Source organism: Columba livia, chromosome 3 (assembly GCF_036013475.1).
Source record: "Columba livia isolate bColLiv1 breed racing homer chromosome 3, bColLiv1.pat.W.v2, whole genome shotgun sequence".
Classification (NCBI taxonomy): Eukaryota; Metazoa; Chordata; class Aves; order Columbiformes; family Columbidae; genus Columba; species Columba livia.
In genome coordinates this window covers 36,013,797-36,157,975 of record NC_088604.1, presented here as the reverse complement: position 1 = coordinate 36,157,975, position 144,179 = coordinate 36,013,797, and the positions used below count along the sequence as shown (strand labels likewise).

The 144,179-nt window shown below is 38.7% G+C and overlaps 2 protein-coding genes and 2 long non-coding RNA genes across 7 annotated transcripts in view; 3 read left to right on the top strand and 1 right to left on the bottom strand.

Moving 5' to 3' along the window:
• TPBG (trophoblast glycoprotein) overlaps positions 1–9,774 on the bottom strand; it is a 15,837-nt gene extending 6,063 nt beyond the window's left edge. Inside the window, exon 1 of the mRNA XM_065055308.1 lies at positions 9,626–9,774. Within this exon, the coding sequence (XP_064911380.1) occupies positions 9,626–9,774 (149 nt within the window). The remainder of the gene's footprint in view (positions 1–9,625) is intronic.
• Positions 9,775–25,085: 15,311 nt separating this feature from the next.
• Positions 25,086–83,799, top strand: IBTK (inhibitor of Bruton tyrosine kinase). 4 transcript variants are annotated; one of them, XR_010471219.1, is made up of 29 exons: positions 25,086–25,268; positions 33,657–34,326; positions 38,301–38,397; positions 40,064–40,188; positions 41,172–41,282; positions 42,303–42,473; positions 43,561–43,678; positions 45,070–45,250; positions 46,450–46,573; positions 48,956–49,133; positions 50,633–50,810; positions 51,627–52,223; positions 53,490–53,576; positions 54,534–54,616; positions 54,717–54,754; positions 56,400–56,496; positions 56,894–56,995; positions 57,980–58,097; positions 59,720–59,780; positions 60,509–60,636; positions 62,401–62,513; positions 63,131–63,279; positions 64,011–64,191; positions 65,725–65,817; positions 66,973–67,131; positions 73,106–73,258; positions 79,815–79,883; positions 79,987–80,119; positions 82,693–83,799. XR_010471219.1 is itself a non-coding variant. In XM_065056397.1 (29 exons), exons 2-29 carry the CDS (start codon positions 34,003–34,005, stop codon positions 82,816–82,818), a joined length of 4,032 nt encoding a protein of 1,343 aa, XP_064912469.1. In that variant the 5' UTR covers positions 25,086–25,268; positions 33,657–34,002; the 3' UTR covers positions 82,819–83,799. The 4 variants fall into 4 exon arrangements, 3 of the variants coding, with proteins under 3 accessions (XP_064912469.1, XP_005506786.2, XP_005506785.2); XM_065056397.1 differs by having other exon boundaries at positions 48,956–49,091; positions 50,636–50,810; positions 64,011–64,174; XM_005506729.4 differs by having other exon boundaries at positions 50,636–50,810; positions 64,011–64,174.
• Positions 83,800–104,443: 20,644 nt separating this feature from the next.
• On the top strand, positions 104,444–115,117 carry LOC110361926 (uncharacterized). The gene is made up of 3 exons (XR_002418824.2): positions 104,444–104,871; positions 105,851–106,141; positions 113,837–115,117. It is a non-coding gene; the product is annotated as an uncharacterized LOC110361926 (long non-coding RNA).
• An 18,271-nt stretch (positions 115,118–133,388) lies between these two features.
• On the top strand, positions 133,389–142,613 carry LOC110362116 (uncharacterized). The gene is made up of 3 exons (XR_002419177.2): positions 133,389–133,844; positions 134,221–134,371; positions 141,065–142,613. It is a non-coding gene; the product is annotated as an uncharacterized LOC110362116 (long non-coding RNA).
• The last annotated feature ends 1,566 nt before the right edge of the window (positions 142,614–144,179 follow it).

Sequence of the window (144,179 nt, the reverse complement as noted above, 5' to 3'; positions counted from 1 at the left end):
GAGTTATGTTCCTCCTGCTTTCCTGATCAACTCAATTCCTTTTTTTTTTTGGTAAAGTCAGTAGAAATCTTAGAGCTGCCAAAAGCTATAGGGGAAATGAGCAGATTAATCCAATATGAAGTCTTGAGAAAATCAGCCACAGAATCTGGGAAATAATGAGGTGAAACTGATTTCTGTAGGATTGTTCTCCCCTCTCTGGCCTGATAGTGGTATTACGGTGCAGAAAAGTTTGGGATTGGGGTGGCGGGCAGGGGCTGCTCAGCTGATAGACCAGCGTGCTCTTTAGATGATGGGGAAAAGAAAGTATGGAGTGACTGAAGTAACGGTGATACAAATAAGATCTTGGACTCACAAGCAATTCCAGAAGTTTGGGAAGTTATTGCTTTGGTGTTTAGTTAGAAAAACAATGACACTACACTGCAGGAGATTTTAATTGTTAAAAGGTATTTGCATTCCAGATCCACATGCCTGGCTTAGTGTAATCTTTGGAAAAGTAGATAGGTAAAGATATCCCACATTTTGTAAGAGAGAGACATGTTCCCTTAATCTATTATTTGAAAAGGTAAAAGGAAAAAAAAATTAAATAATACAATTAAAGAGCAATTACACTGATCTGCTCATCGTGCTGGCCAAAGATGTCCTAGTAGCTCCTGGCTCTTGGTGACTGTCCAGGTGGGTCTGTGCCTCTTGCTCTGCACAGCAGGTTAGCTCTTTGGGCAGGGAACATGTTTTTGTTCCATGTTTGTGGAGTGTTCCCCGACAGGTGCTATTGCTTCCCATTATTCCAGTAGTAAATTCCACCTAGTAAGCCTGCTTAAACTTGCAGGAGGTAGAAAAACACTTGATAATCTGCTGTCATCTCTTCCTCTTTAAATAAAACAACTTCTCTCAGAGGCATACTCCAAAAAGGAAACAGTACTTTCTGGTGAATACACTTATACTGAGTGGATTTCCTGGATGTGTTCGTAGTGTGTACTAGGAAAAGGAAGAAAAAACAAACAAACCTGATCTATTTTCAGGTCAGTTTTTGCTATGACAATTGATTGATTTGTGAATTTGCATTGCACAGCCCATAGAATCTCACCTCATATTTTTTTTTGCATAAAGCTAGCGCAAAACTTCTGACTGAGTTAAAATATAGTATTTGAAAATATAATGTCTTGGCTAAAGGACTCAAACTGGAAGAGAATTTACCATAAGGAAATTGTTCCTGTGGCTCATATTTCTATGGGCTGACTGAGGAGCTCACATACAGCTGGGTGTGGATCAATCAGTCTCTCGGTGGGTCTGCTGCTCCAGGCTGACGCTGCGTGATGTGCTGGTCATTTGCAATCATGAAGGAAACTTTTGACTGTCCTCCTCCAGAAGATCGCCTCATGTCACAGTGATGAGAACTGCTTGCTTTTGAAAATCAGTACCCCAGTATTTCAGCTCTTCCGAAGTGAAATTGTGAGACCTACCTAAAAAAAATGCGGAGTCTCAAAGGGACAACCTGTGATAACTATACTGCTTGACATTTTTGGAATCGCTATACCCCTTTTAAGGCTCTCACCTTAGCAAGGAATAAAGTAGCACTTGTGGGTGCTAATGGCACTCCACTCTCCTTAGGAAAACCTGGAAGATTATTTTAGACACTGAAATTTAAGGCTGTTAATTAAGATGAATCCAATCTTCACAAAGCCCCTTGGCCGGATACTAAGCAATGCTGCATGCCTTTTATGGGTTCTGAGTGGCCTGACTCCAGCTGATGTCCAAGGAGTTGGAATAGTGTGGAGTAGGACACTCTGCAATAGCTGTATATATAGATATATATAGTTTTAATACTGACAGGGAAATTTATGTTTCTTCTGTGAAATCTTCCTGCATTGTCTCAACATTGCATGAAGATATTCAGCACTTCATAGGAAGGGGCCTTGGAAGGTATTCATGATGTACTAAATATTATACACCAAGTGAGCAGTAGCTCAGAGACCAGAATTCTTCTTCTTTCACCAAAAATATCTTCCCACAAAAGTGGAAGAACAAGCTGCAAGTTCCATCTGCTTCCTCACATGGAGAGATCCAGCAGGTCCTTCAAACAACACCTTCTGTTTCCCTCAGGACTTGGCTTCATTTGAAGAAACACCATCAAAATTATTAAAATGGTGCCGTAAAAATACTTAGGCAACTAAATGCTGCCTTGAATACTTGTTTGAATGTTTTATTCATCATTCACATACTCATACCCATAAACATCCATGTTCTGACTTGTAGGTGCACTTAAATTTATCTATATATTTATTAATTGTTATATAAATTTGAACAATATGGAAGACAATCTTCAAATTGTGGGGTTTTTTTGTTTGGTTGGGTTTTTTTTAAACTCAGCACTTCATTTTAGACACAGAAACACCCTGTCCAATGATCTGCTGGTCCATTCTGGTTTTCACTGTCTCTATGATGAATGCAGGATAAATCCTATGATTATCTGTGGACACCATGCAGCCATTAATCACTATACAAGATAAGACCATGTTTGCATTTTCTTATATGCTATGCATTTTTATATTGAAATATCAAAAGTCAGTCTTTTACAAAGGATGTTGATTTTTTTAATACGATGGGCAATATTAAACTTTCCCAGTACTAACATAAAACATTTTCCATTAAAAGTAACCTTTTTTGGGAGTCTTTGAAAATATGCTAACTGAGTATGCATAATAATGCACTGTTGTAAATTCTGGGGGCTCCTACATGCCTTAGGTGGAGATTGAAGGGATGACAAAGTGCCCCCAGCTGAACATAAACAACACTGAAAACTGGTGAAACTGTAAAGACAGACTCTTTATCACTTTGTTTCCAAAAAGTCCACCCCCACCCCCGGTAGCAGTTTATTGTTAAAACCTGTTACTCAAAAAGGAAGGAAACAATAGTGACTTTTCTCCAGTGAAGCTGGCTAATGGTGCTGGGGTCAATAATACAGTGGGAAAAATGACTTGGGCAGAGGGACCTGCTGTATCCAGGTGCCGCTGTTGTGTGCATGTCCCTCTGTCTGCACTCCAGCTCTGCATGCTCTGGCTTGTAGAGCTTCTGCAACAGGAGCCAAGTTGAATAGCTGCTTACAAGTTCATCAGAATGTAACAGAGAATTTGACATGCTTAAACAGGTCAGGCTACACTTTCAATCCTGCTTTTATTCTTTCCTTGCTCAGGAACGATACGTGTATTTTACTTTCAAGCTACCTTTGACAGGTTGCTATATGGGTTTTAAAATGGTATTTTTTTCATTAGTTCAATTTTAACAATTTAAGGTTTAGTTCTCTGAGCTAGACAAAGTTACCTGTAAATTCTACTCAGAGTAAATCACTACAGCCAGTAAAACTCTTCCTTCTGCAGAATAAGCTGCCTGATTTTAGTCCTTTTTGAAGGACCTGCCTTCTGATTACTCTGTATTCCTCCGATTCTCACTGCAGGGTGGCTCACGTGAACAGGCTTTAGCTGGCAAACCTGTATATTGTTTGTGTCCACCTGGGATGTCCTTTGAAGGAGCAGCAATCTAGAAATCTGCTGGCAATGCTGGGAAGTTGGCAGAGCAGATTATCTGATGGATTAGTGTTGCTCTCTGCCATAGTGCTTTGCTGCACTGGGGCCCTCTTAGCAGACACTGAACTCAAAATCCTGTTTTCTGGGCCAGCTTGCAATTTTGTCTTAGTTATAGTATTTGGGAAAGGCTGCTGGTTGGATGGAGGTGGTGTGTTCCAGCTGACATCTGCTACGGATATCTAGGGATCTTCTAAAAAATGGCATATGTTAGGGCAGTTGTTTAGCTATGGTGAAGGAAGGGGGAGCTGAAACACATTGTTTTCCCTTCTGGCTTTGAAAAGCAGAATCCCAGATCTGCAGGGAATCTGGGCCAATGTGTTCCTCACACTTCAGACAACAGTCCCACTCGTTCCGCCCCGCACAGGCTGTGCCATGCCGCGGGTGTTCCCCGGTTCGCCCCGCTTCCCCGCGGGTAAGAGTGGCTGGCATCAGCACATGGGCCTGCGGGAGCCATGGCTGCTGGGGCCTGCAACTTGGGAGTGTTTCCATGTAAAGCCTTTTTCATGAAAACACATTCATCTGTTGAAACTGAAAGCCTTCGTAGGAAAGAGTTTAATTTGATAAAAAAAAAAATTAAAACCAAAAAGCATATAAAGGGCTCAGCAGATTTGAGAACATATGGGGTTTGATTCTCCACTGGCTTACACATTGTGCTGTTGTTTACGATCTGACAAAGCAGATGTAACATGCAGCCTTGCTGCCTGGTTAGGATTTGCCTCCACTTTTTTACAAGTATGATTGAATACACAAGATCAAAAAGCCTCCTTGTTTTTCCTCCATGATCACTGCTCCTTTGTTACCTGCCTTTGACCACTGTGACACATTCATACAGCCCTCCTCTACTGAACTCTCCCTCTTTTGCTCTGCCTTCCCAGCCTTTTCTTGCTTTATCTCAAGTCTTGGCATTTTTCTGGGTTACCACATCCCAGGTGTTTTGAAAGGAATGTGTATTTAGGAATGGGAAGCAGGTGGGAGGAACAAGGAGGACAGTGATTTTTTTGTGGGAATCGCACATTCTGTCAGCAAAGGAGGAAGATGATACTTTTCCTCCCTGTTAGCATGGTGACTACACCTGAAATACTGCATTCCGTTCTGGCATCCTATGACTACAAAAAATTACAAGAAAGAAAGAAGAGAGGAAGAAAAGAGCAGTAAAGGTGATTTGGTGACTAGATATATACTGAGTTATATAGAAATACTAAATTAACTTTTAAAAGGTATGGCTTGCCCAAGCCAAAAGCCACAAAAGATACTGCTGTCTGAAAGCAGGCTGTGAAACTGAGTGAAGAAGGTAGCTGGTTATAGTAAATCAAGGTGGGTAGAGATGGTGGGCTAAAATTTAGAAAAGAAAAATGCATGCTTGGTATAAAAAAAAAAAGCTTGCTTGCACTACAGTACTGTTTCCTTATTATACTGTGTTAGTGGTAGCTTACCATAACCACTGAAAAAAAGTACTTCAGAATTCATAGTAGGTTCCCTGTGCTGTAATCAGTTGAATAAACTCATGAAGACATGACTCTAATACATACTTATATTTCTGCCATGCTTGAAAAGAGTCTCAATGACCACAGTGGCAGGTGGGTGTATGTAAATCTATGTATGAAAGGTAAATCTTTGACTTTTCGTGACTGCTTCTTGAAGCTTTGAGAATCTCTTTCCCTGAGTTCATGGCTGTCAACAATTATGAGTTTTGTGCAATTTCTCACTCTTGCTTCAATACAAGAAGCTCTCAGGTGCAATCTTTGTACACCTTAGAATTTCACTATCTATCTATATGTCTGTTGGGATGGAAGATGGAAACGCAAAGGGAGTTAATGGAGTGACTGAGTGTTTTGAAAGAAATGCCTGTTTTTAACTTTTCCTTTCTCTGTTGCTGTGACATTGTGGCCAAGAATCACAAGATCCTCTGCAATTGTGTGTAGAAGAGGAGTCTGTTCTGGCACTCTCTAATAGAATTAATGTTGGGATCAGAACACCTCAGCTTTCTATGTCCATGTTTAAAAACATGCTAGTTTTAAGGTTTTAGTGTAATAATGTAGCATGATGTGTGTTATCACCAGCTAGCCATTGCAAGCTAAAGCTATGGGGCTTACTGAACTATTTTAGTATCCTTTATCACTATTACATGCATTTTACATTATAAAGTCTGTTATAATTATCAGTTTGATGTCATAAATGGTTTGAGGTCTGCCACATTAAGTTTATTATTCCTGAATATAAACTGGAAAGAACTTCAGTACCAGAAAAAGTGCCAAAGTCTTGTTATGGCACTGAAGCAAAAGTCTGCCTAGTCCAGCATTTTCTCTCTCATGGCAGCCAACACAGGTTGCTGAAGAAAGACATTAAATTCCATACAAAGATGAACTCTCCAATATATTTTTCCAATCTCCAGTGATTTGTAGTTGAGGGACTTCACAAACAAGACCTAGAAAAACTGCAATACCGTAAATATGAGCACTGTTGACTGGATTTTTCACTTGTAAGATTTTCCCATCAAAACGTTCTCCCTTTGTTGAAATATTCTTATATCGTAATCTGAAATGTCAAAACAAAATTATGCATCCTTAATATTTTGAGGTGTGGTGTGTGTTTTTTTTGTTGTTTTTTTTTTTTTTTTAAGTAAAACGGTTAAAATTTTACAGCATATCTTTTCGTTTTCTAGCTCTCAGAGATTTTAATCATCGGAGGCTAAAAGAATGGAAAAGATGGAAGTGAAACAGCAGACATCATTGAATCAGTTACACTCTATGGCCAAATAGAGGGAGAGACATGCAAATGAAGGAGGCAAAATTTGAAAATATTTAAATTGTCATTTTTGAACATAATGAGAAACAGAAAACATTTGATTTTTTAAATCTATTTTTGATCTGTCTTTCCCTACAATATAACTAACTGGTGATAAAGAAAAGCATTTGACTCTTTTTCTGGGATAAATTTTTTAGTCTATTGTAGTTATGAAATTCTCTGGTCATCTAAATATATGTATTAGAAAATATTTTTTAAGGAATTAAAAACTTCGTACTCTTAAAATTCAACAGATACCCTAATGCTAAACACATTAATTTTAGATTTTGATATATTTGTAATGCACTTCAGCAGTACATTGTATAGTTGGTGTTGTTGAATAAACTCTTAGAAATACACTTGCACAATATAGGTCCTGCAAAGTCTTGCAGATGAAGTTGTTGGCTTGTTTCTTCGTTTTATTAGGGCCTACTTTGCACCATATTCATAGTGCAAAAATGCCTTAAAGGGGGTAAAATCACTTTCTGAAGCTCCTTCCCTTCTTTGGGTGCAGATGACCTCTACAGAAATGCAGTATGGACATCGAGCGCATGTTTAATGGTGAACCATGTATATCCACAATTTATTTCATAGTGATTGAGGAAATCAGAACCTGAGACTGCTCTGACTCACATTTGGGACGGAACAGTCACAGCCTATGGCACAGACCAACGCTCTCAGTCCCCATGTCTTTTTCCCTACTATTCATATCCCAAAAAGGCAAAAGGAAGAACAAGGTAAAGAAATAACTGAATAAACAGGTTCTGGTTACTGATAACCTGAAGGCAATAGGAGCACACAGACATAGCGGTTCCACTAAGTGGAAGAAATCTAATTCTAGAAGTTACACACTTTTTCAAAAGACAGCATTAAAATATTTTTGTTATGTGATGTGGAAACAAAACAAAACAAAAAAACCCCAAATAAACAAAAAACCCCAAACAAACAAAAATAAACAAAACCCAGATGCATCACTTGAAACACAGCAGAGTGGGGAATAGGTGGCACCATCACAGCTGCCAGCCCGACTGAGCCTCCAAAGGAGGTGATGCAAGACAACATGACAAAGGTATTTTTGCTGAGGCTTTCCTGCTTGAAGAGATTTATGACATGAAACTACATCCAGGCTGGCAAAAGTTATTTCTTTTGTAACTAGGATAAAATATTCTGATGTTCAGGATACTGATACCAAGTAAAGAAACATGACATTCTAAAATCAGTGTGGTGTCAGGGAAAATGGTCAGAAAGCAGTTGTTAAGATGGTTAAATCTTAAAGGTAATATTGGAGAAAAAAAAAATCTCACTGAAGTTTTCAGTGCTGGATATGTTTTATTGCTTCTAACATGAATTCACTGATGATTATTATTACCATAATTGGCAACTGACACACTGAACATGGAGGTCTTGGGTGCATTTAAGCTGGGCTAAATCATTCTAGGCTGTGTATGCTTTCTTGGATGGAAAAATACAGTTTCAGTATTCAATAGTAATTTTAATGTGAAAAAGTTGATTTTTACTATTTGCAAAAAATATAGGGGCATGGCTTGTCAGACATTCCTATTCCAATGAATAGGAACTCCGTAATACCTTGGCATTTTTGAGGCTTCATGGAGAACTTTTTTTAAATTTGCCATTCTACAGTGACAGAAAAGTAGCTTGCTCACTTTTTTGCACTTTCAATATTTCATTTATTCTTTGCAGTCAACTTGTTCTTTCCAGCACGCCTAGACAAACTGCAAATTCATGTACCTTTACAGAACTGCTGCAAGCCAGGAAACAAAACCAGATGAGATAGGGGAACAACAACAACAAAAAAAGGCAGGATGCATTCATTTGTTCTTTGCTGTGTTTTCAACCAAAACTCAAAAAGTATTACAAAGATAATCATATATAAAGTAGAGGTCACTTTTATATATGCCATGACAGCTGAATCTCCAGTCAGTTGGCATTTTGTCCAGCAGCTAGTATGAGTTTGAAAAATACCTTCACTTTGCCCATCTCACTTTGCCAAATCACAGTTCAGAGTCACAAGAGAACAAAGGCAAATTCAATAGCTGGAAAAATACAAGAGAAAAAAGACAAGATTTCATTTAATGCTGCTAGGAGCTCTAGCGCTGCCTACAACTGTTTCAAAGGTCTGTATTCTTCTGCTTTTCCTTCAGGATATAATATGTTAGCATACCTCACACCCAGTGGAGCCACCCAATGGAAAACTAACTATATAATGCCCACACTGCCAGACGCTGTTCTTTGTAGCCATGGCTCAGTTAACCTGCTCTGAGATAATTCAGGTATGTCTAGCCTTCACCGAAATCTGTAGTAGAGGCCTCTATATTTTGTCTTCAGAAGTGACTGATATTAAGGAGCCCAAGTTTCCCAGTTTCTAAGTATTTTTGATGGTTTTGAAAATTGTACCCATGTTCTAGCAAACCTGCTAAAAAAGCATGCCTGTTAGTTGGTATGTAATCAGTACAGAGGGTATTGGCTCTTGGGACAACAATGCACACATTAACATGAGTGGACATTCTTAGATGCTCTGTGCCCTCTCTCTGCCCCTTACTTTTTGAGAGCAAATATGGTTGAAAGTTGATGGAGAAAATGGTTTCAGAAAATAAATGACAAGCTGATTAGTAGCTGATCTTTAAGCATTCATACAAGATATATGCTTTGGAAAATACTTAAGATGCAATCATACACTTATTTCCTGGGTGCATCCATCACTCTCATGGGACATGTCTTTTCAAAACTCTCCTTCATGCATACATCTATGATTTTGCAGATACTTAGCATCATTCAAAAAATTACCTTCTCCCATCTAAAGTTAATAATGGGCTTCAGAAGCAAACAGAGAATCATATTTGGGTCTTCTGGAGTCAGTGAAGAACTTCGAGTGTCATTAACATCACTTGTGATGAACAGAGCCAAAAATTATACTTCGTTACAGCAAAGAGAAAAAATATTGACCATGTCATCATGGACCTTTCTGGACAAGTCTTATTATCAAGTTAATTGATAATAGACTAATGAATAATCCATCAGGATGTGAATTCAGATTCTGATTATTTGTGAAGATAAAGTCCTTCATTCAGGAAAAAAAAAAAACGAAAAACAAACAAAAAACCCCCAAAACAAAACAAAACAAATCAACACCAAAACACACTTTAGCAAATGCTAAACTTGTTGTGGTTCCAGGCATTTAATTTATTCATTATAAGTAGCTAAATTCTCAAGTCAGGACACTTTTTAGGTCTTCTAACTACTTCTTGGTAACAGAGATATTCTTGTCTGTTCTTGTGAATTTGTGAAAGTGATCCAATACAGCTTGCAACCCTTTGTCAGCCTCATTGACTAACTGAGGTTTCACAGACTGCTGAGAAGCACTCAGCTCCTTGGGCAATTTGACAACCATATTGTGACATCCATCCCTTGCATCCCCTGAAAGCTCTGAGTACCTTTCAGCTTCTCACTAGGGTGTTCAAATCTTTTTACTTCCACAACTGACTCCTTAGATTGTGTATGTGCCCTCTGTCCCATGAACATTTCTCAAAACACAGGTCTCCTTGCCTTTTCATCCCTGTAAAAGTGCCTTTAATTACTGTTATCTTTCAGGCTGAACAAAGTGTTTGGCATTTTCAAGGATGCTCTCAAAATTACACTTCTTTTCAGCGACAGCATGTTATCGTTATCACCTTCCAGAAGCACAGGAAGACTTCCAGGACTAGTGGCCACAATCCCATGAGATTATAGTGATTTGGTAGGCAGTAACAATTCCCCCAAATCAGATGGATCACTGAAGCTTGTGCTTTGCCTTAACTCTCAGTGCTTCATTAGAAGTCTCCTAAATCTCTTTGAAAAGCTCAAAAAAACTCTCGCTCTATGGTGCCCACTGATGGAACATTGCTTACTTATATATTTGCCCTGGATGGTGTATGATTATTTTTAAAAAGTTTTAACCAGTGTAGAAAATGAGCCTGTGTAAGCAGAGAAGGAAAACATACGTTGAAAAACTCTCCAGAAAGGCTAGGACTGGTGTTTTAACCAAGATGTGCACAAGACACAATGCTGTAAAGATGCGAAAGACACAGGTAATGCATCTCTCTGCAGATGTTTTTAATTGGAGCAAAAGCTCTGCAGAAATGTTTTCATCTGATTACACAATTACTCATGTCGCAGGCTCAGAATTAAATAGTTTTCTAATTCAGATAGGATGAAGTAATTCCCGAGTTTTATAGTTGCCATTTACACTGGTAAAGATATGGAACAGGAAAGCTAGAACAATCTTTTTGTTATCTTGAGTCTTTTTCAGCTTTCTCAAAAGCATGTTAACTCTTCTAATTATTTCCTCCTCAGTTAAGGTCTTTTGTTTCTTTCCTTCAAGTTAATTGATAATAGACTAATGAATAATCCATCAGGGTGTGAATTCAGATTCTGATTATTTGTGAAGATAAAGTCCTTCATTCAGGAAAAAAAAAAAAAAACGAAAAACAAACAAACAAAAAACCCCCAAAACAAAACAAAACAAATCAACACCAAAACACACTTTAGCAAATGCTAAACTTGTTGTGGTTCCAGGCATTTAATTTATTCATTATAAGTAGCTAAATTCTCAAGTCAGGACACTTTTTAGGTCTTCTAACTATTTCTTGGTAACAGAGATATTCTTGTCCCCAATACTCACAGCTGGTGCCTCTACAAGGTATATTTATATTGTTTGCAGACTCCTGATGAGTACAATAGCAATACTTAAAAATAAAAGTTCTATGTATAATCTTAAAATAACTCCCTTGGGAAGAGGGAAAAAATGGAATCAGCATTTCATCTTGTTGCTTAAATTTTACTATTCAGTCTCTAATGCAGAAAAAATAGACACAAACAGGGTGACACGTCTTTAACAGTGACACCTGAATGGGGAGGATATATCCTGTAATTACTTTTTAATGGTATCATCATTTTAGACCAAAACAAAGAAGTTCTGTAATTATTTAATCTAGAAATAAAAATCATTTGTAGACAGCAATACTGAGTGTGTGAAAAGGTAAAATGTTGTGCTTTAGAAGAAAAGAGAGCTAGATATGTCTAGGCATGTGTTAATTCTATATAGTAGGGGTTTTTAGTTGTATGGGGAAAAGAACTAGTTTTTCATTCAGTTAATTAAAAAAATAAAGTTAGCTCAAAGCTTGGAGTAGATTTGAACATCTCTTTTTTTTGTCTTGTTTACATCATGTTTTCTAAAGGCTGAAACTTTTTTAAGCAGAGATATCGAGTGAATTTTGAGAGGAGTAGTTTTAATTTGTTAAGCCTACAATCGACTTTCTGTATCTCAGTGGTTGGCTTGTTTACCTGCAGTAATACAATATTTCTGGTTTGGGAAAACTAACCTGTCTTATACAATCAGACTTGTTTATATTTTTGAATTGGTGCAGAACTATGTTCTCATGGGTCTATGCCGCCTCTGTGTAAATGGGCATGGGACCATGTCTACATTTCCATATGTGGAAGAGAGCAGATCCAGAGCAGAAAGCCTTCCCACGTGGATACCTTAGGCTGTAACCCCAGCCACTGCACAGGTTCCTTTTTTTTTGTACTAACCCCTTCCTCACTGACAGTGACATTTGCCTACCTGAAACTGGTCCAGACGTGTAACTTGTTTTTTCCAATCTATAAGTCACGCTGAACTGTTCTGTACACTGGCAGACAGCTTTGGCAATCAACAAGGTGACCATACTTTGTAAGTTTTAAGTCAACCAGAACTTTTTATTTGAAATTCATCACTTATGTTGGCTTATTTTGTTTCCTATACTCTTTGTTCCTTATTGACCTGCTGTAGCTGTTTTCATTTCTTTTTTTGCGCATACCAGATTGCTTTGACTGCATTAATATGCCAAGACTCACTATTTTCATAGGAATGGAGTAAAGTTTTTTCTTTTTTGCTGTAATCATATAATATAAAATACCTGACAGCCTGAGAATCCCAGAGATGCATTATGTGGAGCAGAATTAAAAAAGCTGCAACGGGTGGAAATTATTTCAGGTGCAATGTTAAAGGCAAATTATAGAATATATTATTTTGCTTACAAGATGGTCTTTTTATGAACACAGTTATGTGAAAATAAGGAAAATTATTAATTTGACAGCTTAAATGACTTGTTTACAGTTTCTTTTTCAAAAGTTAATATCTTTGAATATTTACCACTTTTGATGAGCTGGTTTTTATCATGTTCTTTTTTTGCTAAAGTGGCATTTCTCCAACCTCAAATGTGGCTTCCATTACAGTTATGATAGACTTAACTATAGATAGGGAATAACTCTGCTGGGTCAGAATGGATTTAAAATTACAGAAGCTGCTTGACTACATTTCAATGCTGATTCTACAAACAGCTCCATATGTTGCATTTCCGTTCCTAGCAGAGTCGCATGAAGTGAGCTGCACTCCAAACTGGGCACCGTCTATACAGAGACAGAAAGAAGATCAGCCCTGTACTAGCATTTTTATCAACTAAAATATTTCTGTTTGTCTGTTTTTCAGTGTAAGAGTAACAGGAATCTAGATCCTTGGGATAATGCAGTGCTTATTTCACATCCTATGAAAAAAATTACTTTAGGAAAACAGGTAATGAGTAAGAAAGGACTACAGGTACTGTTGTTTTTATTTTTTTAAAAAAAGAACAACTATCCTGCTTTGTTCCTCTGGAAGACATTGATTTCCATTCAAGCAGAGTTAGTGCTGAGCTCTTTTAACCCATTCCTGTCCATTACTAGTTCCTCCCTTCCATTTCTGGATTTTTCTGGCAGGCTGATTAAAGCTGTTCACCAGATTACATTGCTCAGGTCACACCATTTTATAACTGGCATTGATCCTTTTTGGTACTTTGGTTTTCTAAATGTGTCTGCAACTTTCACAGCTGTCTAATGTTCCCCTTTTGGACAAAGTAGCTCTTCAGCTGTTAAAAAGCTTCTGTGACGATGTGTAGAACATCCTGGAGATGTCCAATGCTTTTCTTTAAGCCACAATAAAGAACAGCCTCTGGACAGTGTACCATGCATTAAGTATTAATGTTTCCCAGTAATCAACAGATTTATGAATGCAGCTGAATCAGGTTTTGTTATTCTCAGCATTTCTCACAGGATGGCTTCAAAACCTGCATTTTGCACAAGCTGACGGTTAGAACCTTGTGCAAGTTTTTTTTTTTTTCTCCTTTTATTTCTATCTAAATCCTTCAAAAGGAGTGTTGGGATTTATGTGTTTATCATACTTCAGAGAATTAAAATGTCTATATAATTGGTCATGGGGGATAGATCTAATGGGAAACAAAAAAGTATCTGGAGGTAAATGGCTTGTGAAGGGGTCATAGTTGTAATACTTTGAGTCAGCCCCGTTTGCTTATCTGTATGTAGAAAGTCTGACTAGCATTGGTTTGTATGATTATATTATAATCTGTATATATGTACATCTGAACTATGCACAAGCATTATAAATACCTACTGCTGCATCATTTTAGTACACATATTGATAAAAAAGACAGATTAGACACATTACAGAGTCACAGACCTGAACTTTTTCCAGCAGCTGTGGTCTTATGGGGAGGCTGTCATGTTCCCCAGGAGGCAAAGGACAGCAAAGGGACACTTTCCTGCCCTCTCACACAGGCAGCAGGAGCAGCTGTTGACAGCCCGGCTTCCTGATTCGGAAGCGTTAATCACTTCAGTGCTCCTGTTGCAGCGTGAGGGATGCACTGGGAGTATTCTCTCTTGCGTTTAGATAAGAAATTAGCTCCCTACCAGGTTTTCAGGTGCATGAGGCAGGTGCCTGGCGTTTCAGCTATACTGTTATAGGTATTGCCCTGCTTGCTGTCCATAGGTAAGTACTGATAAGTGCCAGGTAAACGTGATATCAAACAGATCACTGCTGTTTGTTGGAGTGACTGAGCACTCTGTTGAAGGTAACAAGATGACATTGGTTCGTATGCTTTCAGTAAAAGCTCTTGAAAACATTTTTATGGACTTTCTTTCATGACATACCTACATTCTGGGATCTGAGAAAAGCAATCCTAGATGAAGTGTCTGAGTTCACTACAGATTTTTTTTTTTTTTGGGTTCCTTGACTGATGGGAGAGTAATAGTTTTGTTTATCTTCTGCTGTCCTAGGCAGCTGGTAATTCCTATTCTCCTTTTCTCTCTAGATTGGTTTTTCCTTCTGCAGGACAGATTGGAAGCACAGACCTAATCTTCTCCTACTTTATGTCCCACGCACCCACTTACAGGTTTGTGTATAGTGTCACCTTACCAAAATGGCAATGCTTTACAGAGATATAAATTAGAAGGTACAAGCACTACAAGCAATGTAAAGAGCAAAATAGGAGATAATCAAGTCCTAGGGAGAGAGAGAAACTATATTTAAGTCTTTATACCATCTGGACATGACTTTTTGTGGGTGCTTTTGAGTTTAAAATATCTTCAGGTGCTGAGGCATCTGAAGGTTCAGCGGCACATGCCATTTTTATGCGAGGAGCAGCTGAGTCCCAGATCAGAGATTTACTAGCTGTTAAAGGGAGCTACTCCTTAAGAGACGGAGGCAGACAGATTAAGCTTCTTACTTTTCAGAAGCTGCCTTTATAAAAGAAGTTTTCTGTTATATTCTTCCCCTTCATCCTGTCCTTTGCATACAGCTATGTCAGCCTTGGTGTTTGGCTATGAGTGAGGATATTGCCTGTACTGGTAATACAGAGCTCTTTGTTGGAAGGAGTTGAGAAAAAGCTGGCTGCAATCTGCTCAGGCTGAAAAAGGCTGAGCACAAAGCTTTAAATCATATAAAAGCTAGCTGCAGAAAGAAAAGGACCCTGAGGAGGGCTTGTAACAGCAATGTCCTACAGAGTAACCAGTGAATCATCACATTGACTACATGATATCATTAAACCTTATCTATTTGGACCTGTTTATTACTAAAATTGTGTATTGTGTCTCATTCCTTTCACAGCTGTTCAACACCAGTCACTTCAAAATTCCTTAATGGGCCTCTAATCTCAGAACACCGCCTCTGAGTATCTTTTGCACCAACCTTGTTTTCACATGTGTTGGTGGAAGGATAGCATCATGCCCCTTAGTGTAAAAGTGCCTGCACTGGTAAGAACATAATGAAGGTTTTGTTGTGCTGCTGTAGAGCTGAGCCAAGACATAAGACAATGCTGAGGGGAGACATTGCTGCAAACTCTTTACTAAGGCAACTAAAAGGTAGGCAAAAATAATTTCTCACAGGTCAGCTGATTAAGAATGCTACTGAAGTATGGGGAGAAATCGGCTCCTGAGTTACTTTTTTCCTTTCTTTTTCTCCTTTTTTGGGAGCCGAACCAAATTTGCTTAATGAGCTTTGGCATGAAAAATGATCTTTATTTCTTTCTTCCTACTATTTTCTATAAAAAAAAGAGCTGAGGGAGCAAGGGAGAGTACTTGGCAAACAAATGGGTATGTTCAGAGACAAACAACCATTAGTGGGGAATAAAAAAGTGGCAAAATAGCTCTTCCTACTGTCCCCAACCCCTTCCTTGAGAAAAGTATATTTCAGGGCACAGTGAGGCTGGGGACTGGAGTGGCAGGGGCTCCCCTGGGGCAGGCAGGCTCTCACAGCCAAGGATCCCACCGCCCCAGCCAGTGAGCGGGGCAGGCCCCTGGGGCCATGACCACCACGTCATCCATGACAGCACTTGTAGCTGAGAGTTGCCTCTGATCTTTCCTTTTTTTTAAGAAACCATTTTAATATGTAAATTTTTCTTACCTAATCTTTTTCTTTACTATTTTGCAGGACAAGGGGTCTGTACTCTTGGCGGTCCCTATTACATTTACAGTCATTATGTGAAGTGGCTGAAGTGGAACCAGTGTGGTGAGCTGACTTGGAGCTTCCTCACTGTTGCAGTCATGTTGAAGTATCTTACGTCTCATCTGGAAAACGTTTACATACCTCTCCTAAAACATCCATTTGTGATCTGGGCAGTATTACGCTAGTATTTATGTGTTATTGCCAATAAGAAAGGTGTTGGAAGGGTGCTGTGAGCTGTGTGAGCTGTGAGTATGGTGTAGTCCACAGTGTCTTCTTGGTTGGCAAAAATGTCCCACAAAATTCCTGCCTCCCCATCCTGTCTTCTGCCCTAGTTGTTCATTCCCTTGTCTGTGCAGTAGGTTGCTTAGTTGTACTCAAGAAGGTTTGTAAGACTCTGCTGAAAACAAGATCTGGTCTGATTTGGGTTAAAAAGAAGAGTGTATTTGAAACCCACATCACTTCAGCATGTAGTGTAGATCTACTGATGAGAGTCTACAATGTCTTCACGGACCTAAGCAAATACTTACTGGCTTGATAAAAACTTAATCCAATCCTGTATGTAATGTGCCCTCACAGGTTTATTTTGTTTAAAAAAGGTTTTAAAAAGCACCAAGCTGATAAGACTGTTTTTCAAGAAGTAGGGGCCACATGTCCTGAAAGCAATTTACTGCTGACCAAACTCTCAAGCAGCAACAGCTAGGGAAGATGTATGCATGGTAAAAAGAAAAAAAGACTTAAGAATGAATGAATTAAGGTATTTGCATTTTTAACATCTTTTTGAATTTCAAAGAATACAGGTTTTATTTCATTTTTCAAAGTACTGAATTGCCTTTCACAGATTCTGGGCACAAGTCCTTTTACTTCCCTTCCAAACAATGCCAAATCAAAAGTCTCGTGTTTGCTCAAAACAATATCGGAATTACAGCAGAGTGTCACTGCTTCTCAGTCAATGCTTCAGGTCAGTCACCCTGTTCTGCAAATGTGCTCGAGCCTGGAAATGGTCCTGCTGACTGCAGGTATCTTGGCAGGAGCTGAGCAATATTTAGCACAAGGATAGCTGATCAGATATCCACCAGACCAAACAAACGCAGAGTGTGTGGACACATCCACATCAAAAGGAGAACAGCATCTAACTAAGAGATTATTTCAGTTTTCAAGGTCTGGAAATAGGATTGCAAATTTGCTCTAGTCCAAATCAAACAACTGGATGGAGACTGTAATGGGCGATGTCTTATTTTCTTCACTATAGGGAAAAGAAGGGAGAAGCATGGTCCAGCTTACGGGTTCCTTTCTGTCTCTCCTGTTGGTTATTAGCTGTCTTTCATGTAAAGAAGGAATACAGGCTTTTTCAGCTGAGTGAAGAAAGCATATATTTCCAGATAAGTGGACTTTGGCAAAACTAAGGAAGAAATAATATTTTTTTTTTCTGTCCAAATTAAATAGAAATTTCGCATACCACCTTCTCTCCCTAATTTTGATTCTGTAATGTTTGAATAGGTTTGTGATTAGGTGAAAGAAATTCACTCTGTCTCTAAATGGTACCATAATTATACAAATCAGCTAAAACCAAAATTAACTCATTTACTTGCAATAGCCTGGAAAGATTTTTTCTCCGGTTCTACTTCAGGAAACGATACCATCTTTGCTAGAAACTTTAGCTTCTTAAATTGTATTTTCGCCTCATGTTTTAAGAATAAGGCTTGCCGAAATGCTACTAGCAAATGCAGCTTGCATTTTTTTTTTTTTTTTTAATTTGGTTTTCCTGAATACCGTTGGAGAAGTAGGTAGAAAGAACAAACGTGTCTCGACAGTGTCATCTAGTGGCCAAATAGGCATATAGGCATGAGGCGGTTGAGAGAGCAGCAGCTGCCGAGGAGCTGAGCGGGCCAGCTAAGCCAGCACTGCCTTTTATGCACTAATTTATGACAGAAACACAGATTTGCACTTTTTTGAGAGGCCTCCCTGCAGGCGACTTGAAGACTTTTTCCATCCAGAACAGATGAGAGAGTACTTCTAGCAGTTTGCATAGGAGATCATGTGTTGCTCAGAGGGAAAAGGTCTGTATTTTTAGTTCAGCTGCTAAGAAAAATTTACCCTTTGTATGTGTAAAAATACTTCCCGTGTAGTGAAACCATAGAGAGAGGCTAGTATCGTCTGAAAAATAAGTGTTCCTTAAGCTAGCACAAGGAGCATGAAATTGTGCTTTGTGGGGAACTGGTATAGTGACTGGAGAAGAATATTGTCTCGGTTAGCACAACTAATAGGAACCATTCAACCACCAGGATATTTTTAAAAAGACAGGAGAAAAAAACAAACAAACAAAAAAACCACACTTTTTTTTTTTTTTTCTGTTTTCCAAATTTCACTTTGCTTATGTTTGTGCTACTGTGCTCTGGTGTGTTCATTACATTGCAAAAAATCCAGCCCACCGGCCATGAAGATGTGTATCATCATCATGATTTGTTATCTGGCAGCATGGGATGTATCCTCTCAGACAGAAGAGAGGAACACAACTTCAGACAGCACAGCAGCACTGAAGAGTTTAGAATGAATGTCAGTAGAGGAGCAGGCTTGATTCTTGAGGGTGAACTTTTATGATAATGAGATACAACTATGAGTGCAGTGAAATACGCTACACTTGTCTTCCTTGGGCCCCCTTTTTTGGAGGTCTTAGTCTCAAGCCATAGAACCAGGTCATTTGTCCATGTGGCAAAGCAAGAAGAAGTAAGCTGAGAGTTTCTTGTAATGTTGTTCAGTCCGTTCTGTCTCATAGGCACTAATGATCTTTTGGGCTGCAGTTCTACTAAAACACCCCTTTGTACTTGCAGTATGGTTCTCGGTGTTCACACTGCAGTAACCAGTGCTGGCAGAGGAGACCGAAGTCTACTTCAGTCTTCATACCTGGAAGTTAAAATAATATAAATAATTAATAAGAAACAATTGCAGCAAACTTGGGATTACTTTATCAAAACTTAAAAATCAGCAGAGTGTACGAAATCCATCAAATATATCCTTTTTGTGAAACCAGAACAAATAATACAAATGATAATTTCTGTTACGACTGCTAATCAACCACTGCATCTAATTCTATTTTCAATCAACTTTAAATAGCTTATGAAGATGCAATTTTTTATAATGGAAAAAAGGTTCATAAATCTTCAGTATCCTTAAAGCCTATGACCACAGTTCTATGGTGATAGGTCATAGAAAAATAGTATTTCTGAGCATGAGAATAGCAGTTCATAGATATGCTGCTGCTTGGCTTTTGATACTAGAATCCTTAGCAGAAACTCACACAAATGTATCAAAATTACTAGAATTAATGTTGAAAGCTATTAATCAAAAATCCCTAAAACTTTTATTTTTTAAAAATATTCTATACATTATCTGATATATTCTGTCTGGAATACAATGTACACGTGCATGATTTTTTTAAAGTGAGTCTAAATAGTATCTGTGTAGGTTAGAATTACTTGAGAGAAAAAAATTAACCTTTTTAGTTTTTAAGGGCATTTTCCCTGTGCAAATTACCTTATATTTGTTTTTAAAATTATAGAAATGAGACTCTACTCACACCTTTTATAGTTTTATTTGCATCTTCATTTGTAATCTCATCATACACTAAACCAAAACTGAATGTCAGATTTTAAGTAATGAAATATTTACCATTTCATATACAGCTTTTCGTTAATAGGTTTCAACACACTTTAGATAGTCCTCTTCCCCTCCACTGATTTGCAGGGGAGTCAGTAGTCAGAAACAGCTTCATACATGTGACAATTTAAAGCAGGTAAGTTAAGTTTCTGTTTTTGACAATCTTAGTAGGGGAGCTTATTCTGATTCTGCATGGAGACAGACGATGCTGGGAGTGAGGAAGGATGAATATTGTCCCTGCTGCTTGATGCGATACTCAGTGAGCCACTGTCACAGCCGGGACTTGCTCAGGTGAACTGCTTAGAGTCCTGAGCCTGCACTTGACAAGCTCCACATGTGAAGAAAACTGCAGTGCTGTAGTTTTTGTTGCAGAATTGCTCCGCAAAGCCTGTGTGAGCTCCTAACCAAAAAATCATGTGGTGCTGAGTGCCAGAAGTTCTTTGACTGTAGATGGCACTGTAAGTGCAAAGGTGTCTACTAGCTGTGGAGATTTTAGTCTCTTGAGGGTTTTTATCTCCCAAACGCTCTGAAATCAGGGTTTGGAAGATCAAAAAATCTCAACAAAGGTTTTTAAGACATTGAAAAGTCCTAGAAAGAAGTGAGTTAAAGCCAGAGGAAACCTGTCTGGAGGTGATGTAAAGGGAATGCCATGCTGTCTTTGCCAATATACTATTTAGCACAAGGCTATCTTGCTTTGGGAACCAATACCTCCTGCAACAGTGGTGGGTCACTGCAGAGATGGACATGAGTGGTGACTCCAGCTGCTCCTGGCATCCCTGGGTCATGCAGCTGGAGAAAGACAACCCACGTCCCCAGGCACCACTTCAGCTGAGCCATAAACTCCCGTAGAAGGCACTGGGAGACTCTGAGAGACAGACTGCATCCCAGTGTGCCCAGTGCCGTGAACTGCATCCTGAACAATGGCACTTCATGTGGCAGCAGGGGGACACCCTCTGCCACCTGGACTGAGCATGGTGGGACCGTCTGGCAGCAGCTTTGGGGCTGCTGCGGCCAGCACGTCTGGCTCTCAGAGCACCAGGTGAGCACATCGGATGCCTTCTTCAGGGATACCACCAACATAGCCCAAATAGCTCCATCTGGGCATGCAAAGGCCAGAAAAAAATCAGCTGTACTGTAAACAGGGTGTTTAACAACTCTTTGCAAACAGTGTTAAAAAATGAACACCTCTTTTTTTTCCTATTATCAGAACAAGGCAAGAAATGCAGTTCCTCTCTGTTCCCACAAATTCAGAAGCAATAAACAGATCCTCCTTGTTCCTGTCTGTGAGACGGCCACATGACCAGCAGTGTTACTTGCAATGGCTTTGCAGTCTGAGATGTGCACTGGAAAGTCCTCAGGAAGCCAAAGAGAACATCCTTGATTCTCACACTTTTCCATCCATCCTCTCCCCTCCAGAGGCTGATGGCAGCCCACAGCCTTGTGCCTTCTGTTCAGGAAGATGAGGGTGGCAGGAGGATGTGCAGGAAAGATAGACCATAAATTGAATTTCCTTGTTGCACTTATACAATAAACTTTCCACAGAATAAGAAAACACTTTGTTTAAAATCAGGCTCTTCTGCAAAATATTTAAGATCACAACAGATAACATCCATTTTACATGTACTGCAGTTTCTGATTATATTCAAGATTATACTCCAGTTACTCCAAGTTCCTGTCCCTTGAACAGTTTCTACAAATGATTGTGTTTTACTATCTGTGGTATGCAAATACCATTTTGTTTAATGTATGTTGTGCCCTTTTCCACAGGTTGTTGCAAAACTTTTTTTTCTTTTTTTAATAGGGGACAAAGGTGGGACAATGCTTTCTCATCACACACACCTCATAGCACTTGTGACAAGCTGCTCTTTCTGGGTATCCAAACTACTATAATAACAGAAAATATACCTTGTGCATCAGAAATGCTGTCAAGGTCTAATTAGCCAAGCTGGAAATCTTAGCAGTTAAAAGAGAGGTGTCTGACATGACATGGCTACATGGAAGTGTTCCCACTCCCAAGATGAAGAACCTGCTGAGCTGCAGCCACGGTTTGTTGAGCGAAAGCTTCTGGCTGCTCCCCACAGCTGAATTTCCTACTTCACCTTCACAGGGGAACTCTGAAGCAGACTGAGCAGACTTCAGAGAGTCCCCACACGTCACCATCCTCCTTTCCATGCAATGTGATCCTTGGAATTCTCCACATTTTTCTCAGACAGCATTGGTATATGGAGTTGAGTAACTCAGTCACTTTGAGCAACAGGACAGGCTTTCTTAAAGCAAGATGCACCTATTTTTTAAACATTTGAAGAGAATTTTCTGGTATAAAAATGCTTGACTGTGTCATAAATTTGCTAAATATTTGATAAATAAATAGTCTGGGTTTTTTTGCAAGGCTTCCTTGCTGAAAGCTGTTACACTGAATGTTCCTCTCTTAGTTCTGCAATACAAATTTCTTAGTATTTTATAATCTTTTTTTCAAGCTCATAAAAGAGAAAGATCATGAGGAACTTATTTAGTATCAGCAGAAGGCAAGTCTGGAGCTTATTAATTTTTTCTTCAGCAGAAAGTATTACTGCTGCCAATAAGAATTATTACTCAAGGCTCCAGAGGACACTGGTAATAATTAGGCCAGCTAAGGCACATGAATAGAAACGTGAAGGGAAAAATCTGTCACTCAACACTTTCTTTGATCGAACAGGAAAAAAAATAATTATTTTCATTTTTGATATATAGACAGCTTTTTGATGACTAGGTGATAAAAGTAATTACCATCTTTTTTCAACATTCAGAATCAATTTCAGAAATCTGTTATGATAGCCTTTCTGTAGGCTAACTAAACCTCTCAAAATTTATGTTCCTCCTCAACTTCTGAAAACAGGTAAGCATCCTGATTTTCCTTTTTAACTGCCGCTCTTTCAATTTTTTGAGGGATTTTTTGAATTAAAGTCTAGAACTGATATGAAAAATAACAACAGCAGTCAGAGACACCTTTTCCCACTATAATTACATGTTTATTTGTGATAATTCTGGAAAAAAAAAAATATTAACAGTTCCTAACTGTCAGGCACTTACTACATGCTTCAGGAACTCACAAATCTGGCTGTTTGACTACCCAATTAAAAAACACTCTTCAATGACTCGCTACTAGCTTTGCATCTCCACTGCCTGCAATTTCTTCTGAAAGGCCTAAAATAGTATGCTTTTCTGCAACAATGTTGTAATTTTCCACTGGTAAACAAAACAAAACCAACAGAACAAACCCAGTAATTTAAACAGAGGTTCAAGTTAACCTGTTTGAGCTATTTTTGCTTTATAACGTTACCTTATCACCTCGACATATCTCTGCAAATAAAACCATATCATTTGGATTCTATGAATAGTGTTGATTAGTCTGCTGCTTTTGCACAGGCAGCACAAAATAGCAGCAGTTTCTATTGCTGACCTATGAGCTGGTGACAATTAGAAAACCCTGAACGATAAAAAATAGTCAATATATTATTTTTCTATAAAAATACTGAAAAGAAGATCAAACTCCGGCATAGAAACTCATTGCTAAAAGCCTTTGGTTATTCTGACAATCTTTTGGCTGACTTGGACTCCATCAGGTCCTATTAATGACTCAGTATTATTTTCCATTTTTAATTTTTATTTATTTTTAATTATTTTCCATTTTTTTTTTCTGTGTCCCTTGCTATAGTTTTCTATCTTTTACAATAGTATTTTGTATGGAACACCTGAGGGGCAATCCAGCATCTTAAAAATTATTTTTCTCATATGGAATCTATTCATGTTGCCTTGGGCCTTGTTCTATTCTAAACCTCTTGATCTTTCTACTGCGCCATTTACCTCTCCAAAGGACACCTGTCCCAGCTATTCACTTGAATTCATTATTGTACAACAAAGCATTTTTTATGACTGACTTGAGCTGTACTTGAACCTCCTTATCTCCCCAGATAGTCACTGCTGTTCTTTGGACAGCTGGCAGCATACTCGGAGCAAGGCCACCTCTGAGACGTGCTTATGGCTGAAGCAGAAAGAAGCCATCACTAGGAAAATAATGCATAAATAGATTTCACACAGCATGCAGTGTTAGTCGCAATGGTGAATGACTGCTGGCAAACCAAACAGTTGTACAGTGAAATACAGAAAGCAGATTGCACAATTCAAATTATAGGTCAGACAGCACAGGAAAAAATGCTTGAGAGTCACCTAAATACAATTTATCCTCAATTTTCTCCAAATTTAACTGCTGCTGAAGATCACACATAACGTTCTTCAACTTCGAATGTTTTCTGGTTTAAAAAAATAGCTAGGTTGTTTTAAAGTCTTTTAGTGCTTGCACCACACATGGGATGAAACTGCAGCTTTAAAGAAACGCACAGAAACTCATTGGCATTAGTACATTTCCGTATTTTGGAAAAAGCAATGCCTGGTTTTCTTACTCCGTATTTAACATTAGGCACTGCTTATCTCGGTTCCTAGCTTCCCGCCCTAAAATGCTACACCATAATCCTGTTCCAGATTAATCTGCAATCTGTACCACCTGTTGCATCATCCAATAGTATTAATTAAAAAGGAGAATTTAACTGAGCCCTCACGGAATTTACCTGAAACACACACCAAGTGAACCACTGGTAATGACCTCACAAGTTGTTCAAATCCTTATGCACGAGTTTGCTTTTGAGGGTGCACCCCTGGGTTGGCGTAAAAAGCCTCACACAAATCAAGCTTTATCATATAAATTAATCCATTTGCTCTGTCAGAGAGAGAAATTACATTGCCTTAAGACAATCTGCCTCCACACGGCCTTCTCAATTCTTCCTCTTGTTTCGCTATTTCCTAGACCTGCAGGCTGACTATTCAACTACTTGTTTCGGGCCCCTCCTGGAGTGAGGTGCTGCCTCGTCAGAACCCGCCCACACTGCTTCTCTCACGACCTGTGACAGCACAAGGCACTGGAAGAACTCAGTTCTCTCCGATTTCCACCCCCTTTCCTCGCTCACGACACTGCACCCAGCGCCACCCACACACCTGGAGCGGCCATATTGGTATAACCCTTGGGCACCGCGCTACGGCCCGTCACTCCAAGCCCCGCCCCCAGGCCCGCCCCGCCCCCTCGCGTCGGATTCGCCACCTGACCTGGTCTGTCAGTCAATCTGAGCTCCGCCGTGGGGGGTGGAGTCGTGGCGGCAGTAGTAACCAATCGGAATGCGAGGTGCGGCTGTGCCGCGGCCAATCCGTTGCTTTCTTCTTCGGGGGTGCGGTAGCTGTTGTCCCTCCGCTCCGCTGCGAGCTGCTGGCACCGGTTGTCGCCGCCGTCGCCTGAGGTGTCGCGATAGCAGCAGCAGCCTGGCCGTGCCCCGGTGTCACTGAGGATGAGCCCCCGCGCTGCCCAGCGCACGTCCCGCACTGCCCGCCCGAGTCCATTCATCTAGCGACTGGTGAGGGGCGGGCCGGGATCTGCTGATGTGTCCGAGTGGGAGCCGGGCCTGCGGGAGGGACGTGTCACCCCTGGCCCTGCCGGGGGGCACGGGATGGGGTGGCGGAGGTGGCGCGGGGGTCTGTAGAAATGGGAAGAGCCCGAACCACGGAGGCTAAAGGGCAGCCGGCCACGTAGAATGGGAGGCGACCGGCTTCGAAGCGGAAGTGGATCAGCCGCCGGTTTTGATAAGTCTGTTCTGTCGCTTCTCGACTGTGTAGACTTGTGTGGTGAAAGGCAGGAGGGCCGCCTTCCCCCTGCCTGCAACCGCCTGTGGCTGGCTCTGGGAAGCACTTCAGACCTTCCCTCCCTCGGCACTGGCAGCATTCGCTGCCAGGTTTCCTTAGCTGGAGATTCCCGGGAAGCCTATCGTGTTTCTGGCCTTCTTGGTGATACTTCTCTGTGGCAGTGCAAGCACGAGAGAGCTGGAATCTCGTAGGTAGCTTAAAAGAATATTTTTGGTCGGTCTTCTTAGGTGCTGAGCACCTGATCTCTGAAATCTGTCTGGTTTTTTGCTGACGTGGTCAACGTAGTTGTCTGTCTTCATGGAAACTGACCACAACTTGTGGATTACAAGAGATAATAATCACTCAACAACATTTCATGTGGATACTCTTCATAACACTGTGCCAGAAGTTCAGAATTCATTCAGAAAAGTCAGTCTTTCCTAAGACTTGATGTATTTATCTGATATAGTTTTAAGTGTGGTGAAATTCCAGAACACATTTGAGGTTCATTGCACGTGACTTATCTTCACGTTGTCTGTTTCAATAAAAAATCCAGAGCAAGGTCCCAGTGTCTTGTGGAAATGCCTATAAATGCACTCACTGTACTTTTGTCTATAACACTTTATGTTTTAATTTTTTGAATAGCATTAAGTTGTTAAATTTAAGTAGTATTGACTGTTTCTAGAGAAGCCAAACACAGTATTTCACAGTACTCTTTATGTTCTGTGATTCCTGACTAACAGATCCACCCTGACATGTTGTAGCTGAACTTAGCTACCAATGGTACTTTGGCGTTGTGTTTTTTTGTCGTGTGTAGTTTGTGTTTTTTTTGTTTTTGTTTTTTTACAGACGTGTCTGCCTTTACTTGGTAGTGCAGTTAGCACTGTTAGGAGCAAATGGATTAGAGTTGCTGGATTCCTGAATGTTTCATCCTCATAAGGATTACGGTGTTGTCACTGTGAATGCAGAAGTTGTAGAAAGTCTGGAGAGAACCTCCAAAGATAACTGTGCCAGGGCTGCACCTGTGCCAAGAGGTGGCTCAGAGACTCCAGCCCAGTACCTGAGGAAACTTGGACCTGCCATGGCCCAGAGAAAATAGTGGGCAGGGTGGAACCTGATGTTTTTTAAGCAAGTCGGATTTTGTCCAGTTTACTTCTAGGCGTTTATTTAAAACTTGAACAGGTTGCTTGTAGAACCCATTTTGAGAGTTCCTGTGGGTAGCCTTATTAGCATTCAGTTTATAATTTGAAAGTGCTTCCTGATGTAAAAATCTTAATTTCTTTTGAAATGTAAACAAATGACTACTTTTCCAACTGTTGGGGTAAAATGGAAATAGAGTTTTCATTTTTCTTCTCTTCGTAACAGCAGCCTTATTCAAAGGGTCTGTGTGGTCTGTAGAAAAAACAGCTGAAGGAAAAAATAGATGTAGTTTGTTCACTCTCTACTCATAGTTTGTTTTGTAAGCCTTTTGGATCCTAGTTACTCTTTCCACAGTTTTATTATACTTAACTACTTCTCTTAAAACTTGATATCTGAACGAGAGGCAACACTTTACATGATGTTTTGTGTATTGTGGAGAGCAGAACCCTTGCTTTCTGTGCCTTGTATTGCCATGCTCCTGTAATGCAGTTGAGAAGCTGCTACTTTTTTTTTTTGTTTTGTTTTTAAAAGACTCTGTGTGGGAATTTCTGGCTGACAAACCACTCTAAGCTGCTGCATAACTTAGATTTACCCTTTTTTCCTTGTATATTCAATCACTTCCCCCCTCCCATAAAATACATAATGTATTCAAATGATATTATTCAGGGGGTTGAATAGTCTAGATTTATGCCCAGACTTCAACAAATGTGCAGGAAAGTTTCTGAACAGGTTAAACTATCTGTGGATGTGTAATCTTCTGGGTAGAAATTAGTAGTCTAGCTGTTCTTTAAAGTCTTGGACAATGTGCTGCTAATAGCTGTAGGGTGTGCTTGCTGTTATTTATCTAGGAATTAATCTATGTTTCCTTGAGGATATGTTGCTTAATGCCAGTGCTATGTTTATTGTATTGCTACCCAGCTTCAATTTCCTAGTCACTTTTGTCAGATTCTAAACTGCTACTTTAATATGTATTACTGAAATTTGCCGTTAGGTAAGACTACAGAAAATCCTAGATAGCAGATTCCCAACGCTTTAACTCTGTAAGCTTTAAATTTTTTTTATTTCATTTTTAAATTATTATTAGCTTACTAATCAAGTAGTCTGCATGGCAAAGTTTGTTTTGGATACAAATATTTTCAGGATTTACATGCTGTTATGGTTACAGGTCTTTTGTGATGTTATGAAACAAGTATGAATGGACCAACTTGGAGAATGTTATTAAATGTCAGAATACTTGTGTAAAAAACAGCCCCCCTCTGAAGCTCCCCATCCACTCCACCCTGGAAATTTTTAAGAACTCACAATATTCTTGTAAGGATGGACTTAACCTTCCTGAAGTGTATGATATTGCCAGTCATATCTGTCTTCATTTAGGAATTTAGCAAAAGGAAGGGCAAATTAATTTTGTACCTTCTGAAAAGCCATATTATTTATGCTATTTGTTTTTTTAAGGAGGGATACTAGGATTGACAGGAAAAACTAGGCTTCTTTTATATGGTAAATAGAAACCATTACTTAGTTTTGTTTAAGGACAGCCAAATACTAGGTGTTTTTCCACCAAGTGTATCCTGAATGCAACTAGTATTTAGGAAAAAAAATCAGTACCGCTTAAAAAATAAATAATTGTTAAACAAAAACACCAACCAAACAAAACAAAACAAACAAAAAACCCCAAACAACCAAACCAAAAAACAAACAAAACCCCAAAGAAATAGTGAAAGGTATGAGGTTATGCCAATTTAAAGATCAATAAGGTCTTGAGAAGTATCTTCTTAGTGAAGCAGCCTAAAGCTGGGTTTCAAGGCCATGTCACTGATTTGACAACTAATTTACTTTAATGCAGCACACATGGAAGATGCAAAACTCTAAATCTGTCTTCGAGTGGCACTGAATTCTATCTGTGTGAATTTCTTCTGTTTTCTCTTTCACTTCCATGTGAGACTGTTGTCTCTATTAAGACAAAAAAACCCACCACAGCAGCCACCACCCACAGACTTGGTACTGGTATCCACATCCATGTTAGCTGGATTTTGCTAGATCTAATACCTAGTATAGGCCATTAGGAAGAATCTGAAAAGCCACAGATATGAATTCTAGTATCAAATGTGTGCCTCCCAGATTGGCAGATTCAATATACGTTTCTGGCATCCAGCCAGGTAGTGAGAATCGGTTGATGTTTCTTTTCCAGTAGCACCCTTGTACCTTTGAGCCAAGAGCATAGGACATCCGTGGAAGTACTTTGTAGATGAAAAGAAATTGGGAATGTGTTCCTAAAGGGTATAATTCTACAGCTGTGGAAATGAGCAGTCTGGTATTTTACTTTATCCAGTAGCTTGTGATGCCTCTGCTACATGTCAGTGTTCCAGACATCACACAAATTTCTCCTGAATATGCTTTCCCTTCACTGGGTTAATCTTCTGAAAGACAATGACTAAGAAACAGATAGATAGTAGGGGGTCCAGAAGCTGCCTTGGTAACATCATCTCTTTCTTCTGGCTTAATTTTTGTGAGATTTCATATTACCAGAATACAGTTGATTACGTATATATTTTTTTTTATCTGTTCTGAGTAGTATCTTGAGTAACAAATATAGGTAAGCAGAACCCTTGGAATTGAAGACTGCTAACCCACCAGAAGTCCTTCGTAAGCAGCTTTAATACACAGATTTCTGGAACTCCACAGCAAGAAGCTTCTTCCAACTCTGTTCATTTTTCCCAATGATTGAACAGAATCTCAAGATTCCACATCTGCCCTCTGCTGGTTGCAGGAAGTGAACTCTACCACATCATCCTTAGTCATTAAGGTATTTGTTAGCTTAGCCTTAGAGTTGTGTAGTGTCTTAGTTTCATACTTGAGAGAGGTATGACAGCTTTGATTTGAGACTTTTTAGCAAACAAGTGCCAAATTTTTGCCGTTTTTGTAGTGACTTCTTGAAAGAAACAGATTTTTAAGAGAACCAGAGTAGGTAGAGAGCTGCTTTTTCAGCTGTAGGAGTTCTGACTCCATAAGGTCAGATGACACATCTGATATACTCCTTCTTGAAGTCTGACAGCTGTTGTGTGGTGGTGCTGAGGAAGAGTTGAGTGAGAGCGCTCTACCTACTTACTTCCAGGAGGCAAGATACCACAAACCCTTTCTTGCTACTTAGAAATTGCTTCCAAGTTGGTTGTAATCTTTTAAATTTTCCTGGGCTGTGAACATACATAATGAGTAGTTAATGTCCCTAAAGGAAGATTTAGAAGCCCACTTGCTACTGGAATAAAACATGTTTGGGATACTCCGAATACTGTTCCAATTCCTCAATGATGTTTTTTCTATCATGAAAATGTTAACTAGGAATCAGTTTTTAAAAAGAATGAGTTCCAAAAGATACTTATTGAATCAAAAAAAAGTTTAAAAGATGATAATCTTATTTAATTATTGATCTTTCAATAATTACAGCATTAGGAAGACACTGGTATTATAACATGAATATGAGGAGGCTGAGAAGCCTACAGAAATGTCTACAAATAAAATCAGAGATACGTAATCAAAAGGACACCATATTCTAGACATTTAAATTCAGTGTTTAAAAAATGCTGGTGCTGTTCCTATTTTGTGCCTATTTTAGGTGCTGACTATTCTAGCTGGGACTCCATATACTAGAAGTAAGCATTTGTCAGCAATCACAAGGTTTTCACGCAGATGTAAGCGTCAATTCACAATTTTAAAGTTTTAAGGTTTTACTTAAGGACCTACTTTGTGTTTAAAAACAGTCAGATCTGATTAACCCTTTTCAGATGTTATAATAATATGATGGTGTGATTGGTGTGTCAGTCTTTATTGTAGAGTGGTGAAAACTTGATTTACAGCCTTCTGTCTCGAAACTCAAGGTATATGTATCAGTGTACTAATATAGTTTCTAGTGTTGTAATGTTTATAGTGAAGGAGGGCTGAGTTAGAATGACTTGTAAAGAAATAATTCAGCAGAGTCAGAGTTCACATAGCTGCAGTAAAAGTCACCATAAGGTTGTTAGTGTGAGGTAGGCAGGGTTGTATTTCTATCTAATAGCAGACCTTTTATTCTTTTAATGTGTGGTTTGTTTTCCACAGTATTTTAGTGTTTGGTGAGGCTAGAGCTCAAGGGCTTTAAAGTTTTTATCTGGCCTCTCAGTTCCTTTCCTGTGATGGCACAAGTTTCTTTGGAACTAGGAGTTTTCTCATGCAATTCAGTGTCTTAAATAGGTGTGTACTGTAGCAGGGCAGGTATGGTATGGGGCACAGCAGGTCTGCTTCCTTGGGTGGTGGTGCCATTTCATACCAGTTTACGTAACAGATTAGTCAACTTTATTTTGTGACTTCCCTGAGTGATTTTTCTTTGTTCTATTTATTTTTGTTTTGTTGTAGCACTAATAGCAATGAATTGTATTTAAGATGTACTTTATAAGACATATATAAAATTCATACTTCTTCCACAGTATTATTTTATTGGCTAGTGGCATATTGATGAAATGTGACAAATTTATTTGAGGATAGTAGCACTTCTGATGTTTTTCCTATAGGTGTCCAAATATATATATAAATATATAATATATATAATATATATTATATAATATATAATATATAAATTGTTACTCTTTAGAAGACTGATGCACTGACAATGTGAACCTGCTGGTAGCAGTCACCTGTCATATGTTGATTCCTTGGAGCAGCAAGCAGGCTGTATTCTTGAAACTGGAGCTTTTTCCAAGCTTTCAACAGTGGTTCATTTTGCTTTATAGTCAGAGGCTTTAGGGAAGGTTAAAGGAGAAGAGTCCACACAAGTACATGTTAAACTTCTTGTGATACTGCAGAAGTAAAATGCCCTGTAGAGGGTTGCCTTCAAAGGGCCAAATGTGATTTTAGGAGTAGTTACATTTGTAAAGTCTTAAAATTACATTTGGCCCTTTGAAGGCAACCACAAGGTTGATATGGCCCCCAATGCAAATGAGTTTGACTCACCTGCTGTAGAGTGAACTCCAGCTCACTCTGACAAGTGTAAGCTAAACAGTTGTGGTCAGTTTCAGTCTCTGAAATATTTCTGAATTTTACTTCTGGACAGGGATGGGGGACAAAATTGCAGTGAATAAAACCTACTTTTTTGGTTTTCATATGCCTGCTGTTTGAAATTGTCTTGAAGGTACATACTGGACAACTTTGATCTGTAGATTTCCGTTCCAAGTATTTAACCCCTTTTGAATGAGTTGGAAAAAAAAATATTGAAGGCTTTGTCATTATATGTTTAAGTGGATACTATTGAATTAGAATTTTTTTTTTTTTTTTTTAAGTTTAGATTCTACTACTAGTACTTGCTTTAAACTGCTTTCAACTTGGTATCAGTCTTGATGATAATTCTTGCAACAGAAGGAGGACTGGGATTTGTGTTTTCTCTTCCAAACAAAGTAATCTTTCCCTGACATATCCTTGCAGATAGCAACATTAACAAAACATGATTATGCATTCAGTTCCTAAAAAGCAATGATACCTAAGATCAACAGGCTGGGGGGAGGCAAGGAGTAGGCTGTGCAAATGCTTACATGTATAATGACTGCTGAGCTGGAAAGTAGTTTTTGTTTTTTAGTGTGTGGTGTGTGTGTGTCCACTGAAGATTTGCTAACATGTTTAGTTTCATTTATTCATCTTTCATGGTAGCATTGTCTGACTTCTTTCGGGATATTTTACTCATTTAGAACAATTTTAAACTACAGTTGGCATAGCAAGCAAAAACATCAAGGAATTTAACATGATTGAGTACTACTTCACTCAGTTTCCAACTTATGCTTGAAAAAATGGAAGCATGAAGCTTTTTGGGACTGAAAAGCAATTCACATTAATTTATGCAGTGCATCAGTGATGGGTATAGTTCACTTTTCCTGTTTTACCTGAGTTTATGTGTGATTTTTATACTGCTGTCTGCATTTCTTGTACTAGAACCCTTTTAAATAAAGTGTACACATTTAATAAGCTAGATGAGTGCTTCTGTAAGGCCTTGTTTACTTTTGAGAAAGCGGGTGCCAGAGAAAGATGGATATGCTAAAGAAAGCATGCACAGATGAGCAGAAATGCTGTGTGTTTCATAGAGTCAACATGTTTTCATGAAAAAGAATATGTATATTTGCTTCTTTTTCCTTCTTCTTGCTCCCTTACACCTTCCAACCTAGACCTTAATTTCTTCTTGCCTATGTCAGGAGATTTAGACCTTTGCACTGCATGAGTGCCAACAGTCTGAATTCACAGACAGCTCTTTGTACAAGTTTGTTTTTCTTTGCCCTGTTGTCATCCTTCCTCTCACCTTTGTCAGCGGCTCTGGGAGTGGTGGTGAGGAGCCTTCCTGTTGATTCTGCAGGAGAGACTTAGCATGGAGATGGTTAGGCATTCAGGCCAGGAAGAAGAGAAAATAAAAAAATAAAAAAAAAAAAAATCCTTTTTTTGCAGTGGCAGAGGTAAAATGTGGGTGTTCCTCCCTCCCTCCTCTTGGGTGTGACTGACAAAGCTTCTGTTAGACAAGAACTAGTCAATGACCGTGGGGATTTTTTGGTGGGTGGGTGGTTTTTGTTTTTCCCAGCAGTCTTTCAGTTCAGTCCTTGCTTTCTGAGCACAAAGTAATGATATAATTAGACAGTAAGCTGTGAGGGTCTTAAGGACCCTAAGGCTGGGAAAGCAAACTTTTTTTTTTTTTTTCCTTCAGATATTTTTTTTGGATCCAGATCACCATATAGCCTGAAAGATTTCTGTCAAAGAAAGGGAGGAGGTGCCTTTGGAAGTTGGGGTGGGGAACAGAGTCATGTCTTTATAAACTGATTGAATGCCTGAGTATAAGTTCAGATGGCATGTGTCAGGTCAGTTAACCCTTGCCACATTGCTCTTGTACTTGCAAGCACTGGTTTGATATACATTTAAATTGGTCCAGTTGCTGGGGAAAATAATTTTTGTTGACTAATCTGTTCTGGTTTGTTCTCTTTCAGGTCTCCCTTGCAATTATGGCGTTTTAGAAGAATAAGGTAGTGTGGAGGGGGAATCCCCCTCTCCACACTTGAGGTAGTTCACTTTTGGAGTTTTCTATGGACAAGAATGTTTGTTATATAAGATGGTGAAATAAGACTTCTAAAAATATATATATTTATAAATATTTATTTGGATCAAGTGCCAAACATAGCAGTACAAAGATTTCTAATGGCAGCTCAATAAAACTGGATTTACATTCTTGGAATTATAAGTTTTTTAAGGCACTGTGTTGTGTACTGAATTGGAATGCCTTGATACACCGAAGGGTTGTTCCCCTTAAGGAGAGAAGCAGCTTCAGAATTGAAGATGAGTTCTTTCATGCCAGACTGCACTTCAAAGTGTCGATCTCTACAGCATGCTTTGGATGTTATTTCTGTGGTCACCCGAGGAAGTGAAGGCCAGATCAAGGCCTTTCTCTCTTCTTACTGCTACAATGCTGCAACTATCAAGGATGCCTTTGGTAGAAACGTTATACATCTTGCTTCATCTTGTGGCAAAAAAGGCGTGCTAGACTGGTTAGCTGAGACCAAAGGAGTAGATCTCTTGGCGAAAGACAAAGAGTCTGGATGGACAGCTTTGCACAGAAGTATATTTTATGGATACATTGATTGTGTTTTGTCATTACTAAAGGTAAGTGATCTATAACTATAGTTTTCCTTGGTATCTACAATTTTTAAAGTTCTATTTGTTATGCAAAAGTGCGCTTTTTAACTTGCCTGAGAGCCTCTTGAAGTTTGTCTTAATATTGTGTGTAAATCACAGTGCATTGATTTACCTGGAAGTTGTCTCTGTGTTCATAAAAGATGTCTGCCTTTTCCCATGCAGAAATCAGCACTGAGTAAGGGTCCGTGATTAATTGTGGACTTCCCTGAAAACTCTTTTCTGTGGATGATATCAGGGTCAGGATCTTAGAAGTGGATTGTGATCATATTTAAGATACTCTAAAAATAGACTTTTTAGTACTTATACCAATTAGTGTTTCTAGAGAACACAAAATAATAAAAGACTAGATTGAGTTATAATTAGAAATTAATCTTACATTTGAGAGAGAAGCACATCAAGATATGGATCATTTTATTAAGTGAATCCCCATTTCATTAATATTTTAACCAGGGCTTTTGCTCAGTCCTCCTTACTTCTTTCTTGCAATTGCTGTTTCTTTCCTGCCAGTTAGCAAGTAATGTGTATTTTTCAATTGCTTTTCTGTTTCTCCTGTCCCATGTACAGCAAAGGGAAGAGCTACATATGGCTGAGACATTCAGGGTCCCTTTAACCATGTGAGAAAATGAAATATTTGTGGTTCAGGGTTATTTAAAAGTAAACCTTTTAAGGCAGAGAATTTTCCATTTTGAGTTCAGCCTTTTAAAATTTCAGTGACTAGTCATTTGTAAGCATTAAACTCTCTGCTTTCAACAGCAGTTTAAGCAAAATGGTTGTGGATCCAGTACTTTTTAATTCTTGAAGGTCTGGTAACTGCTAAATACAGATTTCATGTGCTGTACCCTTACATAGTGAGGAGGTTTTAATTAAACTTCACAAAAGTAGGTGTTTGTGTGAGAACTGTGCAGGATTCTCTTCTCTAGAAATCTGGAAACTGTGCATGTGATGTATGAAAAAGTATTCAGTCCTTGTGTGTGTGTGTGTGTGTGTGTGTGTGTACATCTGTATCATTGATAATTACTCACAGGAGGCCTGTACAGATTTCCCCAGGTGGATTTTACTTTTCTGTTGGTTGCATAAATGAGTGAGGTTTTGCTGATATTAATAGCTAGCTCTGCTGATATTCTGCTAAGAAATGGTATGAAACAGTTCATAGGGAGTGCTCTGCCTCACACTTCTTCAACTGCTGCACTGCCTTGTAGAAAGAGTGTGTTCTTAAGGTATTATAGCAACAACAGGAAGGGATTATGAAATAGCTGAGCTAGAAGGAAATCTCAGAAGATTGCCTAGTCTAACCCCCATGCTCAAGCAAGGTCAGCTACAGCAGGTTGCCAAGGACTGTTTCCAGTTGGATTTTGAATGTCTCCAGGGAGAGAGACTCTGACATCTCTGTTCCAATGTTTTAATGCCAGTCCAGTAAAAATTTGTTTTAGGTTTAAGGAGAATTTCTTACATTTCAATTTGTACCTATTGCCAATTGTCCTGCAACTGGATGTCACTGGGATCCTCACCCCCTGCTTCCAGTCATGTCTTTTGCTGGACTTGTTCCTCTCTGTCTGTGTCTGTCTTGCACTGGGGATTCCAGACCTGAACCCAGCACCACAGCTGTGGCTTGCCAGTGCTGAGTAATGCCTGCTGGCAATGCTCCCTCATGCAGCCCTGGATGCTTTCACCATGCAGTCTCAGCTGCAAGGACACATTGCTGGCTTGTGGTCAACTGCTTGTCCAGCAGAAGCCCCAGGTCCTTTTTATTTTCTGGTTTGTTTTTGTTTGTTTGTTTGTTTTGGCCAAGCCTGTATTGGTAGGCTGAACTGTTCTTCCTTAGGGCCAGAATTTGCATTTCCCTTTGTTCAACTTCCTAAGGTTTCTCTCAGCCCATTGTTCCAGCCTGTCACATCCCTCTGAATGGCAGCACAACCCCCTGGCTTATCAGTCACTCCTAGTCTTGTACCATTATCAGCCTTGCTGGGGGTGCACTCTGTCCCATCATCCACATCAGTGAAGATGTTAAACAGCACTGGCCCCATTATCAATCCCTGGGATACTCAACTGGTGTGGATGACAGAATTGTGTTGAAAGCTGGAGGCAGTCGTGGTTTATTGTCAAACTGTGCAAGTGTTGCCATGCGGTAATTTGGGTTAGTTTTTACAAATTCAGACCACATGAATATCACTGCAGCCTCTGTTTTCCTTGTAAGTATCTTATGCAGCTTCCAAAGAGAACAATATCCAGCTACCTGTTCAATCATAAAAATAGGTCAGTCTTTCTGTCACATAGTGGATTAATAGTAGCACTATCACTAGTAGGGGAATGTATGTTGTTGTTCTGGCTAGTGTTTTTCCAAAAGAAGTTACAGGTTAAAATCCCTACTGCAAATGCAGCTAGCTGTCCTTCTGTCATGCTTGAGTGAATTGTGCTCCCTTTTTGTTTTTTCCTGTGTTTACCTCTTAAGCGTGAGATTCTGTAAGGTTTTTTTTTTTTATATTAGCCATGAGCTTTGGTACACATGTAGAGCCTTATTATTCATTAGGTTCTGCCTGTGGACATCTGCAGTTCTTCCCTTCAGAGATCTGATTTATCACAGTATCACAGTATGTTTGGGATTGGAAGGGACCTCAAAAGATCATCTAGTCCAATCCCCCTGCCGGAGCAGGAACGCCTAGGTGAGGTCGCACAGGAACATGTCCAGGCGGGTTTTGAATGTCTCCAGAGAAGGAGACTCCACAACCTCCCTGGGCAGCCTGTTCCAGTGCTCTGGCACCCTCACTGAGAAGAAGTTTTTTCTCAAATTTAAGCGGAACCTTTTGTGTTCCAGCTTGATCCCATTACCCCTTGTCCTATCATTGTTGGCCACCGAGAAGAGCCTGGCTCCATCCTCATGGCACTCACCCTTTATATATTTATAAACATTAATGAGGTCCCCCCTTAGTCTCCTCTTCTCCAAACTAAAGAGCCCCAGCTCCCTCAGCCTTTCTTCATAAGGGAGGTGCTCCACTCCCTTAATCATCTTGGTTGCCCTACGCTGGACCCTCTCCAGCAGTTCCCTGTCCTTCTTGAACTGAGGGGCCCAGAACTGGACACAATATTCCAGATGTGGTCTCACCAGGGCGGAGTAGAGGGGAAGGACACTTCCTTAGAACCAATGCTGATGCAGTAGCACTTTTTTATTGAGAAAATGGTATTTACGGAGAATATCTACCACTCTCTGAGTTCTAAAGCAATGACCTATTCATGCTTTGTGTTTCTGAAGCTTCCCAGCTGCTGTTTTACCTGGTTGGTTGTGTCCTCTTGCCTTTTCTCAGTAACCATGAACCACTGTTCCCTGCTTGTTTTCAGAGCCATAGTAGTTGTTCATTTGTTTGTTTGTTGGTGTGTTGTTGTTGGTGGTGGTGTGTTGGTGTGTTGTTGTTGTTGGTGGTGTGTTGGTGTGTTGTTGTTGGTGGTGGTGTGTTGGTGTGTTGTTGTTGGTGGTGGTGTGTTGGTGTGTTGTTTGGTTGGTGGTGGTGTGTTGGTGTGTTGTTTGGTTGGTTGGTTGCTTGAGTTTTTTGTTTATTTTTGTTTGTTTTTTTTTCCTCTTCCCTCTAGCTTGTCAAAATTGGTTCTGTAAATGTTCTAGTATAAGAAAATGTGTTCTTTGAAGCTGGTAAATGTATTTTTGGTAAATACTTGTCCTTGCTAGCTGGCAGTGATTTATCTTCAAGTATGTTACCTTTGTGCTTCAGTGATTACATCACCTTATTCCATTAATATTCATACAATAAAATCCCAGTTAATACATCAATGTGATGTATATGTGGCTGAACAGAATTGCAGAGATTTTTCTTTATCAGTATTAAGCTTAAATTAAAGATTTATTTATCTTATTAAATGTTTACTTGGCTTACTTCAAGCTGTGGAGTTTAAAATAACTTACGTTCTTTTCTTTCCCTTCTCTCCTCTTTTAGCATGGCGTTAGCCTGTATGTTCAGGATAAAGAAGGCTTATCAGCTCTGGATCTTGTGATGAAAGATAGGCCAGTCCATGTGGTATTCAAGAAAACTGGTAAGAAGTCAAATAGCTTAAACTGTATTTTACAAGAATATACGATCCAGTAGCGTATTACTGTATGTAGCAGTGTAGACAATATCCTCTGTTTCTAATTAGGACTGTGTAAGTTAAGGAGATAGCTGAAGATACGGGGTTACTATTATTATAAGACAGCAGGTGCAGAATCTTGGCAGTATGTGCAGGATGCACATATGTAGCAAAACCAAACAAATAATGACTGACTTAGAGGTTAAAAAAAAAACCAAACAACCAAGCAATCAAGTGATATAGTAGGTAACCCAAAGAGGTGGAGACTCAGTCCTCAGAGTTACTGAAAATCTGCAAGAACATGGTCTTGGGAACCTGGTCTAGCTGACCTTTCCTGAGCAGAGGCATTGGATTAGATGAGCTCAAGGGGTGCCTTTCAATAGTAATGATGCTGTGTTTTTCCTCTTTTATCTCAATTCAAATTATCAGAGAGACTTCAATGGCTTTGAATTTGATAGAGTAGTTTATGTCACTTCTGTGCCTTTTGTGAAAAGAGGGGAAACATGTTTTTGAATCTTGAAGATATTTTTTAGACAAGGTAGCTTGATTAAAGCCAGTTACAGTCACTCTAAATACAATTTCTACAAATAAGAAATGAGTATGTAAGAACCACTCTGAGCACACAAGTTTTTGTTTGACAAGGGAGTAGTTCTTCCAGTAGCTTTTATTTACCCTGTTTCCCCGAAAATAAGACCCACCCAGAAAATAAGCCCTAGCATGTTTTTTTTCCAGGATTTTTGCGGGTACTTGAAATATAAGCCCTACTCCAAGAACAAGCCCTAGTTACAATTAATTAAAAAAATCTATTTAAATAGTGTCCAGGCAGCTATACATGTAAAAAAGTAAGCATCTTTTTGAAGCAAAAATTAATACAAGACCCTGTCTTATTTTGGGGGAACAGGGTAGTTTAATGCTGTTTTATACTTTTCTCCTCCCCCTTCTTTCCCCTCTTCTCCATGTCGTTGAGTTCAGTCTGGATGTACAGTGAAATGTGTTGTTTTCAGTTTTTTTCAAGCAGTTTAAGTATTTTTGGTTGCATAAATACTGAGTTTTAGATATTTTTAATTTTATCTTCTAAAATATGTTAAATGAGTAAAATGTTAAAATTCTTCTTAATAGTGGTATAACATGATCAAATATGCATTGATTTCAGTTTTTTACTCATCAGAAAAATGTGTTCAGATACCACTGTAACTGAGAGGTTATTTAGAAAAAGGTGAAGTGTTATTTTTTTGGCCATACCTCTGATTTTCAAGTGTTTATGGTCTTCATGCATGACAGCATAGCAGTTTTGTGGGAAAGGCTTTTTGCTAAATTGAAGCAAAGCATGTATAACTTCAGGTAGTAGTGGTTGTCTTTGGAAAATGTAAGAAGTAAATCTTCTGCTGAGGAATATTTGCATTTTCTGTAACTGTGAAATACATATAAGTAATGTTGATCATCTTGACATTATTGTTAAAGTATTTTGTCATAGCACCTTCTTACAAGAGAAATATTTTTTGAAGTTCAGTTCTAGGTAAAAAACAGCTTTCATCTTTAAATTTCAAATAGAAACAGCAGGAGTTGCTTTTCAAAGTCAGTATGGACAAGACTAGTAAATTTACAAGCTTCAGAGAATTTTTTTTCATTGCAGATCCCATGGAAGTCTACACCTGGGGAAATAATAGAAATTTTACTTTGGGTCATGGCGGTCAACAAGGTAAACATCATCCTGAATTGGTGGACCTTTTTCCTCGGAATGGCGTGTATATCAAACAGGTATTCTTAATGTCTTACATAGGCACCTTTCTCGGTAGACCTTGGAGGGGTGTGTGAGGGGGAACCAGTATCGAAGATGTTACCAGGTTTTGAAAATTTGCATGGGAAAAAAAAATAGCGTCTGTAGGTCTTTTGTTGTTTGTTTTTAGTGTTTTGTTCCCTCCCCCCATCTCTTTTTCTTTTTTTCCTAGCTATTTCTCAGCAAGCAGTTTCTGTTAATCTGGCAAGCAGCTTAGAGCAGCTAAGGAGTTCCAGAGTAGGCCTTCTGTACTATATTCTTGCTCCCCAATAACCTTCAATAAAATTGTGGTTCTGTTTTGATGGGGAGAATGTGCTGGTTTCTTTTAATATGATTTACCTTGGATGTGTGGCTCATATATCACTAAAAAAATGCAGAAGCATGGTACTTCTGTGACTGTTTTGTGTTTGACTTCTTGTGCAACTCCCATAGTGAACTCAAGTGGGACGATGAATCTGTTTGATACATGTAGAATTAAAATTCTTCCTGTGTTGAAAGCAGCATGTGCTGTTAAGCATGCTACCTGTAACAGTAGCTTTATCCCTGATAACATCTTAGGACTTCAATTTAAGAAATTTTGGAAGTCCAAAGTACAACTTGAACAAGCATTAAAGGCAGACAATGTGCTGCAGTCTTAGCATGTCTCCTTCAACTCTTCTGAGGCAGTATAGGTGACCTTAAAACTTTTGAACTTGTTAGCCTGTAGGGCCATGCTTGAACTTACTTTAATAAATAGAAACTGTAGGTCTCTTCAAGTAGGTTAAGATATTAAAGCAAATATTTTGTGTTCCTTTTGACTTGATTTGGCAGTCCTGTTCTTTAACACTAGTACTGTATTTTCACGAACAGATCTTTATTAAAGCTGAACTTCTTCACAAAGTAGTTTTGGCAAGTGTTTTCAGATTGTTCAAGCATACTAATTTGTTCTCTACTGCCTTCTCCTCACCCCTTTTTTTTCTTTCAGGTGGTACTCTGTGAATTCCACTCTGTGTTCCTTTCTCACAAAGGTCAAGTTTATACATGTGGACATGGACAAGGAGGGCGCTTGGGTCATGGTGATGAACAAACATGCCTAGTATGCTATATTATGCTATCCCATGTAGTCTAATGTAATGTTTCTTTTACTTCAAACAGCAAGTCTGAAAAGTGGATTAGAGTTTCTGTGAGTGCATTTTCAAAACCAGGTTGCTGTTGGTTTCAAACCAACCCCCTTGGTCCTCAAACAATAACAGGAAAAAAAATATTCTCCCGTACTACTGATGAGGTGTCAGAGATTAGAAGAATGTGCATTTAAATATATTTTAATTTAAGATAGCTAGATACTGTGATCAAACTTCTGTGTTATGGCCAAGTTGTTTTAAAGACTAGCTGTTGCCAGATAAGTGGAAGCAAATGGTTTTTGGCTGGTTTTTGATTTCTTAAATAGGTTTGTGATGCCATCTGATGAATGTCAAGGCTGGCACAAAAGAAACAGCAGTACTGTGGAGCTGTAGTACTGTAGTGTCATAAAAAGTGATGGTAGGATTGCTTCTTACTAAACTTGCACAGCTATTGAGTGAAAACTCACCTATTGTTCTCATTCGAACAGTACATTTTTGCAACATGCAAAAAAATTCTGTGGAATTAGAATTTTTTGCAAATTGCTGTTTTGAAATGAGGATGTTACCCAGTTGAATAAAGGAAGGCTCATGTTAGAGTGCATGAAGAGTGAAAGATACAGAACTGCTTCCTTACTCTCTGTTTTTTTCTTAATCCTATGTTTTGGAGGAAGAGAGAAATCTTTATTGCTCATGGTAGTTAAAAAAGAAAAACAAAAGAGGTAATAGTTAATGTTTGTCCAGCTGTCCTGAGGATATAGTTTCCAACCTCATTTCAGAGCAGGTAGTTTAAAAATCATCTTCCTGATAGCAGAGAATGCCTTTCAAATTAAAGTAGTTCATCTTATTGTGTTAGATATGATAATTATATTAATGAGTGTATTATATGTTCAAATGCGTTTTCATTTTCAGTTCAATATTTGGTCATGACTTTCTGTTGCTGTAACTTTATTTTCATAGGTGGCTACTGTTTAATATAAAAAATTTTTACTTTTCAGGTTCCAAGACTCGTGGAAGGCTTAGCTGGCCATCAGTGCTCCCAGATAGCTGCAGCTAAGGATCATACTGTTATTTTAACAGAAGATGGATATGTTTACACATTTGGTTTAAATACTTTCCATCAATTGGGTATTCTTCCTCCTCCTGCTAATTGCAGTGTTCCTAGACAGGTAAAAATTACATCAGCCAAAGCTTAGTTTCTTGGGGTTTTTTTGACAAAAAGTAAAATGTGAAGATTGTGGAAACAACTTTAAAACTTTTTTGGGACAAAGTAAAATGTGAGTTCAGATAAAATCTTGATTCTGTGTTATTGTACATCTCAATCTTAAATACTTACCTGTGTCTTGATAAACATCTTTGTAACCTGAACTGTACTGAAGTTTGTAGTTCTAAATATAAGGTGCAATTGCTAAAACCCTTTTCTTCACCAAATTGTTCTGTAGCTGAAATGATGTACAAGTCATAGGCATGTATAATTTGAGATTCATGCTCCCTGCTCCTTATGAATCACTAGATGATGGATCTCCGGATTTGCACTGTTGATTCTGTAGTCATAATGCTTTGGGAATAATAGCAACAGAGAAGAGAGATTATGGACATCAGCAACTTGCCTATATTTCTATGCTTCATCTAAACTTTTTGTATTTTTTTAAGTAAATATGAGTTATAGTACCTTTTATTGAAAGAAAGCTTTATCTACATTAGAACAACATTGTACTACCAGTGTTATAAAAGTAGGAAAGAATAATTGGACAAAGTGGAACAGGGATAGTGTTTTGGGATACAGTGGGATGATCTTCAGTAGTGTAATGGTAGCTGTGCATCCACAGTATTTGCTTTGATCTTGATCATCTTGGTCTGGAAAATCAATTTAAATTCAAAGTGTGGAATTAATATTATAGTGTTCTGCAGTGTGTTTAGGGTGTTAGGGCTTACAAGCTGAACTTTTTAGCTGACCCTTTTTCAGCACCTAAGTTGTATTTGGCTGTCTGATACGTGTCCTGTGCAATCTTGTTCAACATCTTACATATGAAGACAGCCTAAGGAGATTTTATTGTAGTTCTAATTAGATAGGTCAAAAAGTTTACTTCTTTTTATTAGTAGTGCAATAATACCCCACTTGACAAACTTCTGAAGTAATCCTGACTTATTAGACTGTATGTGGATTGTTTCATTCTTAATGACTTGAGGAGTTTGTACATGTGAAAATCACCTGTTGCTGCTTAATATTAAGATGTACTTTGGATTTGTGCTTAGGTTCAGGCAAAAAACCTGAAAGGTAGAATGGTGATTGGAGTGGCTGCAGGCAGATTCCATACAGTGCTATGGACTAAGGAAGCAGTGTATACCATGGGGCTGAATGGCGGCCAACTAGGTAAGGTAGAAGCATTCTGAAAGTAAAACTCAGCCTTAAAAAAACATTATTCCTCATACTAAATCTGTCATCTGCTTCTTACAACAGAAGCCTGGTTAAAGCTTTCTTTTTTCCGTTTTTTTGTTTTGTTTTGTTTTTTTTCTTTTTTGTAACAGTATGACATTGTATCTTCACACTCTTCTTTTGAAGAATGCTTTTCATTACTGTCAGTCACTTTCACATTTTGAGATGATGGGAGCTAGTCAGACTTAGCTTTGTTATTTGAACTCTTTATAATTCTTTTGCCTTCCATGTATCTTGTGTAGTCCTGCTACTGAAGACTTTCAGGAAACAGAATGTTGCTGTTTGTGTTGCAAGTTACCCTGTAGCATGCTTATCTCCTTCCAGCAGCCTGGCTGGTACTGCCCTTCATAAACTAGCACTGAGCTTTCCTGCCTATGTTCTTTCACTGCACACTGTAAACGTGCTACTGATAAATTTTTCCTTATGAAATTTTTTACACTGAAATGCTTGCCCATATCTAGAATTTTTTCAACAATGCATGCCATTACAAGAATCTTCACTTAACTCAGTATTATTCTGAAATCAAGAAACTAATAAAAATTTATTACCAACTAGTGAACTTCTTGATTTGTTGTATGAATGGGATATTTTAATTGCTTTAGTCTTTTTTAATGAACAGGTATTGCACTATTGGTTTGGATTTGCATTTCTGCAGTTCTGTATCTGTGTGCAGACAAAACTGATATAGCTAGCTTTGGTACTTACAGTTAATCTGCATCAGTTCTAGCGTCAGGTTTAAACATGTTTTTGTATTCCTTTTTAAGATTGCAAAGGTATGTGAAAAAACTTGTCTTTGTCGGAGAAGTATCTTACTAAAGAATATGTATTTTTTATTATATGTACTCATCATATAAGTCTTTTTTGTGGTTGCCTGTGTTGTTGAGGTTATTCTGGTGTGTACGTGGTGCAGAGCAGTGGGCATAGCACTACACTGTCATATGACAGGGCTGCTTCCAGCTTTAAAAGTAGCTCTGCTGCTTGTTGCTGGTGTCTTGAGCTGTAATATGATCGAATAAATGTTCTTTCTTTGGAATCAAAGGCAGTACCACTGCAGAGTCTAGCCACGTTAAATAGTGTTCCCTGTACAATATGCCTGACTTCATTTTTTTGTGTATCAAATCTTGAATGTTTTCTGGTGTTTGTGATGAACTAACAAATATGTGTGGTGGGTCACTTATCTGTTTAATTATTTTGAAGATGAATTATCAAACTACCTAAAAAGTCTTTTATAACTTAAAGGTTCTTCCAAATAGTGTAGCAAAGTGTCCCTTAAATGCACAATGTGTGAAATGGCAAGTAATGTTTTTGGGGTGTGTTGTATTTTCTAGGTTATCTTCTGGATCCCAATGGAGAAAAATGTGTAACTTCACCTCGCCAAGTTTCTGCTCTACACCATAAAGATATCTCTGTGTCCTTGGTCTCTGCAAGCGATGGCGCTACAGTATGCATTACCGAAAGAGGAGATATTTATTTACTTGCAGACTATCAGTGCAAAAAGATAGCTTCAAAGTATGTGTTACTTTTCTTATTTGTATTAAAGAATAATGGGGGAAGATTTCACTGTAGTCTTATACTTGCAAGCTGTTTTAAAGATTTTTGTGCATGAAGTAGAGATAATACAGTGCTCCCCTGAGTTTTCTTCATTTGCAGGACTTCTATATGAACTACAGTTACCTGGTTTGTTTGTTTCATTGGTTTTGTTATTAGATGAGTCTAAGGTGCCAGTCACCATTTACCAAAGGTATTTTGAGAAAATGTACCAAGAGGAATTATTTTGTACCATAGCTTTGTAAATATTGAAATTGGTATTTTTTGTTCATCTGTTAGCCTGAATTTATATAAATGCATCTAGGTAGAAGCATTAAATATCTGCTATGTTGCTATGATTTTTGAATCAGTAGTTTGGAGTCTGAATTTCATAATTAATGTGTGGATATAGTATGATATAAAGGGTAATTCAGGTGTCAAGGGGAACCGTATGACATCATCTGGTCCATATGCTAAAACCTGAATGTAAAACCTGTTGAAACTGGGTACAAGTTTAGGAAATTATTTGATTCTCTCTTTCTTAGTTTGCAGTAACAGATTAGAAGAGGTAATTAGGACTTTTTCCCAGCTAACTCCCAGTTAGCTTTTCAGCTTGCCTTCAAATTCTAGCAGTATTTATTGACATGTTATAGCTTAATTATTATTTTATTTTGTTTTCTACATGGTTGTAAATGAAGGTGCTGGCACTTGGAGAAACTTAATACCATATATTGCACTATTATACTAAGAAACTGAAAAGAGTAAACATGCATGGTTGTGATCAGGTGAAAAACAAAACCCACCAAAAACCTGAGAAACAACTTACTGGGATAAGATAGGTCTTTTAGTACAAACAGCTACATGAAATTTGTACCACTATGACTTTTGTAATGCTGAAGATCAAAACTACATCTTCTACTGGTTTTCACTTACAGAATTTTGTGAAGAACCTGTAAATATGATGTGACTCACTTAAAAGCAAAGCAAAAATTACACTCTACTAACAGTATTTTATTAGCAGCCCTGTTAGTAATACCAGTGAGAAGAAATTAACAAATTTTTCGATGTCGCTACCTCAACTATTTTTTACTGCTTCTCTAAATGAAAATGGTAACTCTAAAATAGAACCAACATCAGTGCACAATGAAGAAATACTAATTTAACCTCTTGTGTTGTTTCAGACAGCTGAACCTTAAAAAAGTTCTTGTTAATGGGGGATATTTGGAATATAAGGTAGATACCCAGCATCTTCAAGAAAATGAGGGTCAGAAGATTTGCATTTTAGCACTGGATGAAGCTGGAAGAGTAAGTTGTGTCCCTAGAAATCATAATTATATAGCAAGATGCATACTCATTAATCAAACTTTTAATGTAAGAAGTTAACAGGACAAAATCATGCACACAAAATACTCAAATTCATTTTTGTAGAGTTGTATGTTTGTGTGTGGCTTGCTTGGTTCTGTGGGTTTTTTTGTTGTTGTTGTTTTTTTTGTTTTGTTTTGTTTTGTTTTGGTTTGGTTTGGTTTTTTGTTTGTTTTGTTTTTTTGTTAGAAGTGTGGGAAGACTACCAAAGTCATGTACAGTAGCTTATTTTTAAATCTGTGAACATCTAATGGCTTTAAACTTCTTTACTTTTACATGCGTAAGTGGTTATATAGCATACATGGACTGTGGTGGTGTTGGATTTTGGTGGTTGTTGTGTAATTTTGTGGTTTGGTTGTTTTTTTTTTTTCTTTCTCATCTCTCATGTCACCCCACCTACCCCGTCATCTCTCTGCCCTCCAGAAATAGTCTCAGAAGTAGTCTCTGTACGTGAAGTTTTAGAGCCTTTGCTGAAAAGCGGCTGTTCTGTCGATAGGATGCCCCTTTTATTGTTGAAAAGTTCCAGCTAAACCTGGTGAATGGCATAGTATTCATAGTTAAGTGTAGGCACTGTGACTTAGAACTGGAATACTATGGAGGATTTATTGTTTCCTTCCCTCATTTTTTCATGGAGTAACAGTTCATAGGTCCTTTCAAAACCCCAGCCTTTCCTAGAGCTGCTTACTGGGAAGTCTAAATCTTCAGTGCCATCTAGTGGTGTTTACAAAAAAGTTTTGTTATTGAAATGCTGCTTTAAAGAATGTTAAAACTGACTTCATTTTATCAAAATAGGGAGCGGCGTGGGTGTTTTCCTTCTTTGTATCTGAGTGAGTTATGTCTTGGGATGATCTTATTTATTTATTTAGTCATTAGTTGTCTCGGAGATTATAAACTTCCATTTCAGTAATTGTCCATGTGAGGTTTAGCCTCTAGCATCTGTAGTATTGGTAGTGCCCCTTCAACATCTTTGCGATACCGCTTCAGCAGTAAGAAATTGCTTTGTCCTGCATGAGTGGAACTATGTCAACGTACATTGCATAACTTTCCATGCTGAATACTGCCAAATGCTGGGATCTTTAGTGCTTTAATTATAAATTATTGAGTAAGGAGAGGGATGGGATCTTAATACTTGTATTTCCTGAATCAGCAGTTCATTGTCTGGCTCGATTGTACTCTCTTTAAATGATCACTTTTTAGCATAGAAAACTGAAGGCTTAAGAGGGATTTTATTAAGGTATGTACATACTTGAAGGGAAGACAAAGACGATGGAGCCAGGCTCTTCTCAGTAGTGCCCAGTGACAAAACCAGAGGCAATGGGCACAAACTGAAACACAGGAGGCTCTGTCTGAATATCAGGAAGCACTTTTTCATTGTGAGGTTAATTGAACGCTGGCACATGTTGCCCATGGAAGTTGTAGAGTCTCCATCCATGGAGATACTAAAATACTGTCTGGACATGGTCCTGGGCAACTGGCCTTGCTTGAGGAGGGGGTTAGACTAGATAACCTCCAGAGATTCCTTCCAGCCTCAACCATTCTGTGATTCTGTAGGGCTCAAGAGAGGGGAAAGGAAATAGGTTACTCACATTATTTTGTTCCCTCCTTATGTAGGTGTTAACAGACCTGTGCAGGTTCCTTCAATGGGAGAAGACAAAAGTCTGACTTCAGCAGCACTAATGCCACACCTGGGCTTTACCTTTCATGGGATTGTTGCTTCATACTTGCTCCTTTCAGACATCTAAAGTATACCTTGTAGGAGTCCTGCTGTGCATACAGTTCTTTACATTTCTGTTGAGTGTTCTGAAGTTTGTGTGTGGTCATGATCTCCATTCCAAAATCTTGGCTGGTACAGAGAAACTTGAGGTTTCTGTCAAACAGTTAACAGGAAATGGTTTAATTTTTTGGTGTGCTAGCTTTGAATTTTGCCTGATGTATAAGCAAACCAGTAGGGCAAATCTGTAAATCAAGAGCTAGATTTAACTTGTTTCTTGACTTGATGACACCATTTGCTGTCCTTGTTGAAATGTCAGTAAAAACTGACCTACAGGACTGCTGTGAAGATGTTTGAATATTCAGAAAAACTTTTCAAATGCCCTTCATGGGCAAGTGGTTCTTGATATTGTAATACATTTTCCCTGTTTTACTTCTGGGTTCTTTGTAATAGATGCTCATAACACTTTAGGATATAATTTTGAAGATATGTTTTTCCTTTTATATGCAACTTTGAGATGGCATGTTCTTGTGTTTAAAAATGTAGTGTGTAATATGTAACTGCTTTTGTATGATATGAGGTTTTCTCCTTTCTCTGAAAAAACGATATTATAGGTGTTTTGCTGGAAGTCATCTAACAACTCCATGAAGCAGTGTCGTTGGGTGTATGGCCGGCAAGTCTTCATGTCCGATGTTGCTTTAAACAGGAATGAGATAATGTTTGTCACACAGGATGGTGAAGCCTTTACAGGCAAGTGGCTGGAAGAAGTAAAAAAAGTCTCAGAAAAAAAAGGTTAGCTCTGATTTCTTGATGGTTTTTAAGTACTTTAAATCAATATAAAAATTTAACTGATTCTTTACAGTCTCTAATAGTACTGTCTGGTGAGTGTGTTCTTTTCTCTGTGACTGCCAGTTGGTAGCCTTGACCACTACTGTTCTCTTTCCTCAGTAACACTAAGCTTTACTTACTTTGCAGCCTTCAGTTAATCTTCAGGTGCAGATTTCTTGGAAGAAAAATACTTCTGAAGAGTAATAGTAGCACAAGGGTCCAGTGTAATGATCTCCTCGCATATAGACTGGCAGTGAAGAAAAGGAGGAGCACGTATTTGCTTGCACTGTTAAGTCTGTGAGACCTTATCGTGTTTCCCAGACCCTTATGTGGGCATAATACAAGGTCCAGAGCAATTTCTGCTTTATTAACTTAGCTCATATTGTTGATAGTGGATTCTGATGGATTGTTTTTTCCGTGAAGAAGATACCTATCTACTACAGGACAAGACTGTAATTAAAACTGAGTTCTGTTCATTTAGGGATCTTAGAACTCTACGGATATAAATGGATTTACTTCCAGCCTGGGATGTATTTGAACTCTATAGCTTTATGTTGCAATTCTACTTCCTTTGATACAGATATTCTATCTTTACATTTATTGGTCCATTTTTGGATTCTTTCACAGTAAAATTCTTCCCTCTGCATAATCCAGAGCTACATACTGCTTTTACTCTGTTGCTACTCTGTTTAACTCAACACATCACATAGTAGGTCCCTCGTTACAGAGGCTCCAAATGTATCTCCTTTTTGCTGTTTTTCCTGGTGCTGGTATGTGTCTGTAGGTGTTTTCTTCTTTATGCTTACTGCTATTCTTTTTGTAGTTTTAGTATCTTAAAGAAAAATTCAGAATCCAGACCTGTTGACTACTTAAATGTCTAGTTGATCTTTGTCACTGACTGTCACTGAATGAGAACTTCTGTTACTTTGAGTGGTTTTAATGAATGTGGTGAATGCTGTGCATGTATTTGATTACCCAGTTCTTGAAAAATAATCCAGTGTTCAGAGAATATAATGTTTTTTTCAATAGTATTTTATTTAGGTATAATTTAAACAGATAAAATATGAAGCCTGAATGTGATTGTACTATATCTGCTGTAATTGATATGACAGGACAAGAAGACAATCTTGCACTGCTGTACACTTACGCACAGCTTGTTTAATTCCACAAGAGATTGCATTGAATGTTAGATGGAGTGTTTTGCCTTACATGAAGAAGTGGCAAAACACTTCTACAAGAAGTTTTGGATCAAAAGTCTCCAATATGTAATGTGAAGCCTTGTTCTTAACCGAAATGCAGGAAGACATTTAATTGGGCTGAAATCTTCACCATAATATTCAGTGACTCCATCAGTGAGCTTATGGAAGTCATAAATATTGCTTTTTTTTGTCATATTAGTTGCATTTTAATTAGCTGGACATTTATGGGGGATTTTTTCTTTTTTTTTTTTTTTTTTTTAATAGCAGAACTCGTCTCAAGCCTTCAGAATTCTTCATTTGATACATCTTGTGAACATGATACAAACAGTGTGTATGAAAGAATTCGACTTCAGAAGCTTACTTTTGTCCACCGAGCTGTTAGCATTGCCACCGATCCTAGTGGTTGTAATTTTGCGGTTTTACAGTCAGATCCTAAAACAAGGTATATTTAAAATATCAACAACTGTATTTTTTCTCATTTTTGTGTGTGATTGTGATCAAATCATTCTACATTTCAAAATTATCTTTTGGCTCACACAGAAGTCACAGTAAATGTGGTTATCCATACTGCTAGAGAATAGCACTTGTTAGTAAGCAACTGTATTGAAGTTACCCAAAGACCTCAGCTTATTTGTTTCCATCATTAGCATAGATAGCGTTGATGTTTTATCTAAAGTGTTTAATACAAGCATTTGCAATGTATTTCTCAACATACTCTGAGCTCTAAAGACTGTAGAAATTCACCTCTTCACTAATCACTAATAATCTTTTACATAAAAGAAAAAAGTGGATCTTTATTTGTTTGGAAAAAATGTTGAAAGTAAAATTAATAAGTAAAATACTGAACCATGTTTCTTGCACTCTCATAATACCTTCTAATATATGTGATACGTAAATATTAGCTTTTTTTTTCTTATTGCTTTGAATTGTAATATGAAATACAGGAAACATTTCTTCTATGTTTCTTGTTAGAAGAATGAGATGAAGATAGTTCTGATAAGACATGTTTACTGGCTACATTATAAAGACAAAATAATGTGTTCAATATTCTCAGCCTAGACAGATCTTACATATGTGGCTGTTTTTGTAAAGAACAAGAAATTTTAATTAGTTCAGCAATGTAAGGAAAAAACAAACAGAAAAACCCAACACGACAAACCAAATGGAAACAACCTCACCCTCTTCATTAAAATACCATGTACAATTTTATGGAGCTTGTAAACAGTGGGGGTTTTTGATGGATTTTGTTTTGTTCTAGCCTCTATGAAATTCCAAGTGTGTCGTTATCAAGTTTTGGAGAGGATTTTGGCAAACTCTTAGATGAAACAGATGAAATGGATAGCATCCATGATGTGACTTTTCAGATTGGCACAAGAACTTACCCCGTGCACAAATACATCTTGGCTGCACGCTCTGACTTCTTCAAGAAGCTGTTTGTTTCCAGTGACAACCAGCTAGACACTCCAGATGTCTACCGTAAAGATGAAGATGCTGTTGGATGTGATCTTTATGTAATAGAGAAAGTTCATCCAGATCTGTTTACATACCTTCTGCAATTCATATACACTGATACTTGTGATCTTTTGACTCATGGTTATAAACCAAAAATCCTGCATAAAGGAAAATCAGAAGAATATCAAGATACTTTAATTTCTAACCTGAGCAAAATGAGTTTTGATGAAAATGTTAATGGAAAGTCTGCATTTGAGATCTATAGAAATAATCAAGTGCAAGTTATAAATGAAAAACAGAAGAGCAAATCCAAAAAAAGCAAAGTTATTGGTGAAGAAGCTAACCTCATAAAAATGTTGCAAAGTGCTGCAAGGAAGTTTGGACTCAGCAATTTAAGTGGAAGGTAGGTGAAAGGAAATGCATTTATATTCTGGCCATCTCTTCACGGAGTAGTGTTTTTGTGTAAGCTGATCTAGCTTTAGTTATTATTAAAATAGAAGGCTAATTGGGATTGAAGTTTGCTTTTTTTTTTTAAACTTGTTTTATTGTATGTAAGTTTAGAAATTTACAACCCACACCATATCTCTTTAAAGCAACATCAGTTTGTTCCAATGCACTTTGCTAAAAGAAAGCGTATGTGACCTTTTCGAATAATGTCAGAAGCAGACTTGTGTAGTGTGACTGTGTACTTAAAGCATCATTTGTCAATAGGCTTCTATATGACAGAAATGTGCTGTTGGCCTTTCATGTGTCCTAGAACCTCTTGGACATTTGTATTTAAAACATCCGTCCTGTGTATCTTTAAAGGCAGGAGCTCTCTGAGACTGGCCATCTGATGCAAATCATCTGACTTTCCAGAACAACTGTCATAAAACATCAATACATGTTTTTGTTAGAGACAGCTGATCTAATTGAGTTTTGGATTGATGAGTATCTATGCTGTGGTCTGTCATTTACCAATTTTGCCATAGACAAAGAACATATTTAGCGTAAAACAAAGCAAAGTTAAATTCTTGTTCAACTGATGCATTTTTAAGGTTAAATGGTGTAACTAATGGAATTGAGACCAAGTGTCTCTGTGGAACTGTAGTACTCAGCTTTTTATTTTCTGTCTTTTGCTTTCAAAGGAAGGAATGAGCTTTTTTCAGGGCAGTTTTCTCCACTGTACTTTCTGCAAACACTTAAATTAATCAGCAAAGATGTGAAGTTGCTGTTAAACCTGAGTTCTCAAGTGAAATTTCTGTGTTAAAGCTCTCTACCCTTTGAAAGTGTATTATTGCTTTGTAATCACCCGCAGCACCCCTCTGTCTTTAGCATCCCATTCACAAACCTTGATGAATTCGGGTACTAAAGAAGCCTGTGCTGAAAAATGCATCTCTTCCAAACCACTGGCTTTGCTCAGATAACTGACTGGTGGCAGTATAGCTTTCATTTAAGATGATGAATAAGAAAGCTGCCATGTGGAAAGAATGTCGGTTACATTTTACTTTGCAGTGAAGATATTCAAGTAACAACTGTCCCTTTCTAGTTTTCTGTGTTTAATGAATTTGGTCCTTTTTAATATTCACAATATGAGGCCACTGAAGTGCTGCTACTCTGTGAAATAGTTTTTAATGCTTTGAACTGTATACTAATTGTATTACTTATTACTAATGTTAATGATTTGCAGGCTGGATGGAGTCAGATTAGAAAATGGAAAAATTAACGTTGTCAACAAGAAGAATGGGAACAAACCAAAGTTAAACCAGAAGAAATGGTAAACTTTTAAAATCAAGCTTCTGCTACCCCCCACTGTTGTCCTTTTCTGTCATCTCTTTATCTGTGAAGTGTAGGCTAAGGGGTGATCAGCTGTATTTTAATTTCTGATGTACACTTGTTTCCTTCACAGTATCTCATGTTTGGAAGTTCTCTATATATGCTTATAGACTCGTCTATGAATTAGTAATCTGGAATAGATGATGTATAGTATATTTTTGTGTCTTTTTTTTTGCTGGGCATCAATGTGTTCTGTGGTATAACTGTCATGGAATACTACTGCCAGGAGAAATGTTGTGGGTAATCCGGTCAAAGACAGTTTGACTTTTGCAAATATGCTTGCTGTGAGAATAAGGCTACATGGATTGATAATAAGACAATGTGCGTATAATATTCTTTTTCTGATTCAGAAATCTCTGAAATATCTTTCAATGGAAAAATTCCTTAAACTTTGATACAAGTGATGCTTTTTAATTCTATTGGTGTGATGGGGCTATTTATACTCAAATGCTTGAATAGTCTTCCTATCTAGTAAAAGCTACATTACATAAAAGTAGCTTTTTAACAGAATTTGGATTACTTGACTCTTAAATGGATTGTCAAAGCTTACAGTAGCTACTAATGTAAAAGAAATAACTAATATAAGGTCAGTTAAGATTGACTAAAATTAGCCATAATTAATTTATTTGTTCATAACAGTTTTGAAATAATAATTGACTGTTTTGAAGGAAATGCTTCAGATGGAATTTTAAGAGCTCAACTTTGGACAAAAAAATTGTCTCCTGAAACTATCGTGCCTGTGCTTTTAGATTCATTTAATATGATAGTATTAAAGTTCAAGCGTGATTTATTTTAAAGGATAAAGCCTAACTTGCTAAAGTAAGCGTTTATTTGTAGAGTTTACAACTTGTAGCCCTTCTGAATAGTCACAGTTCTGATCCTGTTAAATATCTTCTAGTTCGTACCTCTGCGATGTGACCCTGAAATCTTTAGATGGAAAGGAATTCCCGTGTCATAAGTGTGTGCTTTGTGCAAGACTTGGTATGTGTGTGTATTTTTATATATATATAAAATTTAAGTCATACTGTCTTTTTTAACTGAAATTTTATTGCATCTTGAACTGAAATGCCTTTCTTTACAGATTATTTTCACAGCATGTTAAGCAGCTCATGGATTGAGGTAAGATTGCCAATAAACGTGTGGCAGTATGTTTTGTTGCATCAAATAAGTGACAGCTTTTCAGTTTTTCCTAGAATAATGTATCCTAAATACTGGGGAAAAGGAAAGGCTGGATCCTTGAATCCTGTTTGCATGAAAAACAAACAAATAAAACCTAAACACATTTTTGGTTGCTTTGTGTTTGTGCTATTGAGATTGTGTATTAAATCAGAGTAATGAATGTAATAATGTATACAAATTAAAGTATTACTTTTGTTTAGAGGTTAATTTTTGGGCTAGTTTATGGATTTGTAAATGCTGCCAGACTGTTCTTATGGGATACTGCTATGGATGAATTTCCTATTTCTTTCTGTAAAGTTCTTACAGTTTAAATGGTGTGCAGTATGGAATAGCTTTTCATATGTACTTTGTCACTAGCTGCTGCTTCAAAAGGTGTAGCTCTTTCATTTGTCTTGGTTCCTCTTTGCCATCTGTCAGTCAATGCCCTAGTTGTTCCTGGACATCATAATTTCACTAAATGCCTCTGATTAAGTGACTGAATACCGTTGAAAATCCCTCTTGAAAGAGGAGAAGGGTGTAAATGGAGAAGCATTTTTCAGAGACTGAATGTTGAATCAGTGTGCAAGAATTTTCTCAACTTTCATAGCTTTTTGGCAATTTGTAAGCCTAAGAACCAGGCAAAGTACTGGCAGTTCTGCTGCGTAACAGAACTTTACCTATCCTGTAAGTTACTGTGCTGCCTTTTCCTCAGTCATCCCTGAGGAAATGTGTCTGCAACACTGTGAGACAAGTTATTAGTTTGTTTTTAAAGTGTTAAATGTCCGTTTGTATTGTAGATTTCTCTGTCAGTCGTATGTAGCTCTTAAGTTATCTATTATTTTGTAATTAAATCTAAATCATACTAAATTCATAAGCATAATAAATATTTTGTGAATCAGGTGCTCCAGAAATTTTCATGTCTGGAAGGTGATCTTAAACTTCAGATGGGAAATGTGTCAGTGCCGATAGCATGTTTTAGAGCAAAAGAAATCTTTTAGTTTAAAGCTTTGCTTCAGTACCAGTTGAAATAAATCAAAGTTGTTAGGCACTGATGTTGCATAAACTTGAAGAGTGACAGTTACATGGTTTAATGTTGGCTCACACAAAAGCTTTGCTTTAATTGTTAAAATGGTTCTTAAAATGGAGGGTTTGCTGAGGATCTTGTTTTCTGAGGGATTAACAGTAAGGGCCGCTTTCATTTTATTCTTGCTGAAGAACTTGTGATTTCACTAAATTTTTTCCTTTGAAAGGAAAGCAGTTCAATACTTGCATAGGTGATTCCTGTAGTTTGACTTTTAGACAGTTGTGGATAATATAATATAATATAATATAATCAAGGATTGTTTGAGAAGATGCTCAAACCGATGAAACAGTGAAGTATTTCATGGATCTTTATTCAGAAGTTTGGGCAGATTTTAATAGCTCTGCTGCAATTAATTCTTAATTGAAGAACATATTTTGTGCAAATGCTTAAATAAGTGCTTAACTTTGAAAATGTGACCCTCGTTCTGAGTCATTTGCTAAATATAATTGCTGTCTTAATTTTGTACTTTATTCCAAGTAGTCAGTGTATTTTATTTTTTTTTTTAATCCTTTTGCCTTTTAGGCTTCCTGTTGTTCAGCTCTAGAAATGCCAATCCATTCTGACATACTACAGATAATTGTAGATTACCTGTATACAGATGAAGCTCTTGCAATAAAAGGTGCCATTAATATGTTTTTGACTCAAGTATAGCTCTTGCAGTTTTTATATTTTTAAAATAGAAATTCAATAGTTAATATGCTTGTGTTGAATCTTTATGTAGAAAGTAAAGTTTTTGTGCCTCTTGCTTTAGATTTTGAGGTGATAGCTGTACCCCAGGCCTTTTTGTAACTTTTCTTTAGTTTGTCAAACTGCAGTTTTCCTTTTCCCTCCTTCTCTTGCTTAAAAAAAAAAAAAGACTGTTTTTGCTCTTCTAAGCTATTCCTTGTGCTGTGAAAACCCCAGTCAAAATTTGCAAAGCCATTACATTTGTCATTTGGTAAAATGCTCTTGAAACTCTATGTGTTATAGTTGCTTGTGACTTGGCCACAGTGTTTACGTGATGCTTTCTTTTCCAGATTCTCAAAATGTGGAATTCATATGTAATGTTCTCGTGGTAGCTGACCAACTTCTTATATCCAGACTCAAAGAAATCTGTGAAGTAGCCATTGCGGAAAGACGTGAGTTCTTCCACTTATACTATAAAGAGTTAGAGAATAAAAAATGCCTTTTTAGTATTTTTTTAGGTTGTTTTTAGATGTTAGTGTTATTGCCTGTTTTGGCACAGACTTATTTGATTATGTTCCGTTGCTCTGTTTGCCTTTTGCTGTTCATTTTGTAGCTGTTAAGAGTTAGTTTGGGTGATATTCTAGATTAGCATACTCTTCCATTTCTTCTGTGTCTTTGTCTTTATCTCAAGTTCTTTAATTAAAAAAGTTAAAAAAATAAAAAAAACCCAAGCAAACAAACCCAATGCAAGAACGCAAACAGAAACCACTAAAACAAATAAACCAAACTTTTAATAAACCTTTATTCTATTGAATTCAAAGTTCTTGTCTTTAAAACATGATACGATGAATTCTGTGTTTCTGTTTCTGTCCTTGTATTTAGTTCTTTTAATTCTTCTGTTTGTTTGACACAGTGCTTTTTCTGTATGGCTAAGATCTGTCTCTTCGAGGAAGCACTAAGTGTTGTTGCTTAGCCTCATACAAGAAGTCATCATATAATTTTTTGCTTGGCATTTCTTAGTAGCTTCCAATTTTCTCTCTCTTCCTCACACCCTGCCACTTTACTCCCCCTTTTTTAATTCCTCCCTACTAAAGGACTATTTGGTGCTTAAAGAACTGTTTACGCTGTATATGAAACTTGCTATTTTTATCTTTCTTTTCCCCTTTGTTTTGGACTGCTGAGTTTCAATGCATTGAAACTAATAAGGTTCTATGTGGGGCCTTTCTGTTTCTGTGAAGCAGCCATTGTATTCAAGGTGCTACGAAGTTATTTGAAGCTTGTTGTAGTGTATGGCCATTTGAGCATTAGCATTTTTTCTAGGAATGGAGAAGTCTGTGTTTCAATAACTAGATCACACTGTGCAATACAGCTTAAAAACTGCTGCATGATGTTGCAGCAGGTTATCCAATTTAGCTTGTCGTGTTTCTTCTTTGCAGTTACTTTGAAGAATGCTGCTGAGCTGCTGGAGTTCTCAGCAATGTATAATGCTGAACAGTTAAAACTGTCCTGCTTGCAGTTCATAGGACTCAATATGGCAGCTTTACTTGAAGCAAGGTGAGGAGGAATGCAAATATGTTCAGGTACTGGCTGTTATAATAAATTCAAACATCTCAAAAAGGCAAAAGGAGTGGAAGAACTGATAGGAACAGGTCAATATTAAAATGAAACTGGATGCTGCTAGTTTAAAGGGAGGGCTCATTTTTACCAAATAGGGAGAGAGAAACTAGTTAAATATCTGTGCATACTGTATCAGTTCTATAGTACAAACCCCTATATTACAATCTGACGTAAAGAGTCTGAATTAAGGGGAAAAACCTCTCTTGAATTCAGTGGGCTTTGACACAAAGTCTGGTCTTGTTTGGGCTTCTAAAATTTTTTTTGAAGATTCATAAAACTACTGCGTTGTGTGTGTTGTGGTTGTTTTTTTCTTTAACATCATACTATGCAAACCGAATTTATTTTAAACAGGTTTACTATGGCTGGTGCATTTTTCCAAAGAGGATGGACCTGCCTTCTGGTAGTGTCTTTGCTTTAACTGTCTGCAGTGAGGGCTGAACAAATTAATTAATTAATTATCCTAATTAATTACAACAATAATTAAGCTAGGCTCTAAGAAGTCAAAGGGGTATGCTGGCCTTCCATCTCTTTATTCTTTTGGACAGGGCTTCAAGTTGCTTCCAGAGTACCTATCATCTTCTCAGAGCAAGCTTTATCAGCACTGATTGAACTTCTTTTCTAGCAAAGATTTAAACAAACAAACAAAACCTTAAAAACAATCCATTTTTATTACTGCTCCATTCTGTCCACTCCTAGCCTTTTTGTCATGCTTCCTTTAACCTATAGAAATTCTCAGACATCTGAACTAGTTCATAATGCCAGCATTTCATTGCTGTGTCACACAACTGCTCTGCTTGTGTCATAGATGCAGGCATTCCCTCATATTTTCAGTTTTCCTCTTCACATCTTTTTATAAAGTATAAACATTTTAACCTTTTGGAGAGAAGAGTAAGAATCTAGTAACTGTCTTAAGCATTATTCTGAATTCAGAATTTTTTCATCCTAAGCCTGTAAAGGACATGCAACATTCTTACTGCAATTAAGACTGTATCTGCACTTTAGTGAAAATCTGAAAATGTCATTATTGGGCAGCAAGACTTTCATCTGAGACACATGAGATGGGCAGAATTTAGTCATGACAGTTTTGTGCAAGGAGAGGTGCTCATGCAGGCAAGACAGTTCTGTTGATTAAAGTTTGTTGCTGTAGTATTATTTTGTCATAAACATCAAGGGATGTTGTGGCTGAATTTTACAGAAGAGTTTGTATAGGCTTGGAGTATTTGATACATGTCAGGAAGACTTCAAAGTATGCAGAAATAGGTAAAGTAATGACCAGTTCATGGTAACTTAAATGTATATGTCTATATTGGCTGTGGCTTTAAGTAAAGGTAGCCTGTCTGGAAAGGTTGTGGGTTTAATCCTTCCTTTCAACAAGGGCATTGAGTAGTTTATATTTTGTGTTCATTTTTTTCCTTCCGACACTGCGGCCACCATGAATAGCTAGTAATGCCTGTAGGGGAGATTCATCCAAAACATTCATTTGGATTTTTCATTAATGTGTTGTTGCTGTTGTTGTTTTTTTATTTTTTTAATATATAAATTTGTATTCCTTTTTTTAGGACTCTGGATGTCTTAAGTGATGAAGTTGTAAAGGATCTTTCTGTTTATTACAGGAAAATGGTAGGTTGTACAACTTGAGTGTAAGCTGATTAGGTGTAAAATGAGAACAGATGAGTGACAAATATGTACCTGCATGGTCTGTAGATGACAGGCTGACTGTGCAACATTGACTGAAAATACGAGCTCCATAAGAATGATAATAGCAGCAGCTAACCTTAGCTTTTATTATTCACTAGCCACTGTTGCAACAGTATTGTGTCCTTTAATTATTCATATTAAACATATTAACGTTCTGTAATTAACAATTACTACATTAAAAAAACATAAGAAAAACCTATAGAAAAGAGCATCTGTTAGAAGAAAGGAGAGAAAAAAAAACAAATTAGACTTCTCCAGTGTAAAGTTCAGAGTGATCATAAAGGTCCTAAAAGCAGTAAGAAAAATTATATGAAAGTTGAACTTCAATACAAAGGGGAAAACCAAGGCATTTTATAATCCAGCATTCTTTAACTGTACAGTAGTAAAACATTAATGTTTACAAAACCTTGAAGCATTTTTTGTCAGGAATTATAGGCAGCTGAAACATGCATTCTATGTCTGTCACTTAAAATAATTCTCCTGTTTTGCTTAAAGGTGTAACTTAAGTCTATAAGCTGGTTAAATAATTAATTACTTGATCTGTAAAAGTGTTTTAAATGGCAGTTGGTTTTGTTGCTATTACAAGAGATTATATATTTGCTAATATACAATTTAAGAGAATCTTAGTGTAACAGCTTTTACAACTACAGATTCCAGCTATGGTCAGGAGAGTAATTACTCCATATCCAGATGGACCTGATATAAGTTCTTTAGAGCCTGAAGATGGAGAGAACTTTGTCTTTTTAAGGGAAGAAATGAATACAGAACAAAATTCTCAGTAAGTATTGATTTTTCATCAACAGTTTTAACTAAGTGAGCTGTATATGGTATTTATTCCCCTTTGGATGGTGTCTGACTCCCTTCGGGTTCAGAATTGAAATATTAAGAAACAGGAGAAATTGAGATTTCAAAGACTGTTCTCTGTTCCCTATGTATTTTTAAATGCTATAGTTACAGAGGAGCACTTTTTTTGATTTATAAGTAGAGTGTAAGCAAAGGTAGCAAAACAGGCAATCACAGTAATTTTTGGGAATTGTGCATGTGAGGAAAGTACCCGTGTATGTCACCAACTGTGGAGGTCATTGAACTTTGCTGAATTAGGAGAAGTCAAAAGAGGAAAAAACCCTAACTTTCATGTACTACAGGTGTGTCTGGACAATTGTGATAATCTTCATTTCTTAATATTAACATAATTGTCATGCAAAATAGAAAGTTTTATACATGAGTTTTTAATCTGTCAGTTTAAAGTGGCTACTATCTAGCTGTAGAATAACAAAACAAGTGACCTGTGTTTAAAAAGTGTTAGAAAATGTGATCCAGACAACTGTAGATCGGGTACTTTGGCCTTGGCTGTTTTGTGGACTTCTGGTATTCTGTCTTTTTGTTTTGAAGACATAAAGGTGAGAGCAATAGAAGCTGTAAAGTCTTGTCAGACTAACTTAATGTGCTGCTCTTCTCTGACAAGCAAGTAATAAAATTACAACTGGATTTTTTTGGTACAGTTTTGAACTCAACAAATTGACTATGATATCACAACTATGAAAAGTTAATTTGGTAGGATGACTTGGTAATGTGCTTCCAAATAGTGAAATATGTTGTCACTGTGATGACTGTTCTGACTCCATGTGTCAAGCAAAGTTATACTAAATTGACTAGTACAGATAAGGACTAGTAGTAGATTAAGGGAACCAAGAGGCTTCAAGCCTTTTAGTGTTTTTAAAGGCTAGATGGTAGCCTTGAGGGAATAGGGCTGTCCATGGATTAAAATAAAACTCAAATATTGTAAGGTTACAGTATTGATGCAGGAATTAATAAGTACGTATGTAGTAATTCCAAAAAGAGCTTCTCAAATAAGCTTTTCGAAATAGGGTTACAGTGGCTGTAATTCATGTAATTCTGAATTTCTAGTATTAATGGTTTTGTTAAAATGAAAGATGCATTTTATTTGATTCCACTCATCCTAATATCATATATAGGAACACGTGACATTTTGGTAACATGACCATATACCTGCTTTATTGCAGAAGTAGTATTATCTTGGTGGCAATATTTGTGTTGGGGAAAAATGAGACCAACTGTGGAATTTATTGTGGAATTTATAAATTAGGAGAAATTGATGAAAAAGTGGAGACTTGGATGTGATTTGCTTTAAGTCAGTTGCTGTACTGTATATCAGGTTTAATCTGGCCTGGGTTTCCATGCCAGCCTATGCAGCTCTTGTATCTTTCCCTGTCTCAGCAAAATTCTTTATGCAGTGTACTAGACCTGAGACTACATCTAGACTGGGAAGATTTTTTTTTTCTCTTCCTCCCGGATTTTTTTTGCCCCCCAAATCATTTGCTAAATAGTGCAAGTGCAAGTGCATAAGCAGAGTGGGGACAAGCAGCTAGTGACAAGTGGTGGGACCAGGTATTACTGCTTGAACTATAACTGCTGCTGCTGACTGAAAAACTTCACACACTGATAGTTCTGAAGCTCAAGTTCTTTGGCTTCTCTTTTTCCTTTTTCTTTTTTTTTGTTTTTTTGTTTGTTTGTTTAATAGGGAAGCTCTTTTCAAAAAAGCAAAAACTAAGGCAAAAAAGAAGCCACGGAAACGGTCCGACAGCTCTGGAGGATATAATCTATCAGATATTATTCAGAGTCCAGCCTCTACAGGTCAGTGGGAAAGAAGTTCCTTTCAGGTATAAAAACAGACCATGAAGTTTAATATGCAATGCTATTTCTATGTTTCAGTAAAGAAATATTGCAAAGATGATTTCTTTTCTAGTGAACACCATAGTTGAATTTGAATAATGAAGTCTGAAGATTAAGTTTTGTTTGAAAGGCTGTTTGTCATATTAAGCTTATGCCCAAAGTTCAGATTCTGTAAAAGCATGTATTTTATCAAATAAAGTTAATGGGCACTTTCCCATCTGGTTTTAATAAGGGGGACATTTCTGCTATTTTTTTTTTCTGGAATATAAAAAATAAAATTAGTCACTGTTGATTGAAAAGATGGTAGCAGCCTTCATTTTCAACAGAAAAGTATCAGTGTTACTTTGCAAAACTGTGTATTGTAAGAAAGAGAAAGAAAACTGGGAGTAATCTTATTCTGAAAAAATATTTAAGGTAGTCTTAAATTTGCTAATACTTATTACAGTCTAGTACACTGGACTAGGTAAACTTCTGGTTATTTTGTATTCATCATATGGATTGAATAACTTTTGTTTCTCTTTAAGCATTGTTTAGTCGGGCTCTCATGATTTACTGCTTCTACTCTCTTTATTTCCTAGGCTCAGTAAAACTGGATAAAACTAACTCTGTAGAATCGCTTCCAGAATTCTTAACATCTGACTCTGAAGGTAGTTACGCAGGAGTGGGTAGCCCCAGAGACGTGCAGTCCCCTGACTTCACAAAACCGTTTCATCCAGAAAGGACCGAGGTTAGATTTCTGTCTTCCTAGCAATTTATTTGTTTGAGTTTATCTAGTCCATGAAAAGCAGCGTTTGTATTTTGGAGTGTGTCTAAGGTTTCCTTAAAATGGAGTAGACAACTTTATGTAGTTATTGCTTGTCTGATAAACAAACAAAAATAGTATTGCCTATTAAATCTTCTAAGGGTGTTTTATTCAAATGGTACAGTAGCAAGAACTTTTCTATCCTGTAGTGTTCAGGAAATTTTGAACCAAAAGAGCAATTATGTAAATACTTTAATTCTTTTGAAATGCAAAGCAAATCTGAAGTTCGGAGTCCAAAAAAACCCCAGGAAGATCCTGCTGTTCTTTGACTACTGTAGTTGAACAGAAGTATGGTTCAGGATGACAGAGGCATAACTGGCAAAGCGATATAAGTTTGAGAGAATTGTGCCTGTGTTAAGTGTTAAAGCCTTAGAAGTGGATATCTCTGAGTGAATTTTCTGCTATCAAGAAGCATATTTGGATGTACAGGATTCAAGGTGAAGTGTGAAACAAACAAACAAAAAGTACAAATATTAATAGCAGACTGATCAGAGATTCACTACGTTATTGCTATTTTTGAGGTATCCTTTATAATCTTTTCACTTACACGTCATTCAAGTTGTTTGTAGCATCACTGTTTTGTTTTTTTTTTTTTTTTTTTCTAAATGAAAGAATGTGAGTATATTTATTCAATATTTTTCTGTCTTTTTTTTCAGATGAGGGACAAATCATGCAGTCAGGGAATGAAACCCCCTCAATCTAGCAAGGAGATGAAGTCATACAAGGGATCATCAGCATTGGCACAGTCTGTTCCACAGTCCATTCCCAGTGCCAGAAACAGCTCTGCAAGCTCTCCCAACTGGTTAGCAACCAGTTTCAGGTGGAGTATTACCTGTGGTACCTATTGGACTTACAATCACTGTTCTACGCGTGGTGGTGAATACTAGTAATATTCTATTCAGACTAAAAAACTATCTACTCTTCAAAATGATCATATGTTACTTGACATGTGAATTAAAGATTGTGGTAGTGTAATAAGTGTTACATTTTTTAAATTATTCTTTAAGAAAAACATAGGTATTTTTTAAAGTGCTACCAGTCTAGACTTCTAATATGTTTGTTTTAAGAAGGGCTTCTTGGTCTGTCATGCCTGGTGTCCTGTCTTTGATAGTTGTCAATAGTGGTTGAATATTGAAGAGTTTAAGGATTTAGGGAATCATATAGCGATATTTTCCTGCAGTTTTCCCAGGCTCTGTTGGTTTGTGACTGATGGGCTTTGTTAATACAGATGATACAGCTGTAGAAATTAAAAGCTGCAACTCTGGAGTCTATCATTTGGTGAGCGGAGTCCATTAGAAATCTGTGTTTTCTCTTGCTATGTATTTGTGCAAACCTAGTCTATGCAGAGAGGGTAACACATCCCACAACCAAATCTTTGGTCTTTAGCCTGGTTGGAAGAACCTCCACATTCATCTGCTATCTTGGAGTTCTTTTCAAACATTGTTTAGAGGATTGCATGGAAAGGAAACAAATCCATAGGACTTTGTTGTAGTGTTGCTGTGCCTGTATGAGTTTCCCTTGAACTCTTTCTTTTCTTTTTCTAGTATTGTTGGTGTGATGTCAGAAAAAATCAAGCAGCACTGTTGTGTACAATGTTTAAAGGATTAATACTGTAGTGTATTTGGTTGAACTACTGTGGAGGTGCAGTGATGACAGGGTTTGGTGTGACCTCCCGGCAGTTAATTCACTGGTTAATTATGGCAGTTGAGTTTATGTAAGAAGAGACAGTGCGCTATTTGTAGTTTGTTTCAAAGCCTGACCTTGAATCTAGTAACACAGCTTAGTTTACAAACACCTTTACGTACACAGGTTTTAATTTAGAGTTTTACATAAAACTTAGAAATTTCTGTGGAAGTTTAAAATCAGGCAATTTATGGAAAAAGAAACTGATTCCTAAAGTTTGAGGATGTTACTGGTGTTTGTACAGAGCTCTAACTTTGCAAAGTGTGTCTGGTTTGCCATGTAAAATAATTTTAATCCTGTTCTTCAAAGAAAGATCTAATTCAGCCTTCATGAAAGAACTATGAGCAATGCCTCTGTAATACTTAGCATGAGCAGTTGACTGCTAAATAAGTATCCTGGATTTAGGTATCTAGTTTTTTTAAAGTAATCATAGTTCACATCTCTTTGTTTCATAATATGATGAGTCTTGAAACTATTTTTATCGTGTGCTCTTAAATATGTATATATTTATAAAAGTTTTGTCAGAAACATTCTATTTGAGGTTTACCATAATTGAGGAAACAGACATAAATTATATATCCGGTTACCAATCTTATGTATGATTTAGAAGATTTCAGTGAAGGCGGGAACTGTGGTATCTAAGTAAAAGTGAGTGCCTTGTAAGGTAACTTTTTGTTTTTCATTTAGCCCTGCCAGCCCTCCTGCCATGGATCTTAGAACCATCATGGAAATTGAAGAAAGTATGCAGAAAAGTGGAACCATGCCAAAGGCAAATTCAGGGTTGGTAAAAAACCAAAATCTATAAAAGAAAAGTGTGATAGACCAGGCTATTATGAATTTACTTAGTGGTTCAGGCAGTTCAGAGTTCAAAAAAAGCAGGAGAAAAGTTGTCATATTTGTTTTTGGATGGCTTTGTTTACTTCAGTTCATTATGGTTTTTCTGTGAGCATACAAAATTTATCCGTTTATTTTACTGCAGTCTTGTTCGGTCAACTACTGCAAAAGCATGTCTTAGCTGCTGAAATGTGAAAGAGCTGGTAAGCTACTATCTAAAATCAGTGTCCTGCTCTACTGAGCTTTCCTATTTCCAACTGAAAAGAACTAATTATTGTCCCTAGCACTTTGTAAATTACTTGTGGACTAGTACTGTAATCGATAAGTTTGTTTCTTGTCTCATATTCTCTGACCCCTGCCCTCAGCACCCACGTGTTGATATTGACAATTCTTCTCTGACAGAACTAAGGGTGGATCTTTGCTCGAAGGGCCATCCCAAAGACACAGGGAGATAAATGTACTTTTTCAGGAGACAGTGGATTAAACTTAGTGTTTCTTAACTGGTGGCATATGGAAGAGAACTGGAGGTGACTTTCATGACCTTTGAAGTGTATCATTCTTGTAAAGGAGATCTAGGACAGTGGACCTGGAGCTTAGTAAAGGGTTGCTGGCTAGGTAAGATTCAGAAGCTGTGAACAGAACAGCCAAGACTGAAGAATCCAAATAATTTAAAAAACAAATTATTACATATTAAAGGAATGGTGGTATGCCGTTGTATACATTTGTTATACGTGAGTATTTTTGGTTTAAGGGAACTAAGCTTCTGACAGTCTCTAAAATATCACAAAATTAGAAAATAATCTGATGCTAATCCATCTCTTCTGGAGACTTGATTCCTACTCTGAATGATTTCGTTTGTAGACATCTATGTGAAGAATAGTTTTATGAGGCATCTTTTTTTCTGTCACTCTTGATATTTGTTGATCCTCCTTTTGTTCCTCAGCCATCCAACCCCACCCCCCTACCTATACTCCCCTTTTGGCACTCCAAACAAAGTATTTTGGTCTAGGAAAGATTTCTCAGTTTTGTTTGTCAAGATTAAAGGTGAGTCATCTCACAGGACACTGATCTTATATCTGTCTTTGCAATATCAATTCACAGCAAAATGGTGTCTCATGGAATCAAGCTTTCTCAGAAGCAAAGGAAAATGATTGCCCTGGCAGCAAAAGATAATGGATCAGTAATGAGCAGCATGGAGCCTACTACACTGATAACCACACCACCCCCACCTACAAAAGTTGCAAAACTAGGGAATGCATGGTATGTTATAAATCAAATATCACTTATTTTTCTCTGAAGTGGTTTTATATTGAGTAGTCTCTTAGAAGCAGTTTCTTAAATAAAAATGGCGTAGGTTCTGTTCATTAAAGACTAGCATTGAACTATTTGTATCCACATTTGGTAGTAATCCAGAAATTCGAAGAGGACAGTGAAATGCAGTGGTTGCAGTTTCACAGTTCTTTGAAATCTTGCTATAGTGAGTCAGAAAACTTCATCCCATCTGGTTCTTGCCAGTGTGTGATGTGGTATTTGCAGATGGTATCAAAGTGAAACATAGAAGGTTGAGTACAAGCTCTGAAACTTGGTCAAGAAGAGGTTATTGAAAACCATTATGAATAGTGTTTTTTATCTGTCAAAAAAACATAAAGAAAAATGTTAGGTCTTCCTGGGGGAGAGGACCAGAATTACTTGGGAGTAGAGCAAAAACAGAGTGAAATTATAGGTTAAGAAAGTTACCTAGTTGTCTAGGAACTGGAGGGAGTGACAGATGCTGCAAGGAATTCTTATGGTGGAAGGATGCATAATGGGTTTTAAATGATTTTTAGTGCTGCTTACACACAATTTGAATGTTCAAGTTAATATCACTGTAGCAAATAGAAAAATGGCTTACCATCTGTTCAATGAACAGGTTTACAACAATGAATGTAATGAGCTGCTAGCCTGATTCATGCTTTGTTCTTCACATTTACAGTTTGTATTGGATGAAAGCATGAAAGCATAACTGTAAAAGTTGCAAGCTGTGTAAATTTAATGTTTTCAGTTATTACAGAATAAATAACTCTGTGCATCTGCTTAACCTGAGGTAAATGTTGGGCAATTCACCCCCTTTCCCTGTTCAAGAAGGTCTAGACTTTTATTGCAGCTTCCTTCTCTATTGGTACCCTAGAAGAGTTGTGATTAGTCTCCTCTATCTAGAGCTTACGTCTTTGTGCCTCAGTGGGAACAAAGCTTGCTGCATACTCACCACAGTCACTCTATTTTAAATGAACTCTCTTTTTGACAATTTAGCTGTTTTAAATGCTATTATAGTAGTTTTCATTTTGTATTGGATAGATTTTAAAGTAAGATAGGAGTTTGTCTTTGAAAGGATAGGTTTATTTTCCACAATTAGAGCCATCTCCTTGTCTTTTGTCTCCTGTGATCCTTTGTATGAATTGATTGCTCCTTTCAGAAATAAGAGTAGTAAGCATCTCCTGGAATCTTTGCTGTTCTGTTACGTTCCTGTGCGTTCAAAGCAGACATGTAGCCTGTTAGCTATTTAATGAGTGTATGGAGACAAAAAAAAAATCGCATCACTAGGTGGCTGATGAAAAGGTAGGCTGCTTCCTGGCAGTGTTTGCTTACTGAGAGGCATTCTGTGTCAAAAGGTTTAAAGTAATGTCTAGAACTGCTTGCTTCTCTGCTCCATTTCATCTATCTGTTGTCTTTTTTAGGTGGATACTATTATGATCAGCACCTTGAGTTTGAAGTGCCTTTAGATTTATTAGAGATTCCACATAGATCTGTTGGTATGCTGTTACCTTAGTTTAAGACTATACTAATAACAGTAATATCCCAGAACATAACAATGGTAAAATAGAGCTGGTTTTCAAAATATTTATCATTAATGTACTGGAAAAACTGTGAGAGTGTTTTGTAATCATCCCAAAAGCATCCATTATATATCAGATAATAATTGATTCTAAAATGGTATTCTACTTCCAGTTATGTGATCAGAACAAGCTTTGCTTCTCTAGTGATGCCATGCAGTACATTAAGCCTCGTGGTTAAAGGACCTTAGTATTTTACAGAGCCTGTCAAGGACCATGTCAGTCGGATCTGAGGTGGGCAGTTGTTTAGTGAATTCCAGGTAGCGAGGCATGAAGTGTCCAAGTTTTGATTCTGACAGTGATGACTGGGATTCCTCCAAGGGTCAGTGAAAGCAGGGGCAAGAAATCTCTGTAGTCATCTGTATGTCATGGGTTGATTATAACAAAAAGAGTAGTTACATGCCATGGTTTTCCACTGTCCAGCTTGCAAGCTATAGAGGTGTGTTACTACAATAGTTATTTATGAAAATGAACTGAAAATTATTTATATAGTTATTTATGAAAATGACCCGATTAAAAAAAAAAAATCCAGCACACAACATTACAAGTGACTTCAAGAAAACGTTGAATTCTTTTGATTCATACAAGCAGGACTTGAAAATAAATTGAGAAGACAGATATTTAACTATGTGCACCTAATACCAAAATTTGAGGTCTCCTATTCCCCAATCCCCTCAAAGTTATTCTGGTATAACATTGGGCAATGCCCAGGCTTTTGTCTTAAAGAAAAAATTGAATGAGTTGCTTTGTACTTTAGGAGTCAGACTCTGCCTGACCTCTGAACTGTAATTGAGACCCTCGCAATAGGAGAAACAAGGTTGGCAAGATTTATCTTGTGCATTCTAATGAGTGGATGAATTTCAGAATCCTTAACACTGCTACTCTCAAATGTTCTAAAGAACACGCTATCTGCTTTACACAGGTGATGCTGCAGGTCAGGCAACAAGTTCGTTACGTGGGGTATCTAATGGAGGTGTCACAGGGTAATTATAGCTCTGAGGCTTAAAATTTGCTGGGAGAGACTGATGATTGAATTAGATGGTGACCAACACAGGAAATAATGAGTTACACTATCTTTTATTTCAGTAAAAAAAAAAAAATCATCCATCTACTATTTTTAATCTTACTACTAATGTTATAATAGGGCATAAACAATATGTAACCTAACATATACAGTGATGATGTATACAGTCTTACATACACAAATCACATGGGCTCATTCACACACTAATTTAAGTGTTGTTACAAGTCCACCACCTTTCTACCCATCCGTGGCACGCGCAGCAGCACCAGGGAAGCCAAGCTCTTGAGTGCTACCCAGCGGGGGACTCCAAGGGGTGTCCACGCTGATGAGGGAGGAGAGCTGCCGCTGGCCAGGGCTGCCACTAATGAGGTGGACTAGGACCTGCAGTCACAAGTGGGTCCTCTCTGGAGTCTTGAAAGGAACTTCCCCAGACTTGCCAAGTTATGGCACGGACTGATGTCAGTGATCACTAGTGTAGGCATTTTGTGGATATTTTCAACCAGTCATCTCAAATAATCATCAGTTAAATTAATTTTTTGTTTTACTCGCCATTTTCTAGAAGTAGTTTTACATGTCTCTGACAGACTTTGGGTATGAAGGGAAGGAGCTGTAACTCCTCTGCCTGAGTATGTTTGTATAGGATGTCTGTCTTTCTCCAGGCTGGTCTCTCTCTTTTTCCTTTCATGCACAACTTTTGGATACAACAAAACCTGAAGTAGCTTTTGGAGGACATCAAATAGCTTATCTAATTATCGGGGACTCCTCACAAGAGTTTATTTTTTTTTTTTGTTCCTGAAGTCCAGTTTTTCAGTGTAAGATAAATTACTCTTGATCTGACATCTGAATAGTTTGACTATTCATGCTTTTCATCTACTCTCTGAGAGATAATTCTTTACCTCTTGGGTGTTATTTAATTTTGAACTACCAATTGCCTATGAACTGCTCTTGTGTTTAAAAAGCAAATGTAGACTGATTTTTGAATATGTTTAGGTAACTGTCTCCAAAAAGTATAGTGGTCTTAAGGTTCTGATTAAACTGTTTTTGGAAGTATCAACTCTGCTGTGTTACACAAACCATCTTAAGTGGAAAGGCTCGGCTGTACTTCAGGAGGGTGGAATCCAGTCTAATGCTTGTGTGGTGACCACACATGATTCTGTACATTCCTCTGCAGCCGTCCTCTGGCTGCTGATCTGGAAAATGCCGTAGCTCAAGAGTTCAAGCAAAGAACCAGTGGGAAGTATATGAGTCTTTAAAATTATGCCTAGCTGCTGGAAAAGAGCATTTTTTGAATAAAGGTTAAGCTGCTTTAGGCAAGCCATCAATGATGTGATTGCCCCTCCTAGTAATTCGAAGTATTTTTGTCTGTAAGGTGGTATGGTTTCACTCATCTGCTTTAATATTAAATTTGCAAAGTTATATTCTGTAAATTCACAATGAACTATTGAAGTGCATTTGGCAATAGACTGAGCTTTCCACACATGCAACATAGTCAAAGCCATAGAACTTGTGTTCCCATGAAATGAGATCTTCATCTTGGACGTGCCACAAGCTCACTTGCCAGACGGGTGTGGAACCTTCTGGCTCTTTTTTTGGTTGACTGAAAGACAGACTCTATCAAAAACAATTCCTACCTTTTCCACCAAAATAAACCTCTGATTTTGTATTTTGTGGGGGACTGAACCTATGTTTTCTCCTTTGAAGAAAAGTGGAAATTAGAAGGGGAGTGGGGTGGGGAAAATCTCACCAGTAATACTTTAAGAGTATGTCACGCCAGAAGCTAGGCATTAACTTTGTTAGTTCTCTGAACTTATTTTGACTGAGGGAGATGGGTGTTGTTTTTTTTTTTTTTCTTCGGTGATGTGTTACAAGTGGATCTAATTACAGTACAGAATTTTCATGAAAATAAGTAGGCTACTTAAATTGGTAGAAACAGAAGCAACTTCTGTGAGAGCAGATCCCAAGGAAACGATTTGCCTACTTGATCAAGCGCTTGCCCAGACTCTTGTGTGCCACCTGGTGGAAGGAACAAAGGATGTACAAAGTGACTCTGAGCCCCTGCGTCTGGAGGTTCCATTCTACTATCTGTGGCTTCTGTGCTACTCAGGCAGTATTTCGAACAAACAACAAAACAAACAAACCCAAACTAAAGCCCAGGTGGTCTAGCATGGGGTGTAGACGTCATATATGACTTTCAGATGCTTTTGTTTTAAGATTTTGGCGGCAATGTTGCAATGTTTTAATTCTCTCATACTTATTGACATAAACTGTATGCCACCTACATGTAGTTTGAAAGTCTGTTGGCTTCCAATACTTCATTGCTATGGTAGCTACATAAACAATTAGCGTTGTATAGAAAGCTTGTTTTACTTCAGTAGTGTTTATAATTGATCTTTTGTTTCTTTGAGTAGGTAATGAGAAGAGCTGTTCTTCCAATATATTTTTTGTATGTTTGTCAATGAGTGGAAATGCTATGCTTAGTAAAATTAAATGTAAAGCAAATGTACAAGCAATAAATTCCGAAGTGTGGCTGGGTAAGGGAAAGGCTAATGGTAACCGCCTTGAATTCTGTAAATGAAAAAGCTTTTGGATCAGAACAGGATAACTATGATGCTAAATCGCTGTATTTTCATATTGGTTTGTTTTTGAAAAATAATACTCAGGCTCTGGTTCAGTAAGAGTGCACATTATACTTGGGCAAGTAAAAGGAAACTAAACATATAAGTTTTATGAATTTCACTGTAGATTTATAGAGCTTCTGGCAGGCATGAGTAACTCATTCAGTATCTTGGGGAAAGATCAACTATACTTGACTTTCATCGAGGTGAACTAGGAGAATTAGGACGAAAGTACAAGAGTGTTGTGTGATTCATGAGAATACTTTTGAAGGAATAATACTGTTAGAAAAGGTACAGCTTTTCTGAGACAAGGTGTCTGTGAAAATAAAATTGCTTTTTAACAGGGTACGTTAGGGGGAGAAGAGAGAGAGGGATTTGTTGTTGTTGTTGATTGCTGTGTTGTGTGGTGGGTTTTTTTGTTTTGGTTTGGTTTGGTTTTGTCCTAATGAAACTCCCATACTACTGGCTTGTTCTGTTCTCATAGATATTTATTTTCTGATGTTTACCTATTTGATCCAAAGTGATTTGAGTTAATGAATGAGGTCTAGAAGGCATAATGGTGAGATACGAAAGCTAAGTAATATTGCATTTTTACTTTTAGTAACTGAAAAGACCCTCTTTTGCCATCTGAATCATGGAACAATATGGAGTCTTGAAAAGTGCAAGTATAAAATTAATTGTTCTTATCGTTTTGGTTTTTTGGTTTTTGTTTTTTTTAATTAAAGGTCGTCTGGATTACATTCTGCTTTGCCAAAGTCATTCCGTGATCTTGTAATGGAAGAAGAAAAATGTATGAGTGCAAACAATTCACCTGGCACTGGTATCAAAAGAGCTGGATATAAAGGAACTGAAGATTCATCAGTCCAAAACACCGTAAGGTAAGAGAGCAGTTTTTCCTAATTTATCAAACTTTATACAAGAACCATAGTAATCAGCTTAAATTTTGCTCATGTAAGAAAGGATAAAATTGTCATTAAAAAAAATCCCATAAGCATTCTTTTAATGATTCTGTTAATGGGATTTTGTGAACAGAATACTCTTATGAATAGGAAGCTTAAAGACTAAAGCAATTTAATGCCTATGCTAATATTTTATTTGAGGTTCAAAGTGGTTTTGTCATATATATGGACACGTGTGTGTCTGTCTGTATATGAACACAAACACTTTGGGCTCCAAACAAAATATGTGTGTGTGTGTGCATTTGTATATCTATGTATAAAACTGATAAACCTGTATTTTCTAGCTTCTGTAGAAATTAGATATTTCTTAGCATTCAGGTATGGCATGCATGAAACAGAGTTTGCTTAGGAGTATTTTAGTGTAACCGCTGAGTAGATAAAAATCAGTTTATTCAAACACAGTTCTAGCATTTCCTGATAAGTTTTCTTATAAACTGACTTAATTTTTAGGTGCAATTTTTCATGGATTAAGAGGGTTTTCTGAAATATTGATACATTGGTTCTGGCTGTGTATTATAATTACTGGGAAACTACAATTCTAAGGACAACAAGAACTTGTTCTGAGGTGCATGTGATTTATATGTCTAGTTATTAGAAAATACTGCTCTTTGGTCAAATTGTTTCAGCCACACATCCTCTTGCTACCTCCGATAAACCCTCTGTTTTGGGTTAAAATAAGTGTCTTAGCTGAGGAAAGAAATCTCAGTCTTGTTCCTCACTGACTTGCTCACCCACCTGCGTCTCTTTACAGGATCACAGAATGTTAGGGACTCCCCCATCATCAGTAACTTTAAATGCTGAAAATGTTACAGGCTTTTCCACACAGGGTCTGGAAGCAGCACAGGCAGCTGCCCAGCAGGGGTGACAGCAGGACTGGCCAGGCAGTGACCTCCCTGGCAGGGGAACGGCCCCACTGTGCTGGAGTGAGGTGAGCAGGGCAGGCTCTGTGATGGGAACCAGGGCGAGCCACAGTCAGTAGTTGCAGACATGTCCTCTGGGATGAGGCAGGCTTGAGGTCCAACCTACAAGTCCAGTCAGGCTCAGGAACAGCAAGGCTGGGCTTGGGCATAGCTGCAGCATAGCTCACGAAAGGTTTAAGACTGAGGGACTGAGCTTAAGTGCGGCTCTTGATCAAAGAGAGGAAGACAGACCCCAGGAGCCTTCATACAGCTCTTCCATACAACTCTGTGCTGTTCATAGCAACCTGACTCAAGTTTACACAGCTGCACTGAGTGAGAAGAGTTTGCAGAGCCTGTTGGTGCACAGGGAGACCTGACACCCATTACCTTCCAGTTTTACTTATGAACTCTTGTTCCATCCCCCTCCAAAAACTGTTTGTAAGGAAAAGAAAATTCTGCTGGGCCTTCCTCTTGATTGCTCAGCTTGTATAGAAATTGGTGTTTCCCTAGGACAGAGGTAGTATGTGCCCTGTTGGTAGATAAAGATCAAAATGAGGGTTGAAATATAGAAACATTGTGTATGAGATGGTGTTAGAGGAGAGAGGTAGGAGGGATGTGGACAGTGTGTGTGATGTGTGGATATTCTTCAGGAACAGAGAGATAAAGCTGAATTTATTGTGGTGAGTGGAGATGTAGGGACATGAAGTACAAATCTGCAGAAAACCAAGTGTCATTAATTTTGTTGCTAGCAAAATAATAAAGCTTTTCATCATATGGGAGATGGCAAGGGCTGGTGATAAGGGAATTTGCACTGGTTGCTGTTATAGCTTTGTCACACCTACTCTGTCATCTTCATAAAGTCCTTTATTTTCCTTTTGCATTGCTCTGTCTCGTCTATGCAGTCTGGCCAGTCTGCACACTCCCAAAGTGGATTATTTGAGCTAAATCCAGGCCTAATATGTTAGCTGTCTGAAAACGATACATTAAGCCAGTGGGAGCCTAGATGACAGCACTTCCAGAGCTATTTCAGGTTCTTTTGAATTGTGTCTGAGCTTGCTTATTTCCCTCTATTAGGTATAAAGAGCCAGGGTGACTACTTCATCCATCTGAAAGTTAGGAGTTGTGTTTCTGGTTTGAGGTAATTTTATTCTTTGACTGTACAGTTCCTGTTACAATAGGCTCTGATTTTTGCCTGCAGCATTCAAGGCCTATTTCTGTAAAGATGAATTATCCACAGCCTTACCTGTTCCTTTTGAAGGAGAGGAGTGGAGAGGAGAGGAGAGGGCATGTGCGTACCGCATAAGTAATCTTCATCTGTTCATATCAAACTTGCTAATGGTACACTGAAGATATCTGCATTGCTACTGTTCCTGCTTTGTCTTTTTTTTTGATAAACTGTACAGGAATTAAAGTGACAATTTTCTTGAGTCTCTGGAGGAGGAATTTTCAGTGGTTGCGTAAACACTCTTCCATATACTGTCACCTTTCAATTTATGCAACCCAGAAATTTTTTGTAGATGAAGCATGTCATGAATGTGGAGATGTGACCTGGATTCAGTCGGAAGGCAGATCAGTCCAAAAGCTGGGCTGTGTGGATGTGGCTGCATTGTTTCCAGGGGCAGCTCAGCCGTGGGAGTTACACTGTGCAGCTGTGCTTGTGTAGCTCATTGTCCAAGCTAAAAACATTGGCCTGACGTGATTTAACTTTGTTGTGGCAGCCGGGGTTGTCTTCACTGTGTTACTCCGGGGAGCAGTGAAGAGCCTTAGTGGAAACGAGTCTTTGTGGCTTCGTGTGGGAATGGCCTGGTTCTGGCATGGCTAATAATGAGCTAATGAGTAGTACATGACTCAAATGGTACAGCAAAACCCAAGAGGTTCTGCAGGAGACCGGGCTTTGTGTTTCTTTTTTGAGAATAGTCATTAGATCAGGGAGGCACTGGACCTGAACTGGCTTCAAATGAGCAAATCCTCAAGAAACACCAGGGAGCTGAGTGCTGGGACATATTGGTGGCTGTGCAGGAGTCAAGGCAAGTTCAGCCAACTGAGTTAATCAGGTTGGTTTAGTGCTGATGACACTTGGCTTATTTGTTTCCATGCAGAACCACTTATGTCTCTACATCAGTCTTTAATTTTCAAGACTTCCAGTTTTCCAAGTTCTGTATTTTTGAGGATTTTTTCCATTTTTTCTGTATAAGGTAGCTTCCCATTTCCCGTCTGTTCCATTTCTTACAGTTATTTTTATGCCAGCTGAGGAATTAATCTAGCATGTTGAAATATCTGCAGCTCATTTAATATCTGGACTGAGTGTCTTGCTAGTAAGAAACACAGATGTACAGATGTACAAACAGCTTCAAAATATCTGAACTGCTTCCTACATTTTAGAGACACATTGAAGTTGAGGGAGATGACACGGGTATTTAAACTTATTTTTTAATTGATCACTAGAGTGTGCTGTGACACTAGAACTATTAATTCCAGTTTTTTGAAATGTCTCTTGTGGTGGTTTTTTTGGTTCATTTGTTTTTTTAGAAGTCTTACTCTGGAAATATTTTTTTATCTGTACTGAAACAGGTTTGTTAATTTACTTGGATTCATTTATAGTAGTGCTATGAGTTCTTTGGATTGTGAGTGGGAAGAAGAGTGTAGCTGTCAAATGGGCTAGATAGGTATTGGTTACTGTCAGATGGGCCAGAAGGTGAGCATTATTAAAGCAGGTGGAAAAAGAGATAAAGTTTAGGAATGACACCAGAATAAAGGCATTTAGTAAGTTGTACAAACATGCTCTTAAACCAGCAGGCAAAAGCTGCATTTACCTTCCTTCCTTCCTCCCTCCCTCCCTCTTTTTTTTTCTGAAGTTCAGTACAAGCTGGAAGCCGATTTATCTAGGCTTCAGCTAAAAAGTAGTCCCCTGCTGTTGAAATCATAGAATAATTTGGATTGTCTAGTTCAGCCTTGTGCTCAAAATAGGTCAGGCTAGATCATGTTGCTCAGGGTCTGGTCTGGTTGAGTTGTGACCACTTCCAAGTGTGAAGATACTCCAACCTTTCTGAGCAACATGTTCCACTGTATGACCATCCCCGTAGTGGGATTTTTTTTGTCTTTTTCCTCATATCTAACTGGGATTTCCTATTTTGTAGCTTGTATATATTGCCTCATATTCTATCACTGTGCACCTTCAAGAAGATTTTTGCTGCATCTTTTCACTACCCTCCAGTTAGGTAGTTGAAGGCAGCAATGAGATCTCCCCTTTGCCACCTTCTCCTAGGATTAACAAAGCACAGTTTTTCTTGTTGTATGCTCCAGCCCCTAGTCTTGGTGGCCCTCCACTGGACTTGTTCCAGCCTGATAGCATCCTTCTCATACTGAGGAGCCCAGAACCGGATATGATATACTGTATGTAGACTGAGAAATCCAGCGTAGACAAGAATCACTTCCTTTGCCTGCCTGGCTACGCTTTCTAGCCAGCCAGCCCCTGGTCTGTACCTCAGCATGGGACTATTCTCTTTCAAATACAGGACTTCAAAATACAGTTCCACAGTCATGCTGTTCATTTTTATCCTTTGCTAAGTTAATAGCATCTCTTAATATTGTCTACTGGCTTGAACTTTGGCTTGAACCAGTGTTAACTTAATTATATCTTTTAGTTAACTTATTCTCTAAAATAATGATTGACCCATCTGTAAAGTGAGTAAGGAATTAGTTAGATAGGAAAGTTATGAGCAACTTTTTTAAAAAAAAAAAGGTTATGTGGCAATTGACTTAGTGCCTTATAGAATTCCCATATTCATTTATCACAGTTATCTGGCTTGACCTGATACCTTTCTTAAATAAAATAGGATTCTCTAACCTGCCATTGGTTTTCTTTTACAAAGATAAAACAGAAAAAAAAAACCCACAACATTTACAAGATACTGATTTTTCTATCCTTTTTCCAGTTTTAACTACTCTTAAACACCTATAGAAAAAACATTAGATATTAATGGGGTTGAAACAAAGGAACTGTAGCTATATATTATAGATACTTGATCTGGAGAACAGCACAGCAGTTTTGATCACTCTTGCCATAGAGCTGTTGTTTCATGTGTCAGATATTTCCAAGCTCTGGAATAGTGGTTATCTGGAAATGCCCAGTTTGGAGAGTGCCACACCTTTTTGTTTTCCCCTGCATTCAGTGAACTTCTGGCTATCCTGTTCATATCTGGAAGTGGAGGGGAAGGATCATCTTGACCAGCGTGAATTCTGCTTTCCTAGTGGAAACACAGAAGTAATATGACCTGGGAGAAGGAGTATCTGCTGGCTTTGATTCAAGGGAGTGACACTGTAGAAAGCCTCTTTTGAAGTCCACTGTTGTACCCTTGTAGATATTGCTGCAGATATATATATATATATATACACATACATACACACACACACACACACACATATATATATTTACACACACCTGTTGTGGTTTTTTTTTTTTCCCCTAAGCAGTTAAATTTGTGTTCATTCTCATTGCTGAGTGGTAGGAATCATTGTTCTTGTTGTCCTTGGAGTTGTGTTCTGGGGAAAATATTCCAGGCAGAGGAGTTAGCAGTTACTGGAATTTTAATAGCTTTCTATAGATTTTTCTTCTTTTTCCAAGAGTTTATGGCCATTTACAGAGAAAGCCTTAAAGAAAATTGAGAATGATTTATTGAAATACCAACACCATTAGAGTTTCTTACAATGCTGCAGAATAGTTCAAAAAAGTCTGCTAGCATTTCACAGTATGCTGTAACACTTCTTTAGAGTTCTGGAAAACACAAAAATTGCCAGAGGTAGGTATTAAACAAGAATAGGTCCCTCTCTTCCTACTGATGTCGGATTTTTCTGACATCTACTTGTTTCTTAAGAAGTGCAGTATAACAAATGTGACTTCTTTTTGTTGAGAGGTTAATGTTTTGCAACTGAATAAAATATCTTCCTGTTGGGAACTCTGATATTTCAGGACTTTTAAATTTTTTCCCAATTCTGTTAATTCTAGTCTTATGCTGTTCTTATGAACATGGGAGGTGGTTGCAGGATACGTACTGAAAGTCGCTGATTTCTGGGCTTATGCTTGAGGAAATAATTTGCTAGTGCTACTGCAACACTGGTTCTTTCCCATGAAATGCTTAATTTGAATACAGGAGAGTTGTTTGTGGGTTTTTTGTTTGTTTTTTATCTTGAAGCAATACTTGCTTCGTATTTGCAAACATTTATAGTCAATGGTGTTGATGCATAACTCAGTTGATTATTTTACATGTAAAAAAACTTTTTTTTAAAAAGAAAACAACAAAGACACAAACCTTTGTTCAATGCTCAACTGTTAGGAAATGTCAGAATTAATGCTCAAGCTGAAAATCCATTAAGTTCTGGTAGTCAGAAGTGAGCATCAGTGCCTTCTCTAGTCACAGTATCACACTTAAAGACAAATTCAGCATTACATCCTAATGCTTTTCTTCTGGAAAAATCCTACAAATTTGTAATTGCCTACTGTAAACTTGTACTTCACAGTAAGATGGAGGAGAATGTTCTCTCAGTGACTTTCATGCTCCTTTCCTACCGTTTTCCAGGTGCACCACTAGAAGTAGCCCAGGTTTGGAAGACCATGTTCTGGATTCTCCACAGCTGGAGAGTCATAAGTAAGTTTGACAGTAGCTTAAATTCTGGAGCTTGTTTCTGTGTATTATGCTGACCTTGTTCTTCATGTTGCTTCATAATGTCATTTGTGTATTTTTTTTGCAGTCCTTGGTTAGCAACATCACCAGCTAAATCTCCTGTGATAGCACCTGTCATGTTTTCAGCTATTATAGAGGAAGAGCTCCAGCAAGAAGCTGCTCTTATTAGGAGCAGAGAAAAACCTTTGGCTTTGATCCAGGTAAAGCACTAAATTACTTCGTCTGTGAAGTAACACAAGGAGTTTCCAATGGCTATTTCAGAGATCGCTTTTTAGGATTAATTATGTATTAGTATCATTAGTATCATTTACATAGTGATATTAAATGTAATTTAATAAGAACTTCACATTGCTGCTTGATAAGGAAGGTCTATTAAAGTCAGATTGACTATTGAGTCTATGATTAATGCATTCACAGCATCAGAGAGTGGTTGAGGTTGGAAGGAACCTCTGGGAAATGGTCTAATCCAAACCCACACTCAGAGCAGGGTCAGTTAGAGCAGGTTGCTCAAAGCTGAGTCCAGGCAGCTTTTGAATATCTTGCAAGAGCATATGCTCCATGGTCTTTCTTGGAAACCGGTTCTAGTGTCCAACCACTTTCACAATAAGAAAAAATTATGCTTAAATTCAGTTTTCTGTATTTCATGTCTCTAGCCATTGCCTCTTGTCCTGTCACTGGGCACTACTGCGAACAGCCTAGGTCAGTTGTCTTTGCTCTCTTCCATCAGGTATTCATATACTTCTGCCTTCTCCGTGCTGAACAACTGCAGTGCTCTCAGTGTCTCCTCATATGTCAGATGCTCCAAGCTCTTAAAAATTTTTGTGTCTCTTCAGTGGACTCTGTCCAGTATGGCCATGTCTCTCTTCTACTAGAAGTACGCCCAGCACTCCAAATCTTTCTCACCAGTGCTGAGTAGAGGGGAAGAGTCACCTGTCCAAATCTGCTGGCAGTGCTGTCCCTTGTAGAGCGCAGGAGGCTGTCACCTTTCTTTGCCACATGAGGACATTGCTGCTTCTTAGTCAACTTGTCCACCAGGACCCCAGATCCTTTAATGCTAAGCTGTCAACCAGTCTGTCAACCCCTAGTGTTTACTGGTGCTTGGGGTTATTCTTCCAAAGAGCTGAATGTTGCATTTTCCTTTGTTGAACTTCAGGAGGTTCCTGTTAGCACATTTCTCCAGCCTGTTGAGATCCCTCTGAATGGCAGCACAACCATCTGGTTTTTCAGTCACTTCTCCTGATTTTGTGTTGTCTGCAACCTTGCTGAGGGTGTACTCTGTTCCATCATGTGGGTAATTAATGAAGATGTTAAGCAGTACTGGCCCTAGTCTCAATCTCAGTGTTGGTGCTAGCGACTGGTGTCTAGCTGTACTTTGTGCCACTGATCACAACCCTTTGGCATCACTAGTTCAGCCAGTTCTTAGTCTGTCTCACTGTCCATTTATGCAGTTCATACTTAAACTTGTGTATGAGGATGTTGAAAGACTTCCTAAAGTTCAGATAAGCAACATCAACTGCTTGCTCCTCATCCACCAAGCCAGCATTCTTACCATAGAAAGCTACTGGGTTTGGCAGGCATGATTTCCCCTTCATAAATCTATGCAGACTATTCCCAGTCATCTTCTTGTTCTCCATATGTTTGGAAATGACCTCCAGGAGCACTTGCTCTTTCACTTCTATATGGATCAAGATGAGGGTGACTTGTAAGTAGTCAGCCAGATCCTCCTTGCCGTTCTTGAAGACAGAAATGACATTTCATTTCCTTCCTTCCAGTCCTCAGGAACCAACCCTTATCGCCACAGCCTTTCAAAGATTTTTTTTTTTTTTTTAATGAATTAATTAATTTTATTTTGTCAGAGTGACCTTGCAGTAATACTGGCAAGCTCTGGTCTCAGGGGCCTGGGATTGCTGAAGGCAGGTCTTACCACTAAAGGTCAAAATGGAGAAGGCTTAATTCCCCAGCCTTTTCCATGTCCTTTGTCATTTGGCAGTGGGCCCATGTTTTCCCTGCTGCTGTAGAAACTTTTCTTGTTGCTCTTCATGTCACTTGCCAGATTTCACTCCAAATGGGCTTTGACTTTCATAATTCTGCTCCTGCATGCTCAGACAGTGTCTCTGTTTTCTTCTGGGTCACCTATCTCTGCTTCCATCTCTTGTATGCTTCCTTTTTGTGTTTGTATTTTGTTAGGAGCTCTTTTTTTCATCCGTACAAGCCTTTTGCCTCTCTTGCTTGGCTTCTTGCTCATTGATATGGAGGATTCTTGGGCTTGGAGGAAGTGATTCTTAAAATCAGCCAGCTGTCCTTGACCCCTCTTATTTTCAGGGCCGTATTCCATGACTTTTTTCTAAGCAGGTCCCTGATCAGATCATAGTCTTCTCTTCCGAACTCCCAGGTTGTTATCCTGCTATTGTTCCCATCTTTTGGGACTTCACCATCTCACCATCACTGCAGCCAAGGCTACCCTTGACCTTCTCACCCCTGACCAATCCTCCTGTGTAAGTATGAGATCCAGCAGAGTGTTTCCCTTTATGAGGTCCTTTATTATCTGTGTTAGGTACTTTTCACCACTGCAAACCTCCTGTAGTGCTGGTGCCCTGCTGAGTTGTCTTTCCAGCAGATACCAGGGTGACCCAAGTTTCCCATGAGGAGCAGTTGTCCAAAGGCCTCATCTGCTACTTCTTCATGCATTCAGGACCAGTAAAGACAGTTCATAATTGTGCTACTGGTGTAAATGTAGACCTGTGACTGACATAGATTTATGTTTTCCTTTCAGATTGAGGAGTGTGCTATTCAAGATTTATTAATCCACTACGAAGCTTTTGACAACCCTGATGAATATGTGACTGTTGAAAGGGCTCCACAGGGACCTATAGCAACACCTATGTGGAACAAGCACTAATTTGCACTCTTCACAATCCATGTTGTATGTGCACTTCTGAGGTTCTAATTCTCATTACAAGTGGAATGGGACTGGAAGAACAGGAATCCTAGTTTTTGACATCGGCATTCAAACACTGCACATAATCACTAGGTATTTGTTAGACAGAATGGAAATAATGTGTTCACTGTGTCCCTTACCCACAGTATATATCGTATGTTTGTTTTAAGAGAATTTCTTTAACAAGACGTATTATTAGTAATATTACACAAAGCTGTAGGTTGGAAATGCATTTGCTAATCTAAAATTGTGAAGATTTTTTGTTAAATTCACAGGTGGCTGAAAAGCAAATGATTGTTTTGTGATTTAATGTGGAATTGAATGTACAGAATTATACATCTTTAAAGTTGGAGGGGGTGTGTTCTTCAGAGCTTTTGGGTGAATTTGGAATATTGCAATATGTTTGTGCTTGAACTTCACATAAAAGTACAGTTTGATAATGCAGTTTTCCTAATTTATATAAGTAAGTATGGGTTCCCTGATTGTCACAGCCGGTACTTTTTACTGTCATGCTCCACAATGAAGCTCGGCGCTGTACCCAAGTGCCATTGCCTGCTCTCAGCTCAGGTGTGCGTGTTTTGTTTCTGGGGTGGGACTGGCCTTTGAGCAGTCAGCACCGTGGAGAAGTAAAGCACACAGATGAATAGAGCATGGTAGCACTTAATTAGCTCATCTGTTGTCTTACTCTGCTAAATATGGTACAGTTTTAGAACCACTGTGTTTAAGGTACAATTCACTTGAAGTGCTGGGGAAATAAATGATCTGTGTATTCATTGTTAAAGCTATAGGGATGAATGCTTGACTGTGGAATTTGCGAACACCTAACCTTCAAAGATTATCATAGGTGGCTTTCAGTATTGTGTGTTCCAAAGTTCTTTGTGCCTGGTTTAAACAAATTTATATATGTATTAAAAAGAAAAAAAAAAAGAAAAAAGGAAAAAAGTAGCCTTATCTGCAATATTGTTTAGTTTGTCTGTTTGTATAGGTATATTTGAAGTTGTATTTTTTGAATAGTGTTAGTACTCCTGAACTCTGGAAAACTGGAATTGAGAGCGCTACAGAAGATGAATGTAAAGAATTGATCACTGTGTGATAGAAGAGTTGAATCTTGGGGAAAAAAAAATGTAGGTATGTCCAATAGTTTCAGGTCAAGCTACACCAAAAACTCCACCACAAAAATTGTAAACAAATGCAATAAACCATAAAATCTTGATTTACACAAAATTATTATACTTTATTTGCTGTCTGTGTATAATCAACACTTTAGGTAACTATAGAGTAATCTAAAAGTATTTATTTTGTGTAGAAACAACTATAGGCATTTTGAAGCTACACAGGCAGAGGAAGGTGTAGCTTTTAATTCTATTTTAAATTCCACTGGTGATTCATTTGCTATACTGATGAGAATACTTGCATTAAGTTCTTTACTTGATGCACTGCAGGGCCTTCGGGTCTACTGAAATGATCCTTCTGAATTAAAAGAACACTTACGTACTGTGAGAAATAGCTATAAAAGCGGTGGGCCTTTCCAGGTGTGAACCCAAGTTGTTCTCAAATATAAAATTGTAAAGTTGCCATTTTTTTCCCCAAAGTTGATTTGAATCGATTGTGTTAAAATATCATTCTCCTGTCACTGTAAGAGGATTCATGCTTCCACAGTGCTGAGGGGAGTGCTTTTAAGTTCTGGGTTTATTGCTGCAGTTCGGTTACGGATTGTCACTGGTTATACTTAATATTCACAAAACAAAGTGAGGAATGATCAAGTATACCACTCTTCTGGAACTGAGAACATTTATTAAACTGTTGTGTTAGAACAGCTTAAGGGTAGAATGTGTCACAGAAAGCTGTGTAAACTTACTGATTCTATTCTTATTTAGCTTTCTTAAAACTTGGAAATTAACAGAGTTTCAGGTGACTGAAAAGTACTTAAAATAATTCATATTCTGCTGGAAACAGAAACAGAGATTTGTAAATCCCAGATGAACTCTGGGGATAGTTTATGGTACACATGAAAACCCAAACATCAAGAACAATGCATCAACTGCTTTCTGTGAAAGCAGTAAAACTTCCAATTTTCTTGAGTTGCATACTTTGCCTTGATGGAAGACTATCAGTTCCCAGTATTAATGCGAGGTACATCCATATTTTTTTAATAGACTTGACAATTGCATCATTGAAAGTGAAAGCAGCCTCTGGAGCTGCCCAGTCCACCCCCCGCCTCAGCCCGAGTGGCTTTCTTGGGCTGCATCTGCCCAGGTTCTGAGTATCTCTAAGAACAGAGACTCCAACAGTTCTCTGGGCAACCTGTTCTAGTGTGCGACCATCCTCACAGTAAGAAGGCATTTTAATGTTTAAACAGAATTTCCTTGATTTCACTTTGTGCCCTTCCTTGGCTCTTGTCCTGTCACTGGGCACCACTGAGAAGAGTCTGTCTTCTTCCCAGCCCCTCCACCAGGTGCTTACACACAGCAGAGGATCCCCCTGGACTTTCTCCTGGCTGAACAGTCCCAGCTCTCAGCCTCTCCTCATACACCAGTGCTCCCATTATCTTTGTTGTCCTTCGTTGGGATCTCCAGTGTGTCTGTGCTCACCATGAGTGTTATTTTACCAGATGTCTTCTGGAATAATATTTAGGGGTGTCTTTAAAGCATGAACAGTTCTATTTATCATGGTTTACTGTATAGTAGTAGATGAGTATTCACCTAGTGAAATGAGTTGAGACTTGTGACTCACTTCTTTGAATGGTAAGTGGGTGTCCGCTGGAGTTAATGATATTTGGAAATGTGCCTGTGGACATTACACTGGCTTTTTCTTTTAATGGATTTTCATATAGAATCGTAGAATGTCCTGAGTTGGAAGGGACTCACAAGGATCATTGAGTCCAACTCCTGTCCCTGCACAACCCCACAGTTCACACTGTGGTATATTTTTTTTTTTCTTCCAAATCTTTCTTCCAAGTCTTTTCAGATAGCAGAGAATAAAACCATTAAAAGCCTGGCCATGGGTTTTTTTTTGCTTATTTCAGTTGCATAAAGGATCTCACATGCATGAAAAACAGGTAAGCAAGCAAACAAATTAAAAGCAAGTTTATGTAAGAGCACACTTAAACAGGCCCAGTGCATTTGCTCTCAAGTAATAATGTACAGCTGTGGGAAAGCCAAGAATCAGCTCTCTTTCCTCTCCTATTAAAAAAACATCGTATTCATGACACATTCTCAAATAAGAAAGTAAGCAGGGAAAATTGAACCAAAAGCTTGTTCTATCGTTCTCAATACTATGAGATTTCTTGCCTTTTTTTTTTTTTTCTTCCTGTCTCTCAAGTTTATTGCAGGAAGACATGGAGAATGCAACACCTGAGGCTGGATTCTCAACTAATTTCTCGCAGTGGTAAACTTTATTGATCTCTCTCTCTTCAGACTGAAGTGCCATTAAAGTTGAAGATGAGTTTTCCTTCTTCATCTGCTCATTTCACCATCCTGTAATTCTGCAGGAATATGTCACGTATGTTTGTCAGCCGCTGAACCCTGACTACAGGGAAACAGCCGCCTGTCTCAGAGGTTGTGCAGGGTGCCAGGTGCCCTTTGCTTTAAGCACAGCCGCTCGATCAGCTACGTGAGCCCAGCCATAATCCCTGTACAGCAGGTGAAGAGGTCGTGAGAACTGCACGGGCAATACTCGCGTCCTGCTCAGCTCTCTCCCGCAATTGTGATTCCTCAGCTGTGGCTGCCCTGTGCGTGTGACTGAGTTTCTAGGGCTGCTTTTTGCCTGGGTTGTTCTGAAGGGGATCCTACCACTGCTGCTAAATGGCGGCATAGCACTTCTTTTTGAGAACTATGCTTGTGCCATCTGGTGACACAACACCTGGAACAACAGGTGATACATTAGCAAAAAGAAGAAAAAAAAACCTAAATAATGTATTAAGCATAAAGTGGTATTTTCCTTTTGCACATGTACAGATATTTTTGCTTATGCTGCCTTTATTGAAATAGAACATGCAGAATCTTGGTCACTTTCCCCCTGTGTGTATTTTAAAATGTTTACAAGACACTGCCCCTATTGGTGCGTACTGTGAAGATGGAGTTGAGCTGTAAGGCTATGAACACAGCAGGGTTTTCAGGATCGCATCTTTGTATTGCACGAGCTGACAGCATCAGGGCTGAAGGTGAATGCGTGTGCATGCACATGTGTTTTACCGTAACTCTTCGTTTGATCTGTTTGCAGTTGTAGAATTGAATTATATTGCACCACTTCAGCAAATAGAGTGAACGTGTTTTCCCTCCATCCGTATGTACTTATTGGTAATGAACCTTTACATCTGAACTTTGTCTCTCCCCTTTGCAAATGTTAACAATTAAGCCTCACTACATTTGTGAGGTACAATAACTGAACTGTTACCTAACTTCCAACACACAAGTAATAAGCTGGTTATCCTAAGGTTAAGCAGTAAATTCGCTGTCATGTCCTGAAGGAGAATCTGGAAGTCTCTTCTTTCAGTTGCCTCTTCCAGCCCCATGTAGAGCCTCTAGCTTTTCTGGGGTCAGCTGCATAGGAATTCCATTTAACCGGGCCTCGTTTGTCTCTGACCCTCTTCCTGAAGGGAGTGGCTCTGCTGCCAGAACTTGCACCTCTGGGCTGCCAGTCATTCGGTAATATGTTTGTTCATGATCTGAAGGGGCTACAAGTCCTTCACAAGTTAGTCAGATTGTATTTCTCCTTTTATTTTGTTTCCATGTTGCTAGTCTTGTAAACTAATGTTCTCGTAAAAAGTGCTTGGCCTACTATTGGCCAGTCTATGATGTTACCTATGAGTTTCAGTGGGATGATTTCCCTCTGAATAGGGAAGCTTAACTAGCTTGAACTGATGGCAGTGGATTCCTTGTGGAAAGGCACACTAATGTCAGGCAGGAGCTGCACTGAGTAGCACACACCACCTGCTTGGAGAAGTGATGGGCTGACTGGGAGGTGTCTAAAGGTGAGCTGCGAAGAGAAGAAAATTGAGGTACATCTTCTGCAGTTTCATGTTGACGGCATAGGAGTAGTTTCTAGTACATCTTTTATGTATTTATTCATCTTTTTTTTTTTTTTGCATTACAAGTTCAGTCTATCTCTATGTTAAATATATTATATTATCCTAGTACTATCAAGACAAGAAAAAAGCAAAGAGAAGGTGAAGATTTTGATCACACCTTGTATTAACCTCAACATGGATATTTCCTTTAAGATATATAACAGGCAACATCTTTCAGCTAACCTGGAAAAACAGGCAGCAACTCTCTTTTGAGTCTCTAAAATGGCCTCTATTAAATCTAGGAAAGTTCTGACCTGAAATTCCTGTTATTTGAAGCGATAAAATCAAAATGATTCCCAGTAGTTAAGCTGGAGGAGGGGTAGGCGGGGAGGTGGGGGGGCACAGTGATTAGCAGCAGAGAGACGGTGAAATGGCAAAACAGTGCAATAAAAATAAAAAAGCGTGAGCCTGACTTGATTGCTCAGGGGGAAAAAGAGTTACATGGCTACTTTTCAAGGCACATTATATTACTTGCTGTGTGCGAGCTTTCAGAGCACCCCATCGAAGCTGGGCAGTGATGCAAGCAGGTGGAAAATGCACTCCCAGGGTGCTTTCTCTTCTGCCTGATGGCATCAAAAAGAAGGTTCTGGCTGGAATCCTTCAAACAAAGATGATCAAGGGAGTGGAGCATCTCCCTTACGAGGAAAGGCTGAGGGAGCTGGGGCTCTTTAGCTTGGAGGAGGCTGAGGGGTGACCTTGTTAATGTTTATAAATATGTAAAGGGTGAGTGTCATGAGGATGGAGCCAGGCTCTTCTCAGTGACAACCAATGATAGGACAAGGGGTAATGAGTTCAAACTGGAACGCAAGAGGTTTCATTTAAATTTGAGAAGAAACAACTTCTCAGTAAGGTTATCAGAACACTGGAACAGGCTGCCCAGGGGGCTTGTGGAGTCTCCTTCTCTGGAGACATTCAAAACCCGCCTGGACATGTTCCTGTGTGACCTCATTTAGGTGTTCCTGCTCAGGTGGGGAGATTGGACTAGATGATCTTTCAAGGTCCCTTCCAATCCCTAACATTCTGTGAATCTGTGAAACTCCTTGTGAGTTGCAACCTGCAGTTGTTTATGCTGCCCTCGTCATTATTCGCATCTTACAACGTCCAACCTCTTATTTCCCAGAAACAATAAAGCCAGGTTTTTACTCAGTCCTTTTCTCCCTGCTCCTTTGCAGCTTCAGAAGGAGCAGCAGGAACTGAAGCCATACTATGGATAGAGCTTGGGTGGACAAGGAGATGTGAAGGTCTATGTAATACTACGTAGAGCAAACTTAGTCTGTGAAGTGCTATTTGGTATTTTAGAAGTGCACCAATTGCTGCAGAAATGGTAAGGCTTTCACCACAAGTGGCAATGACAAAATGTGTATGTGATGGGGGGGGGGGGGGTTGTTGTTGTTTGGTTTTATTATTATTATTTTTATTTTATTGAAGAGTGGACTTGATATCAACAGCACCCGAAGATTCCTTGTGCTCCCATATAAAAGTCTTCACTGCATAACAGTCATTAAGCTGTGCATTTTTATGTTGCTCAAAGCCTGAAATTTACCACCTTAATTTCAGTAATGTCCAAGTTCATGTAGTTCTGAAGCTGAATTTAATTTCTCCTGGGCTATGCTTTTATACCTCATGTAACTTAGAGCATGAGCAAGTCTCCTGCTTTGATGATAAAAATTTAGCTCATTAAGGGGGATGAGATTTAAAAAATTTCACCAAAAAGGAGATTATATGGAGTAAGCACTGAAAAAGCTTTATGAACACACAGTAGAAAAAAAATGGCCATATCAGAGGCCTCATAATTGTGTACTGGCTCTCAAACGTGCCTTTCTCCTTTTGACTGTAGTGCCTATAGACTTGGCACAGCAGCTGCAGTTCCAGATGTTTCAAATTGGCTGTGTTGACTTGTGAATATTTTATTAGTTTTTTTTCTGAAAGCGATGATGCTTTCAATCTTAAATACAGGAAGTGCTTGCTGATTCTCACGGGACTGAGGCAAAGGAAACAAGGATGAGGCATATTCATGTATCAAGGGACAGCTCTTACCTTGGGTATAGTGGAGTCTATCCCCACCACAGCTTTATAAACCTAATATTTTTTTCTGTTTTCTTCTGTCACAAGTGATATGCAGTAATGGTGGCATACTGCATCAAAAGTTTTAAAGCCCGTTGTAAAATAAAAGTAACTACTGACCTGGTGCAAACTTTTTTGCAACATGAAGTCACTTTCTACAATGTGTTACCAATTCCCATAGATACATCTTTTACATCTTTACTAACACTTTAACGCCTTGCAGAATGCCTGGGTATTTCTGTGCCTGTGTAGTAGCCCTTGGTGCAGATTTAATTATCTGCCTCTGAGCTTGCTGAGATGCACCTGTAGCAACTTGGACTGAGCACTAAAGGGAGTTACAAGTTAGAAGCGCTTCTTTTTGAACATGTAACAACCAAATATTTTCCTCGTGCATACACACACACTGAAACCTACCATGGAATTTCTAGTTGAGATCTCCACCTGCTGCAAGCTGACCAACAGTTAGAAACACCATTGGAGGGCGATGGGCAGCATTAAGGCCACCACAGGTAGTATAAAAATGCTGTTGTTTGTGATATACTGATAGCTGCTATTCATCCTGCTCTTGCAATGGTATTGAATAAAATGACAGGATCACAGCATGGTTGAAGCTGGAAGGCCCTTGGCTGGAGACTCTCCAGTGTGTCTATATACTGGGGAGCCCAGAACAGGGCACAGCACACTAGGTGTGTTCTCACCAGCGCTGAGTAGAGGAGAAGGATCACCTCCCTCAGCCTCCTGGTAACACTCTTCCTAATGCAGCTTGAGAAGCTGTGCCACAAGAGCATATTGCTGGCTTATGGTCAACCACCCCACCAGCGCCCAGAGGTAATTTCTGCAAAGTTGCTTTCCAGCTGGTTGGTCCCCAGCCTGTCCTGGTGCATGAGGTTGTCCTTTCCCAGGGACTGGGCTCCGAACTTTCCTGCATTGAACTTCATGAGGTCCCCATCAGCCCATTTCTCCGGCATGTTGAGGTCCCTCTGTATGGCAGCACAACCCTCTGGTGTATCAGCCGGTCCTTTTGGTTTTGTGTCATCTGCAACCTTGCTGAGAGTGCACTCTGACCCATCACCTGGGAACCTCAAGGTGAATCTCTCATTTGCGTTCTGTTTCCAAGTTTATCGAACATTGCTGTGACCTTTGTGGAGCTTAATTTTTGATTTTTTATTTTTTTTTTTTAATTGTAAACTGTATACGAAAGTGCTATTGTTTGCATTGAAGCAAGAACTGAGGCCTCCACCCTCTTTGTCTTGTTCTGTCAGTGGTGACCCCAGGGCTGTCTTCTATTACCCTTTTGTCACATGGTGTTCGCAGTCACAACAGCCACATCTGTAGTCTAGGGGTCCCTCTTGGCAAACTAGTTAACTCACCAAAGGAAAATTAAATGTCCATGCCTTTGAATTGTCTAGGAACTTTCAAGGGCCAAGCTTTCAAATTTGAGTGCCCAGAGGCTGCATTCAAACAGTGGGATCTTTGAAGGGGAATGGTCCTAAATTTGGGGAAATGCACCAGTAGAACAGATAAGTAGAATATAACTAGTACAGTTAGTCTTACTCCTTTTCATTTGCTGAGGAGAACGTTCCTATATCTCTCCATTTAGGTGAATGTACCATCTTGCCATTACCTTTTGCATGGTTTGGATAGGATAGCACTGATGGATCAAAGGGGTCTTACTGGTTGTATTCACCTGAGGCTTCATGACCTACTCACCTCCATGTTTCTGTGTTAGTAAGAAGTTAGGGGAAAAGCTGTCACAGTTCACTTACCTCTGGTGTCTTTGCTTGCTTGTTTCAGCTGTTTCATGAGTGGGAAAGGAGCCTTCTCTGTTTACCGCCACTCCACAAATCTAGATCTATACATCCTTCTCAAATTTCCTTATAGGTGTTGTGGATAGAGAATGTCAGAATTATCCTTAAACGATAGTTTAAAGCAAATTACCATGTCATTGATTGTATAACCTTAAAAAATATGTATTGCTATTACTGTGATTCTGTGCTTGCAGTGAGGTCTTGATCAGATTCTCAAAAGCCCTTACTGCAGGGACAGAAATATGAAAGTCCAGTAAGCTCTTAAAGCTTTCTTAGCACAAAATCTATTGAATGTTAAATAGCAAAAGAAGTAAATTTACGAGCTATTGAAGGCAATCTACTTTGGGCAGGGCTTCTTATCAGTACTATTGTAAGAGGTATATAACAGAGATAAGGAGCCCTGAAAAGAGGATTCCTGCATCAGCTATTTTTAGGCAAGGAAAACACAAACTTAATCTTCCCATGTAGCCAATGTAAGGAGGTGGATGCTTTTGAAAGGAATAATTTAGTGGACTGGTAATCAACATTTTTCTTTATCACATTTATACTTGGCACTGCTTCTCTGTAGGTATTTTTACTTTCTCTGAGTGGGTTCTCCTGAAGAACTGGAAGGCTGTTTGCTTTAGTAGTCTCTGGCTACAACAGTGAGGAATATTTTGAAAACTCAAATGTTTTGGCAAAACAGTCTTCTGTAAAACTATTGCTTCACAAGCCTGTTACATGGACAAACTGTGATCAGCCCCAACTTAGGTGGTATGTGTGTGGCAATGTGGAAATAACAAACTTACCCATTGGGCTGCTTAACATGGCCCCATAAACAACTGTGGACTGCTTACCATGGCCAGACATTCACTGAACTATGTTGTATGCATCATTACTTGGTTTTTTGGGTTCACAACCTGTTATTTGGGTTTTTTTTGTTTTGTGTTGCCCCTCCCCCAAATGAAGTTACAGATGAGAAATGAGAAGTATACAGGCATTGTGTAATGGCATATGAAGAGTCTCCTCCCACTTCAGTCAAAGGAAAAATTAAGTTAACTCAAGTAGGAGTAGGATTGAGTTATGCCTTCCATTATTTTTTATACACTTATTTTCAGCAAGGATGATGGGATCCGGTAAAAACTGTTGGCAATGTCATTCTCCGTTTCATTTTTGTCAGTTCTGGCATTTGAGTAGAAACAGGAACAGTTCCGTGTTTTCATTCTGGAAACATTACTAATAGCTCATAGCAGCTAGAGGAGATGCAGTGGGTAACACAGGAGAGTGCAAAGACATGAAAATGGAAAGATTTATCATAGAATAAAAGCTGATGATCTTTGATTTATTGAAATCTAATTATTCAATGTCTGTTCTGGAAGAAGGAAGATTTTATGAATAAGAATTTAATATTTCTTTAATTAACTTATTAAAAGTGGTATCACTAAGCTTGGAGTTGGATGTTTGTAATGCTGCTTTGGACTCTGAAAACTCAAGAACTGGCTTTTTGACTCTTGTCTAAATATTTCTAACATTTTTAATATAATATTTTTTGGATTCTACTGCTGATAGCATAACGATGATTAATTTCAGTTACTGGATGTTAAATTCCTTTTATCCTTGTTGAGCAGTTCATGGGGATAGAAACTAAAACCTAAGTTTTGTCAAGATCAAGTGTGAGGCAGAGGTGGGAAATGAATCCATAGAGTCCTACATCCTCTTGAGGTATACACACAGATAAATACTCCTGCAGTTTCACACATTCAAATTAGATACCAGTTTTCCAGCCCCGTTCTCCCAAAAGTATCTGTGGCTTGAATATCTCTGGATATTTGCGACATTCCTGGCATTCTTCTATCAGTTTAACAAATTTTGGAACAGGTTGAGACAGAGAAAAAAAATCAAGTTGCATGTATTTTAATGCATTATGCAAGACTGACTGAAACCCTGCCTTGCAGTGATAGCATTACTAAGGACTGGATTAAGGTTGTCTGATAATAATTTGATAGTGAGTATAAATTATGCCAGGAAGCTTACTTGAATAGAAAGGAAAAAAAATAGAGTTTTCTCATTAAAGTATTTTATGCTCTTGGTCCTTTGACACTGAGGTTACACCAACTTCTAGACAACTGTGTGGAGCTATGGGCAGCTAAGCATAAGACAGCAGGATGGACACCAGACTGAAATCAAGAACTGTCTCCCTTCTCATGCACCTTTGCATGCTCACATCCATGATAGAAAATGTGTCCAAGTGAGCAGAGTAAATTCCAAGCAAAACTGCCTCAGTCCTCTGTGGCTAAAATTATTCCAAGCAGGTAAGTTATGCCATAGACTCAGTTCCCTCTAGTTCTGTGTGAAACAGGAGCGAGACACAAGAGTACAATGTCCTGGTCCTGGTTCTTCTTGCACAATGCACTGTCCTCACCAAGTAAAAAGTCCTGAAAGCTGTTTCCGGTTTCTTTATTATTTTTATTGATGCTGATAAAGTCTTTCTCTTTCTAGTAAGCCTGGACTTTTGGGCCAATTTGCAGTCATCTGAATGAATAGTCTTACTGTTTTTTCTGTCTGTATACATGCTGGAGTCTGTGAGCTCCTTAGAAAATAAATATTTATCTTGATATCATGTATTGAAATAGTTTGGCATTTATGTTATAGAGGGGGAGTTTCTCAACCCAAAAGTGCACTTATTTCCTTTCAATTTTAAAAATGCATTCTTTGGGATTTTAATAGAAGATTTGGGTTTCTTCTTTAGGTGATGGTGATGTGGTGGTAATTTGATATGAACGTATTTCTACAAACTCACTGCAAGACAACAGCCAGTTTGTGACACTGTTCTGCTGAAATGCTGTTGTTTTGTTGTTGTCTTTTGTGTGTGTGTGGTTTTTGTTGTTTTTGTTTGTTTGATTGTTTTTCTTTCTGTGAAGATTTCTCTGAGAACATCAATACTCTAAAAAATCTCAATTTTGAATATTGTTCCATATTATAAAGAGGTATATCCATACAGTTTTGCAGCAAAATCTCTTTTCAGCTTTGTCCCATGACCTGCTGATAGTCATGTGAGTTGTCACTATCTCTTTGCCACTTAACTTGACTTCTACAAGTATCATGACTATTTTTAATCCAGTGTCCTTGGCTGAATTTGGCAATTCTGGCTTTCCAGAAATAGCCTTCTCTCTGGTGGTGACACTTTTGCTCTCGGTGAGGCACTCTACCTTTTAAGTAATGCTTTCCAGATGGATCAGCTGGTCTCTGCAGTTCTTGTCTTTATGGACACAGATAAGACTTTCTCCCCCTGCGGGATCAGCCTGACAGAATGATGAATACGAGAAGTCGGATACCTCCACTTTATTTTCCTCTTTCCTTCTAGTGCTTGCCTTAAAATTCTAAATTCTAAATTAAGCAGCATGGCTGGCACTTTCCATTTGACTGTGAGTTCAATATTTTTGTTCAGTTGATGTGTTTTCCTGTAGCGAGGCCACTCTGTCCCAGCAGTTAGCTAGCTACCTCGCAGTCGCTTTAGTGAAGTACCTGTTTTGATTGTGGTATTTTTTGTTGAAAACCAAATGAAAAAATACATCCCAAAATTCCAACAACCCATTAATGAACTAAGTGGGGGAAAAGAAAAATCCTCTCCTCACTGGCTATTATCCTTTTCTACTAGTTTTCTTACTTTCTTTCTTTTCTGGCTATTATCCTTTTCTACTAGGTTTTTTTTTTTTTTTTTTTTTTTTCTACTGGCTGGACTTTTATCAAGCAGACATTAGTTTTAAGATGTTCTTTCCAAGTATTTCTCGACCATCTGTTGATAAGGAAGCTGATGTGCAATCCAGCAGCTCTCTGCCTTTTTCTGGAGTGGTACTTCTGTCTGGCTGACTTCATGCTGTGTGCTGATTGTCTTTTCATTCACCACTTTATTTTTCAGGATGTGGTAGCTGGCTTCCAGCTCCTATCAACAGACAAGTTACAGTGTGCTGAGGCAGTATCCTGTACAATCTTACTCCCTTTGTTGTCTCAGGTGGTGGACGTCCTTGGAGGTCTTTGAGAAAATATCAGATAGTTTAAAATGTGAATGATTGTTGTACTGATTACTCTAAGAATGGAGATCTGCAGTAGCACTTTGACTTCTTCAGGGTCAGTGATAAACAAATGTGTTGTGACTGATTCATGACCATTCTGGTTTGCTTCTATTTTACATTTACTTGTTGTGTGTCTTAAGTTTAGTGCAAGTAAATATATTCACTTTTTATTTTCTAGTTGGAAGCTGTGATGTTTCCTCCCTGTGTGAAATTTCAATCTTTATACTTTTTCATGTATCTGACTGTTGTTTATAACAAATATTCCAATCTCATGTTATTATGCAGTTTTAATTTGCACTATTTAATACAGACTTTTACATGGAAAAGTGTGTCTATTTTCTCTCTTTGGCTTCTGATTTCCTGTTCATTTACTACTGTCTTATTTATTACTTGGGGGTCACAAACCTTTCCTCTTTATTTTTGCGTTTCATTAATGTCTTATGTGAGGAATCAGAAAGTAACTGACAAGTGAATATGTTTCTGAAATCCTTGACATAATGATTCTATGTATAAGGTTTTTCCAGTAAGTTTTCTACACATCATCCCTTGTTTTCTTCTTGTATGCTTTTTGCATCTTGTACATTTGCTGTTGACTGACTGCTGGTTTGTTTTCCATGCCACTTGCTTGCTACATTCTCCTCAGTGTATTGTCTCTGTCCTTGTTTGATTTGTGACTTGTGTTTGCGTACAAGCTTGTTTATCAGGTTTGTGCAAGTCTCTACCACTTGGTAGAGTTTGCATCAACTTTCTGTGCTTTTGTGGCGTGGAATGACCTTACAACCCTTGAAGTTATAAGGAAGGTATGCGTTTATTTGCGACGCTGGACACACGGGGAATCATTTCACCTAACGTGTGTGTAAAATTACAGTAGCTGTGAGTTTGGTTAAATGCAGTAAAGTGTTACATATTCATGAAAGTTTTAGGAACGCCTATACATATTCATAACCTGTCCCCGAGAAGGTGGTTTGCATTACAATGAGTTCCGGGAGACCATTTCCATAGCCTCCACCTCTGGCTCCTCCTGGTTGCAGCTGCACAGTGATCGTGAACCCGGGTCCTCTTTCTCTGTACACGGTCACCTTTGGTCCAGTGTGATGAGTTGGTTAGGTCTCAGACTGCTGAGTTGGTTAAAACTGGCGTATCTCCTGTCCTGTGCCCAAGTTTCTGTAATCTAGTTCACCCAAGGATGCACCAAGGATTATTCTTTTTGCAAGGCGTCAGTGAAGTCCTGTTTTTTATACAATAAGTTACACAGATCTAAGCAAGGCTAGGCAATAGTGATGTGTGTTAAAGGGTTAGCCAGAATCACCCTCCATTTTTTTCCTAACCTTTTTATTAGATCTAGATGCAAATAATTGTCTTTCTTTTTTGAGCCATATTAAGTTGTTGTTGTTGTTGTTGTTGTTTTTTAAATACAATTTAGAAACTGAATTGAAGTTTACTATCTTTTCTGTGCTTCTGCAGGGGTTTGTAAAACTGCAGTCAGACACATCTCTGAACACAGATTTCTGTTCCCACAGTATTTTCCTAATCATTAGCCAGTTCACTGAAGAGTGTAAGCCATTTCATACCCATCTGGCATCCCCTTTGTCTGATATACTTTAATGTGCTATCTCATACATAAGTTTTCAGCAGTTAGTGCTATTGTTTTAAGTAGCTCGGAAAGTGGATGGGTATCAGTCGATGGGTGGTGAGCAATTGCATTGTACATCACTTGTTTTATGTATTCTGTTGTTGTTATTTTTATTTTCCCTTCCTCCCTTATTAACCTACCTTTATCTTAACCCACAGGGCTTAATTTTTTTCCGATTCTCTCCCCCACCCCATTTTGAGGGGCTGGGGGGAGCAGTGGGCATAGAGTGAGCAAACGTCTGTGTGTGGTGTTTAGCTGCTGACTGGGTTAAACTACAGCGCTTAATTAAATATCTGTGAAATCAAATTAAGAGAAGTCAATTAGAGTTGAGTAAGTTAAGGTAAATCAATAGAGGAACTCTGCCAGCCCAGGAAAATAAGTATCTTTCAGTTACTTCTAGCAGAAAATTGCCAGTACCAAGTCTGGTTCCTGCATCCTGCCTTTGTACAAACTGATGTGATTTTGGAGAAAAGGGGGTGCCATTTTTTTGAGTGGATGCTGGAGGAACATGTGTAGAGCTTGCTGTGGGAAGCACACCAGCATGTTCCTGTCTCAGGAAGGGTGTCTGGCCATGCCATGTGCAGAAATGGGCAGTTCAGGGGACTGAAGGTCTCTGCTGAGTTGTCTCTTCTTGTGCATCTGACTGCAGGACTGTGATACCAGAAGAGGCTTTCTCACATGCTTTGTGATGCTTCAGAGGAGGTTAGAAATTCTGCTTTGGGTGGCATGGCAGCACATTGTTACAGTCTGAGAAGAAAGAGAGAGGAGAGAGAACTGCAACACGTGAATGAAAAGAGCACTAATACAGCTTTATTGGTTGTCAGCAAGGCTCATTTTTGAGTTTTGTTTGTGCTACAGATGGAGACTGGAGTCAAATTCTATAATGCTTTTGTTTTCTTTTATCCCTGTTTTTTAAACTGTTATTTACCTATTCAGTATTTTTGCATATGAAAAAAATCCCACTTTTCTTGTGATAAAAAAGACAGGAATTGAGCTTTTCAACTTGAAAATGTCAGCAGCTCTCCCAAGGTAAAACTTCATATTCTTACCTTCCATTACTCTGAACAAAGAAAAATGCTGTGTATTAACATTATAGACTGACAACAACACAGTGAACTAAGGATTTCAAAACTCAGCAAGTCTGGAAATTGCTACATTAACCTAATCAAGTCCTGATATAAATGCAGCTCCTTGACATTTAATATACACACACTCTACCATCCAAAAGTCAACTAACAGATCTACAGGTCCAGTGAAATGCACTGAGCATTCTTGTCTGTTACACTAATGGGTTGAATTGACTTTGAATCTTATTTCCTTAGCTTCAGCTTCCAATCATTTGTCTTGATATTGCTTTGTCTGCAGAACTTCAATGTATTTATAATCCCAAAGGATGTAACTGAGTAACTTTCTGAACTACATATACTAGATTCCCTTGATGCTTCTCATCCTTTAGTTATTTTAGCAGCTCTTGTTTGAAACTTTCTAGATTTTTTTTTCATCTTAAAGTTCTCTTTGAAATGTGAATATTTGTGTGCCATGATTAGATCAGGCACTCCACTGAAGTCATAGTAGAACCAAATGTTGAGAAAGTCCCCCTGCTTTTATAATCTGACACATTGACATGCACAAAAAACCTAGTAACCCTTCAACCTAAGCATTCTGAGTGCTTATATTTATCTTATTATCCCTACTTTGTCCATCAACACTGTTTACTTGGGTAATCTCTCATACTGACATATGGCTTTCATTTTCGACTCTATATGTATGATTTTTCATAAATGTATGGAAACGTGTACTAGGTGCTTACACACAGGGTGCCTGTTACATTCAGAGGTCACAGTGGTCTTTTGGAGCACCTCTCACTATGTCTCTGCAGTAAAATTACACCTGTGAAATTTGGTTGGACTTGCTTTCCTGTTCAGGTTTCTGTCTGAGATGGACACATTTCTTACCAAGAATTGCTTCAGGTGTAGAAAATTTCACCATTGAGGAAGGACTGAAAATATTAAAGTTGTTTAGCCTCAAGAAAAGTACAGTAATGGATCTTCGAAAGCAATAGGAATATACTGCCCAGGGGAAAAAGTATCATCACTTCTTGATGTCTGTGGTGAATAAGGAAGAAATAAGCTGGACCATGAAAGATTCTGCTTAAACACCCTAAAAATTGTAATAGCAAGTGTGGTGAAGCCTTGCCATGACTTCCCCTAGGCAATCTTAATCACTGAAGCCTTTTAAGAATAGGCTGGATGAAGGCAAGTGTAACTCATCCCAACTCAGGATATGGTGAACTCAGTACCAATCCAAGCCATTTCTTCAATTTCTCATGCAAATACCCTCCTGCTTAGAGGTTTGAAATCATAGCCAGCATCCTCCTAAAAAGGGAGCACTTTCTGCCACTGCTGACATCTCTATGAAGCAGAGACCTCTGTATAAAGACAGTTATTAAGAGAAGAGGTTCTGCATTAAAGGCTGTTATTAGTGCAATGACCTTTTAGTATTTTTAGTGAGAAATTATTATTAGCAGTTTATATTCATGAAACATACAGCTAAGCACTCAGACTTGCAACTTATTAAGAACACTGGCAATTTTTTCAGGACAAATTATTTTAGAGTAATTGATAACAACCCCAGAGAGCTATCAAATCTTAACAAATCAATGCTTGAAGGAAAACAATTAAAGAACTCATAGCCATCAAAACATAAATCTCATGTGCCATGGCTGAATAACAAGATTTGACGGACTATCAATTTTTGCTGGTCTGAAATGACTTCTCTTTAAGCATAATCAGAAATTATTTTGATTATTTCAGTTTAGTTCAGCAAGTGGCTTCTAACATTGTGGTGGATGCACTCGCCACCCCCCCAGCCAAACCAGCAGCAGTTTGGTCCAAACTCCAGAGGAGGCAAAGGCCTGAGCTGCAGCCAGGCCAAGAACTCCTTCCAGGAGACCCACAGGGAAACAGAACGGCAACTGAACACCAGTAACTTGTGAGCACAGGGAGTCTCGTGCATACTTTTCCTACCGTATGCAATTTGACTACGAGTCAACCATTTCATTCTATAAATACAACAGCCTGGATGAGCCCACTTTGAGCTTTCCCTGCTAAATAAGTGAGCTGTATGGCAATGGTTTTACTACTCACAGGTCAGTGGATGAGCCCAATTCAAGTTCAATGTTGATAATTTAGCTTAAGCAGGTGCACATCAAATCTAATAGATTATTTAGAGATATACGGTTGTATGATTTTCAGTGTACTGTTTGATTCATGTTACTTGGTAGACTAGATTTGCTAAGATGTTAAGCTGTAAGGTCCTGCTCATATTTACCAAAAGCAACTGCAGACTACACTAAATGCCTGCAAGATGAAGTTTAGCTTGCACTTTACTGGGAAATATAGAATAGACTAAGAAAACACCGATTCAAGGCGAATGCAGAGACATTACAGATATCTTCAAAGGCCTATATTGCACTTCGCTGAGAAGAAAGGATTTGTCCAGACAAAACAGCACCTTCAAGGATATGGACCAGAAACAATGTCTACAACTTAACAAAACAAAGGCCCACGTGGAGTCAGAGAAAAATGGTCCAATGGCGAGCAAAGGACCTGGTGCTGAAATTTTGATATTGGACTGAATCTTGGTGTGAATGGTCTGTAAATATATAAAAGTTTGCAGTTTTCTATACTTGTGTGGACCTCTGAACAGGTACCAAGATTGAGCCTGTCCTTCTGCTATTCTACTCCATTAAATTATTTATTTTCCTAAGAATTTTGTCTCCTGAAAGTCTGCTCTGCATATGGTTATCAGGCACCCAAAAGTTTGCCGCTGGAGTTCTAAAATACAGACTCCGGAGAGACCAGTTATCAGGGAGAGAAGAATTCTGACAGTTTGCACCGTGATGGATGTGGCCTCACCTGAAAGTTTGTCTCTGGAGCTCCCGGGCACAGACTCTGGAGCAAACAGTTATCAGGGAGGGAAGACAGATACAGGCACTTGGAGAGAAGGTAAGCAGCATTTGACTTGGCATATTTCCCCCATGCAGTAAACAACAGAGTGAACCCACCACTGATCTCTTTTAAGTCACACTTTTCCTTAAGAAATCTAAAAAAGGTTCTACAGCAAGCAGAACCCTAAATTACTCCCCCGCGACAAATATGCATCTATGTACTTGAAGGGCCCTTCAAAGCAGCTAGAGCTTGGTGTTGTCTCAATGAAAATAACATACTACCACTACTTGGCTTGTGTGAATTTATGTAAAACATTCATTTTTAAAACCCATTATGTCCTTAAAAAAGGGTGACTGTGATTTGGAAATTCTGGTAACTGGAAAGAGAGCCACGTACTTTTATCTTGAAAATCAGAAGGATAAGTGTATCACATAAGTGCCTAGCTCTTCGTGGAGATGTACAATAGCAGTACAAGTGTGCAGGTGTGTATAAAAAAGCAAAGCAGGTTGATGCAAATACCTGATTGCATCTGCTCTATTTTACATCATTTATAGTAACTGCATGGTCTCTTTTGCCCTGATTTTATTCATGTGCTGTCCCTAACGTCCTCAGTTTCTGAACATAAATTATTGGAGACCTTCTTAGAACCTAATTTTGTGTCAAATCATCTACAGAAACAGAAATTAAACCATTCTGTGAAAACTGCTCTGGAGTGCTGAACCCCTTAGTTAGGAACAGTAACTGTGGGTTTCAGGTTAAATTAATCTCTCCTAAGTAAAACAGAGGGTGTGAGTCTGTTTTGGTAAGCTGCAAGATCTTGCAGACTTTAGACTTACAGAACATAATAGTTGACTTTCTAGTGACCTTGCATGAAAAACAAACAACAAAAGAAAACCCTTTGTTTAAAACACAGTGATTGAGTCCCAGTCAAACTGTATTGTGATATTTTTAGTTTAACTAAATTTCTTGTGGTGATGGTTTCCCAAAGGTTTTTGTACTTCTTAGCAGTTATGGTCAGCTCAGTCAAAGTAACCGTAGCCTCGCTGATTTTGTTTCATTTTGTTTTATTTCCTTCCTTTTTGGATGTCATTAATAAGGTGCAAATATGAAGTCTAAGTGAAGGAAATAAATTGTCATTTATTGAGGAAATCAAGAGCAGAGCTGACTAGACACTGAAAAGATGCATTGTTTACATTTGAGATTGCTTGGGCTGGACACTATTGCAAGAGGGAGACAGTATGCAGCATCTGAATTTAGTGCCATAGGCTCAGCTTTTACAATGTGTACAATTAGTATTAGTCTAGCATTATGTGATCAACTGGTGCTTGATCTCAATGATCTCAAGTTGCAGTAAAGAGAGGACTTTTAGCCCTCTTACAATACAGTGGAACATTGTGTTGGTCTATCAACAAGGCAAGTTTTGAATAACAGGAGTAGCTAAACAACATGCACTAAACAGAACAGTTTTGAATAAAAAGCAAAAGCTACTGTAAAAACATCCTCTCCACCTTGAGGAAAGCTCTCTGCCTTCAGACCTCTTGCCCTCTCACCCCATTTGCCTCCAGTACATTGCATCTTTTTACTAAGAGAATCTCCTGTGTCTGCGTTTTGTAGACCTGTTTTTGTGCTGGTTTTGTTTGTTTGTTTGTTTTCTTTATTGTGAGAGTTATACCCATTCCCAAATCTGGAAAGATTTACTTATTTCCTGGTTTATCACAGAATCACAGAATCACAGAATCGACTGGGTTGGAAAAGACCTCAGAGATCATCGAGTCCAACCCTTGGTCCAACTCTAGTCCGTTTACTAGATCATGGCACCAAGTGCCATGTCCAATCTCAGTTTAAAAACCTCTAGGGACGGCGAGTCCACTACCTCCCTGGGCAGGCCATTCCAATGCCTGATCACTCTCTCTGTAAAGAATTTCTTTCTAATATCCAGCCTAAATTTCCCCTGGTAGAGTTTAAGCCCATGCCCCCTTGTCCTATTGCTAACTGCCTGGGAGAAGAGACCAATCCCCACCTGGCTATAACTTCCCTTCAGGTAGTTATAGAGAGTGATGAGGTCACCTCTAAGCCTCCTCTTCTCTAGACTAAACAACCCCAGCTCCCTCAGCCTCTCCTCATATCCAGTGAAGATATTTATGAAGAGCAGTTACAAGATGTGTTTTCCCATGGTGCTCCATCACATACTTCGTGCCTCCTGTTCCCATGAGGAGATTTAGCAGACCTCTGAATCAGGAGCCTCTGCCAATGTGTCTTGGCTGTGAATTTGGAGGTAAACCACTGCATGAGGTGAAGAAGAAACTGGGGCTGGGGCCGAATTAGGGATCCTGTGAAGGGTCTGAGTCTCTTTGTGCCAACACCCCTGACACATACCAGTAGAACTGAGAAATCAGAATTTTCTTTTAAAGGGCCCCTTTCTCTTAAGCAAGGTTGCCCTGAAAGTGTAATGATTAAGCAGGGACTTTGTCACACCAGCAAGTATATCACACTTGCTCCTCACCCTCCCAGTTCACAGTGCCGTAGGACTTTTCTGCTGTTCATGACTACACAGCATGTTTCTTGAAGCTACACCACTTGCTGACACAGGGAAGTAATGTGAAAAACAAGAAGGCTAAGGCTAGACATTTCAGAAATGCCAAAGGTGAAAATCCCTGCCATAACACGGCTGCTTTTTATGGCAATTTAGCAAGCGGAAATGAGAATGAGAGCCAAAAAGCCTTTAACAAGTTAGGTCTCTGCAGACCATGAACAAGCAGTGTGTTCTTGGTCTGGAAACTGGAATAGAAACTGGCTCAGAAACATGAGCCCAGAGCAAAAGCTTGTTGCTCTGCTTTCCCTCATCATTCCTTCCTACCATACACACTTACGCACACACCTCAAAAATCACTGCTGTAGCTAATGCCTCACTATTGGTAAAAGGTGCAGACTTAATTCATATCCATACCCTTTAAATCAGAAAGGGAAAGATGCTAGACAGTCTCGTGGTTAAGATGTGGGTAGCCATACAAGCCTTACACAGAGCTAAGACTCTGTGTACTGATGTCAGAGACTGCTGGAAGGAAAGCTAGCATACTTTTGATCATTGCGGATGAACATGGTCTGAATACATTTTGCATCTATTTCTGTTTTAACCTTACCGTGAACATCACCTCTGGAATTTAAACCCGTCACAGTTGCTTGCAATCTGAGTTACTACTCTATTCTTTCCTTTTTCTTCCTGCTATGTTTTTTCCCCGTCTCCTTCCTATGTGATGACTTTTCTCTTATGTTTTCTTGTCATCTCATCATTGCATGAGATGCTTCTTCCCTGTTTTGTTTTTAGAAATGTGTTTTGCAGACAAAATATTGTGTAATTCTCAAAGGTCCCTCCTGGCTTCCCCCGTGCTGTTTCTCTGCTTGTTGTGTCTCACATCTCGCATCACCAGTCTCTCAGCAGGTATGTTTAAGATCTTCATGTTTATTTGATATAACCGAAGTGTTTTTAATAAGTCTGAGGCAGTCATTTAGAACAATTGAAGATTACAGCTGTTTTGTGGTGTGTACCGAGAATGATGGTAGTTGTTCTGGAAAACAGCTTTAATCTCTGCAGAGTGCCTAAGGGTATTATTTCACTAAATGTACACCTACTCCAGAAATGTCAGGGTGTAGGATGGCAGCTGGAAGCCGTAGCACATTATGACTCTCTCCCTGCTCAGCTACTCTCTGACTGGCGTATAGGTGGGGATTTGCAGCCACTTATCTTACCACGAAGAGCATATGGAGCAGTTTGAATGTCTGGGGGAGGAATGCTCTTGCTTAGTTTTTATTGCCAAATGGAGTGAAAACATCTTCTGATTATGTTTATGCCAGTTCATCCACAGCTGGGAACTCAAGGTGAACAGCAGCCTCTCTACCTCTGCTGATGGCTGCATTTCTCAGAAGCATGGAGTGGGCAGGGAATGTCCCAGGAAAGGACAGACTTGTCTTTGGTACATCCCTGGCATGATGTCCCTAGTGCCATCATCACGAGCTCTGGACAGGAGCGGCCAAGTTTAAGTCTGAAGATAAAGCAAAATTTCTGGAATGTTGCATATCAAGTGTTGACTTAAACCAAAGAAAACTGCAAATAAAAAAAAAAACAAAAACAGAATAAGAAAATAACACACAGAGAAGGGCCAGGTTTGAAGTTCTGGTTGGTTCCCCTGGGCTGCTGAGAATGACATGTGCAGCTCTGAGTTTATCTGTGACCTCTACCACATAAGGATCTGTTTGCTGGTTTCCAGTCCAACTATCATATTTACAGCAAGAAGGTAATATCATGTCAGTCGTTTGCGGGTTTTTGTTAAAATGTGCATTTCTGAAAAAAATGATACTGAGTCATTCCCACCTACGACTGTCGTGTTCATAAACTGTACTTTTTTATTTCTTAACCAAAGGTTGTTTTCAGTGCCTTATCAATTGGCTGATGAAAAACTAATGTTCAAGCAAGCTGTGCAGCATAACTTTTTTTCTTCGCTACAATATTCCATGTAAATGAGTACTGAAACAACATTGCCTTCTATGGAGTCAGATTAATGTTACTGAAGCTCATGCAATAGCAAGCCATCAAGCTCTCTGCACGAAATTACTATTGGATTCCTACTGCTTGAAGAAAAAAGCCAGAAGAAGAGCTTCACAATTTATGGGACCGAATTTGTCCTCCCACACGGAAAGACTTGATTAATGTGGTAACTATGATTTGAGAACATTTCTTCCTTATGGATATCAGCCTTGCTTTAATGTGAAAGGTAAGAACACCTCAGGATATGTATTAGCAACCAGCATCTCACTTAATTACCCATCCAAATGGAAATATTTAGAGATAATCCCCATTTTGTAATTAGAGTTATTAATCTGTTGTTCTACTTTTCCTGCACAACACACAGCTCCTAGATTACTTTAAACTTCCTTCTTAGATCTCTGTCACATAGTTTAAGAAACTCTTTTATTTCCTTATCATATTTGGCACTGTGTGGGGAAGGCCCTGTGTGTACATGAAATGGGTGTTTTGCAGTTGTGTGAAAGTGTGCAATGATAAATTATAGATCGACACTACTGTTGGTAATTCTCACAGTATGAGTGCTGAAGGAAAAAATAATCTTTCCATATAAATAAAAACTAGTAGAGCCTGGGGAAAGGTGTGAAATTGGCAGACATGTCTCAATGACATCTGCTGATCTCCTTTCCAGGTTGATTATAGTGTTCAACACTCGGTAGTGTTACATGGAACTGGACGTATCTTGACATTCTTCTTTTTTCATCAAAGATATCTTGATGTTTTTCTTCCCCCATCAAAGATGTCTTAAATCTGGTAGTTCAAGTTCTTTTTCATAAGGCTGTATTTCTCTTATGTCTCATATTCAGATGCCACCAAATAACAGTTATTTGTATCCATTTAAGAGGCCTTATTTACTCAGTATGTTAAGTAAAACACACTGTGAAATGGGTATAATGCTTCACAATCAATAATGACTTTACTGTCATTTCAAAGTTTTGCCATTATTTGCAGAAGAACTCACTTTATTCTACATTATTCACTAGCTCATATCAGTGATGACTGATTCAACATGACGAGACGACAGCCCATGCTTTGCTCCCTACCAGCCAGCTCTGCTGCTCAAGAATACTAATAACAGCCCTGGGAAGTGACTTGTGGAAGAGAGGCTTGTGTACAGCCTGAGTTGCTGCAGGCATCTCTGAAGTTATCATTTTTATGATAATGCTTAGGAAGTGACGAATTTCTGATGTGAAGGATATTTTGCAGGGCATTGCTACTAAAATGTGCTATGAGGCATTTGTGAATCTTTTGATTGCTTTAGGGCCAGATCTAATATTGTGAATCACTAACTCGAGTGCAGAATGTTCTAATGGCATATTAACATTAATGGAAAAAATACTGGGAGATCTGAAGACAGCCTGAGCGCACCAGTAACTCTTCTACTTATAATTTTGATGAAGTAATGGCCAAAGGGTCATTGAAAGAGTTAGTGCCAATGAGACTCTTTCAAGGAGTAAATGGTTTGATTTATTGGACTCTTTCTATAATTTGATTTTTTTTTAAGTAAGTAGACCTAATTTATTCACACTTATTAGTTTAAATTTGTTCTCATTTTGATCTGAATGTGTCTATATTCTTCTAACATGTTTAGTAAGCCTTTGCAGTGAAATAGAGTACATTTTAAAACCCCTATCCTTTGCATTAGAAGACTATTTAAACACAATTACTGGAGGTATTACAAGAAATTTGTTACAGAAGGTATTCTGCCTCTCACCTGAGAACCCAAATCTGGAAGACCAACTGTTTTTATCCTTAAATCAGATCATGCTGCCATTTAATAAAACTGTGGTAAACAGGGTCTTCTAGAGTTTACAGCTCAGTTGTCTTAACTAATCAGTATATTTCTTCTCATTTATGTGAATTGTCTTATGATCATGATGTTTTCAAGATTATTTCAGTATTCTGCACATAGTATCTTTTAAAACTTTTACCTAGATTTGTGTCTATTTTAAAAAAATCTCTGCAATAAATAGGGATTTCTTTAAAATGTTTTTCAACCAGCTACTCTTACTGTCAGCATCTAAGACCTAAAACCTATCTACCTAATACATGAACATCCCTGTCTACCTAAAGATAGGCAAATCTTCTGAAAACTTGAATACACAGCAGTCAGGACCTTCTTGTTGATGCTTGGAGAACTTCATCCATCATGCCAAAAATGTCTCATGGTAACAAAAAAACACGTGAGTCACTACAAGTTACTGGATAGGACAAGACTTGGTTTGTCACCAAGGCTGCTGCCTGAATAGACTTAGTGAAATTGTGAATCTATTAGAGGCCATAATTTTTGGAGAATCAGGTTTTCTCTGGAGTGTTCAAAGTTTATAATTTCAGAAATGCTTGTGAGCGTTCATTTAGGTAGACACACCTATCCCTGCTGTTGCATCCATCTTCACCTAGGTGTGTATTTTTAAAACGTAAGTCAAACAAATTAGAGGCTAGAAATCCAGCTCAGAGTTCACATCTGCATGAAAGACTTCATTCAGCCCATAAAAGAATCACACACCATTTTGGTTTCATCATCTGTTCCACCTTTCCCACTTCTGGTGGTAGCTGTTGTCTTTGGTGCCCTTGAGTCTGGGACATCAGGAAATTACATAAATATGACACATTTCCTATTGAGATGTACTTGTTTATTATTATTTTCCTGAAGAACCATACTAATTGTCTATTGAATAGCCACCAATCATATCTGGCTAATATTCATTGACTTTTAATCAAGAAAGGTAATACTCATGCAGCAAAAAAGAGAGCAATTCCTGGTCCTCTGTGTTAATCCTCACTACTGCTAGAGACTAACAATAATTTTATTTGTTTCTTGGGATTTTGAACTTTAAAAAATGAGTAACGTAAAACTTTGTGAAGATATATGAGAAGAACTAAATATACTTAGTATTTTATTGCTTGTTGGGATTAAATATCTAAGATTATAACATGGGAAAATGCTCTATGAAGAGCCTATTTTCAAATAAAAAAAATCTGTTTAAAAACAGTACAGGCATTTGTTCATAAGAGAAGTTTTAATGGCCTCAGAATCTCATTAGAAAAGCCTTGTCTCTAACCAGAATGCTGAACTCATCTAGTGTAAACATAGTTCATGATGACAAAATAACAATTTTCCTGGCAGAACTTCATGGAATTGCAGTTATGTATTGCTTAGTGTATACTTGAAGTACTTTCCCCCTCATGATATAACTGAAAAGCCATTATGGTTTTGTCACTTAAAAAAGAAATAGATCATTCCACCCACATCTTGCAGCAGAAAACTGGTAAAAAGTTCTAGCACAGACCTAGGATGATACAGTTAAAGGAAAACAGATCCACAGAATAAAGGCAGATAAATTGGTAATAAAAATAATCTTTTCCCTGTATGAGCCACAAAAACCCCCTCTTTGTACAGTTTTCAAACATACATGCAAGAAAAAAGTTATATCTAGACTAGTTTGATCTATAGGTAATTATTTTAAAGTACTAACAAAGATGTGAGTGTTTTTATTGGAAGATATTTAGGACAGCCATTACTTGATTGGGATTAGTGGACCAGAGAAAGCTTTTCAGCATGCAACAGGCAGGAACAAACTGAGGTCACTAAGGAATCTTTGTATTACCCATAAACCAAAGCATAATGAGGTGAAATGTGTGTCTCTATGTTTATTCACCACTGTCGTAAGGTTCAAAGAAAGGCCCAAATGATGTTTTCTCTGGTCGACGAGGTAGCTTTATTGTCCTCCATTGGAAAGTTCATGTTGGTCCAGGAAGTAGGATTTGGACTTCGTTTTGTTAGAAAAACATGTTTTATTGCATTCTGAGTAATTTCCGTTGGCGAAAATTATGCTTTTGAAAGAAGGGTAAATAATGCTTTGTGGAGCTTCAGCACCTCTCAAGGGAAACCTATCTCTCTTCATTAACTTATGAAAACATAAAAATAAGAAATGTAGCTGTTGTTTATGCATGGATCGTTTTCGTAAGTAGTATTGCACTTCAAACCACATCTTGGTGCTTCAGTCACTGAAGTGTGGTGGTTTATCAACACAAATCAAACAGGACAAGCCAATAGTTGTTAAGAGATGCAGCTGGCATCCATACTCACATGGTGGATGCTCATGGTGGATGCTCCAGTGGACAAATTTGTTGTGATGCTTAAGTCTATGCCTTCTGCACAATAGGGATCTTGTCTTTTTTTTGCTTGTCCAGAGATGAACAGGTATGTGTTGAGTTGTATATGCATGTATGTGTATTTTAAAATAAATGGAGTGAACAAGGAACATCAGTTTTGAAGCTTTGTTTTCTGTGGCTACTCAACCAGTCTCTGGAATGCAGTTTAAGCTGGGTATCTGTAGGGATGTCCCTGAATACAAAATATGGGCTACCAGGACATGGGCCCTTCTGCTGTCTGTTCATAAGGCTGCAGTCAAGCCAGCTGCGTGTATTTTGCACACTAAAGGCTAGTTGGCTTGGAGAATTGTGATTAATTAGCAAAAGCACCATTACTTTTTTTTTGAGACTGTTGAGTCTTAAGATAGGGGAGTGCCTTGCACAGCAAGAATGCCTAACCTCACTATTAATAGATTCTGAAAGCTGATTTATGACACAAACAAATCACTATGCTGTAAGTGAGAGAAGTACAACAAAAATGGTCACTAAGAAGTCACATGCTGAAGGGTCTCTGTTGGGCTTGATGGACCTCGTTTGCTCCCTCGTGGTTCCTATTATGCTGTGTGACACTGTAGAAAAGTGCTCTGCTCTCTACCTGTTAAAATGGGTGTAGCACCTAAAGTGTTTGTCAGTTATCAGCAGGTAGGTGATGGGCAGGGAGACAGATGGCACTATCATATGCATTCTAGGAGATCTACCCTCTGCTAGGGCACTGGCACAGTAAGTTAACAGTGAACTGTCCCGTCCCAACAGATAGGATGAGGGATGAGTTAACTCTGAACGTGACACATGTCCTGATTCAACAGATGAGATCAGGTGTGAGTTAACGCTGGATATTTCTGCATGGTGAAGCGAGGTGAATGGCAGACAATCACTTCGGGGGTCCAATTAAATTATGAATTTACTAAAAGCATGTGGTAGAATTCAAATTACAGTGCCTAGTGACCTGGCAAAAGTATGTTTTAATATCACAAAACTTATCAATACATTGACAGCAAAAGCAATTCTAAAAATGGTGGATTGGCAAAAATTAGTAACTATGACGCAAAACTTTACAAGACTTTAGAAGAAGAACTTACAGTGATACTACTTTTATATGTTTAAGGAAAAGGAAGAGAAGAGAAGGAAAACTAAGATATCAGAAAGAGAGAGAGAGAGAGTAAGATATTACCACTCCACAGGTACATCGGTCCTGTGACGACCTCTGGAGGGTGGAAATGCATTGAAGATTTACGCACTGCCAACTCATATCATGCGAGAGGTCGTTTTATAACCCAGTTCATTTACATGCGAGATAGGAGAGGGCGGTTTGTCTCCTCCCTCTGTTCACTCTTCATGCTAATCAGGAAGACTCTTCTGGAAATGGGTCTGGGGTCTTCAAACTAAGGCAAAGTTTACAGTACTGACCAGAAGTGAGTTGACTTGCCCAATTAGGCCATGAGACCTTTCACAGCAATACTATTAATTGCCTTTATCTTCTGCCTCCATGGCCATCTATCTTTTCCACCCAAAGTATCAGTCACAAAATCTTGGGAAAGATGAGATGCCTGCCTCCACAGCCATCTATCTTTTCTTCCCAAAATAACAAAAACCAGACGTTTAAGGCATAACATGGTCCTTTGTTCCACTAAGGATGAGGGGAGCACTTTAAAAAGGTTGTCACATGAGCATCTGAGCTGCTCTAAGTATTCATAAGTCCATGGGAGACATAAGGTAATATAGTACCTAAAGAAAGAGGTTTTTAATGTAACTTGCACAACTTTCTGCAGGACTACCAAAAAATCCATGCTCATGCAATAACCTAAATTGTGTGTCTCAGCTGCACTATTTAATTGGGGAAAAAACAACCAACCAACCAACCAAGCAAAAACCCCCAAAATATAAGTAATGAAACAAAAACCTGTGCCCAGTATTACTGGGACAGCAGTACAAAGGACACCATCCCAAGTCTACAGGCACTGCCAGGCACAAGTCTTGCATCCTTACAGCACTGACTTCAGTGGGAATTTTGGTGATTGCAACACATCAAGATTTCACTGTTCTTGCTCTGACCCACACCCACATGCAAGTTAAATAAACACTCAAATGCACCCATTAACTTCAACAGCTCTGTCCGTGTGTAACCTGAGGTATGTGCTGAGCTGGGACTGCCTCTCCTGAGTCTTCCTATAGCAGCCACTGTGCAGCACTGCTTTCTACCAAGCTGCATAGAGTCTTCTTGTTTGCAGGCTCCTGAATTCCAGTGCAGGTGTTCAAATGGATATTCAGATGCAATAATTTCATCTGGGCCCAAAACGACCTATTATGCCAGTGGTATGAACGATCCCACAATTCACTCTTTTTGGGATTGAGTTTACTGGGGCGGACTCTGAAGACAGTCTTATTGTCATGAAAGCTGTCCTAGTTTAAACTGGTTTGAAAAGTTTGTTTAGTTAAATGTATTCTATCCCTTGCATGGGTACTGCAAACAAAATGAAGAGCTTTCATGGCAGATTTTGTACTATAATCAAACTAGTTTTTGAACTCAAGGAAACAAGACAGTCTGGTCTATAGGTTGGGGAACTATCCTGAGACCTGACAACATTAAATTTAATTCCCTGCTCTACTCTCAAGTTTCCTATAGCAATTTGAGCTATGCTTCAAACCTGACTGTTTAATTTTTGCCCAAGCTTGAGGATGGAACTGCTGTGGCTACTCTAGAAGTCAGAGCAAGCTTCATTTACCTTCAACATTGTTGGTGCTTATGCTTATTTTGCAGAATGGGGATAGCAGCACTTCCTACCTCACAGAGGTCTTGTAAAGAGACATATATTACCAGCAACATGCAGTCCAGATATTGCAAAACCAATCACCATGTAAGTTTTGAGGACAGTTAAATTTGTGCTTTTAGCTCAGATGGACCAAATGACTGTGTGGTAAAACAAGCTTTGAGTTAATGAGAAGGCCTGGTGGACTATTAAGCATTGCCCTTTTTTCCCAGCAATCCCTTTCAGGGACAAATCTGGCCAGTGTTTGTCAACAGTTTTGTCTTTCACCTCTTACTCTTTTGAGCTGTTGCAGTCATCTACCCATGCATGGGTCAGGCCATGAATTGTTTGAGCATAATGGTGGGCTTACGGAAAATTCAAGAATCAGAATAAAGTTCAAGTGAGGTTTTGGTTGTAAACCTGTTTGTTGGGCATCATTAACAAAGAGCAAACCAAGAGCAGAATCTCTACCAGCCTGTAATTGCTAATGGCCCACATAAAATCTAAATGATATTAGAAAATTTGAAGAAGAAGAAATGCGGGGGAAAGGATTAAGTGTGGGCAAATTAAAGGAGCCAGGATGTTGGTCTTCTTCATAAGAGAAAAGTCTGATTTTGTTTCCAGCTTGCTTTATGAATTTTTTTGTGAAGTCATTCTATTGTGTATTCAGTACCTTAAAAAAAAAAAAAAAATCAGCAAAGCTCCGCTATGGTCATTACCACTAGCTCTTATTTTTTTGTGTCCAGAAAAGGAAGTATGTCAAACATTGTTTAATCAAAGGAAAAAATAATCTGTAGTCTTTCATATTGTCTCACTCTGTACATACTGAAAATAGGAAAAGAGGCCGTGTTTTCTATGGAATAAAGAGATGTTGTATGTGTTGGCAAAGAAAATCCCTAATGATCCTCTTTGTTCTGCTTTAGGATCCTGTTTCTGAGGCGACCTCCAGAGAGATTTCTTGGAACTTGATGGGCTCTTGGACCTAAACAAACTGATGACTGGAGATTTCCAGCCCACCACTTGGATGAGAATGTATAGGTCTGCATGTCAAGCAAAGGACTTGCCTCTTATCTGTTATGATAGAGAGGATTTATTGCCTTGGAAAAAGGAGTTGCTCGCTATCCAATTCTCTTGAAATAGTGGCATTCCTATGCTCGCCTGTTGGCACCAACGAAGTGAATGCCAGGAAGCTCATAATGTTCTTAGAGGCACAAGGCTTTTGCTGTGAATTTCCTGTAGAAATTATTTAAACAAAAATCCCTGTGATTTACTGGTCTGAGAATTTAACATTGTATAGCAGGTTGACTATCTTCAAATAGGTGATTAAAGAAAAGCCTTTGCTGTTTCTAAGGTTTGTTTGTCTGTTTATCATTCCTATGAAACTAGGGCTCCTGTGTAACTATGAATGTTACAAAAACTGACTGATTTCAGAACATCTTTCCAGCTGTTTACTTTAAAATATGGTTCTGCATCTTGAAGGCTCAGTATCCAGCTTGTAAAATTATATGAATTTTGATAAAACATATATGCCATTGCTCCATGCACTGCACTTCCATCAAATCAATAAGAGAAATTAAAAATCTTGGGATGGGATATTGCCAAGGTTGCGGTCCCAAGATATACAATAAACTGTAAGTTTTTTGTATAACCGTAGAAATGCCTTTTTCTTCCAGTTTCCCAGCCATATGAATCTTTGTGCTTGTCAGAATGTTGCATTCAACATAAATAAATCAAGAAATGTCTACTATGGAAAGTTGAAGTAACGGTGATGTATTTTTTTTATGATGTACATTTTTTCTTTAAGGACCAAATATACTTTCTAAAGAGGCTTTTAGCACTTCATCTTTCCCACACTCTTTATTCCTTACTTTGCTCCGGGGATACTGGAAGGAAAAAAAAATGAACTGTAAAATGCATTTTCACTTACTGCAGTTCATTGTTTAGTGAAGTTATAATGCTATGTGTTCCAGTTTTGGAAGCTCTTTATGGCTGTGTTTAATTCTGAGCATATATGTAGCCTCATATTTCTGTGTTGCAATGCGCGTAGATATCTTGCTGAATTACACTCAGAATACTCAGAAATAAACCCTTGAATATATGTAATCCACTCCTACACCTTCTCCCTTCCCAAAACTTAGTCCATTTATCTCGGTGTGTATTTTGAGCAATCTTGATCAAACTGTGTAAATATATGAGAAATGCAAAATGACAGTAACTTCCAGTCTCCCAATTATCAATGATCTGGATCAGGGGATTGAGTGCACCCTTCATAAATTTGCAGATGACATCAAGTTGGGTGGGAGTGTTGATCTGCTTGAGAGTAGGAAGGCTCGACAGAGGGAACTGGACCAGCTGGATCACTGGGCTGTAAGCGAATAGTACGAGAAATATTGCATCACCCTCAGGAGTCTGACTTCACTTTAGATTTTATTTACTGGTAACGCACAGATACGTGGCTGTGCTGTTTTCAGAGCAAATTACTACTCTTCCCCAACAGAGAAATCATGATATTTCCTTTGGTTGTGTTGTGTCATTGAGGGGGATTCCAGGTATAATAAAAAGAGCAGAGGAAATCTGAGTTTCACGAGTTAAAAAGTACATTTCAGAGGGCATCAGCTGTGAGCTACCCTGCAGTCACCAGGGAGAGAAGAGTCTTCTTGGTAGGTAGAAAGGGAAAAGACAGCCAGCAACAGCAGAAGAAAAAGAGGGAGATGTTTCTAGTAGTATTACAGTACAAATTCTTCACCCCTCTATCCTACCAGGATGTTATTTTAATCACTTGTTGAGAAATATCACATTCCCATAGGCCCTGTGTCAGTGTCATCCTTGTACCTTGTTGTTTCCTTGTAGCTACTTCCTCGGTTTCTCCAAACAGTTGTTGCTTGCCCCTCAATTTTGTAGATGAGAAAACTGCAATCTGAACATTTGTGGGACATTAAATCTCATCCTAGAGGAAGCTGAAGGACCTGTCGAAGTGCAGACTTTGGGGAGTTTGGAAGAGATCAGTGCCACCAATGCCCCCATCCTTGCATCTGGGCAGGGAGGTCATTACATAGAGACTGCTTTGATGGCCCTGAGGGATGAGATGTGCCACAGAGGAAGTACGGGGCTTTCCCAGTGTGTCTCTGGAGAAAATTCTTTGTCAACACCAAGTACAGACTTGGAAAAAGTCCTGAACATGGAAGCCAGCCCTATTAGCTAAGTGTCCCCAGAGTCAATGACTGGCACCTCTGCTGTCCTTTGAGCTGCTTTTCCATGCTGGGGTGGAGAGATGCTTCCTTCTTGCTTGCTCCCTCCCCAGCAAGTGCACACTCCTGGGCATTCAGGTCATGGGCTGAAGTAGTGTAACTTGAACTCTCTTTGTACCTGTTTGTTCAGAGCTGCAAACATACTGAGTTCAGGGCTTTCCTATTCTCTGACTTACTTGGAAATGCCAAGGAGGATGCAAATTTGCAGATTGTCTTGCTAGAGGGTCAGCCTAGCCTGACCCTAGCTACATGCAAATTATTTGCTTTGCATCATACATATAACCTTATTAAAAGAGAACCATAGGCATTGGGCTACAACTTCTTTTCTCAACTTTTGCTCCCTCTGGCAGAGACCAGGGATAGATACAGTGAGAGGGTTGGTGTATTCTCATCCATAGGACATAAAGTGGCTCAGGAGGAGCCTGAGGAAAAGAAGGATTGTAGCTCTATAAGGAGTGGGGTTTTTCTTTGTCTGCTCATGGTGACCTCTTCATTCCTCTACTGTTCTACAGGCAACACCGCAATGACAGACCTGACAACTTACAGTCCCACCAGTCTGGGTAGATGAAATCCAGAGAGCTGTATATTTGATCTGCTTTATTTCTGCTGCTTTGAGTGTTGTGTAGCAATTTCTCAGTCAGACAGTAAAACACTAGGAACTGAAAAACATCGTTTATTTGCAGGAGAGAAAATTGCTCCTCATACTCCTAATGTTACCACAAGATCCTCTTCCAAAGTTTTATTTTGTTATTGCATGCAAGAGTTGGAGATCCACTGACTGTAGGTAAGTTTATTATAAGATGGCCTTATAGCTGTACCTCTGCTCTTCCACAGTATAGCCCTAAATACAGTTCTAATACAGACATATATTTTAAGATATTAATATATACATATTTAGTCTAATATAATTCCTCAGTTTCACCAGTTTGCTGTAAGAAACAGTAGATCTTTCCTCTTTTTCTCTGCATTCCTGTTGGTCTACTGTACCTAACTGCATTCCTCCTTCCTTTCATGAGGATGGAACCAGGCTCTTCTCAGTGCCAACCAATGATAGGACAAGGGCCAGTGGGTACAAACTGGAACACAGGAGGTTCCACTTAAATGTGAGAAGAAGCTTCTTCACAGTGGGGGTAACAGAACACTGGAACAGGCTGCCCAGCGGGGTTGTGGAGCCTCCTTCTCTGGAGACATTCAAAACCCGCCTGGACACATTCCTGTGTAACCTCATCTAGGTGTTCCTGCTCTGGCAGGGGGATTGGACTAGATGATCTTTCAAGGTCTCTTCCAATCCCTAACATTCTGTGATTCTGTGTAATGTATATCATGTTAGGAATGAGCTTCCTTGCAAGTATTGAAGACCTTGTCAATGTCATTTGTCATCTTCAAGGAAGTGCAGCTCAGCCCTGTGCATCCCAGCAGGATTTGAAAAGAAAATATACTTCAAGCGAAAGGTCAAGAAGGAGCAGCTGCAGCAGGCTGATAGCCAGCTGCGATAAGAGATCAAACACAGCTGAAAAAATGCAAACATCCAAACAATATGGAAGCAGCAGGTCATGGTAAATCATATACAGTAGTAGAGACTCCTTCTGTCCTGAAACTTTACTTGGTCTTGATGCTAGTCTTTAATTCTTTTCCCAAAATTGTCAAGTTTAAGGTCTGTCATTTTCTATAACAATGATATACTTTTCAGAGCTGTTTGCAAAAGAATAGAAAGGTAAAATTACTGTGCCAGCAGGGAGCTCTAGAATCACATGAAGGAAAAATCAAACCAACAACTAAAGAACCTCCAAACTGATCACTCAATTTAAAAAGCAGCTGTGAATTGTGCCAGAGTTTAGCGTAAAGCTGTAAATCTCAAATATACCTTGAAAACTCTTTGCTTACTCTGCTTGGAACATGGCCACTGAATTTGAATTTGAAAGCTTTCCAAAGCAGTTTGCAAAAAGTCACGATATGGAATGGCAGCATTTATAAAGTGCCATGGAACTGGAAACTCCAACGCTATTTTGTCTTCACAATGCTTGTCTTTCGTTTTTATTCCCACAGAAATACTAAAAGCCTACAATTCAAAACAGAACATATTGTTGTAACATAATGTATATAATTTCTAGATGTATGCTTTCTGTGTTTTTCCTCAAATATCTCAAACAGCTGGTTAAAGATGCTGGCCAGCAAGCTTAGACTTGTGGATGTAGCTGCACTGTTCATGGTTGCACAATTTCTTAGAAGTGAGAGCTCAAGCTTAATCTACATCCCCAAAGGGCCTCTTGGGTAAATGCACCTCTTAGACATGTTTTTTTTTCTTTATGGGGCGTGTGCTATTTATTCTTGGAATTTTTAAGGTGTAAACACACCATTTTGTTTAATAATCTCATTCGACATTAACACAGCTTCTGAGTGAATGAACTAGAGCCTCAGCCAAAGCAAAGATGAAACCTGGAGCCTCCTGAAGGGCAGACAGCAGCACAGTTTAACACCTAATGATGAGAAGTGAGGAGTGCTATAGTTGGTCTTCATAAGGCTTTTGTCCCATATTTTTCTGCTGATGTCTATATCAGCAGGTGAGGGGAGGGCTGGGGCACAGGTTAGAGCACTGTCTTTTGATCATTTAGTTGCTATCATGCTCCTAGGCATGGTTTTGGTCAAAGACAACTAGCATGTGCCTGGGTAGTGCTTTAACATGGTCTAGGCACAGCATGGCTCAGGATTATTTCTAATAAACAGTTTGGACAAGTGTACACTTCCGTGGGAGAAAAGAGAGGCAGATGGGGTGTGGGAGAGGGATGCAAACCATGGTATAAAATCCAAGCCATAAAATGCAGTTCTGCTCTATTTGCTCGTGTGGTTGCATCCTTTGATCACCAGGTTTACGTAAAAGCATCTTGTTGGCTTTACTGAGGAAGAGGTCAGACTCTACATTGCATATTTGCTTAAGGAGGCTGCATCAGGCAACTCTCTGTTATCTACCACCGTGCCCCTTCACTTTTTTCTAATGTTTTCTAGAGCTGTATTTTCTTTCCATGACCTCCTTCCCTTGAATTGCTGCACAGCATTTGCTTTCTTGTCCTTGGCTGTATCTGCATCACTAAACAGAAATAAGATGGTTTACAAAATTTTCAAGGACTTTCAAAGAGACGTTGTACCAGCAACATGAGCTGCTCCATTTCTCAACACCAGTTTCTCCAGCAGCAAACTGTTAACATTACTGAGAGGTATTGGCCTAGAGTTACCAACAAGGAAACTGGACTGTTTCTTAAAACAAATATAGCCACAGAAACCAAAAAATTTCGCCATCTCTGCCTTAGGGTGTGATGGTCAACTTCTTTTGACATCAGTGGAAAGATTCCATTACTCAGAATGAAAAGTCACACTTATTAAGTCACCCACACCTCTTCTTATGTTTTCCTTGGAGATATGAACTATCAGATCTTCTGAGAGTAGATCATGTTTTGAGATGATGGAAGAAGACAGTGTAACCCAATCACTGTCTGTTTGGTATACCCATCATATACCGCTAGTGTTGCTTAATTCTGGACTGTAGTGGTGCATTCATGACAGAGGGCTAGCAACTCAGTTGCATATTTTTTATATGGCAGGTCCAGTATGCAGTACTGTTTACATGTGGGGCACTATGCAGATGTAATTTTGGGATAGCTATAAAATTACAAAGATATTATTGTCCAAAGATGAAGTTTCTTCTGAGATGATAGCAACTATAATCTGCTGCCCACCTACATCTCTAGCAACTAGTTTTTAAATGTTAATCTGTTTTGCTGGATCCCATCCAAGCATGACAGTTGTGGTGAGAACTGAGTCAGATTCTCCTGTGGCTCTGAAATTTGTCATCAGATGTGTCAGAGCTCTACCACAATATTCCTCACTTCTCAGAACAAGCTTCTGATGGTCTCAGGGTCATGTCCCTCTTAGAAGCCCAGCAGTCAGGCTTCAATACAACATTTCTGTAACTTTACATCTCATGCTAGATTTCCATTATTTTCCAACAAATACAGCAGGAGGAAGGAATGAGCCGCTAAGCACTGTGCTGTTGAAATGTTGTTTTCTGGTTTAGTTCTGTGACCATTAATCAGATATCTGAGAGATGTAGCAGGGGCGATTGTTAAAAACTGTTAAAATGCAAAGACAAGCATTAACCTTCTTCCAGGCACTGAGCAGCAGGATCAGCAGCAGAGCTCTATTCTTCCAGCCAGTTTAATTAAAAAACATAAACTACCGTGGTTCATTCACTTCATGCCAAAGCCTTTGCTGTAAAATCAGACAGCCTAGACTTTCCAGGAGCAGCATTTTCTCCTTTGCCAGCACTGTGTTAAATAAAACACCATAAAATAACAGATTTTTACTGAAGGAGGAAGAAAGCAGAAAAGCTACAGTGCATTTTTGAAAGCCTAAATCACCTGGGCACTAATCCTTTCCCCTCGATTAGAGTGTGCTGGCCTCCTCTAAGAGCTGTGGGTTTCTGCTGGAGCAGTCAGTTGTTACTCTTCCTGCACAAATGGGCCCCACATGGAGTCTGTTGGCTGCCTCAGGGGATTTTGATAGGAAAGAAGAGATGCTGCTTTCTGGAGCCTCTACAGCTCCCTCTAGCAGAAGGAGTCATTGGTTCACACTGGGGGATTAATACCCCCGGGGAGTTATTGTTGAACTGTAGTTGAACAGGAGGTGATACTCCTGCTTTCACAGCTCTTTTCTAGTCGTTACAGCTGGCTGTGGCTGATACAGACTACAGTTGTCTTTAGTGGCTTTCATCTCCTTTGAGTAAGATGGAATAACAAACGGGATCTGCAGATCCTGACACAAAAAGGATGCTTCCTAAACTGGTTTTTGCTTCATTTTGGGAAAAAAAAAAAGGAAAAAAAAAAAAAAAGGTTTGTGTAACCTGTGTCCAAGGAAGTTTCTTTATCACATCATTGCACACCATTGACTGAGTTGGCAAATACCCTTTGGGCATTTGGTTTATTTGGGTTTCCAGTGGTTGTTTTTTATTTTATTTTATTGACTTCACATCCCCCTCATTGGTAAATGTAACTGATTTTAATGGAAAAAGCCACCAAAATTTGCCAAACATAAGTATGAAGAAACCATATTTAGTCTGGCTTTTGCCTGTCTGCTTTCTGTGTTTTCAATAGTGCTTTTGCCCTGCTGGGATTCTGTCTTTCTGGAAATCTATGGAGGCCTTAATCCTTTCCTTCAAGTTTTAAGCAATCAGGCTCTTCTCTTAAGGTAGTGGCTGGAGCAAACAGTTTTCGAACTTAAAAGGGCAAAAACTGTGGGTCAAATATCCGTGATGAATCACTGCAGTCTTTAGAAAATGAGACATCAGTGGGAGCTTTTGATTTTCGCAAGTTTGTAAAATGAGGCGCTCTTTTCATCAGTAACACAGCTGTTGCCCTTAATCTATCTGCTCTGGGATATTCTGTGCAGCAGTTCGTGTCATCAGAGGACGTGGACTGAGGCTTTTTTAAAGCCCTCTTCCAAGGGCCTATGCAGTTTTGCAATTGCAGTTAGCATAACAGCAGAATTACTACTGAGCATGCTTTTACATTGGGTTGAGGGTATCTTCACTGTATTGCCTTAATTCAGTTTTTCAGTGACAACCAAAGTCTGGTAGGTTTCTTTGATTCAAAATATGTATCTGAAATTGTTTAGGGAGTGTTCAGTAACTTTAATAGTACCTTCAGGAGCTTTTAAAACCAGATAAACATTTCTGTATGATGACAATTTATGGCAATGTAATAATCATTTAAGAACCTAAAACTCAACTCCCACTCCTACAAGAGGCAGCCAGTAAGAAGAAGTTGGTGAGATATCCTATGGAGATTGTTGCTGGCATGTATTTGTAATCAGGTGAAATCCCTTCTATTGCCAGACCTCTGTTTAGTAGTAGTAGGTAAAATCAAAAGAATACAGATACAGCTGTTGAAAGTGCCCTGGTGGAAGATGAATAGTGAGATGGGTGCTCCATGTAATGGGCATGGGAAGATCCATGACAATTTACTTGTTTTTATTATTAGTGGTAATAATAAGAAAAAAAAAAAAGTGGGGCACAGATGGACTAGACAATACGTGTGTATACACAAACATATATACACAGACTGAGGTGACAGATTACTTAGCAAATCTGTGGCAAATGTAGACCAATGTCCTGAAGCTTTGGTCTTTGAGCCCTCCTGAGAGAGATTTCTGTTCTGAATCATCAGCAAGGCCTTTTGCTTCAGAAGGCTTTGTCAGCTCTCCCAGCTGATACTCCATGTCAGGTCTTGATCATCTGTTTGTGATAACAGGGGCGGAAACGCCAGGAGGAACAGAGGAACTCCTCAGAAGCAAGTTTTCTATTTCTGAATAAATATCCTTTGCAATAAAGTGAAAGGAGGAGAAAATAGAGGAAAATCTGCTATACAGTATCAGCAAAACTGTTGCTAAATGGAATGTTTTTATGAGCAGTCAGCAGATTGCTGGATTGCTGAGGTTCAGATATTAGCCTGGTGACTGTATAACGAATTACAGCCATACTGTAAAACTCAGTTCAGTTTCACCATCTTTACTTGTTTTAATTGCAAGTAGCAAGCAAAGACTTTTTTTTGTTTGTTTTTTTTTGGTTTTTTTGGTTTTTGGTTTTGTTTTTGTGAAGAATCATATTCCCTTTTTCTGGTATTTTGCAGACTGCAACTTAAGCCAAAGATACAAAGCTTCACAAAGACCTTATTATCTTCTTCTGATTTATTAGTGTGATTTTGCCTTCTCTCTATACAGATAAGTCCCTTAAATCTCATTGTAAGCTTTTGTATTTAGACTCTTCCAGAGCAACAGCTTAGTGAACATAACATGTAACTAACCTCAGTTTTACAATGAATACCCTTTCAGGATATTTTTTTTCTTTTGTACCCAGTGTAATTTTGGGGCTCTTTGTATGTGTGTAATAGCCTTGACTAATCAATTAAAAAAGTAAAGGTTATGTTTGAAGTCCATTGAATTTTCTGCTGTCCAATTCATGTCAAAGCAAGTTAGCTGAAAAACTTTTGTGGGGCACAGCAGAATTAGATCATGCCCCACACCTTCAACAAAATTCATATGGTTTACAGGACAGAAAATAAAGTTATAGTTTTCATTTGCTTACAAAGGTGGAGGAGGAAAGCACACGCTCAGCAGCTACTAACTGGAGTTTGTGCCTGAATTGTTTGTTGCTTGAACTGTCAAGGGAGAACACAGCACCATGGCTACATGTGCATCTTTTCATTGTCTGCTATAAAGATAGAGAGGATTTCACCCTTTCAGACAACTAAGTGTGTCTCCAGACAGCAAAAGGAGAAGAAATAAGATCAGGAAAAGAGACATTTTTCATTATTTCCCCACTGTCATTTTTGTAGCTCAAATTTTAGGACAACAGCTCTTTCTGATGACGGGGCTACACATCAGTGCTATCAGCTGGGAGATGCTCAAGCTGAGCAGAGCTTTAACTGTGCTGTGACTTCTATTTTAAAATGCTCTGGACTAACGACATTGGTGACAAACTAAAACAAACTGCAGGATCCTGCCTACAATGAATAAGTACAGGGTGTCTCAGACCGTGGGGAGTCTGAGGTGCCTCATATTTATATATAGAATGCCTTACGCACATATATAACTTAATTCTTGGCACAGTAAAGATAGGTTGCACTGATTAAGTTTTGGGGTTCAGCTTGCTGTTTTCACTTACAAGACACTCTTAACTGTAAAACATTCAGCCAAGTTTTTCAAGTTCATAATCTAGAAGTCCAGGAAAAGATGTGCAGTACATGGTTGCTTTTTTTTTTTTTTTTTGTGATTCCCACACTCTGGTTATACCTCAAAAAGCATTGACGTTTGAACTGTTGGAGAGCGTTCATCTTCCTTGCAAGGCTGCATTTCATCTGTAACATCTGGTGTAAATAAGTGAATTCCTTTCAGATGCCGAATTCTTGTTATTTTGAAATACTTTGCAAATTTTCCAAGGTTGAATTTTTTTTCCTTGCTTGTGGCTTATGTTCGACTACAGTTAATGAGTATTGTGTGTTTGGGATAGAAATCCTCTTCTGTTTTACCTGAATGGAAATCACGCCTATGTGTGTGCCTTTTTGGCATGAGATAGTTTATAAATAAACAGCATCTGCCAGCAGAGTTCTTGCAGCCCAGCTACAATGTTTTTCAGCCATTGCAACACCGGCAGGTCAAATTGTTTCTGAAACCAGCTTGATTACTGCTGAGACAAGAGTGGGTTTAAAATTATTTTTACACACAGGTTGGAAAAATCATGGGATCTAGTGTGGCAGCCTCCTTAGTTGAGAGGTCTACTGAGATTTGCAGCTGAGGTGTTTCGCTGTAGGCCATGAGATCTAAAGAAATCTCACTGTTGACGGGGGGCTGTCTGATAAAGAGCTCTGATAATATCTTGGCTGCCCTGCTCCCTTCTGAGCTCTGGATACCAGCCACCCTGACACTGGGAGGGCAGTTCCTTATTTCGGGGCTTGTTCCTTATGTTCGTGTGCTCATGGACTTTACTGCCTTGTTTGCTCAGTGGAACAAAACACTCCACAAGACATAAAGAAATATTTGCACTCTGTTAGCAGAGGCAGGCTTAGATAAGGGCAAGGATGAAATTGCAGCCTTCAGGTACATATCAGGTATTCCTACCTGAAACTTGAACTGAGGATCTCTTTTTACAGTTAGTTCAGTTTTTTAACTATGAAGACAGTGGGCACAAATTTTAACTTAGAGGAGTTAGCTGTTTTTCAAGATTATTTCCTTTACCTAATGGGCTCTCAGCAGCACCATGACACTTACTTTTATATTTCAGAAGGCTATCTGTGGTAAATAGTTATTGCTTTCAAAAATAACCATGCATTTTAAAGTAAATAACCTCCTCCAGTGGGCTGGCCCCAGCCAGCAGCCTAGCACCCACACAATCGCTCGCTCACCGCCCCTCACATTGATGCATGTTCTTCTCAGTCTGAGGTGACAGGTGGTGCAGAATGTAGAGATTCAGGATATTTGTGGTTTCTTTCTGTCACCCCTTGCTCCTTAATATTTTTTTTCTCTGTTCCTTCCTTCTTACTCATTTCCCCTGCTCCAGTGTGGGTTGTCACTGGGCTGAAGCTCCCTTGAGGGTATCAGTAGTTCCTCCATGGAGCACCTCCTACTGCTCTGGCCTTGGAGGTCCTTTTTTGTTGTTCTTGCCATTTGCTGCCCTTCCTCACACACACTTTCCCTGAGGTGCCACCATGGTGACTGCTGGGCTCAGCCGCACATTCCAGTGTGTCGGCCATGCAGCTCCTGCTGCCAGAGTCTCGCTTTTTATACCCAATGCATCTCCTTGGCTTCCTGGTTTTTATATCTCAATTATTGACTTCCAAGGTCTCTTCTACAGAAATATTTGTCTATACAGGAGAGTGTACTAACCAAACTTGTCAAACCAGTAGGAAACATTCATTTATTCATAACTTATATCCTGTAATTTAGACCCTGTTTAGGACTTCCAGGCCTATCCTCCTGTTGAGAGATCAAAAGCAATTGTTATCTTCCTTAATACTTCTGGAATACAAATTGCTTCAAAAGTGGCAAGAAGTGGAGGTCAAAAGGATGAGAGTTCAGCTCTCACTTTGCCTTGCTTGGGAGAGGGATATCTGCTCCTAGCTCTCCCCCAAGCCCTTGGTAAGACTCATCTTCAGTTTGCCAGGCAGTGAAGACTGTGGTTGAGGCAGGGCAGATCTACGTCCTTCAACACAGTCAGTAAGTGTCAGAGTTTATATACATGTTCATATACTTGTTTATATACTGTGTTTTCAGCAGTTGGAGGAATAGATTTGAAAGGGCTATGACTGCAAACAAAAATCAAGACTGACATTTTCAAGCATGGCCATTGCATGCCCATATCCCTACAGCAGCTTTTCAGAAGTGTTCCAAATTTCATGACCTCCAAATGGAGCAGTGCTTATGAAAAGGAACCTATCTTTTCTAGCAGTCTTGTTCTGTATAGAAGGTGTAGATTTTATGCCTCATTTCGTAAATGCTGGAGTGTAGGTTTATTTGCACTAAATTCTGTAAGTCTGCCCCATAGAAGTTAGAGCCAGAGGGTGGTCCCAACCAAGATTCCTTGATTCAAATGTCTTTGCACTGAGGAGTTTTAAATTGAGATGTCTACCAGATTTGTAGCAACAATAAATATAAAAATTTGTAATAGCATTTGATTCTTTCAAAACCAAAATTTAGTTAGAACTGGACTACAAGATGATAAGACATCACTAGAAATTATATTAAGATGGGAAACAAAGGAAAAGATAAGTGAACTGCAGATTTTTCTTTTGCTATGACAGACTTAAGCTTGTGCTGAGAGTACAATAGGAACATAAAGCCAACTCAGGGAACCTTTTGCTACCTGAAATTCAAATTAACTTAATGCAGTAATAAACATTATTTTAGAAAATTAACTTGTTAAATGAAAATATTTGTGAAAACATCCTTCAGTGTTCACATTACTGTAATGGAGGTTCCTTTCCCAGATGAGTTTGGTTTCATTCACAATAAATTCAGATGTTAATTATCATGCCAAACCATTACTGCTTAGATTTGGTTTTACATTGTATTTGAAACTTTTAATGAAGTACGGAAAGAAGAATCAGGAGGATGAATCTCTAACCAAGGAATCTGAAGGTCATTTTAATGCAAAATCTGCATGTTTTTGCATCACCTACAGCATCTGAGTATCTTCCAGAACTCTAAGTTGTTATTTTTAACTCATTTCCCACTTTGTATGAGATAAATACCTTTCTGTGCTCTCAGGTCTTCTTCTGTATCCTTCTATTTAAGAGTAAGTGTGCAGTAAATATAAGTCCATTAGAAGTTACCTTTAGATGTGAAACACCAGTTTCCTGTCCAAGGTGGAAGTCGTGTCTCTGGTCCTGGCAACAGGTTTCTGCTGAGCTGAATATACTGCATCACATCACAGCAAAAAGGTGGGTGACAGTAGCAATTGTAGTTTTGGACAAACAGGTAATTTCTTGATCCAGTAACTTAAGCCAATCTCTTGGAGTGTTTTGTGTATTATGACCTGAATTTAAACTGAACTTTGATTCCTGTTGTGGAGAGAATTAATGGTGGATACTCTTTATCTGAAGCTCTGCATACTGCTTTCTAATGACTTCAGTTTGACATCTGAGGATGAAGCCTATTGGGACATTTTTGTTTCCCCATTGTCACGTAATTGATGTCGGATGAGGTTTCAATGTATCCTGTATTGCTTGGGAGGAAAACCTATCTTTAAAGATAATGACTCAGTAGGGAAAAAAGATATTTCTGATATTCCCTTTCTGAAAAAGCTGATTTAACACTTTATCTTATAAATCTTATTCATAAACTAACTGTGCACTATGCACTAAAGACACAATTCTCAGCATCACCATGCTCCAGGCACTGCTCATTCTTCCTGTATCCCACAGTGAACATTATATTTTTAGAAAGGGTCAGAAAAACAGTGTTTTTCTTTTTCTGCTCATCCTGTAATATATTTAACTGCTCCTGAGTTTTTTGCAAATGTGGCTGGGATGATGATCCTCCTCTTCTTTCACCTAGCCTACCAAAAGGTAACTACCCAAAGCCATGTGAACTCACCAAATGTCCTTGATTCTCAACTCAGCCATTCAAAACACAGCTGTATACAGTTTATCTAGCAAAGTCACCAAATTCACAGCTTTTATGACTGTCCTTGAAAACTACTCATGCCTCTTCCTGTCAGTTTTTTATCCTTTTGAAATAAAAGAGCTGCCAATTGAAAACTTTTTCATCCACATGAATATATCTGCATCTAAGAGAGCACTTGTCTTGTTTTTTCTTGTGCAAAAGGCTACAACTTCTGATAAGACAGTATCTTCTGAGGCTTTACTTGCCAGATACATCTGCGATTTCAGAGTCAAATTTCCCTCTTGTGAAAATGGGTAAAGGTTTGTCTAAATCAGTAGCAAAACACCAGATTGCACTATTTGACTATCTGATTCTGAGGATCTGGCAGAATCAGCATCTCACTTCTCTTAAATACTAGTTGTATCACTTAGTCACATAACTAGCCTTCCTTCCCTTTGATAGTTAACTTTTTCCATCAGAGATGAATATGGATCATTTATTTCAGCAATCTTATCTTCTTTTTTCCTCTTATTAGTTCCAGCAAAAATGCTAAAAAGACATTTATAAGCAGGTCCTTAAAAAAAGGCACTGCATCAGCCAAATTAAGTGCACGAGCAAATGCAAAGTTCATAAATGACCTTTAAATGATGTCTCATAGCAGGAAACTGAAGTATAGCCCTTGATAAATCCAAGTTTTGGGCATTCATTGTTTATAGAAATAATAAACGGAGTAAAAATGAGAGAGAACAAAATGTATAATAACTTTTCTCCTGATGATTGAAACAAAACCTCACAGAACATGGATAAATAACAGGCCTATCCCTGAAAAGGGAAATAGGATACTATCCAAATGCAGACATTTTTCAATAAACTGTGGCATAACTATTCATCATCTGAAAAGAATAACCCAATACTTGCTCTTTCAGAATGTGCTTTTCTTGCCATGGTTTTTATATTGGTATCAGGAGTTTTCATTAAGGTGTGTATGTGCAAAACCTGCACTGTAGGATGTTGTTCCTTCTGGAGCAGAGTGTTAATATCCTTAATATATGTGAATGAACTGATAATGGAGGAAGTTCTCGCACAGCCAGCACAACCTCTTGTTGATGAAGATGCTGTTCCTCTGTAAGTACGGGTGCTGTAGTCAACTCTTTATTAAAGGGGGTAAAAAGATTTTATTTTATTTAACTTGCTTGCACTTGAAGGACAACATATATGATTATTTTTTTTTTTTAAACCCCCCCGATGCTTTTTCTTCTGCAGTAGCTGAACATGGTATAAATAATAAACAATTAATCTTCACAAAAATTCTGTGAAGTGGTTAATCTGAATGCTTAGCTTTGAGCAAGAGAGCAAAAACATTGAAAACTTGTGTCATGCTCAGAATCACAAACACTCTGAAAAAAATGTGAAATCAAGACCTAATCTGGGTTAACTGACTGCACTGACTACCCTTTCAGAGGAGAGACACAGAAAAGGTTTGCAGACTTGCTGGATGTTCAAAATTAATTGTGGCTCCAAGTTGCCACGTTCATATCCCAAAAATGTCCAGGTGTGAGTCTTTTGCCTTGCAATGTGAAGAAAGAATGAACTGGGCTCCATATGAAGGGAAGTTATTTCAGTGTAGGTCTATCTGTTGCTCTGCTGTACTATAAATGGCATTTTTTTGTGATCAGTGTTTCAGTGCCCTACTGACGAGTAAGAGCATCCACACAAGTAGAGAAGATTATTGCAAGTACAAATGAGCAACTGCTGAGAGATTATTCATTATATCCTGCCACAGCTTGATCACAGAATTAATTCATTTCAGATGCTGAACAAAGGTTTTGAATTTTGTTCCAAAGAATTATTCTAGTGACTACTGACATGGGGAATAACTGCTGCCTCTGCGGGAGTGAACATTGCTTGAACAAAAAGCTACATTCAGACTGATGGGTTTTTGCCATTTTTGATGCAGTTCATTAGCAAAGTAGCTAAGCGAGGGAATCCCATATGCCTGTGGCTGTGCTACAGTCACTTTGCTTGTATCCTCTTGCTGTCAAAACCTGAAAGAGAAAGAGACAATGCTTTTGTTCAGTATTATATGCAGTGCTCTTTATTCTAGACAGCTTCTCTGGTATTGACATCCCAGGTTAAAAGATCTTCACCAAGACATACTGTAAGTTATTACCGTAATGTCCATGGGCTTTGAAATACTCAAAGGATTTGTAATAGAAATGCATTGATATCAAAGCTTCTTTCATGCCTATTTTCCACAAAAATCAGGTATTGCTGGCTGCCTATTAAAAAAACAGTAGAATAATATTAAATTGTTGCCAAAAGTAGCAAACAGTTTTACAGACTTTTGGAATAAAATCTTTTCCTTACACCCACACATGATCCAATTAGCCTGTAAAATTAATTTTAAAATAATATCACAATGATAATTCCTATTGGACAAAGAGCACATCAGAGTGAGAGAAGTAGAAACTGGGAAAATAACTGGGAAGGACTCAGACTAGAAAAGTTTTGCAGTATCTTCTGTGGGTATCCAGAGAAATCTCTTGTCTGGCATTATTATACTTACAAATACACTTTTTTAGACTTCTTGTATCTGCTTTAACCCAGAGTTCAACTGTGCTAAGGACAAACTTCAGTGTGTTTCCAGGAAAAAGAACTCAAAGGTGGAGAGAAAGCCTTGCATTTGTAGATGGTTAGAAGGAGCTTTTCTTGGCAAACTGCTGTGTGAGTGGCATTTAAAGATCACCTCGTTTCTGCCATAGGGAGCTCTGGGTTAGTTGTCAGGATGCTGAACTGGGTGCATATAGAGTAACTCACCTTGGAAAGAGCTTTGGATGCAGACTCCCTGTTGTGGTCCACAAAGGAAAAGCACCAGGTTTGGCTAAGTGTATGCAAAAAGAGAGGTCATCTTGTGGCCTCCAACAACAAGGGGTTCATCGTGCCCTGACATTAGAAAATGCGGTGTTCTGAAGAATGGACGAGTACATTCTGTAAGATTTGAGGAAGAGCTGCAGTGAGAGGAGAAAAACCTGGAAAAATTGTAACTCTGTAACAAATGTTCTCCTGAAAGGGTCAGGATTTCACCTGGCACATCCAGACCCGTTTCCACCAACAAGGATGTGGAAAGCATCTCTCATGCTGACAAAAGAAACCGCCTTCTATAGTATGTCTCCCCTGTGCAGTGGCCTATGAGATATACTATGCCTTCAGGTTGCATCACATGAAAGACACCAACTCACAAAGCCTCTACAGGCTTAGTGTAAATATACGCAATGTGCAAACTGGGAAAGGAGTATTATGAGAGAAGCAAAATAGTTACAGCTTTTAAGAAGCATGAACACCAAAAGCAGCTAGTGGAAAACTGACCCTAGCTAATAGTCAGAAAAAAAGGAAAACAAACAAACAAAAACCAAAACAAAACAAACACACAAACAAATAAACAAAAATCCAACAAGAACATTAAATGGAAACACCAAGGCAAAAATAGGAAAATATTTCTGAAGAAACCTACAGGAACAGATAAATGTATCAGTAGGACACTTACTGCTTTTCATTAGAAATTAACGTCTCCTGGAGTAAAACTATGAGCTAGTAATACTTTTAATTCTTTCTAGGGCATTTGAAAATTCTGTTTGATGTTACCTAAGAGAAGCAGCACACTTTTTTTTTTTTTTGTTAATATATATATATATTTTCTACAGACTAGACAGGGGAGATGCAGTGATCTCTTGTAGGCATGCTATGTAAAGGTTATCCTGGCTTGATTAAAAACAAGCCATCCAAGTTTAAAGGAAGAGGCTGCTCATCACTGGAAATTTTAAGTGGCCACACATCTTCCCATCTCATGGGAGGAGATCAGTGTGCCCTTTGCTTCTGTATGATGCATGGCCAAAAGCAATACTTAATGTCATAGCAAGCAAACTTTTCTACTGTTATTGCTATAGGGATCTGGCATTTTAATAGCAATTAAAGAAGTGACTTGCTCAAGACCCATGATTGGGAGTATAAATAGGCGACTACCCGTGATGATAGTTTTTGGTTTTTTCCGATTTTATCAGTCTCTGGAGAATAAAGTCCTGAAAGTGTCGTTGGTCAAATAGGCAGACAAGGGGGCTAATGGCTTTCAGCCATGGTAACTGATGGAATCCAAATGAGGAGATGATGATGTTATAGTGATGGTTTCCAGCTCTGTGAAGGAAAGCTCCTGCTGATTTGGAAGTTCTCCTTGATGAACACCACATGTCTGTACTGAACTTTCTTTTCTATTTATCTTATATTTCCTATGAAAGCCATTAATATGTGAAGGGATGAAGAAGCTGCGTGCTTAAAGAGAAAATCAAGCTGCAGTACTTAGCAGTATGTTTATTCAACTGTGAAAGTCCACTGTTGAAATAGGTATTGACAGATATTAGAGATATTTTATCACTAGTCTCATGAATGCCAGGACTGGAAAGGCTCAGAAGCAGCTGATGCCAACAGTAATCTGAGCCATCAGCCCTCAGTTGAAAGTGTCCTGGGAAGGTTTATTCTTGCTTCTTTTTCATTGTGCTTAGACCAACCTTCTAACAGCAGATCTCAGTGAAAAATTCTCACAATTTCAGTGACAATTCCAAGGAACTGATTGAGAAGGAACAAAATATAACAAGAACTTGACTCAAGGAAGAAGGCACCTGAAATAGGACTTAAGAGAGATGTAGGTGCTTACCTCTGACAAGGCAATCCTCAAGACAACCTCTCAGCTGCAGCCTAATGCTGGATATGCTTAAAATGTGTTGGCATCCCAGTCTTTTCCTTCCTAAGCAGCTAAAGTTTGACTTCAGCTCTGCCCAGAGCAACCTCCTTTGTGGTAAAGGTAATCATGTAGCAGCCATCCTGTGCCTAAAACCTAAGAAGGTGTTAAACATAAGCAGCCCTCCTCTGTCTGCCTTACTTGAAGGTGTTAATGCAGCAGGTGATGGGAAAAGGGCACACCTGCTCCAAGATGGTCTCGTGAACAACATACAGAGGCAATGGCCTATCTCATCAGTTTGGCACCGTGCCCCTTTAAGGCAGCAATCCAGTGAAAACATTGCTCAGTCTGCTTGTGGGATATTTTATCTGAAGAGGGTGAGAACTACAAGGCAAACCTCTTTCAGGGCAGGTGCAAGCTTACCATCTCTTACTTAGACTATGTCACTTAACCTAAAAGTAATCTGAGATTCATTTTACCATGCAGGTTGTAACGTGCTCTTTAATATCATCAGATGAGGATTAGCTAAACAGCCTCTTAGTTCACATATGTCTCATGGCTTGTACAGTGCAGCTCATGGTAAGGAAAATATCCAGGAGAGGTTCTTGAAAGTCAGAAGTGATTTTTCACTTTTATGTCTCTTACTGACCTATCTCTGGCATCTTAACAAGAACACACACACACACACTCATTTGATTAATAATCTTGAAAAATCTTGAGAAAAGCCAAAAGGCTTAAATATTTACCAGAGGTCAATGTTGCATAGTCTGTTCATATTCTCATCACACAGTGTTCTGAAAAGGGAACAGACATAAAACCATCTGATTGATTAATAGGGTGCAGTTGCACACAGCATCATTATAAATACATACAGTGAACTGTTCACAAACAGCATAATATTCAAGCATTTTTTGTTATAAGACTTTACAAATATTTTCTGCTAAAACTGTTTATTTCTTCTCTGTGAAAGATTTGTAGACAGCAAGCGCAGGTGAAGTTTACTGAAATAGTGATTTATTGCAATTATTTATCTTGCTTTCAAATATATTTGTGTGGATATATGTGTGGAGAACACACGGGATTTTATGAAAGAATGGAGAAATAATCCAATGGTTTATTTGTTTCTATATAAAAAAAATCTCTGCACAAGTTTTGGAGGTAGGGAAAACAAAACCCAACAACAACAGAACTTTTGTGTTCTCCAGGAGCATCTTGAAGTGTTGGTCCTGATTTACTGCACCTCTTAAGAACCTACAGCGGGGAAGGCCAAATGGGATTGCCATGGAGTACTGCTTCAGCATTGTTCAGGTGAGCGATGTTGCCTGCAGCTGGGTGAGAGGTGCTCCTACTGCCTGAGGGGGTAAGGCTACACACTTCTCCACCACTCTGGGCACCCTTCTGCCCTCGAGCACTAACTTTGATCCAGAAATTATGGAAATCTGTTTCATAGCAGTGCAGAATGTGATTTGCAGAGCCATTTATAACAGCCAAAAGAATTCAGTTGTGACCTCTTCATGTTCCCATAAAACTGTTTTCCCTTCGGCATCAGGAGATGAGTCAGCAGTAGTGATAACAAGAGTTAGAGAAAGACTGGAAAAAATGAGTGTCCCAAGTACTTTGGCAGTGAAAAATTCAGCTTCAAAGTGATTTCTTCATGGAACATTTATTTTTTTTTTCTATCCAGGACACCAAACTGACTATTAAAGAAAGAAGAAAAAGCATGAGAAACAGAGAAAAAGGACTTGGATTATATTTCGCAGCATTTGCCAATATCTAACAGACTTTTGGAAAAGTTGCGTAACACAACCTGCCAGGAGAGCCCTGTTTGAACAGAGGTTAGTAATCCTTTCTATTTGGTGGTATGTTTGTGGTTTTGTAGAACTGATCCACAGGGCCTCATTTTCAACTGGTATAACAGGCTCTATTGTTTGTTAAGCCTATAAGGATCAGGAAATTGTCCTTTGAATGCAGCTTAACAGACGGTGTGCCTGACCATAAATTACCATCAGGTCTATCATTCTTCCTGTACTGCAAGTGATGGGAAACCTTGAATGTTCTCTTCCTTGAAGGAGAATCTTTGCCTCCAGTGATTAAGCATACAGGTAGGAAGTCAGAGAACTTGCTATATAGAATCATAGAACCATTTCAGTTGGAAGAGACCCTCAGGATCATCGAGTCCAAACAGCCATAACCTAACTCTAGCACTAAACCATGCCCATAAGAACCTCATCTAAATGCCTTTTAAACACCTCCAGAGATGGTGACTCAACCACTACCCTGGGCAGCCTGTTCCAATGCCTGACAACCCTTTCCGTGAAAAATTTTTTCCTAATATCCAATCTAAACCTCCCCTGGTTCAACTTGAGGCCATTTTCTCTCATCTTATTACTTGTTGCTTGGGAGAAGAGACCAACATCTCCATGCTATGACCTCCTTTCAGGCAGTTGTAGTGAGCAATGTGGTCTTCCCTCAGCCTCCTTTTCTCCAGGCTAAACAGCTCTGGTTCCCTCAGCTGCTCCTGATCAGACTTGTGCTCCAGGCCCCTCACCAACTTTGTTGGCCTCCTCTGCACTCTCACAGTACCTCGATGTCCTTCTTACGACGAGGAGTCCAAAACTGAACACAGTATTCAAAGTGTGGCCTCACCAGCACCAATTACAGCGGCATTATCACTCCCCTAGTCCTGCTGGCCACACTGTTCCTGATACAAGTCAAGATGCTGCTGGCCTTTTTGGCCATCTGGGCACACTGCTGGCTCATATTCAACCATCTGTCAATCAATACCCCTGTGGCATGTAGGGGCTTTGGACTTGCTTAAAGGTAGGCAGCAACTGAAATGCTGTGTTGAAACTCTTAGGTGTCTAAACATCTTTGAGGATTATACCCTTGTGATTTTAAGCAGGATACTCCAGAAATATCCATGCCTGTGTCCCTCAGCTGGCTGCTCAATAGACAGTTTGGGTGCTTGGGGTATTAGAAAAGTGTAATGATGCCCTGGTGGGGCAAGCTGAGTGATGCTGTCTTTCCAAACTGTGCCACAATACACACTCAGAGGCAAGCAACATCTACCTGGGGGTGTCATTGTTTTGGAATTGACTGTCTGTGAGGATGAAAAGTTGCTCATTTAAAACAGTCTGCAGAAAATGTTTATTGCTTTGACTTTAAAATGTTGTTTATTATAGTAATGAGTCTAAAAGAAGAAATGTGTTTCATAGGATGTTTCCCAGGAACTTTGCCCTCAAAATTTGCTACTTGAAACTAGTAAGTGGAAAAAAAAAAAAAAAGACCATTGTTATCTTGTTTTATTGTTCTGTTTGGCACTGTCCTGTGCACACTATATGAGAATCTGACTATACACACCAGCAAAATCTTTGCCTTGAAACATTTCTCCTCATAGTCATGAAGACGCCTATCAAATTAGCTGGAATTTGAATGAAACCCACTGAGAAGACTACAGCATTCCTGCTTTCTTCAACTTAGAGCTGTGAGAAACATCCACCACAAAACCTAAAACTTTTCAAGTGAGCTTAGGTTGAAATCAGATGCAGGGAGGGATTTACTGTTGGGTGGAAATAATGTAAAACTCTACTTTTGACACGCTTTTGACCTGAAACCTGACAACGCTCAAATATTTTGACTGAAGTTACTCTGAGGCTACAAAGCCAAAAGTTAAAGAAAAACTCAGAAACGGCAAAGGTGGCATGAAGAGCTTGAACTTAACACAAACCTTCTTCAACTTTCATGCTGGTTTGAGCTAGACATTGTTTAGCCTCTCTACTTCCAAGTAAACAAGAAGCATACTAGTAAAACTTATCAATCTATTGCAAGCATGAACACAGTCTGGTATACTGTGAAGACTGTAAATAATCAAGTCTGTTTTGTATTCTCAAAAAAAATTATGAACTATGTGGACAGGAGTGTTACTGGTGTTTTTCCCCAAGAAGTGCTCAAAGGTGTTATTTAGAATCCCAGCTGAATAAGAGCTTTCCTGGATATCTAGACATCTAACCCAAGTTGTTCTTTGCTTGGTGTTGCCTTATCATTGTCAGACCTTCTCAGCCTTTGATAATGAACAGTGACTTGGAAATAATCTTGCGTAGTGTATTTGTGTTTTTCCTTATTTAAAAATGAAATTATTTTTCCTCTTCTTGTATTGCATTAGGAATGCCTACAAAAGATCAACACTCAGCGAGAGGTAGAAATAACAGCAGACTTTGCTTAGTTATTTTGTCCAAATCGAATTTAGTGGAAAACCACTCTGAGATGGAGAAGAACCTTTGTTGCATTTGCAGTTGAAAAAAATCTTGGGAAAAGAGCTTTTCTCTATAAAAATGTTACTGCAGAGGATCAGACAAACATTTCCAGCTCTCTGAATAGCTTGATTTCTAAGAGCTGCAATTCCAACAGCCTCCAGAAAAGCAGTCAGTCATGCACATGCGTGTGAATTCTCTTACATGAATGTGCAATAAAAGCAAAGAAACTTTTTGAGTTACTGAATCCTAATGTTTTTGTCAGCATGGATTTTTCTGTCTGGAGACAAAAAACGTCTTATTCTCTCCCCTGCTGCTTCTTGCTGCTTATATTGCCTCCCTAATTGGAAGCTGCAGTATGGATATGCTAAAAAAGGATATTCTTTGAGCATACCTCAAGGGTGAGCTGTCTAACCAAGGAAACTATTTCATCCTTTCTGTTGCAAGATGAGCCTGGCTCAACAGAATGCCTATTTCATTGCTGAGCAGAGCAAAAGATGGCAAGGAGAAAAGACTCTGACAACTGAAACTTCAGTACATTAATATTCGTATTTTCTGTGTGTGTCTTTTTGTACTCTGCTACATAATTATTTACCTTTAATTTGGGCAGCTGAAGTTCCAGTATTCTGCTTTTATCACCACTTCAGACTGAACCATACTTGAATCACCAAAGAAAGGCATAAAAATTCCAGACTAGATCTGTTGCTTGCTGCAGAGCAGGCTATGTTTTCAAACAGCTTCCATCATACAGCTTGCATTTTGCACTCACAGGTGTGCAAATGGCATTAGCAGTTTTCAAAGGCAAATCTGACAGTTTAGAAGTGCTTTCTGCAGGGGAAACATGAAGTGTGGCCTGTCCACCTGGATTGTAGGTGGCACCTGCAACATAAATGGTTGTGCTAAATCATGTATATCATGGTGCTCCTAGAAGAGTATGTCTAAACTAACAAACTGTTAAGCCTGTTTACTGCCAGGAATGTCACAGCTGTACCAATACCAAATTACTATCAAAAATGGGGTGCAACTTTAAAAATTACAATAGTCTTAATCCAGCAAATTTTAATGTTAGAAGTACCCTAGCTTAAGCCAGTCGAGTTATTCAGGTGTTCAAAATTAAGAATATGCACATTTTCTATGTAATATTTTGGAAGGATGTAAGTATGACTGAACCAAGGTCCATATGCTTTGTTGTCATTGCTGACATTGTTTCGATGTTGAGAGTAATATTCGTCATCAAAGGCAAACAAATGGAGTATGACTCAGTCTTATCCTCACTCAGAGGGGAAGAATCCGAAGGGAATTGGATTTCCCTGTTTAAAGAAATCCACGCAAAGGGAAAGGAATTCGCATTTGTCTGAAATAGTGAAATACAATCCTGTTAAAAACAGTTTTTCTCTAGTTATTCAAAATTAGGTCTGAGGTTTTTAGGTCAAACACGGCTGATTTCTCTCTCACAGAGAAAAGCTGCAGGAAAGGCTTTATATTATGGTGAACTTTTGCTTCTTGAAGAAACACACAATGATTCCAGTTTCACATGTGTTCCTTCTCAAATCAATTAAAAGTACTTCTCAGATACCAGGAGCACATCAACCACAACTTTCTGCTGTTGAAGCCAAGAACAAAAGATAGGTCCCTTGAAAAGTCCAACGTGAATTCAGGACAGATAAAATAACTTTTTTATTAGTGCCTCCTCCATCCAAACCACGGCTGTAATACTGACAGCTTATTTTCCTTATGTGCTTAGTGTCTCAGTTCTTATTACAGATAGTGAAATATATGGAAAAAAACACACCGACTGAAATGATTAAAGAAAATTGGAAGATCTCATCAAATGATCTCCTGGGTAAATGCAAGTTGAAAGGTTCAAGTACTGAGTTCATCAGAGTGTCTCAGAAATATCCTTCATTATTTTTTATTAACTAAATATCTCACCTTCCCTGGATAAAACCCTGCTCATTTTGCTGAGTAAATGCATGAACAAAGCTTGATGGATGGTGACAAATTAGCCATTAAGAACCTCATAAGTAGAAAAGGGCCATTAATCTGGCATAGTTCGAGCTTCAGTTTCAGCACAGTGGGCAGAAGCTAGTTGTAATTAATATAAAAGATCTTCTGATCATTGTCAAGTCACTATTAGAAGGTGCATAGCTCTGAACTGTTTTCATGACAGCAAAACACTACTTTTTCTAAGATGTGCCAGCATGACAAATTTGTATAGCTGTCTGATGGGGTGCACTGACCCCTCCTGTATCATTCAGAGAGTTTCATTGAGAAGAGACAGTAGCACCACTGTTTTCAGCACAAGAATTGCCGTGGGGTTTTACCAGGAGGGAAATGTAGTGGGGTTCAGCTGGATCGAGTGACTGAATTAAGATGATTTAGATTAAGAGAAGTGTGGGGGTGATCTCCATGAACTTCTGGCCATCAACAGGCAGGGGAGGAGGGTAGTACACTGAAATCAAACTTTTGAGTCACATTTTCTGAACCACAAAAATGCATGTAGTTTGTGGAAGGATAAGATTTACCTGCATAAAACTCACATGTGAAACAAGTCTGGGCTGAGGGGCTGGAGAGTTGAGCACAGTTTGGTCATGTAAACCCTCATGGGAGGCTCCTATTTTCAGTACAAAGTTGACTAAGAGACATTCTTCATAAACAGCACACAGAGAAAGGGTATTCAAAGAAGAGTTCTGCAATGCAGTATTCATACCAAATCTAAGCAAAACATTATTCAACTAAAGATATTTGAAATATATTGGACTCATTCGTGATTTTCCTCAGGGCAGTACTAGTGCAATAACAAAACAGATGAGGCTGATCGCTTGACTTAAAAAGGCTGGGCCTTCAAGGCCTGATTTACTGTCCAGTGAGGCTCTGCAGGCTGGTCTTCCTAAGCCCAGCCATTCCCCGTTTTGGAACACAGAGGCGAGAGCCTTGGAGCGTAAAGCTGTCCAACTGCGGCCGAACATAAGGTCACAACCAGGAACATATGAAATGAATAAATCTTCATTGGGCAGGGCTGCAAAACATTAGGTAATGGGGCCAGTGACAAAAAAGAACTTTTTCTGAACCATACTCCAGAACGCTCACTAGAACACGAGTTCAGGGCTCCAGCAAGGGGCAAAACTCACACTTCTGATGCTGATAGGAAAAAAAGAAAAATCAAGCAAGAGGTTTCTTCTGCTTGTGTGAATGCATGCACGGTACACAGCTACAGTGTTGCAGTCTGCAAGAGCTCATGGCAGTTTCCACAGTTCAGGCCAAATACACAGTGCTAACACAGTCCTTTCAGTTCTTCTCCAGCTTCCATCACATCTGTCTTCTGCTGTCTTCTCACCTGCAACTAGAGAAATCAATCTGAGAAAGACAAACAAACAAAAAGAAAACCCCAAACCCTAAAAAATGTCCCCAAAACCCAATAACAACAACAACAAAAAGAAAACCAAAAACAAACCAAGCCCCTCCTCCTCTCAAAAAACACCCTAAAATACAAACCTTTAATTTCTGACAAAATGTTTCAGTGCTGGTTTCTGTCCTGAACCAGGGTAGAAAGCTGAAATATCTTTTCTCTTTCTCCCTGTGAGAATAAAAGTTGTGAAAGCTTTTTGCTTAGAATGAATGAAACACTTTGTTGTGAATAATTTTGGAATTAATTTTTCTCTTGAATTGGCTTGTGCCCAGAGGAGATGAGCATGCAGTTGGGGTGCTTGCTGAGTGACGCCTGAGCTGTGCATGTATTTAGGTCAGGTATCCAACAGCCTGTGAGCTAGAAGTTTGGGGTTCTTCTTCAGTATATTTACTGAGACATACACCATGAGGTATTTCCCTCCATGAGGGCAAGGACTGACTTTCTGTGCAGGAAGAGATCTGCTAAGAGGTGGTGAGACCTTGAGGAAAAGACAAAATCAGTCCTGCAAAGTGGATCCAGATGCTAGGTCCCTATTTGATCCATTTTAATGATCTGTTTTGTGACTACTGCTTTGTCCAGGGAAGGGACTCATCCAGAATGACACTGGCTGCCCTGCTGAGAGGCCTGTGGGATGTTTGGCCCCTGCCTAGTCCTGCAGGGACTAGTTCCTGGGCCACCTTGTTTCAGAGGTCTGCCCTATATCTGAGAATCCTGGTTAGCCCTGGGAAGGCCACGGCTTCCCTCTCTACTTCAAGTATGGCCTCTTGTGCTCCAGGCATGCAGCACTTCTCCTCCCAGAAACGGTCCAAATTAGATAATGAACTTTGCAGGTAAGGGCTGACTGGGCTCTTTTTTCAATCTTTTTCCAGACATTGCCATGAAGGAAGTGCAGAATAATACAGACAAGCAAAAGGACAAGAGACAGTGGACCTGTGCAGGGTGTGCAAAACTCATGAATAAACTGTTATTAAAGAGAGAAAAACCAAATAAACAACCACCACCACCAACAAAAACCCAAGCAAAAAAAACCCAATAAAACACATTTCAAAGAGGAATCTAACTGCAGAGACAGCAGGTATTCAGTCAACCACAGCCAAGGCATTCTTCCAGTCTGGTGGGCTGTCTAATGGTTTGTTGTTAGAGGAAGGGATGTAAAACAGGTACTAACACATTTTTCTGCACTTTTTGCTGCAAGGAGGATAAATTGTACATTAAAATGAGATTCTTTTAATAAAACAGAATCCTGCTGAAATTGAGATGATGTTTACATGGAGTGGGATTGCACTTCAGAAGTTAAGTTCTGTTACTTCTTTTTCTGTTTCTGCTGATTGTGCTTATGAGATGTCATCTAGTGGATTCAGTTGAGTCTGCTTTAAAAGGCTTTAAAAACTAGTATTGTGAAAAGGTGCTGTAAAGCACAGAATTGTGTATGAAGGGATGCATAATGATCTCTGAATTTACTTCAGACACAGGAACAAAGGATCATGAACTTAAAGAGATTGTAGCAAAACCAGAGGAAATCTCCTTCTGATAAAGCACAGAAATTTGTTACAGAAAGATCTCTTATGTCTCCTCCCCACTGCTAAGGTTGTGTTGCCTTTGACAGCAGATTTTTTCCAGTCTTGTCTTAATTGCTTTGGGCAGTGGTGCTTCTGTTGTTCTCTCTAGGAAATTCTTCTAGCTTTAAGAAGCCTAAAAAAATTACCATCACGTAATGAGCTGAAACATCTGAAATGCTTTGCAGCTGGACATAATATACACTTCTGAATTTAATTTAGACAACATTAAAGTAAGGCAAAGACCAACTAGATGAGATAGGGAAGACTGTTCGGGGCAAAAAATGGAGACCCACGTGCATCTTACTAGTGCTATAAATGTCTTCTCTTGAAATAACGGAGAACAGTGAAATGCATGTCTCTGACTGGATGCATAAGCTGTTCTCCACCACTAACATTTTGTGCGCCATTGCTTGCACTGTTAATTAACTGCTTGGGTAGTTCTGTAACTCTCCTGCACAGTAATTGTAGTCTCTGGAATATTTTATTTTAGTTTGGCCAATATTAACTTAGCTTTCTGTGGAGACAGATGTAGTTCAAAGAGCAATCATTCATGCATTTGTAATGTCTGTTTTCTGTGCAAGATGACCTTGCATACCTTCACTGGAAATATAGCTATACTCACAAGCAGCAGCAAATTCATGTCAAGTAGCAACGTATCAGTTAGTGGATTCACCCTGCTTTCTGAACACATTGGATGAGTTTGTAATGTTGTCTTCTGACATGCAATTTACACCCTACGTTCCTATCTCCAGGCCATGGTGCATGAAGATACATGAATGAATTTTCCCTCCACCTTCCTCAAGGCCTTATGTGCCTTGTGAAAGATTCTGACACGTATTGATTACAAGAGAAAACTTAAAACGTGAAAGATGAAACAGCTAAAACTAGACAAGATTTTGCATTGTAAGGTAGATGAGAAGTAAGTAAACAGCATGTGCCATGCTGTGGGTGTTCCTTGACACATCCTTGCAGGTTTTCTAGGGACTAATAAAACTATTAATGCCCTCCTTGGTCTTTGAAGTTTATTCATATCCCTGAGCTTGCCTACCTCATTCTACTTGACAGAAGTATCTGCTGTATGGTTTCAGTTGTCAGGCTAAAACCTTTAAAAAAGGTGGATAGAAAACTAGCTAGAATTTGCACCGTTGCATTTTGCTGATGTAGAAAAGGCAAATCCCTTTTCAGTTCTGTCACAAGTGGGCCTCAACTGTAAAAAGTTCTGATTGTTTCTATGCCATGGATTAGTTCCTTTTTGAAACTATCTGATCTGACATATAGCCTGTTTAAGAGGTGCTGCCCTTCCACAGGCATTTGTTCCTGCCTCTGTAATGCTGCTCACAGCTGCCTCAGTTTTCTTGGTGCAACTGCATTTAGGGTTGGGATAGAAATGAGGTTGGGCATGGAAGGAGTGGCTCATGAAATGGAAGGTGGATGAGAGTAGGAATGAGTGGTCTCATGCAAGTGGAGCTGCTGTCAAAAATGCATGTATGGCTATGCCTGTATACACTGGCATTTGTTTTATTGAGCATGGCACAGCTTGAATCCTTGTTCCCAGATTAGGAAAACAGGCAGGTCTGTGGAAGATGTATTCTTAGGTCATGGGAGGGAAATACTTCTGGCAGCTTGGTTCTGCAATGGTCCTGTTACTTGACATTCAGCACATACGTGAATCAGGGGTTTCCAAAAGAGTGTATAGCATCCCTGTGAGAAAGGAAGTTAAATCATCTGCTGGCAGATGTCATCATTGGTCCTGGTATGTTGGCCTGTATCAGCTCTTCATTGGTTTTGGTCCTGTTGCAAATACTACCTGTGGAAATGGAGTCTATCTGAACAATGCAGGGTAAAGTGGTTCCTGCAAACCTTAATCTGGATGATCCTACATGTTTTCAGTCTGTCAGTTTACTAGACTGTCAGACACAAAATTATGATGTTTAACAATAATGCTTGCTTGAACTGGAAAGCTCTATAATATTCTCATCTGCCAATGTTTTAATTACAGGGTAGTGTTTGCTAAGGGAAACTAAAATTAGAAGAAGAAACTAGAATATGAAGGGGAAGATTTTCTTTCCTCCTTTTTATTATTTTTTTTTTCTTTTTCCTTTTCCCAAGGAAATTGCATTCTTGGGAGAACTGCAAAACCAGAAAGACTGAAATGGCCTCTGCTGAGCCATAGGGTGGAGAAGGCTTTGCAAACTAAAGGTCAGATACAAAAAAGACATCTATTTATAAATGAAAAAGCATAACAATAAAAAAGAGAAAGAGATCATATGCAAGTGAGGGAGGCACTGATGAGACGGGGCAAGGAAAGCAAGGAAAATTTGATTTGTAGTTTTGTCAGTGTTGAGTGAATGAATGTTTGTGCGAAGTAGGTCAGAACAGAAGAAAACTATGGCAGTGGAAGGATCCAGGGATGTAATGCAGGGAA

Excerpts from the sequence above, each read along its gene's own strand:
- IBTK (XM_005506728.3), top strand. The coding sequence starts at position 34,003 with ATGAGTTCTTTCATGCCAGACTGCACTTCAAAGTGTCGATCTCTACAG. Across the intron at positions 43,679-45,069 it reads GCTGAATGGCGGCCAACTAG|GTTATCTTCTGGATCCCAAT; the intron begins GTAAGGTAGAAG and ends TGTATTTTCTAG. Across the intron at positions 52,224-53,489 it reads CTCAGCAATTTAAGTGGAAG|GCTGGATGGAGTCAGATTAG; the intron begins GTAGGTGAAAGG and ends AATGATTTGCAG.